At 55.0% G+C, this 114267-nt stretch overlaps 2 protein-coding genes and 1 long non-coding RNA gene across 10 annotated transcripts; 2 read left to right on the forward strand and 1 right to left on the reverse strand.

The window, feature by feature from the left end:
- The first annotated feature begins 20334 nt into the window (after nt 1–20334).
- On the forward strand, nt 20335–71827 carry SLC25A48 (solute carrier family 25 member 48). 7 transcript variants are annotated; one of them, XM_051843408.3, is made up of 8 exons: nt 21686–22012; nt 28055–28098; nt 36608–36679; nt 38320–38578; nt 57003–57251; nt 59668–59801; nt 68528–68657; nt 71500–71827. In XM_051843408.3, the coding sequence occupies exons 1-7, from the start codon at nt 21967–21969 to the stop codon at nt 68648–68650; spliced, it is 927 nt and encodes a 308-aa protein (XP_051699368.2). In that variant the 5' UTR covers nt 21686–21966; the 3' UTR covers nt 68651–68657; nt 71500–71827. The 7 variants fall into 7 exon arrangements, with proteins under 7 accessions (XP_089192017.1, XP_051699368.2, XP_069932222.2 ...); XM_089335892.1 differs by lacking the exon at nt 21686–22012 and adding an exon at nt 22709–22772; XM_089335891.1 differs by lacking the exons at nt 21686–22012; nt 28055–28098 and adding an exon at nt 20335–20358.
- Nucleotides 71828–74577: 2750 nt separating this feature from the next.
- On the forward strand, nt 74578–80962 carry LOC149126059 (uncharacterized). 2 transcript variants are annotated; one of them, XR_016234892.1, is made up of 4 exons: nt 74578–75353; nt 76528–76606; nt 77328–77568; nt 80867–80962. It is a non-coding gene; the product is annotated as an uncharacterized LOC149126059 (long non-coding RNA). The 2 variants fall into 2 exon arrangements; XR_016234891.1 differs by lacking the exon at nt 80867–80962 and adding an exon at nt 77826–78122.
- Nucleotides 78102–81374, reverse strand: IL9 (interleukin 9). Its single transcript, XM_002710105.5, has 5 exons — nt 81261–81374; nt 80982–81017; nt 80865–80897; nt 79462–79590; nt 78102–78351 (listed from the first exon to the last, which is right to left on the reverse strand). Exons 1-5 carry the CDS (start codon nt 81372–81374, stop codon nt 78250–78252), a joined length of 414 nt encoding a protein of 137 aa, XP_002710151.3. The 3' UTR covers nt 78102–78249.
- Between the last annotated feature and the right edge of the window lie 32893 nt (nt 81375–114267).

Here is a 114267-nt window from a genome sequence, read left to right on the forward strand (position 1 = left end):
GATGTTGAGAAAAGATTTTTTTTCTTTGCTGTGAATTTAAGCAATTGGCATGGCTTCTAGTAGAAAGGCCACAGGGCTCTTGTGTTGCGAATGTGGCGTTGGGTAGAATCCTCAGTGACTGGCTGCGGGCACAGCGTGTGTGAACGATTCTGAAATGCATTTGCAAACCAGCGCCATCTGTAAGCTCTCAGCTTGCAAATGGCTGCTTTCTAGCGTGGAGAAGCTTCATGTGTTTAAAGGAACGTGCCACAGAAAGTCAGAAATGACAGTTGTCCGTGGCCATGAAGGATGAGCTGCCTGGTGCCTTCTAGAAGGCACGGAACCAGCCTTCCCCCTGGTGGATAACCAGGGAAGTGCCGCCCTTTCCCTGAGAAGCTGCGCGCGGGGGCTTTGCCTTCTCCTTTTATATAAAATTTGTGTGAAAGTGCTTATGCACATCTGTAACAGCTAACTGGCTTTATAACTGGTACTTTAAATAACACAACATGAGCTAAAAAGGCGATGTTATATAATTTATATAAAGTATGCATACAAAATTATATATGGTTAATATATTCAATTAATAATTATAGATTTCAGGGCTGGTGTTGTGGTGTATCAAGTTAGCTTCTGCCTGCGATGCTGGCATCCTATATGGGTGCTGGTTCCAGACCCAGCTACTCTACTTTCAATCCAGCTCCCTGCTAATGTGTCTGGGAAAGCAGCGCAAGATAGCCCAAGTCTTTGAGCCCCCACATTCATGTGGGAGACCTGGAAGAAGCTCTGGGCTCCTAGCTTTGGCCTGGCCCAGCCCTGGCCATTGTGGCCATTTGGGGGGAGTGAACCAGTGGATGGAAGATCTGTTGATCTCCCTCCCTCCCTCCCTCTCTCTCTCTCTCTCTCAAATAAATAAAATAAATAAATAAATAAAAATATTTCTTTGAAATTGCTGGTATCTTCTTTTTTAAGAGATTTCATTTATTTAGTTGAAAGGAAGGTGACAGACAGAGGTCTTCCATCATCTGATTCACTCCCCAAATGACTGCAATAGCCAGGCGTGTGCTGGGCTGAAGCCAGGAGCCAGGAGCTCCATCCATGTCTCCTGCGTGGGTGGCTGAGGTCCAAGGTCATCCTTTGTTGCTTTCCCAGGCACATTATCAAGGAGCTGGATCAGAAGTGGAACAGGTGTAATTTAGTGTTTCCTGTCTTGCACCCTGAGCAATGGACATCTTTGTCAGTGGAGTCGTTCCTCTCCCTATCCCTCCCTCCCTCCCTCTCTCTCTCTCTCTCTCTCTCTCTCTCTTCCTTTCTATCCCTCTCAAAGATTTTTTTCTTTTTGTTTGAAAAGGCAAGTTACAGGGAGAGAGAGGAAGAGATCTCATCCATCCTTTGGGTCACTCCTCAAATGGCCACAGTAGCCAGGGCTGAACCAGGCCAAAGCCAGGAGCCAGGAATGCCCTCCAGGAGTCCCACGTGGGAAGTAGGGGCCCAAATACTTGGGCCATCATCTGCTGCCTTCCAGATGCGTTAGCAGGGAGCTGGATCCGTAGCAGAGCAGCCCTTGAACTGGGATTCCCATATGGGATGTCAGCATTAGCATCTTGACCTTGCTGGGCCGTGGCGCCCATTCTCATGGCCCCATGAGGCCTTGTAGACTGACAGGTTCAGCAGTACAAGCAGGTAGCCACAAGGAGCGAGCATGAGGCCTTGCAGGGGAGGTACGAGGAATCGTGTTGGCATTTGCAGGAGGCTGCCCTAGTGTGGACACCACTCTGAGTCTTTGCTCTCTGCCTGCCATGGCCAGCTTATGCTGTTTTCCCCATGACACAGCACAGGGACCAGAGAGAGGCTAAGGGCCTTATCCTGGCTTAGAGTCACACAGCTGCTGAGAGGCAGAGCTGGGGTAGGAAGGGAAACTGGCATTGCCCCAAATCCCTGTGCCTTGGTACACCAGAGGGTCAGAGGCAGACATTGTGGTGGGCCACAGGGAGGGCTCTGGAGAGGCTGCAGGTGTTGGGGCAGGAGCAAGGCGGGCTCCTGACCTCAGAACGCCATGGCTGTTCCTTCCATAGCAGCCTGAGAACAGGGCAGAGTGGTGAGAGCGCCTGCAATGGGCAGACTTAAGTCCCGCTCGCTAGGTTCACCTGTTAAGCTTCCAACCCCAGGCACCCCGAATGTGAGCGTTTGGAGGTAGAGACAGGGAAGAGGCAGGTAAGTCAAAGTGGGGTCGCAGCGTGGCGCTCTATGATGGCTGCCCAAGCACAGCTTGCTCAGGAGGGCCTTGGCGTGCTCGTGAATCCACCTCGGAGGCGGGATATCTGGGTAAACAAACAAACAAACAGGCTCCGCCCTTTTTCCTTGTGGCTGTTCTGTAAAGGATACATTTTAATAGGTACCTACATAGCATTTCTGCTGGGCTGTGATGCGCCGTATGCTAATTCTGCACCTGAGCATAGAAGCCACTTTCCGAATCCTCAGCAGGCCTGGGACCACTGACTGCAGAGCACTCCTGACCTTCCAGAAGGTTCCTTGGAGAAGCAGTGTTTGCTGCTGGCTTCTCGGGGTGTGAGGGAGCTGCCAAGCAAGGAGGCACGGAGCAGGAACCTGGCGGGTGTACTGGGGTGCAGCCAGTGCAGGACATGTGGAGTAGGGTGCTTGCTTGCCAGGAAGGCTTGGGATGCCGGGCTGGAGGGTTTGGAGGTGGATCCCTTGGCCAGGAAGCATCATCAAAGGTTTTGAGCAAAATAAGAATTTTAGAAGAAGCCTGGCGGTGTTGGGTTGGGGAGTGTTCGAAGGTCAAGTCCAGTTGAGAGAAGTCGCTGCCATCTAGGATCTGAGTCAGGGTCAGGATGAGCGCAGCCAGGATGGGATTGGGAAGAAATCCCTGGGAGGGTCACGTGTAAGGGGTCCAGGTGGCCCGTCTGACAAATGAGAGACTGGGTGACCAGGGCCCGGGCGGGGGTGGGGGAGGGTTGGAGGGAGGCACTGAGGTAAGTGCTGTAGCGCCCTCGGGTGGCTTCCCAGCTTGTTAGGACTGTCACCTGCAAAACCCCGAATTTGAGTTGTCGCAGTGAACAGCCGCCCTTACGTTTAAATCACAGGTTTGTCCTCCTGACCCCGCCTCTCAGCTCTTACCTGAGGGCTGGCAGGCAGCTCCGCTGGCTGAGTGGCCGGCAGGGAGAAGGAAACATGTCCTTGGTGCTGGCAGGAAGCAGAGACAGGCGGGAGAGGTGCTGGGCAACGTGCCCGATGCCACGGGTCCCCAGGAGCTTTAGCATGGCCCTGCTGGGAGAGAGGCTAGCATAGGGACACGCAGGAGTGCTCTCTGGGAGGGAGGGGGATGCTGGGAGCAGGCGAGAGGAAGATCCTGCCTCTGATGGACCCAGCGTGCGGTTCGTGCCCAGAGGCACCGGGCTGTGCTCCAGCCAGGCAGCCGTGGCAAACGCTGGGCACTTTTGGTGAACAAACACAGCCCCTGCCCACCAGAGGCACAGATGTGGAGGGTGTAGGTCTCCCACTTCCCCATGGGAAACCAACTTGCACGTGAACCGGGATCTGCCTGCTGCGGGGCTGCAGGTGTCGAGTCTGAATCTCTGTGCTCATGAGGCGCACGGCCGTGGCTGTGCCTGTGAGGACGTCTGTGCCCTCGCCTTCTCCGTGCCCCGCTTCCCGAATGCCATTGCTTGGGGATCTGTCCCTCTGATCCGTTCCCTGGAGGTGCAGAGAGCGCTCTGCACATGACCTCCTCCGACTCCAGCCTTCGCTCCCCTCGGCGTTCTCAGAAGTACAAGTGCACCCAGCCATGTGGGCCCCATGTGTTCCTGGAGAGCTGGGACAGTAGGTAGCACTGTCATTGCCTGCTCTGGCTGGGACAGGCCAGGTGGTCCCTGTTCCCCAGGGAAGAGGTGGGCACAGGAAGGGCTCACGGCCCTCTGCATCTGGGCTGTGCCCTGCAAACCCAGGCTCCGGAGTCAGAGGATGTAGGGCAAGGCACTGAGCTGACGAGCTGGGGAAGATCTGGACCTCTGGCCGAGCATTGCAGGAATGCGTGTGAGGACACGTTTGAAGCGTCTCCCTGGTGTGGGGCCTGGTGCTGCATGTGGCACCACCATTCTACAATCCTGATGACTCTGTCCCCTGTCCTAAGGTGAGAGGGGCCAGGGAGGCCTCAGGAGGGCTGTGGAAGGCTGGTACCTCATGGACAGCTGGGGCCCCTGGTGGCAGGGGTCCTGCCAAACCCACGCGGGAGTTCCAGCCTCTGCCTCCCAGTCCTGGCGAGTTCCAGCTACGCAGGGAACCAGGAGTATTTTCTCCGGGGCTGTGTGGGCCTGCGATGGCCGAGGGATTGCTGTGGGAGCCTTGGGCCCCTGACTGTCATGGAAGCCGTGAGGAGGCTACAATCCAGAAGGCACCCAGAGCTTGGCTTGCATGTGAAGGAGAGCATCACACCCCAGAAAGGCCCCAGGGCTGGCTTTGCACCTGCGTTTCTACTTAAGGGCAAAGTTGAGCATGTAGGGGACTGGAGGAAGCAAGGTATGACGCCTGATTGCCTGTTTGGAATCAGTTCCACTCAGCACACCTGCAGATGCCGCGGCCATGGGGTGAGCATGGGACCCAGTGGCACCAGAACAGCAGCATTCATGGCCTAGGTTGTCAATGTTCTCTGCCCCAGTCCAGCTGAAGACAAACCATAACACATTTACTTAAATGGGCTCATCTTTTCCTTGAAAAAAAAAAAAAAAAACTGCTCTTTTCCTGAGCAGAAATACCTGTGGAACTGTGGCTTTGATGCAAGAAATACATCTCTTCCTACATCCATTAAATGGAATGTATTTGCTAGTAGACTAAACATGGCTCATCAAGTGTCCCTGATGTCTTTTCATGTCCTGCTTTTGGACAATGGGCAGAGTAATCACATTGTTGAGCTTCAGAGTCTGAACCCCAGAAGTGGAATTCCTGTCCTGCCGTGTGCAGCAAGCTGTCCACCGCCCAGTTACACTCTTAGCCTCAGTACACCTCCTTTTCTTATCTTCTCCTGATAAGATTATTAGGAGGAAATCAGCAGAGAATAATGATGAGCGTGGCTCCTGGCATAGAACAAACCACTCAGATGTGAGTATTAGAAGTTGGCTCTGGGGACATCTGCTTCGTCCTGTTCAAGGCCTTGGTCCCAGACTGGCCCTTGCGCTGGAGGAGAAATGGGATAGATTAGGAAGCCCTTGGCTTTGGACGATGATCGAGAGTGGAAGGAGAACAAACGAAATGAGCCCTAAAGTCACCCCAGCTTCCCACCTGCAGACACCGTTTCCAAAGCAAGAGTGCATTTGTCAAATCTCAAAGATCTATAGACTCAAAAGGGCAAATTTCACCGTATATAACTATACCTCAATAAAAGGCGAGAAAGACATCTGAAAACCTGAGATGGTTAGAGATACGTTTATGTAATAGTGCAGAGGATGCAGAATATTACAAAGGACAAAGCTGGCAGAGCACCCGGCTGCCATGGCAGGCACTAGATGGACAGAGGTGGTGCTCACTGGGGGCGATTTCCCCCAGGGGAGCCTCAGCTTTCGTTGTCACAACTGTGGAGGAGAGAGTGACAGACATCCCGTGAGCAGAGACAGCACTGAATACCCGCTGCGTGTGGGCCAGCCTCCTACTGCAAGGAAGGTGCCAGTAGCGTCAGGGTTGGCAAAGGCTGATCCGCAGCATTGAGCGTGGATCAGTGGAACAGAGCGAGCCCAGGCATAATCCCACAGGGAAGTGACTGATTTCTGACAAGGATGCCGGGGGAAGGGCTCTTCGACCGCTGGTGCACATTGGATATCCAAACGGAAAAAGGTCGTCTTGATCCCCAAATCAAGTCACCTCATTGAACTCCAAAGGGGTCGTAGGCCCAAGTGTAAAAGCTAAAGCTATAGAACTTAGGGAACAAAAGCTGAATTATTTACAATCCTGTGGTAGGTGATGGTTTCTTATAGTGGCCATGAAAAGCACAAATGAAAAAAAAATGACTAATTGAACTTCACTAAAGTTGAAAACTTCTGTTTCCTAAAAAGCCTTTGCTGCTAAAATGAAAAGACAGGGTGCAGGCTGGGAGGTGATAATCACAACGCGTCTTCCTGAGGAAGGGTGTGGGCGTGTAGGTGCGGAGCGCTCTCACGGCACAGGAGGAAGACAAGTAGTCCTACAAGAAAGGAGCACAATGAGGATGGTGGCCCATGACCTCCACTACTGTGACAAAGCTCCACAAAACCCAGCTACCTGAGGACTCTAATTAGAGACCAAAAAACAAACTGTGAAGGAGAGTCAAGACTTGGACATGGACAGGTGAACCATGCTGGAAAGAGAGAAGAATCTGGAAGATAGACCAGTGGAAGCCACATAATCTGCAGAACAGAGATGTAAGTTAAATGGACAAAAGCCAAATGCAGGACCTGTAGAAAAATGTTTTAAAAATCTAACACACCATTGGAGACCCAGAAGTAAACTGGGGAAAAACTGCCTGAAGAAATAAAAGCTTGAAGCTCTTCAGGTTTGGTGAGAGGCATAAGTAACAGACGCTAGAGGCGCGATGAACTCTCAGAGGGTAAAGACACCAAAGCCATGCGTAGACCACCAGAAGCTGCCAAAAACCAATGACGAAAGAAAATAGAACTGGAGAAAAGGGCCTGGGCACAGTGGATTACTAATCGCAGTGCACCCATGCAATAAAAAAGGAGCAAACTTTGGATTCATGAAACACCATGGATTAATGTTGGGCGTTGCCTTGGGCGAGAGAGGTTTGGTGGAACTCTTTTTAATTCCACTCATGCAGAATTCTAGAAAGTGGAGACTGACCTACTGTGGCAGAGAGCGGGTCTGTGGAGTTCTGGGGTGGGAGAGGAGTGGTTGTGAAAGCACTTGAAAGAAATCTTGGCTGGCACCGCGGCTCATTAGGCTAATCCTCCGCCTGCGGCGCCAGCACACCAGGTTCTAGTCCCGGCCAGGGCGCTGGATTCTGTTCTGGTTGCTCCTCTCTTCCAGTCCAGCTCTCTGCTGTGGCCCGGGAAGGCAGTGGAGGATGGCCCAAGTCCTTGGGCCCTGTACCTGCATGGGAAACCAGGATAAGCACCTGGCTCCTGGCTTCAGATCAGCGTGGTGCGCCGGCCGCAACGCGCCGGCCGCAGCGGCCATTGAGGGGTGAACCAACGGCAAGGAAGACCTTTCTCTCTGTCTCTCTCTCTCACTGTCCACTCTGCCTGTTCAAAAAAAAAAAAAAAGAAAAGAAATCTTTGTTTTCCTGGTGGTGGTGACAGTTTCTTGGGTGAACCTGTGCGAAAACGGATCACATTTTACACTTGGAGTATCTGTGGTTTAAAGCCCTTCAGGTATAAAACAATTAAGTTATTAACATGGGCGGACAGTTTGGACACTTGACGGAGGAATATACACAAATAGGCAGAATGCCCGCAGATGGCCGCTCAGTGTCCTTGATCGCAAGAGAGAACACAAACTGCTCACACCCTTGCGGCTGACGTAGGAGAAGTGAAAGCTACACACGCCTCTGAGCGCGTGAGTGGCTTTGCACGGCAGCTCATCAGTAGCACAGACAGCCAAGAGTCTACACACGGATGAGTGGGGAAGCAGGCAGGCTGTGCAGTGGTGTCGTGTGGTGTGAATGTATGTTGTGGTATATAGTATATTTGCAGTGTATAGTAATACGTAGTACAGTGTATACTCATCAACACCAGGGAGCAAATAGCAGGTGGTGACAAAGCCAGTGGCTGACGCTGGTGCTGCATGGGAGCCAGCTACACCCGGAGTGTGTACCTTGCGACTCCATTTATCCCAGGACAGGCAGAAGAACTCCATGGCATCTGGTTGCTTGGGCCTGGGAAGTGACAGAGGCATGCCCTGGGAAGAGGCATTTCTGTTGGAACCCCTGGAGTTGTTCCAGGGGGTGCATGGATTTGGGAAGGGGACACTTCATGGCATATGTAAATGCGTCCTATGTATGAGCACCAGTTCAAGTCCCGGCTGTGCCACTCTGCTGCTGATCCAGCTCCCTGCTCATGCGCCCGGGAAAGCAGCAGAGGGTGGCTCGGGTGCTCGGACTCCTGCCACCCGTGAGGGAAGCCAGGCTGGGGTTCCGGCTCCTGGCTTTGGCCTGGCCAGCCCAGGCTGCTGTGAAGTAGCAGACGGAAGAGATTCCTCTCTCTTTCTCACCCACCCCACCTCACCCCATCATTCTGCCTCTTAAATAAATAAGTCCGTTTGGAAAAGTGGTTACATAAACACAAATTAAAATAACAAGAATAACTAAAGAGACCAAACAATATGGTACTGGTACCGAGAGAGAAGGAGACCAATCAAAAAATAAATTTTGAAAACTGAGTTGAGTTTGCAGTAGTTATAGTTTAGATTGTGGCTGTTCTGGTATTTCAAATCAGGTTGGCAAAGAAATAACTTACTCATAAATGATGTTGAGCCGATCGACTAACCATTCAAAATGTAAAAATAAAATTAGAAGCTAATCTATTATGGCTTACAAATGATAAACTCCACGTGGTTAAGAGGATTCAGTCTATAAAAACCAAAAGTCAGCTGAAATGGCCCCGGGTCCTTGGGCACAGGGAAGCAGCATGGGGAGCCCTGCCCAGGCCTAGAGAACCTGGCTGGGGCCCACCTTGCTGAGGCCCATGAGGGCTGCAGGTGGTGTGCCAGGGCCCTCGGCCTCCCGCTGAGCTCTGGGCACACTCTCCAGGCTGTTTGCCTTCCTGTCCCAGCCCTGAGGTCAACTCAGCTTTTGGTGAAATGGCAGAACAGTGGTCACTGCCTGGCTGGAAAGCTTGTGCAGGGGGCCATGTGACACCACGTGGGAATTGCCCAGGGCAGTAGCTGGCACCTGGAACCTGTCACCAGTGCTAGTTTCTGCACTCCGAGTGGGGGCACCAGGCCTGGGAGAGGAACTGGGGTGGAGGCTCTGGGGGAGGCAGCAGGTGCTCTGCACAGCCAATCCTGCCCTGATCGCTCCTCTGCTCTCACGGCTGCTCCTGAGTGACTGGGGAAGAGAAGCCGCTGCCGTCGTGTGGCAGGAGCTGGCACTGAGCCTGGAGCACCCAGGGGCACACAGGTCCATGCAGCCCTGGCACCTTGCTCCTGGGACCCCCTTCCTTAGCTTCCACGGCAGGTGGTGGTCCCCCAGCAAGCCCACTGTCCCAGCCACAGACAGCTGCTCAGGTTCCAGAAGACATCTGTCCACTCTGCTTACCCCGAGTCTCTCAGGGATTAAGCTGAATGAAGAGGCAGGTGCCGGTCGCAGGTGTTTGGGTGCGGGGCCGGTGTTTCCCTGGTAACGGGGCCAGCTGGCTTTCTTGCCCGGCTCCAGGCCTTGTGACCTCATGGTGGAATCTTGGGTCTGTAGGCAGAGGGGGATTTGCCAGGGTGGAGAGGAAGCCGGGAGGGAGACACCTGCGATGGGAGCCTTTGTCTTCCAGCCAGGGGTGGAGGATCGAGTGGAGGCATGTCAGGGCTGGGGTGACTGCTGACCCCAACACGGGAGCCTCGGGGCGGTGCGCACCGTGGGAAGTGAGCCGCAGCGTGCTGAGGCCTCTCTAGGGAGTGGGCGGAGCCACACCTGGCATTCACTGGTGAAGTGGGCGGTGAGCAGTCCGGCTAGCACCCACCGATGGCAGGAAGGGTAAGGCCACTGTGAGCCCGGCAGTGGGCTTCTCTCCATAGGTAGCATGAGATGGCCCTGCACAAGCGGTGTCGAGTCCCCTCGTCCACACCACCAGCCATCCAGCCCACCTGCCCACACTCAAGGCCCAGTGTTGAGGTCCTAGGGCTGCCTGCTCAGATGACCTGAAGCCACGTGGCTCGCTTGGGGTCACAAGGGTGCATGCCACATAGCCCACGGGCTGTGAGTGTGGCCTCAGCAGGCCATGTGGGGAGGGGCTGGCTGGCTTCTCACTACCAGACCCAGGCCTCTCTGCTTCCCTGGGGCTGGCATGCGACTCCTGTGCCCCCTCTCCTGCTCCCAGGACATGGCTGGACCTTGAGTCACACTGGCAGGAAATTGGCTGGCACACAAGCCCTGTTTGATGTTCTCTTTCTGCCTTGTTCCTTCCTTCCTACCCTTCTCCCTTCTCTTCCAAAGTGTGCTGTCTACCCTGGGCCGGCCCCTCTAGGCCCTGCAGAAGTGAGCAGAGGAGCCTTGCCTCTGGGGAGTTTGTGACTGATGGATGAGAGATGCTAACCAAGCAGGGCAGTGGGTGCTCTGAACGAGGGAGTCGGGTTGATGCAGTCAGAGCCAAGGCCATGTGGCTCAGCCAGAGAGGCGAAGGAAGCAGCCTTGGACCAAGCCTGGGGGAAATGATCCCTCAGGAATAATAAAGGGAAGGGATTTGGCAGGGGCATGTGCAAAGGGCCTGTGGCAGGAGGGTGGTGGTGAGAAGAATGGAAAGGAGGCTGTGTGGCTGCAGCAAACACAGGAAAGGGGACTGGAGATGCACTGAGCACAGCAGCTAAGCTCAAGCACTGGTGGGAAAGTAGGGCAGCTGCAACAAGCCAGGAACACAGACCACACAGCCAAGGAGCCGGTCAGGGAGGGAGGTGGGGCCGGGGTCACCTGGGGCAGGTCAGGGGTGAGGGAGGCTGTTTAGACCAGAGAGCCAGCGGCAGATGGGGGTTGAGGCCCCGAGGCAGCACTGTGCTTGGCGAGGCTGAGGGACAATGGCACAGAGGCCGCCGTGTGTGGAGCAGGGAGAGGGGTAAAGAGGTGGCCGCAGGGTGGGCAGGGCCAGTGCCTGGGCTCTTAGCTGGGTTTTAAAGGCGACCCAAGGTCAGCTTGGCTGGTGTGAGACCTGTCGGCCTCCAGGGCAGGCAGGGCTTGGCGGGGGGTCGGGGGCAGCTCCCGTGGCCAGGGATGTCGAGGTGCGGTGACAGTGGGACACCCTTCTCTTCCCAGACGCCCTGGAAGAGCTGCACGTTTGATCCTGGGCCACTGTGTTCGCTGAGCCTCCCAGACGGGGACCCGGAGCTGCTGTCCCCGCAGCTGCAGGCCCCCTATTCCAGGGGCACAGAGCCCCTCAGCTCCCCCGGCCTCTCCCAGCACGCCCCGGCAGCCCAGGAGTACCTGCCTTTCTTCCGCACCTACGGGCAGCTCCAGGACGAGGAGCAGCTGGCCCTGCGGCCCGCGGTATACGGGGACGGAGGAGCGGCGCTGTCCCAGGAGGACTCGGCGCAGCCCTGCGGCTTCTTCCCTTACTACCACTCCCAGGACAAGCATTTCCCCAGCCTGGCCCCTCCTGGCTGGTCACATGGGGCCTCCCAAGACCCCCTCCCCACGAGGGTGGCCCAGGCGGGCAGCTGCTGCAGGACGTCAGCCAGGGACGCACACGCTGTGAGTGGCGGAGGCTGCGGTGGGGGGCAGCCCCAGGCCCCTGGCATCCTTCAAGTCTCTGTCCCTGGGCCCAGACCCTGGTGGGTCTCTGTCCAGTCTCCCCTGGGAGCTGCTGTGTCCTGGGACTGTGTGTCACTGGCTAAGAGCACAGGGACGGATGGCAGACTGTCCCCCTGCGGCCGGCCTCTGCACTTGCTGGGAGAGGGGTCTGAGACTGTTAGAACCTCGCTTTCCTGAACCAAGAGAGGCTGTAGGAGGCGCCACTCAGAGCCACCCCGGGAGGCTCGCGTGTGCACAGCGAGGGCTTGGTGTGACGCCGGGCTCACAGACGCACCTGCAGGACACACAGGCGCTTCAGTGCATCCTGGCATTTGATTCCAACACGGTCCCTTTGGGCGGGTTGTCTTGTTATTTCCGTTCTCGGAGCAGCCAGGTGCCTAGTCCATGGATGCGTGACTAAGACAGCTGGGATGTGACCCACAGCCCGTGCCCTGCACCATGGCTGATTGTCACCGCCAGTGCCTCTGCGTCTGGTCATCGCAAAGATGGAGGTGGGAGCTGTGGCTTCTGGGCCCCGTCACACCTCCTGGCTGGTGGCCTTGGCGAGTTGGTGACGTCATCCTGGGCTGTCTCTTCAGTGCTTTCTTCCTTGAGTGCCCCCGTGGTGGTGCAGGCACGGCCAGTGTGGGCCGGGACCTGGGAGCTGGGCCTGCTGCTGGCTGACCCATCGTTTCCTTCAACCCAGGCCACCTCTGCAGGCTCGGCCTACACCCCTGGCTCCGCACACGCTCCAGCCTGCTGCAGCCTCCTGCTGGCCTCAGCAGGGTGCCCCTGCGACTGTGCCCCGAACGCCCAGCTCTGCAGGGTCCGCAGCCTCGAGGCCGCAGGCTTTGTGCCCTACTACAGAAGCCACGAGGAGAGGCTGCGCACCAGCCCCGGGCCTCCGGCCCCTCCATCGGGAAGCCAGGAGATCTCCAGGGGGCTGCCCAGGCCTGGTGCAGCCACACCGTGAGGAGCAGGAGGTGGAGAAGGGCTCCCCACACCCCCTGATCAGCGAGGGCCATTGTTCCCAGCGCCAGGGACACTGATGTGGGGTATCCCACCCCCCTGTCTGCCTGCAGGAAGCCCCCTGGCCCTTCTCACTGCTCGGCGTCTGGCTCAACAGGCCTGGGGTCTTTGTCCTGGAGGAGCAGAGGCAAGATGATGAGCCCATGCCCCATGTCAGTCCCCTCCCTGTCCTCCCAGGAGCACCCACTTCTCCGTCCCAGCTGGAATCCCTGCCAGTGGGCAGCCAGCAGCTGCACCCAGAGCCGCACCACAGGGGAGCGTCAGTGCTGCCCGGTGCTCAGGCCTCCTCACAGTGCTTCCACGGCCTGGCCCAGGCCGGGGCCGAGCAGCGGGGGCCGTCTGAGCTACAGAGGGGTGTGCACACGCACAGCCTGGTCTTGTAAATAAATCATTTCACTGCAGGCGTCGAAGCTGGAGCCCTAATTCGATGCTGTAGAGAAGCACTTGCAGGTCCTGGGTGCCTCACAGAGGTCACTCCCTGATCCCTGGGGGTCGACACTGGTGTCGTCTCTGTCGTGTGGGTAAAGGAGTGGGCGCAGAGAGGTTCAGGAGTGAGCCCGCGCGCGCACAGCACAGTGGAGCTCTGTCTGGCCTCAGCGCTGAGCACGCAGCCCACCTCCCACTTTCCTCTCCTTGGGGTCTGTGCGTGGAAAGCAGAGAGCTGGGGGCTGCCTCCACTGGACCCGACCCCCTGTCACTTTGCTCATTACCGCCACATCGTTCCCTGCCCTGGCCCTGGCCCAGCTCCTGGCTGCTAGGCTCTGCCTAGCACCATGTCTTGTGGTGGCCCAGCCCAGTGTCCAGCCCGTGTGACAAAGCCTTGTGGCTGATGCATGTCAGGAGAGGGGCGTGTGCACTCGCCCCACCCAGTCCTGGGACCAAACACACAGATGTTGGCTCCCATTTGAAATGTCTTTAAAAGCTGTATTTATTTGAAAGGCAGAGTGACTGACAGAGAGAGATTGGGAATCTTGTCTGCTGGATCATACTCCCCAAATGGCCATGCCAGCCAGGGCTGGGCCGGGTCACAGCCAGAACTCCATGCAGGTCTCCCAGGTGGGTGACAGACACTCAAGCAGCTGGCCATGGTCCGCTGCCTCCGGGTGCTAATGTGAGCAGGAAGCTGGGTGGGAAGCAGGAGGCAGAGCTGCATCCCAGGCAGCTCCCTGTGAGATGCAGGTGTCCCGAGTGGCAGCTGAACTCTCCCTGCCACAGGGCCCAAGCACGTTTGGAACGTCTTCAGTGTCCAGTCACACTTGTTTGTCCCATGATCACTGAGCTCATGCCACTTCCTGGGACACTCGTGCTGGGTCCCTGCCACTTCCTCCTCATAGGGATGCCTGCACCCTAACCCTAACCCTAACCCTAACCCTAACCCTAACCTGCACCTGCTGCAGTTCGGAGGGCGGGGAAGCCAAGGAGGAGGGGCAGCAGGCATGCTTGGTCACACTTGAGTTGCTTTGCAGAACCACTGTTTAAAAAAATCAGACTTTGAGTGTTTCTGAGGCACTTCTCGGACTTGGCTTTGCAGGGAGACCTGGGGTTGGTGGTACATGGGGAGAAATGAAGATGCTCACTGGCCACGTGCTTTTGTGGGCCGACTGGTCTGTTCCGGTTTATTTTCCACGGGGTGGGGCTGGGCTTCACCTGGAGCTGACATTGTTGGGCTCTCAGTGTCCCCAGGGAGACAGGCTGGGAGGGATCCATGTGCGTGCTAGGGACTGGGGCTGCTCTGTCGCGTGCAGCGCAAGCTCGTCCCATGTGCATGGCATCCGGGGTCCAGTAGGGACAGGGGGCCTGCAACCACCTGTCGCCAGCTCCTAAGGGGGCCCGGGGGCCTGGCGTGCTCGTGGGGCCTACAAGGAGGCTCCTGGCATTTTCCAGGCTAATGCAGTCTCTGCAGGGAGTGGTCTTCAGGAAGGGTCTGGGCAGGGGATCCTGGGGAGGAGTTGGGCTGAGCTGTACCTGCAGTTTGCAGTTTGCTTCCCGTCTGCCCAGCAGGTGAGCGCTGGGAGCTGTCCGTGTGCTGATGCGGTGTGAACACACCTGGACACCTGGGCCTCGGCCAGGGCAAGGGGGACCGTCCCCAGTGCCATCCTGTGTGCTGGCCGTGGTGCTGAGGCACTGCTGCCAGTCCTGCCACCGTCCAGGAGATGTGTAGGCCCGGACTGGTAAACAGCCAGTGCATGAATGCGGGTGGCGAGCAGGGGCGCCTGCGTCCGAATACCTCCTTGGCTCTCGTGTTCTGTGTTGTTCGGCTTAAATTAGATCACCGTCTTGTGTAATTGATGAGTTCAAAACTTGGTGGTTTAACACAGCAGTGAACACAAGTGTCCCCATCAAGTGTTGAGGGCCAGGTGTCGGGGAGCACGTGGTGGCCTGAGGAGGGTCCCCACCCACTTCCCATGGGGCGGGACTGAGGCCGTCACCCACAGACTCATGTCCTCACCCAACCCTGTCACCAGAGTTCTCAGGAAGCAGACTCTGACCTTGCAGCCTCTCCCTCCCTTGGCCGCGAGGGCCTGGGGCCTGCCACCCCCCGCCTGACAGCCCCTGCTCCCCGCTGTGGCCTGCCGCGCCCTCCCCACCACCACCACACGTCAACACCCAGCTCTTTGTGAGGCTTCAGCCCAAGTGCCCCCTTCTCCCCCCAGCTGCGGGGTCTGCTCTCTGACCCTCCCTACAGTGCCGGCCGCCTCTACTCTTCCACGGTCAGGCCCAGTGTGAGGTTCCCGCTGTCCCCTAGCCCTGCAGCTGGCGTCTGAAGGCAGCAGGACGGAGGAGAGTCACCGCCCGTTCCTGACCAGCGCTGCCACCTCCTCGGCCTCCAGGCAGTGTAGCTCCCAGGGGGCACGGGCAGGTGCAGAGCACAGCTTCTAGATGCGACCTGGCGCTTTCCCAGGTGTCTTCTCCCACAAATGATCCATAACTGCAGCTCTCACCAGCCTGGCCTCCTGGTCCCCTGGCCTGCCCAGCCTGCCCTGCACTCGGCAGCAGCTCATGGACCTGTTATCTGGCCTCAGCCACCAGGAGCCGGTCAGGGAAGAAGGGATGGAGGGCAGCCCAGGGCACCAGGACGGCACGTGGGGAAGGCTGATGACCGAGCTGCCTGCCCTGGAGCCCCGGGAGCCCCAAGACCATGCTCCATTTGGCCAGCGTTAACCTTGCCTTGCTGACAGTGGAGAAACCAAGGCAGAGAAGTTGGGACGCTTACCAGAGGGGCAGAAAGGGGGCAGCGGCCTTTGGAAAAGTAGTTTCCATTTCTGAGTCTTGGCCAGAGGCCAGTGCTCACTCACAAGCTTGTGTCCTGGGCTTGGACAGCAGGATGAACCCATAATCCTTCCCTGCTGGCTGTGGGCTTTGGAGAAATTGCTTAGCCTCTCTAAGCCTCATTCTCCTCCCCCTGAAAATGGAGAACTGCCTTGCATGGTCAGTGCGGTGGTCTAAGTGGAGTGCACGGCCTGGCAGCTCGGAGCCCTGAGGTGCAAGAGCCCTGGCCAGCGTGGCTCCACTGAATCAAGGCAGGTGCAGGGGTGGGGCCGGCAGGGGGTGCATATCTCCGTGGCAGTGCCCTCCCTGCTGAGAAACTCAGACCAGTCCCCCTTCAGGGGTTCACCCTGGCACCCTCGGGCTCCCATCTGAGCCTCCTGAAGCAGCACCTCGTTCATTGCCCAAGAGTATGCTGAGCCTGCTTCTCCCAGGAGAATGGGCCAGGAAACACCCCCAGGAACAGCCAAGCCCGGCTCACCCAGCCCAGCGCCAAGTGCTGTGCGGCAGCGCCCTCTTCTGGCACGTCCGGGTACGACGCCACGGCTGCACCGCGGATTCCCAGGCCCCTATGGACAGCACGGAAGAGGGAAGCCTCCCTCCCTCCCAAAAGACAGAGGACGAAATCGAGGCCTAGATTTTCCCAGGAGCCTCAGCGCCAGGCTACTCTGCCCCTCCTGTTGCAGCCTCTAGCTTGTCTCCTGTCAGCACCACACTGGACAGGTGGTGGGTCACCTGCAGCCTGAGCAGGCCCTGACCCCCCCTTCTCCTAGAGATGTCAATCAGCAAAGGAGTCCTACTGCCCACGACAGTTGCACGCAGCGCCTCCAACATCACATATGCCCTTTTCCTTCCCGCAGCCACAGGGGGAGCAGGGGCAGTTGGACCGGGAGTGGCTGGCCCCGGACCCCTGTCGCTGTGGGAGGTCTGAGTCTGCTTCCTGAGAACTTTGGTGGCAGGATTGGAACCTGGGGGAAGGACTGCCAGCTGCCTGGGGGCCAGGGCAGGAATAAAGCAGCGGGAACCGCAGCGTGTGCCGGCCGTGCAGTCACTTAATCACACCCAGCTGCCAGCAGCTGCTGCCCGCCTCTGCACAGTAGAGCCCAGGAAAGTGGCAGCGGACACATCCCCCAGGTCCTGCCCCCCTGGAGCAGGCAGCCAGTGCACAGGGACTGTGCAACCCAGCCAGGGCTGCAGGAAGAAGCAGGAGTGCCTCGAGAGAGGCCTAGGCCTTGCAGGGGGTCTGGAGAGGATGTCTCAGCTTAGAGGGGGAAAGGGAGAAGGCGCTGCCAGCAGTGAACATCACCTGTGCAAAGGCCCTGGGGCAGAAGCTGGGCGTTTGTGAGCTCTGGGGAAGACCCAAGGAGAAGCCCCCTTCTCAGGACTCAAGTGGTGGCCTCTTCAGCCCAGCTTGCATCTGGGCTGCCTGTTTGGCTGCCAGCTGTGGGCAGGCCCTTCAGACTCTGCCCTGTGGCCTCCCCATAGAAGGCCCAGCTGAACCGGGCACTACAAGTCCGATGTCCTATTCTCAGTGGGCCTACAGCCTGGGAGGCCAAGAGCAGGGGCAGCTACGACATATATGCAGAATATTCCAGATGCGCATCTGTGTGCCAGCAGACCTAGCGTAGATGGGGAGGGGAGTGCTTCAGAGAAGGCCTGTCAAGAGATGGGACAGCCGGGTGGGGCCTCGCAGAAGTAGAGGGCAGGGTTAGGCAGGGGGAGGGGCGGGCGTCCCTGCAAGGGAGCAGCACACACATGGTTGTCCAGGGGCAGAGAACTGGGGTGCTGGGGTGTGAGAAGGGAAAAGGCAGTCAGACCCAGGCCCACAGACCTGGGCATGCCAGCCTGGGGTGTGGAATCCATTCCCAAGGCCACGCCAAGTCTCCACACAGAGGAGGGCAGGAGCGGGTTTGCAGTTTCAGAAGGTCAGAGTGCAGCAGCCAGAGGGTGGCCATGGGCCTGGGGCAGAAGGACCCCGGGGCTCTGCCCACCATCCTCAACGAAGGCTGGATGTTGGGGTCACAGAGAAGGCAGAGCCTCAGGACTCCACGGCTGGTGAGCCAAGGCCTCGCGAGACACAGGAGCGGCAGATGACGAACAGGGCTCTGGGCTGGGTTGAGGCCCACATCTCGGGGTGGGGAGCTGGAGGAGGAGCCCTGCGGGGAGTGCACCATGCACAGGATTCATCAAGCAGTACTGACGTAGACCTGGGGCCTTCCAGGTGGAGGTGCCGGGGAGAGGCGAAGTTGTAGGCTCAGCAGTGAGGCACGGGGCTGGGGAGGGTCCCAAGGAATCCCGTGTCGAAGGATGCAGGAGGCGAGAAGGCAGCAGCAGAGGGGGACAGGAGGCGAGGGCAGGCCCCTCCCCACAGCGGCTGGCTCAGGAGTGGCAGTGGCACAGGGAGGATCGTGCCTCAGCTAAGAGTGGGGCTGGGAGGTGAGAACCATGGGACTGGGTAGACTCGGGGTGCAGCCCCGAGACCACAGTCTGGGGAGCCTTCCGCGACAGCCTCCGGGCTCCCCACACCGTCTCCTCTCTCACGCAGACCTGCCCAGAGCCGAGGCTGCACCCCCAGGTGCTGCTGCCTGAAGGCCCCAGCGCTCCGTGCCTTGGTTTCCTTGCCTAGGTGGTGCTTGCCAGCTGCCGGGCTCTGTCCCAGGGCAAATGCAGAAGTGAATGACAGCCCCACTGTCACCAGCTCTGCTCCCCAGGGCCAGCATCATGCTGGGTCCCATGGCGCGGGGAGTTCTCCAGACCTGTCCCGCGGAGCCGCTGCTGCACCTTGAGCTCTCCCCTAGCTCCGGCATGTCTGGGGAGCGGGTTCAGCGAGCCTCTCTGCAAAGGAGCCCCAGTCTCTGCTCTTGCAGCTGTCCAAGGGTGCTTGCTGAGCCAGGAGGCCACCCGGGCTGCCAGGGGCTCTGTCTGCCAGCTCAGGACCTCCCAGGGGGCACTGCCACAGGACCGCGGGGCTCACAGTCTGCCTGCACCGCTCAGGCAAAGAGCAGGCTCTGGGCATTGGCAGGCATCCCCCTGTGGACTTGCTCCAACAGGGTTCCCTGAAAGGCCACTCCCGGGGTACCCTTCCGTTCTCCTAACTGTACTGGGCACAGACCCCGGGACGGGCAGGTGCAGCTACTCCAAAACCCAGCCTGAGTGGGTCACTGTGTGCGCAGGGAGTTGAGCTCGGGGCTGGGGTGTGAGGCTCCCACTGCTTTGCCAGGCTGCACAAGGCCCCCGCCCCCACCCCCACGCTGGCCTTGGCCTGCAGCTCCATCCTGCCTGACCCTCAGCACTGCTCCCCAGCCCCCATACCCGGACACAGGGCACTCTCTTTGTGCCAAGAAGGGAGGGAGAGGGGGGGACAGGTGATCTGGTTCTGCCCTCGGTGGGCCTTTTGGATGATGGGACACAGATGTGACGTGGACAAGAACGTGCCCACCAGAGGCCCCTTCCTCCTGACCACAGCCCTTACATCCTTGCCACCCATGGGGTGTCTCAGTGGGAGCCCAGCCAAGGCCCTGCTGGAAACTCTCAGAGTGCCAGACAGTGTCTCACATGCTCCCAGGGGACAACGCCTCCATGTAGAGGACCTTGTGGGCATGGAAGTCCTGCCGGGGGCTGGCTGGCTGCCAGGCCCACTCACAGAACCAGGGCCAGGGCTGAGCCAGGTCCTAAGAGTTAGACATGATTCCTGACTCTCAGGTCTCTGAGCACAGGGCACCACATGGGACACGCTGGGCTGGCCAGAGACATCACCGTGCAGGGGTGGGCTGGGGAGAGGAGTCCCCCACGGATTGGAATCGGCACTGTCTCTCTGGGCACCAACCCAGTGCCGTCTCAGGAGGGGTGGCTGGATAAGAAGGGGCAGGTGCGGTCTCTAGGTTGTCACTTGCCTGGTGGCTGTGGGATGACACTGTTAGACTTGCACCTGTCGAGCCTCAGTTTCCCCTGTGGACCCGGGGTGTGTCAGCCAGGACCTGTTCCTAGGTGCAGTGTAAGCCTCCACACCTGTGGCTTCTGTGTTTGAGGATGGGACAGCCTCGCATCAGCAGTGTGGGGAGGAGGGGCGGGGCTACCTCTGTGCTGAGTGTGCAGAGACCTTGTCTCCTTGTACTGGCAGCTTGTGACCTGGCAGCGGCCTGTGGCAGTGTTGTAAGTAACCTGGGGGTGACTGGGAGTGCAGGGGAGCAGGGTGTGGGTTGTATGCAAACACCAACCCACAGTGTGGGGTCTTGGGCACCCACACGTTTGGTCGTCCTGGAGTAAAACCTCTCCTCCCACCAGATACGGAATGAGGACCGCGTAGAGAACTGTGCGGTCAGCCTGGGCAAGTGTGAAATGCACAGGACAGGCCCGTGTGGTGCACACTCCAGGCAGGAGTCGAAGTTGTAGCCCAGAGTGGTATTTCTTCTCCTTCTTTGAAACCTCAGATTTTCTCTTAAGGCTTTCAATGGCTTGGATGAGGCCCAAGGGTGCTCGCCTTGGCTTGAGGTCAGCTGATTAGGGGTGTTAATTACGTGTACAAAACACCTTGTTGACAACACCCCAGGGAGTACTTGGCTGAGTCCCTGGTACCGCAGCCCTGCCGAGTGCACACGGAAAGCTGACCGTCGGGGAGCTGGCGCTGGCAGGTGCCGTGAGGACTTGGGAGCATGCCGGTGAGGCCCGCGGCACAGACCCTGGACTTGTGAGGGCACTCAGGCCTCCATGTGCTTGTCGGGAGTGCGTGGTGCTCGTGCTTTGGAGCAGGGTTGGGGCTGGCGAGGAGAGTTTTAGCCGCTCTGAGAAAACAGGGTTTGGGACCCACATCTGTGCTGAATCCTGGGGGCGCTCTCAGGGTGTCCTGGGGTCGAGGGGAGGTTGAGGTACCAGTGGTTTCTGGCAGCTGCACAGCCAGGCGAGCCTTCGACAGGCCCAGTGTGCTACCCGGCCGCCGAACGTGGCCACGCTGGCAGTTCTTGGAGGCCTCATCCCTGGGAAGGCCTGGCCGGGCAGGTTGACAGTTTTTAGGGCTCTGGGAATTCCCCGCTGGCCAGGGCGGCTCTTGGCAGCTCCATGTGGGGTTTCAGTTCTCAGCCCTTCACTGGGGCCACCGATCCGTCCTCGGACAGCTAATCCTAAACCACGGCAACTTCTGTCACCTCGTTGGGGCCAATTTTCTAAAGGATTAACGTCACACACCACTCACACCAGCATAAACCACCACCGGTGAGGATTTGCAGCGGAACGGCTCCAGGCCCCTTCTCCCGCCCCCAGGATCCGGGAACCTGAGGACGCTCAGTGCATAACCCACACACAGCCTCATCTCTCCATGGCCTGACACCGAATGCATTGTCAGCGGACCGGAAGGGCTGTTGTACCGCACTGCTTAGGGAATTTTCACAGCAAGTCCGTGCTGGCTCAGTACAAACCCCATTATTTCCCCCAAGTGTGCTCGATCCACAGTCGGGTGAATCCTCAGGTGTGGGGACACAGAGGACAGCTATGACCGCTGATTTGCATAGGTCAAATGGGCTGAGCAGTACCCTCCCACACACACACACAGAGTGCCCAGAGCGGGTAAGCCCAGGTCCAGGGACAGGCACGGCAGCTGCACTAGTGGCTAATGTTTGCTTAGAGCTGTCTCCGGGGCTGGGCGATTTTTCCACGTGTTGTTTCAATGATTCCTTAAGAGGTGAGGTTCTTAACCCAGAGCAGTGGAGGGTGAGGCAGGTGGGAGTCTGCAGGGCAGGGCCCCGAGTGCCCTGTGTATTCACAGCCAGGTTTCCACCGCTTCTATCAGCTCCTCGAGAATGATGAGCTGATGGTCACAGCCGGTGCACTCTAACGGTAGGCGTGTCTTCAGGTAAATAATCCTGTTCCAGAAACTCTTCCTGACCTTGGATAAAGCCTCTCCCCTCCCCGACTCTTGTAATGAACTTTGCAAAAATGTCCCTGAAGTCACAGCCAGCCCCCCCCCCCCCAAGCGGTGTGGGCAGTCACAGGCGAGGGCTGGCACTTCGGCTGAGGCCAGGGCAACGCTGCCTGGCCCTCCTGCCCCGGCGCCCTCCTCCTGCCGAGTTGCTGCGCCTTTAAGGTCCACTGGGGGCGTGATGTCAGCAGCCGCGGGCACTTGGAGAGGTGACTAGGGACCGGGTTTAGAATAAACCTGCTGGGTGCGCTCCCAGTCTGCTCCTTGCTCGTCGCCGCCGGCCATGCGCCGCGGACCCTGAGTGGACACTGCCCGGGCTCTGGGAGGGCGAGCGCCGCCCCGCGCCGCCCCGGCCATGGGCAGCTTCCAGCTGGAAGACTTCGCGGCGGGCTGGGTCGGGGGTGAGTGTCTCCTGGGACCTGGGAACCGAGGGCGCCCTCCGGCTGTTCGCACCCAGGGCTCAGGGCTTGGAAACTTGGCGCCCCCGTGCACTCCCGCGACTTCCCGGGCGGCCCCGCAAGTTCCTACCTGACGCCTGAGCGACGCCCGAGCGACACCCGCGGGCTCCGCAGTGCTTCGCCCCGGGCTTGGCACTTGCCTGGAAGGGAAGACCGGAGGGCCTGGGTTCGGTAATGATTAAACTGCCCGCCCCCGCTGCAGTCAGGGCAACCTCCCGACACGGGGGACTTGGCTCGAAGGAACTTGTGTGAGGGTGGCACTTGGGTGGGGGCCCCAGGGCGCAGGCTCTGTGCACAGAGCATCGAGCCAGGCTCCAGCCGATGCCAGCTGTCAGAGCCCGGCTTCCTCTGCCGCCGCCCCGCCTCCCCTACCGGATCCTCCCGCTGCCGCTCCGTTTCTCTTGGTGGAGTTGGGCTGGGACTTTCCAAGTTGTTTGCTTACTGTCATAAAAGGATCTTTCTCTTTTAAGCCAAATAAATTGAGTATCCCACAAGAGATCTGGGTACATGCAGCCCCTCCCCAAAGAGCCTGAGGTCCAGGCACCTCCCCCTCGTGACCAGAGCCCCCTGCCTGGCGCCTTCCTGAACACGGGTGGCTCTTTTTGTGGCAGACATCGGTGGAATAGGTTCTTCCGCCTTGAGACAGAAGAGTGGGGTACACAGAGCAGCAAGGTGTAACGGGGAGGAGCGTCCATCAGAACGGGTGAGCATCTCTGCAGACAGAATCAGAGTGCCTGGCCATCAGACTGGGGGAAGCAGGGTGACGTGGTTGGATGAAGAGAATGCCCCTGACGGGCCAGGTGTGCATCTCAGGAGAGAGCCAAGAGCTCAGTCTGTATTGACAGGGCTGAGAAGGGCGTGGGGTCCAGTTCTTGCCGCTCTTTCTCCTTCCTGCCACCGACAAGTAGGCGAAATTCCTCGTGTTCTCAGACTGGACAGCCCACCTGGCAGAGGAGATGCCCCTGGGGCGCTTCCCGCAGCAGAAGGCAGTGAGGAATTTTTTTTAAAGACTTATTTTATTTGAGAGGCAGAGTTAGGGAGAGGGAAGGTGGCGGGGGGGGGGGGGGGGGCGGTGGATCTGGTTCACTTCCCAAATGGCTGTAACTGCAAGAGCTGGGCCAATTTGAAGCTGGGAGCCAGGAGCTTTTTCTGGGTCTCCCACATGGGTGCAGGGACTCAAGCAGTTAGGCCATCTTCTGCTGCTTTCCCAGGCCCTCAGCAAAGAGCTGGATTGGAAGTGGAGCAGCCTGGACTCGAACCAGCGCCCATGTGGGATGCTGGCGCTGCAGGTGGTGACTTTACCCACTATCCCACAGCGCCGGCCCTGGCTGTGAAGATTTTATTGCCCAGTGTTATGAGACAGTAGCCCCTAAACTGCTGGGCTGAGAGGATTCTCACGGGGAGCTTCCCTGGGGTGTGAGGGTGGGAGACTGGGACCACCTGTACAGTTCCTGGGCTGGGCAGGGCTTTGTCAGGTGAGATCCCGGGCTGCTCCCCAGGCTGTGGGAGACTTTGTGACCCTTAGGCCCCTCACACACACACACACACACACACAGGGCCATTTCTCACTTCCTACCTAACAGCCTCACCTGCGCACAAGGCTCCCTAGCATTCCCGGGCTCTTTGGCGGGACAGTCCTTTAGCATTTAGAAGGGCAGGAGGACAAGGGCACCTCTTGGCTCTGCTGTCCCTCAAGTGACCAGAGCAGCTTCAGGGGGGCTGCAGGTGGCTTGCAGGGCTATGGGTAGTCCCAAACGTGTGACTGCAGGATCTCCCAAGCCAGCACCCTGGCAAGCAGGGACATGGCCTTCTCTGAGTAAGTCCATGTTAGCACACCTGTAGAAAAATGATTATCTGAAAAGCATAGTAAGACCTTCCCGCCACTGGTTCACTCTCTAACTGCTTATAAGAGCTAGGCATAGGCCGGGCTGAAGCCAGGAGCCCAGACCTCCAGCTAGGTCTCCCACATGGATGGCAGGAACCAAGTATTTGCACTATCGCCTGTTACCTCCCAGGGTGCGTCTTAGCAGGAAGCTGGATCAGCAGCGGAGTAGCTAGGCGTTGAACCCAGGAGCTGTTATATGAGCGGCAAGCTTCCTAAGCATTGTATTAACCACTGCACCAAATGGCTGTCCATATGTGTATTTCTACATCAACTTTAGCAGTTTATTTTACATATTACAACACTGACCCATTTCAAGTGCACAGTTTTCAAGTGGTTTTTAGCAACCTCACCAAGTGGTGTGAGTAAATGGGTTTCAGAGCATTTTCCCTCCACGGTGAGATCCCACAGCTAACTGACGATGCTGCTGCTGGCTCCTTGTCACCGAGACAACCACCCAGCGCTTGTCTGGAAGTGTGCCTTTCCTGGATATTTTCCACCCATGGGATTCCTCTGTGTGAGGTCTCTTGGGTCTGTCGATATGTATCTTGTTAGTATAACAACCCCAGGGAGGTGGGTCCTACTGCATATCCATTTTGCAGATGGGGAAATCAAGATGCAGAGATGAATCTTGCATGGGCACTAGGCTCTATCTCTTTAACCCCCACACTGGGCCAAGACTGTTGCCTTTCTTAACCACCTTGCATGACATAGACCTCACTGTTCAATGCTGCAGGTTGCATTTACACGTCTCTGAGCTCGTGTGGTCTGGACACCACTGATCTGATGTTCCTGTTTTAATAAAAAGTTCTGAAATGCTCGGCTTCCACGTGGCAGGGCCACTGAGTGAGCAGGGAGCTGTGGGCCCATTGCTGAGGCCACTGTGCTGGGATGAGCACCAAAGCCTTGCTACCCTCCTTCAGCCTGTGTCCCTGCAAGTAGGGGGGTGGGAGGGCGGGCTCGGCCTCCAGGACGCAATGGATGCTGCTGCCTGCAGCTCTCTGCCTTTGCCCAACACAGTGGAAAGAAGGAGGTGAAAGAGGACAGGAGGCCTGGAACAAAGGAACGGTTGTTCTGGGATCGGCTGGCGTCCCTGCAAATATCTAATATTCCAGGCCCCCTTCCCGACCTTACTTGGTTAAGTCACCTGTAGCAGCAGAGGCATCTCCCTCAACATAACTGGGTCAGGGAATCTGGGTTTGAGTAACAGCTTCTGTTTCTTTTGTTTTTCTTTCTTTCTTTTTTTAAGATTTATTTATTTATTTACTTGAAAGAGTTAAAGAGAGAAGGAAAGGCAGAGAGAGAGGGAGAGAGAGCGGTCTTCCATCTGCTGGTTCACTCCCCAGTTGGCCACAATGGGTGGAGCTGGGCTGATCCGAAGCCAGGAGCCAGGAGCCAGGAGCTTCCTCTGGGTCTCCCACGTGGGTGTAGGGTCCCAAGACTTGGGCCATCTTCTACTGCTTTCCCAGACCACAGCAGAGAGCTGGGTTGGAAGTGGGGCAGCTGGGACTAGAGCCGGCGCCCATATGGGATTTTGGCATTGCGGGTGGCGGCTTTACCCACTATGCCATAGCACCGGCCCACAGCTTCTGTTTCAACAGGAGCTTCACCTGGGGCCTCTGGGCAGCTTTGCCGCCCTCCAGGTGGTACATGCCTGGGAGCATGGCGGGGGGCGGGCATCTTCCCGTAAGGAGATCCATTGGCTGTCACTTTTCCAAGGGGGACTTCTTTAAAAAGCGTTCAGCAGTGGCACATCTGTGTCTGAGCGTCCTCTGGGCGTCCGGCCGTCTGCCAGGTGCAGCCATGCCTTCATTCTCACAATGGAAACTGGGGGAGCAGCTGCTGTCATCCCTCCACCTGCTGCAAAGGAGGCACAGGCGAGTAAGCTGAAGGGAACCAAAAGGTTTCTGGGTTTTCGCTCCACATCGTCTCTTCCTTTTGATTTGAAATTCACATCTAATACAATTAGCCGTCTTAATGTTCGCAATTCAGGGGCCTTTTGTTCATTTGCTGTGGTGGTCAACCGTCTCTCTCTCTCTCTCTAGTACCAAAACATGCTCCTCGTGACTCTTAGAGTGAATTAAGATGGAGATCCAGCCTCAAGAGTCCTTGACAAAAACCAGAAGTGACCTTGACTTTGCTTGATTTGCAAAGACAAGTGAAACTTGAGCTATTTCTTGGAAGTGCCTATATTAATGGAAACAGAACTTGAGTCCAGCCAATCAGATGTTAATAGACCTGTAGCTTGGGACTTTAGACCCAATGAGGCAGGGTGTACCTGCTACCAGTAACAGGCAGTCGTGAGCCACAAGACAGCATCTCAGCCCCCCTCAAGGGACCATGGAGACGGTGAGCTGTACCAGCCCCAGAACTGTACTCTCCAGGTTTCTGTAGCTAAACTCTAGTGTTTGCACAACAAGGGGATTACCTCCCAGACAGATTTCTCAGAACACGTGCCTGTGGTGGAGTGGTGCACGGCTGTGTTTTCTTCCTTTACGCCTGGTTCCGTCCTGTGCAAGCCTCAGTCGCGTGTCCTGAGTGGAGCTCCTGCAACACTTCTGCTCTGGCCTCCCCTGACCTACGGATCCCTGTGGGCTCTGATCAACTCTCCAGCCTTCATCGTGCTTGAGTTTAATATTTAATATGACCCTGTACTCATTAAACCCTCCCTCCCATCGCCCCTGCCTTCTGCCCTGGCAGCCGCTAGTCTGGTTTCTGATTAGTGGATTTACCCATCCTGGATAACTCACGGGAGTGGGATTCTACAGCAGTTGCCTTTTGTGTCTGGCCCTTTTAATTTAGTATAAGTCTTTGCGGCTCATTCGTGTCGCAGCATGGATCAGTAAGTTCCTTTCTATAGCTCAATAATATTCCATTGCATATTGTACCCAGTTTCTTTACCATGCATCAGTGGGTGGACATTTGGATTTTTTTTTTGCACTTTTTTCTGTTGTGACCTTGAACATGTATGCACATACTCTTGTTTGTGTACCTGTCCTCAATTCTTGGGTGTCTACCAAGGAGCAGAGTTGCTGGGCTGTGAGTGATTCTGTGTTTAACTGTTTTGAGGGGAAGGTTTTCCCCATTGGTGAAAGTTTCAGTTCTGTAAATCCATGCTCAAATGTGTTAGTTTCCCTTTTTATTTTTTTAAATCTGCCCATCCTAGTGGGTGTGAAAGGGACTTGAATTGTGATTTTTATTTAAATAAGTTTTTTTTAAAGTTAGAGTGTGTTTTTTCACTCTTGATATTTGCCTGTGTTAAAATATTTTTAATATTTTTCCCATTCTATGTTTGTAGTGACCTTCCTTTTCTAAAAATAATAATTTATGTATTTTAAGATGAGGGGGAAAGAGACAAAATGAGAGAGAATAGATCTTCTATATGCTGATTTACTTCCCAAGTGCCCACAACAGCCAGTGCTAGGTCAGACGGAAGCCAGGAACAGGTATTCAGTCTAGGTCTCCCATGTGCGTGCCAGGGAGACCTCACACCTCCTGCCAGGGTGTGCACTACCAGGAAGCTGGGGTAGGACCCAGACTGAGGCACTCTGACCTGGGATGTGGGTGTCCCAAGCAGTGGCTTAACCGGCAGCACTACCACCTCTACCCCTGTGTTCACTTTCTTGTGTTCCTTTGATGTACAAAGCTTTTAAGTTTTGTGAAGTCTGATTTCTCTGTTTTTCATATGTCCCCGGAGTCATATCTAAGGGTTCACTGAGGATTTTTCCCTGTGTTTTAGTCTAAGAGTTTTGTAGTTTATCTCACGGATGCCTCTGATCTGTTTGGTATAATTTTTGTATATGCCGTGGAGTGTGTGTGTGTATTGGGGGGGATCTAACTACATTCTTTTGCCTGTGAGTACCCCATGTCCCAGCACCTTTCCTCCCTTTTTTGGGGGACCCTTGCTGTTGAGGTAGGCCTCAGGGTCGACTCCCTGCTTCCTGCCTTCCTTGGTGCCTGAGCCAGCACCTAGCACGCAGGAGGGCTCCTCTGGTGACAGACTGCTGATGCACAGGCCTGATCCCTCTGTCCTGCCCCAGGAGCCAGCTGGTGCAAACGGAGGGTCCAGGGCTGAGTGACCAAGTTCTCTTCTCGATCCACAGGTGCCGCCAGCGTCATCGTCGGTTACCCTCTGGACACGGTCAAGGTACCAGGGCCATCCTTCCCATGCCTCTGGGCCTGTGCCTGCTGTTGCTGATCCTCTGGGAGTCTCCAGCCCCCGGGGTGGGGCACTGGCTCCAATGGTTTGGTTTTAGTGACCCACCCCTGCCTGCAGCCTTTCATGAGTTGGTGGGGGAGGGGCTGGGGCCCTAGCGAGCAGTGTCTGCCAAGTCCCCGTGCAGCTGAGCAATCGGGAAAGGCTTCAAGGTTGGATCTAAAGCTTTAGGCAATTACAAAGCTATGCCAGGCACAGGGGACAGCATGGGCAAAGGCCAGCATGGCCCGTTCTGTTGGTGCCTCAAGTTCCTGGGGGCGGCTGTGGGTCAGAGTCGAGGACAGGCAGGTCAGGATGTCAGGTTAGGGCTGCGGACCAGACTTGGCAGTGGTAACCCGTTTCAATGTGATGAGCCACGTGGGGCTGGGGGACCACCAGGATGGGCAGGCACATCCTGGACTTGGGATGCTCCTTCAAAAGGGAAGGGGCTTGTCCCTGGTCACACAAGTTAGGAGCTGGGGAGTAAGATGCAAAGGGGGGCTCTCTGCGACTGCCTCCCCCCCCCCCCCCCCGCCACCTGAGCCAGTAGGACTCAGAGCCTCACCTGGGGAGCGTGGCCATACATAGGACCTCCCCACCCTGACTTCCTGAAGCTCTGCCTCCCCATGTGCCCATGAAGCTCTGGGCTCTTCTGTAGTGTGCTCTGACTCCCTCCCCTTCCCCCACCCCTCCCCTCAGGGAGATGGCCCCTCCTAGGGCAGAGCTCATGTACTCTCTCCTTAGCCTACCTGCCTCAGATATTCAAAGAAATGCTTCAGGTGGTAACGAGGGCTTCTGGGGTCCCCAGAAACCCAAGGGGGGTGGCAGGCAGAGTCCAGTGGCAAGAGAGATGCTGGCAGATCTCCGCCCGGGGATGCTGCAGGCTTCTGTTTTAGGAGGGAGGAGAAAGAGATGCAGAGTTCAGGGCTCTCCAGATCTCAGTGCCCCAAAGTGGACTTGGCCCTCGGGCCAGCCTGCCTCACTGGTCAGTGCCCAAGGCATGATGTTGTTGCTGGCCTGGAACCCCTGGGGAGCAGGCCCACAATCCTCCCGCCACGGTGTAGGTCCTCCAGGCTAGGCCTTGCCCTTGGCCAGCTCAAATCCTCTTCTGGTTAGGTTGAAGCTGCCAAGAACTGTGCCTTCTGCTTGGGCTGCCTGGAATTCAGAACAGAGGGTGTTGGAGGCCCCCGGGGCTAAGGGACGGGAGAGGCCTGACTTGAGAGAGGGTTGTGGCTGCTCTGGATGCCAAGGCTGGGGCCACCCTGGTCAGCTGGCTGCCTGGGCACAAGAGCCAGTGAAAGCTGGGGTGCTGGCATGCAGGGAGCACTTGCAGAGAGAGGGAGCACTCTCAGGCCCTCACTAGGTCCAGGCCCTGTGGCCATTTTCACAAGCTGTGGGGACTTTAGCAAACACGTACAGTAATTACAAGGAAGTAGTTTGGAACCGCGGGTTTACAAAGGCTGAAACCACAGTTACTGCCATCCCGACACAGATGCAGGAGTCCATCACTCACTGAGCACCTACTGTGTGCACTGCACAAAGCCAGGCTACCTCATGTGTGGGTCGGTCCTTATGGTTGGTGAATTCAGTGTGTTTTAGATTCAGCTGGTGTGAGGATTTTTCAGGAGGGCTGCAAATGGGTGGGAATCCCTCAGCCATCGAGGGCTCTGTGGCAGGGCTTCTGGAGTCTGTGGGTGCTGGCCCTGTTCCCACACTTACTGCTGGGGCCAGGGGTCGAGGCTTTGGGGAGTGCCAGCCAGGCAGGGGCAGCAGGCAGCCTTGGCCCCCAGGAGGGTGTGCTTGCTCTGCAGAGGGCCGGTCCTCGTGAGTTGCAGAACCAGTAGCCTCCTGGGAGGAGTTCCGTGAAGGAGCTGATTTGCAGGACCCCATGCAACACCAGCCATGTGGTTGTGTCCCCGAGGAGGAAGAGGTGAGGGGTTGGCTGGGCTGGGTGAGAAGCCTTCTGACTGGGTGTGATAGGGACCCTCTGCTTATCTGCCAGGCACCTCCCATTAGCTGTCCTTGGGCACAGGTGCTTTTAGGCCACTGATGGGAGGTAATTAGGGAACACAGGGCATGCATGAGGCGTTACAGGCAGTGGTGGAAGCCAGGGCCCTAATAGCACAGGTGATGACATTAGCAGTGGCTGCGGCGTCTCTGAATGGGAGGGTCAGCAATGGCCTCTCCGCATGGGTGGTGGCCAAGTTGAGACTTAGATGATGTGGAGGAGCCAGATGGGGAGTTCAGGACTGGGGTGAGAGGCTGATAGGGGAGGGACATGGTGGCAAAGGCCCGAGCCCATGAAGAGGCCTCCAGGTCAGTTCTCACAGCAGACAAAGGACCAATGTGAATGCAGTGAGGTGTGCATGGGGTGTGGTGTGGGTGCTGTGAGAAGCCTGGGATGCCTGCCCCACCCAGGTTCTCATGCTCAGAGCCCACCAAGGAGGTCTCTGCAGTGAGTTCATGTCTGGAGTGGACTGACCAGGCTCTCGAGGCTTCCTAGAGGTAGCATACGTGCTAGGCACTCACCAGGACGCTCAGAGCCACGCCTGGCTCCGGGACACCTTTGCCACCTCTGTGGCAGCTGTGGATGACCACTGAGCCCTCTCTGCCCACTGCAAGGGCTACCATTGCCCTATTGGTGGCCTCTGACCGCCCCTAGTGAGCACACAGGGTCACCCGGAGCTGGTTACAGCCCTGGGTGAGTACCTGCCGAGGCTGTCCTGATATCTGCCCAGCACAGGGCACCTGCTGGGACCTTGGGGAGGCTTGGAAGACTCCAGTGCTGTCCTTGGAGCTGTTCCTGGCTTCCCCGCCCTCCCAAAGTCACCTAACTCGTTTGTGGTGTGTCCCACCCAGGGCTCACGTGACAAATAGACATACCAGGGTGTGACGGAGTGTGTGAAGCAGTGTGGCTGAGCCAGGAGGCAGGCTCTGGATGTGAGCCTGTTGTTTGCAGGGAATTCAGCAGGACAATCCCAAGCCCTGGCTTTCGTGATAGACGTAAGACAGGAGGGTTGCTCCTGGGACACACCGGTAGACACACTAACTCAATAGCAGCAATGTTTAGGAACATTTTTTTTTTTAACTATTTGAAGGTCAGAGTTAGAGGGAGAGTTCCACCTGCTGCTTCACTCCCCAGATGGCCTCAGAGGCCAGCACTGGGCCAGGCGGAAGCCAGGAGCCAGGAGCTGCACCCAGGTCTCCCAGGTGGGTGGCAGGGGCCCAAGCACTTGGGCCATCTGCTGCTACCTTCCCAGGCCTTTAGCAAGGATCTGGACTGGAAGTAGAGCGGCAGAGTCATGAACTGGTATCCATACGGGATGCAGTGCCAGCCCTATGAACATCATTCTGTATCAATTAAGTTTTTCTCTTCTTGTGATCCAACTAGCTGGATTTTAGCCACTTGGAGAGTGAGTTTGAGGTTCCCCAAATTCAGTGGTATGGACATGTTTCTCTTGGGATTCTGGGGGTCCCTTAGAGACATAGCCATTCCCCCACGTGGCCTCCTGGATTGACTGACAAGGGGGCAGCCTGACCCAGTCCTCCATGGTGTCCTGTGGTGGGCCCAGGGCTGAGGTGCCCCGGTGAGTCGGTACCACAGCAGCGTCATTGACTTGGGTGCGAAGGATGTAACTTCAAGGAAGCGGGCAGGGGAGGGGTCAGATTCGCTTCCTTGGATCAATGCAGCAAACGGTGAGAACCCTGGTGGCTTGACGGAGCAGAAACGTGTTCCTTCCCCAGCTCCAAGATCAGGAGTTCAAAGTCAAGGTATTGGCTGCTGCCAGAGGCCGGGAGGGGGGCAGCATCCCGTGGCTGCGGGCGACCCTGGCTCTGCAGCTACTGTGGCTCTGTCGCTCCAGCCTCCGCCTCCATCTTCATGTGGCCTTTCCAGCTGCCTCTCCGTGTGCATAATCTCCCTCTCCTTTCTCAGGACACCGGTCGTTGGATTTCTGAGGCTCAGCCTAGCCATTGGGCGTCCCTGACCTGCCCGGGCCCAGGCTGGACCCTGTTGCACTTACAGCAGCTTCCTCCCTTCCTTTCCATTGACATTTTCTCTCAGGACTCTGAGCCTGACAAAGGCCTGGGCAAGTCCCAGTGCCCAGAAGTGCAGTGCTGGCCTCGCTGCCCATTCTCCACAGCATTAGCCTCGCTCCTGGGCCGTCGGGAGGTTGTTCATGGAGAAGCCAGGGGCAGAGCAGTGAGCCACAGGATCCCATCCTGACAAGCTGACACACTGGGGGCAGGGAGGCAGGGGGCGACTTGCCCCAGGTCCCTGCGGAGGCTTGGTGGTGGAAGGGCCCAGCGACCAGGGCCTGGGCTACTCATCAGATCAAAGGTTCCTTCCCTTGCCCCCTGCTTCCTGGCTGCTCAGGGGCATGGAGCTGGCCTGAGGCTTCCCGCCCAGCTGCCGGCATGGCTGGTGCCCGTGGGCATGACGGTGCCTGATGGGCAGCATGTTTTCTGGTTAAGGCTCTGTTGCCGGTCCAGGCTGCATGGGCAGGCTTGGGGGTGCCCGCCCCCCAACCATGAACACCCCAGTGGGGCTCCTCACCTTGTCCCATGCCAGGCTGCCCCGGATGGCCCAGTCCACCCGGGGCATGGCCTCCTCTGCAAGGTGGCCCACCCCTCAGCACCTAGCTTCTTGGCTCTCACCCCCTGCCACAGAGCACCCATGCCCTCTCTCTGAGGTCCTGAGAGCTTAAAACAGGAGGGAGGACCGTGAAGTAGAGGAGCATGCACTCACTGTGCCGTGGTGTGGAGGCCATGGCTCTGGGCTGAGTGTTCCGTGCAGGGCCGTGGTCTCCAAGGCGTGCCCTGCACACCCAGAGCCTGGAGCTTCTGGAACCCTGTAAGGAGCCAGGCATGGGTGAGAGACCCGAGAACATGCTGCACAGTCGTCCCTGGGTGTCCTTGCATCAGCTTTCAAAACCCACAGGTGTTCCAGCGCCTTACCTGAACGGCACATCCCGCCATCTCTGGGTCACTACTGGCACCTGACGCAGTGGGTGCTGTGCAAACGGCTGTCAGACTGGGTTGTCCAGGTGATAAAGACTAGGAAAAAGATCTCCATGTTAAGTACAGACACAGTTTAAAAACATATTTTCCACACATTCGTTGAATGCATGGTGGTTGGACCCCTGAGGGTAGAGGGCTGATGGGCACGGACAGAGTCTCAGAATCAGAACTCAGGCAGGACACCTTCCTGCTTGCTGGTCAGATGCAGCTCAGCCTTGAGGCAGGCCTGTGTGTGGTGCTTAGTGTGGGTCACACGTGGAACCCAGGCAGCGATGTCTCCTCGTATCATGCTTGGCAGGAAGTGGAGCCCAAGATCCAGGCACGCCTTACCGTGTCCTTGAGTCTACAGCACTAGGAGAGATGAGCAAAGGCACAGAGGGGCCCTTCAGTTTTCCAGGCCCCAGACGAGGGCTTGGAGCACCCTCAATGCCGAGTCGGCCCCAGATGAGGGCTTGGAGCACCCTCAACGCCGAGTCGGCCCCAGATGCCCCCCAGCTGGCGGGTGTTGGATGAGTGCTGCTTCACCCAGCTGCTGAAGCTGGCCGCAGCCAGCCCACTGGGCTGCCTTGGACAGTGTTCGGTGAGCACCTGCCGTCTGCCAGACTCTGCACAGGTCAGCTCTGGACGGCAACTTGGGCTGCTTTGCCTTTGATCTCATTGCTTCCTTAGGACAGAGATCAGCGCCAGTCCTGTGGTGTGTGTGGCCACCAGGGACCTGGGGAGGGAAAGCCCCGAGTGTGAACTGGAGCAGGAGTTCCAGGATGCGAGTGTGGTTGGCAGAATAACGGCCACCAGGTGTGTCCATGTCTGGGCCTCTGGAGCTCCTGAGTGTCACCACGTCACAGCAGATGTGAGATGCAGAGGTGGCCCCGGAGTGTCCAGGAGGATCCGGAATGCACTCACGAGGGTCCTTATTCGAGGATGTGGATTTCCCTCTGAAGAAGAGGAGGAAGCAAAGCGAGAGCTGCAGCGGGGATTGGAAAGGAGAGGCGACGCGGGGCCAGGCCTCAAGGGGAGAGGACGGACGTCCAGGGCCTGAGAGGCCAGGAAACGGTTGTCGCCCGGAACCTCTGGCAGGAGCACGGCCCCGCAGATGCCTGAGTGTCGGCCTTTGGAGCGCTCTGGTTTTCTGGCCGCTAGAACCGCGTGAGGATGAGCTTGTGTTGTTGGAAGCCGCTTTGGCAGCAGTAGGAAAGCCGTCCAGGGCGTCGGTTTCCTTGATCTGCAGAATGAAGGCTGGGGCCCTTGCCTCACAGCCTCCAGGCGCATCCTCAAGGAGAGTTCTCCGAGATGCCCAGTGTGCAGCTAGTGCCTGCTCAGCACCGGCTCTCGTGATGGGGCCCAGCTGTGGGCCTCAGGGCCAGGCTGGCACTCGGCACATCTGGCAGACCGTTCCTCCAGGGTTTGAAAGGACTCTGGTCCAGGTTTTGCCCTTGGGTTGAGTTCCCCCTTGAGTGACTGACCGCTCCACCTTCTTCGTGGGAACTTGGCCTGTCCAGGAGGCATCCGTTCTGTGGAGTCAGCGCCCAGAGCCAGGCCGGGCAGAGGCAGGGCCAGCAGCGGAAGGCGCTGGGCCTCAGCGCAGCCTCAGATGGGGCAAGGAGAGAGAGAGGCTTGCTCCCCTCCGCCACGTCCCCTGGCCCATGTCATTGTCCCATTCGGGGGTCATGGAGGCCCAGTGCCCAGTCTGGCAGGCCCGAGGTAGCCTGTGGTTGTGTTTAACAAGCAGATGGTGGAGGCCCAGTGCCCAGTCTGCTGCCACTTCTGGGGACCCTTCCCCACTGCCCAGCCCTCCTCCTCAGCTAGTTGTCCCCACAGCACTTGTCATGACCTGACACACGTGGTTACCTGGGAGTCACTGGGCGTCGGCTGTCTCTTCCAGCCCCACTGGACTGGAAGATGCCCCTCTTCATGTTCTGTGCCAGGCTCCCTGAGACGGGAACAATGCAGCATCCACTAATGCAGGCACTTGGCAGGTAGGAGTTGAATGAGTCAATAAACACGATTCTCTCATCATAGATTACACCACCGGCTGCAGGTTGTATATGCAAGGATGGTTGATGGGAGGAGTCTTCGCCAACTCTCGGCTCTGCTCTTAGCCATGGCCATCAGTGTGGGCTTTAACCTGTGTGTCATGTTGAAGCTTTCTGATTAAGAGAACGTATTCCCACAGTCATAATAATTTTTAAACTCTGTAAGCTAAAAGTTGTGCAAGTAGCAACATACAAGTAATAACGTTTATTGTAGGAGATTTGGGAAATGGAGCAAAGCTGCGTGAGGGAGGCTGCCATGGTGAGGCCGTGGAACCACTGCCGTCTGTTCCGCCAGCGCCTTCTCTGTGTGTGTAGGGAGTGGAGCTTGGGTGGTTTGGGTGAAGCGACCTGCTCCCCTGGGCTCCTCCTACACACTGGGTGGGCGCTGTGGGGACGGGGTGCTCTCAGGCTCCTTCCTGCACGGACACAGCAGGTGCTGGGTGCAGAGAGAGTGTTTTCATGGAGAGTCACGGGCTGCCCATGAGACGGGGAGGTGGGGGCTCTGGGCTCTCCCGTGGGTTGATTCAGAACTCTTGTGTCTGTCGGGGGCTGCTCCTGCCCCCGAGGCCAGGTCTTCACCGTGCAGAGGGGCCACTGCGCCTGTACTGGGCTTAGCTCTACAGACAAGTGGGAAATAAAGCAGGTGGCCTGCCCCGGTGGGTCATGCAGCACCAGCCCCACAGTAACAAGCGGGTCAGACCCTTGTAGCGTTACGCTCAGCCCAACAAGGGAGCGGGCACTGTGGAAGGGCCTCCTGGGACTCAGGGGTGGACAGCCAGGGCGAGGGCTGGAGGGAGGGAAGACCTGATGCTGAGGGTCTGGGCAGGTGCTCTGCAGTGAGCACGGAGGGCAGCACACAGGGAAGGGAGGGGCTCAGGTGCACCTGTTGGCCTGCTGAGCACAGGTGTGGTATGACGTATATTCTCGCTGTGACAGGAGTTTCCGGAGGCCTTTCAACAGCAGGGCATGGTTGCACTCACATTTGTGGAGAGAGAGGCCAGATGGTTGTCCAAGGAGGGGTGAGGGACAAGGGCTGGGGCAGTGGTTCTTGGGGGAGAAGCACGGGTCTTCCTATAGGGAGGCTGGGCAGAGTGACAGACAGCAGGTGGGCAGAGCTAAGGTCAGCTCTGTCCTGGAGAGGCTGCAGTCGGGCGCCATCAGCAGCGTTGTGTCTGCCCCGCTGGCTGGCCGGGGCCCTCGCTCAGGCTCAGCGGGCCTCTATGAGCTGAGCAGGTCTGAACGGGAGGCAGTGCTAGTGGAGGATGGAGCACCAGCAAGGCCAGCACTGGCACCTCGGCCTCCTACCTGGCTGCTTCCCTCTGGCCAGGGCCCTCCCGGCTCTTGGCACCTTTGTGGGCAGTGAGGATGGGAGCAATGCCTGAGCTACATACCCTTGCCTCTCTCCGCAGACTCGCCTACAGGCCGGCGTCGGCTACAGGGGCACCCTCCACTGCATCCGCACAGTGTACAGCAGGGAGAGCGTAAGTGTCCCTGAGGCTCGGGTGGGCGGGCCAGGGCCTGCGGGCACCTCCCCGGGGCTGGGGACGTGGCTGCGGCCCCATGGTCCTTCCTGCTTTCTGTCTTTGGCTGAATTTCCCTTCTCGTTGTTAGGAAAGGGGGCAGGAAATAGAGGGGAGGCAGTGTACGAATCTAGAGCCGGACTGAATTTATTCAGATAAAATGAATTCCTAGACGTGGGTGACCAACTGCTGGTGTGCACATTGATGGAACACGTGGCAGAAGGCCTGGACCCTAGGGCCAGGCCTTCATATATTTTAGGAGGGCTAGGAGTTGGGGTGGGGGTAGGGGGAGCAGGCAGGGTTAATTCCTGGAACTAGTCTTTCAGGTGGCCACGCGGGGCCTTGGGAACCTGGGAAAGAACGTGGTGTTGTATTCAAGGGCAAGGAATAAATTCCAGTGTTTATTTATCTTTTGGGCAATGAGTGAGAATGGCTAAGGCTTGTGTCTTTGTTCCATCAGTCATCTCATACCATACTTCAAGCCTTCAAGTGTTATCCGAACCAGCTCCATCCTAGCATGGACCCTGGGGCTTGGAAACTTTTGCAGGCACCGTGGGTTTTTTCCCAGAGGGAGTGAGGCTGGCACCAGGGCGTGGTTCAGCTCTCTAGATGGGCTCATTGGAAATCAGGGTGAGCCCTGCGGACTTGGTGTTCCGAGTGCTCTTGCAGTTCCTCTGTGCCCTGTAAGGTGGCCACTGAGTCTCGTGTTGGGCACACATTCCCAGGGTGCCCGCCAGCTGGCCCATCCTGGGGCATGTCTCTGAGACACAGCAGCTCCTGGCTGAGGTACTCTGATAGGGAGAAAGATCCTGAAGCAGGCAGTGCACATGTGTGTGTGCGTGATGCACACATGTGCACTTGCTGGTACGTGTGAGCAGTCCTGCCCGAGGCACACAAGCTGCAGGACATGGGCTGGGGGTCGGTGGATTTGCATGTAGACTGTGACGTGCACATCAGTTCCTAGAGTTTTTTAAAATTAATTTTTATTTATTTTAAAGATAGAGACAGACAGATCTTCCCCCTGCTAGTTTGCTTTCCAAGTGCCTGTAACAGCCAGGGCTGGGCCAGGCTGTTTCAGGAGCCAGGAACTCCATCCGGGTCTTCCATGTGGGTGGCAGGGCCCCACCTCCTTGGGTCATCCCCTGCTCCCCGCCAGGGTGCACGTGAGCAGGAAGCTGGGGTTGGAAGGGGAGCTGGGACTCCCACCCAGGCAGACTGCCCGATGGGGGACACGGGCGTTCAGGCAGCATCTTCTTGGCGGCCTGGTCCCCGGAATTGTCTCGTCGTCCTGTGTGTTGCTGTCCTCACTCCAGCAAGTGCCTGTGGAATTTTCCAACTTCCCTCAGGACCTCTGAGGCTCTCGTTCAGAATGCAGGAGGCAGAGGACCCTGCCCTAGCCTGCAGCTCCCCGTCCTCAGCCTCGAAGTCCTGGGTGCTGTGGCTGAGACCCTCCCCGCCCCAGAGCCCCCATCAGGACCCAGCCCTGCTCCCGGGGAAGCTCCCTACAGCTGGCCCAGATGCCCCTTGAGCCTGCGGGGTCCCCTCCCCCCCTTCACCGGGGCTTAGGGATGCACTGTGATTGCCTGTCTGTCTCCCTGCAGGTCTTCGGCTTCTTCAAGGGCATGTCCTTCCCCCTGGCCAGCATCGCCGTCTACAACTCAGTGGTGTTCGGGGTGTTCAGCAACACACAGAGGCTCCTGGGGCGGCACCGCTGTGGGGAGCCTGAGGCCAGCCCTCCCCGCAGCCTGTCTGACCTGCTCCTGGCCAGCATGGTGGCCGGCGTGGTCTCGGTGGGCCTGGGCGGGCCCGTGGACCTCATCAAGATCCGGCTGCAGATGCAAACACAGCCATTTCAGGAAGGTAAGAGGTGGGGGCGCCCGTGGCCCTCTTCCGGGCAGCAGATCTGGGGTCCAGCTCTGCACATCAGGGCTCCTGAGCGGGGCACACCCGTCTGCCCGTCACAGGCTGCCATTTTCTTCCTTCCCCAGCTGCACCAGCAACCCTCAGTCGAGCCTTTGACATGTGCCGGGCCCCTAATTCATCTTCATAACAACCCTGGGGCACGAGCTGTCATCCTGTCCATTTTACAGATGAGAAAACTGAGGCTCCTTGAGGCTGAGACCCTCAGGGCCACACTTCTGCAGCCTTCAGTGCAAAACAGTGAGTCTGCAGGGGCCTCTGGTTGAACAATCACGACAGATTGTGCGACAGCAGCAGTCTCAGTCCCACTCAGCTCACGCCCACCTCTGTCTTACTCCGGAGCCCACAGCCCGAGCCCCACCTGGCCACTCCTCTCCTCGTCCCCGCTGGCAGCTCAGCTCTGGATCTCGAAGGTGGAGCTTTCTTTTTAGCCTTGCGGGGCAGCCGCTCCACAGCTCCTGTGGGGAGCAACCGGACTAGACTGAGTTACTGGAATTAAGACTTATTCTATGCATCTGCTCTCCCACAATATGGCGCTGGGAGAGAAGTAAACAGCTTCCGCACAGCTGCCTCCAGTTCAACCAATTAACTGTAGGACTTGCTCCTGATTGGAGAGCAGCGTACTCGGCGTGTGGGCAGCCGAGTTAGGATTGGCGGAGGAGGACTATAAAGGAGGAGAGAGACGGCATGCACCAGGAACATCTATGGGGAACATCTAAGGGAACCCGTGCAGCCCCCGAGAGAACCGGCCGGCGGTGTGCCGCTCCCCTGCGGAAGTGGGGAATGCGGCCAGGGGGAACTGCCCTTCCACGGAGGTGGAAGGGATAGTAGCCAACCCGGGAAGAACCAGCAGCAAACCCGGGGAGGGCCGAGCAGACAGAACAGCGCAGGGTTTTGTGTTGCTCCTCCACGAAGAGGGGGAGCGACATAATGGTGCCGTGACTCGGATATGAAGCCTAGGCAGGGCTTAGTGTCGTTCCCCCACGAAGAGGGGGAGCGACATAATGGTGCCGTGACTCGGATAGGAAACCTAGCTTGGATAGGAAACCTAGGACGGATAGCAAACTTAGGAGGGAAGAAACGGGAAGAATTGGGAAAATATCGGAGAGAGAGACTAGCAAACAGCCTAGGGAAAAGTCGGACGAAAAAGGAGCCGGAAGAAGCTATTGAAAGCCTAGGCATAGACTCAGATACGGACTACGGGGGGAAGCTGGGAGAAATCTCTAAGGTCGAAAGTGAAAGTGAACGCTAGAACAAACAGACTCGGACGCGGACTGTGGGGAGAGCCCAGGAGAAATGAGGGAGGAGTATCGTTGGAGGAAAGTTTGGGGAAACATACCGGGTAGAGAAAAATGTTAGGGAAATTGAAGCCGCGGGGGGCAGGCCGAGGCGGACACGAAAGCCACTTTGGGATTCTCAAGTTAGCCCGGGAATAGGGGGCGAAAAGTTGAAACCAGAAGCTGAAACGTGAGCCAGGTTGGGATCCGTCTGATTAGCCCGGGGAGCAAAGGACGGGAAGCCAAACCGTGGGGCGGAGACGTACGCTGGGTTGAATTCGCCAGGCTAGCCCGGGGAACTTAGATTGAATGCTAATGGCGGACACGTAAGCTACGCTGTGTTACTCGCGGAAGCCGCCGCGTGCAGAGAGAGCACGGGGCGTGAATAGATAGGGAACGGGGCTGGCGTAGGCCGTGGTTCAGACGCGAAAAGGGTTAAGCGTGGAGACCGCGGAGCGCGCGAAGCCGAGCCGCGCAAAGCCGGGAAGCTGCGCAGATGAGAGAGGCGCGCGGGCTGAAGCGGCGCAGAGCCGGGAACCCGCCGGCGGGGCGAGGTGCCGGAAAGCCGCAGGGATAAGAGATACAGAAGTTTAGAAGTAAAGTGAGAAAAATAGGAATGCTGGAAGATAGAAGTAAAATGGGAGAAATAGGAATGCCCGGAGATAGAGAAATAGAGAAATAAAAAGGCCTCCCTACAACACTGCAATGTGAGAGCTTGGATTCGGTCTGCCTGATTAAGTGAGGCGATGAGCACGATGAGCACCTGCGGCGGCTAGCAGCTTATGCGCCGCAGGTCACCGAAGACAGGCACGAATTAACATCAGTAAGGCTTCCCCACAATACCGCAATTAGAAGGCTTGGATTCGGTCTGCCTGATTAAGGCGGTAAGCGCCAGCAAGCAGCTCGACCAAAGTATGAGCTGCAGGTCACCGAAGATAGGCACGAACCAACACTAATAAGTCTCCCCCACAATACGGCAATGAGAAGGCTTGGATTCGGTTTGCCTGATAGGTTTTGTAAGCCCCTGCAGGCTCGACCAGAGCATGCGCTGCAGGGCACCGAACACAGGCACGCATCAGCGCCTAAAAACCTCCTCACAACATGGCGAAGAGAGGACCCGGATTCGGTTTGCCTGATTGATAGGACTTGTAAGAGCCTGTGGCAACTCTAGCAAGTAGAGCAGAGTGTGTGCCGCGGGACACCGAAGACAGGCGCGTATCAACGCCAAAAATAAAAAGAAAGGGGGATCTGTGGGGAGCAACCGGACTAGACTGAGTTACTGGAATTAAGACTTATTCTATGCATCTGCTCTCCCACAATATGGCGCTGGGAGAGAAGTAAACAGCTTCCGCACAGCTGCCTCCAGTTCAACCAATTAACTGTAGGACTTGCTCCTGATTGGAGAGCAGCGTACTCGGCGTGTGGGCAGCCGAGTTAGGATTGGCGGAGGAGGACTATAAAGGAGGAGAGAGACGGCATGCACCAGGAACATCTATGGGGAACATCTAAGGGAACCCGTGCAGCCCCCGAGAGAACCGGCCGGCGGTGTGCCGCTCCCCTGCGGAAGTGGGGAATGCGGCCAGGGGGAACTGCCCTTCCACGGAGGTGGAAGGGATAGTAGCCAACCCGGGAAGAACCAGCAGCAAACCCGGGGAGGGCCGAGCAGACAGAACAGCGCAGGGTTTTGTGTTGCTCCTCCACGAAGAGGGGGAGCGACATAATGGTGCCGTGACTCGGATATGAAGCCTAGGCAGGGCTTAGTGTCGTTCCCCCACGAAGAGGGGGAGCGACAAGCTCCTACACCCTGGGCCAGTTCTCTCCTTTCCTCCCTGCTGGCTTTTTCCCTGGGGGTGGCTTTGATAAGGGAAGGTGCAAGGCAGAGCTGGGGCTCATGGGGCACACCACGCAAGGCTTGGGGTTTGTTCTCAGCTCTGCGTCTCATTTCCTTGTCTCCTCAGACAAGGCACTACCCCTCCTGGCCTCAGTCTTCATTCCTGTAGAATAAAATGGTTGGACCCGGGTCCCTCCCTGGTCACCTTAGCATGTGGTCAGGGCTCACGGTCTCCAGTTTTATTTTTACCCCTGTGCATAAGTCCCCTCTCCCTGAATGGCCTCTGTGTGACTCCTGTGCCTGCAGAGGCTGGGGTCCAGCTGGTGTCACTCGGAAGCATCAAGGCCCAGGGTCCCCGCCTCCCAGACAGCTGACTGCAGCCAGGACCTGCATGTGGTCAGCTCTGTGTGGATGCCCAGGGAGCTCCGGGGGCAGGGGCTCCTTCTCATCAGAGCGGCACAGTGAGGCATGCCTGGGCACAATTTAGTTGGATTGAAGGGTGCTTGCAGCTTGCCTCTTAGGCCCTGGCCCAGAGGCCCAGCGAGGGGCTACGGGGGGCGTTGTGCACAGGCTGCAAAGCCAGGATGCTTGGTCCCGAGGCTGTCTGCTGGCTCTGGGCCGGCTCCTTCAGGAAGACTTGTCTGTGTCATGGGTGCATGGGGACCTCTTCATGACGTCTGAAAACTTGCAGGGTCCAGATTTAGGGAGGGGCTCCCATGGGCAGCCCCACCGCCCCCACCACCTGGTGCTTCATCCCTCTGAGCTGGGGAAATCGGGGCAGGTGTGGACGCGCACGCTGGGAGGGGGCCTCAGCCAGTGCAGGCACAGAGGCGTTTCCCAAGAACAGCCCCCATCGGCACGTTGGGAGGGCGGGAATCAGGAGCTTCCTGTGCAGTGTCGTGCTACACCTCTGCCGCCTTCCTCCGCCCCCGCCTTGCCTGGACAGCGTGCTAGGACGGTGGCAGCCTGGGGTCGGAGGTCAGGCCTGAAGCCGCTGGAGACTGGAGGCAGAGCAAGAGCAGCAGGGGCATGGCTGGGCCTGCAGCTCCCAGCTGATTCCAGGGAGCTGAGTGACCGGGGTGCAGCTCGTCACGTGGCAGACCCCGTGAGGTGTGACACCTGCATCATCTCGCTGGCTCCCAGCCACACCGTGTGAGAGCCATCGCTGTCACTGGCCCACTGGTCTGGCAAACCAGAGCCGGGCACCTGCAGTGCCCCGGGTGCAGGGGTGCGGTGGCAAAGGCAAGGCTGGCCTCGTTGTCTGCTCTCATTGCCCAGGCAGTGAGCCAGGCGGGAAGGGGGGAGATGGGCGGGCTGCAGGGAGGGGTCAGGGAGCAGGTGGGCAGAGGGAAGATCTGGAGGCCCACCTGTGCGCCTGCTCAGGTAGAGCTGAGCACCGCTCAGGCCTGCCCCACCTGGGCGTGACAGCCTGGGGCATGATCCACCAGGCTCGGGCCCTTCGGAGCTGCCCACTGGGGAAGTGTGGGCCCTTCTCTGGCCCTGTCTCCTGGGTAAGTCCTCTGAGAGCTGAGATCCCGGGTGCCCGCCCCACCGCCCCTGCTCAGACCCTTGCCTGTGGCCGTGGAGGCAGCAACAGGAAATGAGCCCAGGTTTGTCCTTCCCCACGGGCCAGGAGGCCACCTGGGAGTGCGGAGAAGGCCGGGAGGCTCCTGTCCGGGTCTCAGCCCTGCCCGGCTCCCCCGCTTCTGCCCCCAGGTTGTGTAGGAGCTGAGGCTGTAGCAGTCTGCTAACACTCGACCTCGGGGTGGAAACTGCCCCAGATTTCAGTGGGGAGCTGGGCTGGGAGCCGTGCCCCCAGCTTGACGATGTTCAAGTGATGGGCAGGCTGTGTGGGTCCCAGGATGGGTGTGCAGTGGGCGGTGTGGGGCTGCCCCCCCCCCATTTCCCACCCCTGCTCTTGGGGAAGGCCTGTGGTGGCTGCAGGGGCTGGGCAGGCCCACGAGCGGGGAGACAGGGCTGCCAGGGGCGTGAGCGTGCCGAACCAGGAGCAGAGGAAGGATGCAGCCTCTCATGTGGGTTCCTCGGGAGCCCTCTGGGCCGGAAGCAGAAAGCAGGGAGAGCTGCAGGTGCCGGGAAATCCCCTCTCCCCTCCCCTCCCTCCCGGGACCACCGCCCTTCCAACCTCCACTTCCATTTTCCTCTTTTGACCGAAGCATGGACTCAGACAGACTCCACCTTCTGCGCTCCTCAGCTATTAGAAAAGCAGCTGTCCAAGCGCAGCGGCTCATCGCCAGTGTCTGGGAGGCAGTTAGGAGTGGTGGGGACTGCGGCGAGCAGGACCCACATCCTGTCCAAGGTGGGTGGGTGTGACCCTGTGGCAGCTGCTGTTGCCGTGTAGCTAATGTGCCTTGGTTCTCTGATTTTTTAAAAATTTATTGATTGAATTATTTAAAGGTAGAGAAAGAGAGTGTGGGAGCGTGCCTCCATCTGCAGGCTCATTCCCCAAATGACGGCCAGGTCTGCACCAGCCCAAAGCCAGGAGCCAGGAGCTCCATCCTGCTCTCCCACATTGCTGGCAGGGGTCCGGGTGCTTGGGTCTTCCAAGGGGCATGAGTAGGGAGCTGGATTTGAAGGACAGCAGCCAGGACTCGAGCCAGGGCTCCGTTATGGGCTGCCAGCATAACGAGCAATGGGCACTGCTCCAATGCCAGCCCCAGACCCTCTGCATTTTAAGAAAAGGCAGCAAGCTAGGTAGTTTGTTTTCTGTGGGATGTTTCAGTTGGAAATTGCCAGGTAATTCAATTTTAAAAAAAGAAAAACAAGTAGCACATAGCCCATAGCTGTGTGGACTGGACACGGCGGGGCCAAGACTGGCTGCAAACTGGTGGCCTCCGCCAGCCTTTTTGGTGACCGCTGATGCAGATATTCCCAACAGGCCTTAGGCAGCACTCAGGGGTTGCTCAGGACTGGTGGTTTTGCCCCAGTATTGCTTGGCCACTTCCCCCCAGGTCGTTGGGGGATGACCCTGGGATGGGCAAGGTGGCCCCTACACACTGCTGCCTGAGGCCTCTGCAGTATCTGGCTTGGGACCTGCAACAGGTACACTGGAGGCCATGCTGAGGTAAGAACCCAGCTCATCTTGGGGAACTGGCAAACACAGAGCCCATGAGTTCTTCCTGATCACCTGTCGTTGGTGACCGAGGTTGAAACCACAAACTACAGAACCCTCGGGGTGGGAGGATGGGCACTGGCCATGGTGGTCAAGACTCCAGTTAAGACCCTTGTCTCCTGTATCCAAGTGCCCGGCTTTGAGCCCTAGCCCTGCTCCTGATTCCAGCTTCTGCTCACTAGGGAGCACCCAGGGAAGCAGTTGATGAGTCCCTGCCACTTGCGTGAGAGACCCAGGCAGAGTTTCTGTGCTCCTGGCTTTGGCCCTGCCCAGCCCTGGCCATTGCAGGTTATTTGAGGAGTGTACCAGCAGATGGGAGGTCTCTGCCTGTGTCACTCTGCCTTTTAAACTAAATGAGAACATGAAGTAGGGGGAGAAAATGCCCGCCTACCCAGTACACCACTGTTAACACTTGAGCGTGTTCTTGTTCCTGTTCTGGACACGTAGACTGAAGAGTGCGAGAGTCAGCACTCCCACTGTGTTGTAATTTCACATCCTCTTATGGAACTTTTCCATGTAATGAAAACAGCATGTGAGATAGCTGCATGATATGTCCAGTGGGTGTGCAATACCGCATCACAAGTGCACTGAGACTCGCTACCATGTGGGAAGAATTCAGTGTCCAGAGTTAGACCGCCACCTCCAATCCCCCCTCCCTCAAAGCCAAGAGACGCTGGCTGACTCCCATATCGGTGCCATGCCTCGATTTACCCACCAGCAAAGCCGGCACTGCGGTGGTAGCTCCTTCGCAGCTGGGCTGGGCTGGGCTGGAAGGAAATGATGGAGTTAGGACGCACAGAGCCCTTAGCACAGTGTGTGATGCTGAAAAGGCGGCGTGCTTGGCAGACAGGAGGGAAACTCAGAACGTTTGCGGGAGAATGGCATGTAAACACACGTTTATTTTGGTGCAAACCTTTTTTTTATAATTCATGTGTAGTTTTCTCATAATATGCATTTTTCATGAACTTTCCTAAGACTGCTGATAGGCATGGATTTGAAACTTTGTTTGCACCAAAAGCCTCACCTTTTAGTTCCCTTTTGCCCACACTTTTGGAAGTGCCCTGGTACTTCTGGCCAACATGGTATTTAACAGCCGTCCTACTGGTGAACTTTTAGGCTGCTGACTGTTTTTCCTCTCTGGATAATAGTGATGTGATCAGCGAATTTGTCTGAAGAATGGCCTGCATTTCGGGTATTTCCCTGCAGGCGTGGGCTCTCGGACTCATGAGTGGGCCAAAGGGCGTGGCCATTGTTCAGATTCTTGGCACATATTGTGAAACAGTTACCTAGGCGGGCTGTGTCCAGTCACAGGGGAATCTCCACTTGGCGCTGACAGCCACTGCCCACGAGAAAGCAGTTGCCAAACAGTCAACTCTTCTGCTTAACAGAGGTGTTCTCCTGGGTCCTCGCCATGTGACAAGCAAGCAAGGGCTGGCCTGGGACTAGTCACGTGTGCCTTTGACAGTGAGGCACCTGCAAAGAACCCTTCCTTAAATAAATTCATCTCAAGGGCAGAGAGAGAGATCTGCCATCTGCTGGTTTATTTCCCAGATGTCTGCCAGAGTTGGGACTGGGCCAAGAGCCAGGAACTCAATCCAGGTGTCCCACATGGGTGGCAGGGACCCAAGTACTTGAGTCATGGCTTGCCGTCTCCCAGAGTACACATTAGCAGGGGGCTGAAACAGGACAGAGCTGGGACTAGGAGCCAGGCACACCAATGTGGGGTGTAGGTGTCCCAAGTGGCATTATAACTACTACACCAAATGCCCACCCTCCAAGCTCTCCCTTTAAATCTTGACACCCTTTGCACGAGTGGGAGCTTAATGGTGTGCTTGGCTGGGGCTGAGCTGGAGCCCGGGGCTGTGCACCTAGAGGCTGGTAGTCCCTCTGCTGCTTGGCCAAGGCCCATCCTGGAGGCTGACTGCCAAAGGACACTCCCTCCTCCCCCATCAGGGACCTTTCAGGTCTTTGTTCCCATTAAAAGCCTCATTAATGTGCAGATCACAAGGCTTTCAGTGTAAGAGGAGGCCTCCTCTTAACTCTGTGCTGACTGTCCTGGTCCTGGTGATTTCTCTAGGCTCCGCTGGAGCCATGGGGCTGAGCATTGCACCTGTGGGATGCGCTTCTGGAATCCATCACTCACGAGGCTTCATGAGCTGCTGCTCTGAGCCAGGCCGAGCGGGTGAAAGAGAGACATCGGAGACACAGCCCCTGCCTTCAGGGAGCCGGTGGTCTGGCAAGGAGCACGTGTGTGCAGGAACAAGAGAGGCCCTGTGGAAGGCTCTGGAACCCCCAACTCTGGCTCTTGGGTCAAGGAGGGTCCAGAGAGGAAATGGCTGCTGCCCAGGTCATTGGGTGTGGGGTTGGATTTATCAGAGTGGCCGTGGGGCAGAGAAGTGTTCCGTGCTCAGGGAAGGGTGTGGGCGAGCGTCAGTGGCTGGAAAACGCAGGCATCTGGCAGAGCCCCGGGAGACGCTGGAGCAGCACAGACTCCTGATGCGGGAGGTGGGGCCGGGCAGGTGTGGAATGGGGAGGTGGGGCCGGGCAGGTGTGGAATGGGTTGTGATGAGCTTGAGGTCAGTCTGCTCAGCAGACAGCGAGGCATCTGAACACTGTAGTGCCCCACCAGGGCTGTGCTGCAGGAACAAGGGTGTGACCTTTGGAAGGGGTGAGGGGTGCAGGGAAGAGAAGGGGCCAGGAGGTTGACCTGGAGGAGGGGCACATGCGCCAGCAGGCCAAGCGTGTGGAGCAAGGAGGGAGAAAGTTAACCATGACCAAGAATGACGTGGGATTGCAACAGTGGATGAGGACAAGGGAGGTGGGACCCTCCACTCTGCATAAAGTGGCAGGTGATGAGTGGGAGACGATACAGGCGTGGAGTAGGTGGCTGGGGAGTGGCCCTTGTCACTGCTGCCGGCTGCAGCAGCAGGCTTGAGAGAGACCACGATGAGTCTGTCTTGGCTCAGGTTGTGTGAGGTGTGGCTGGACGTGCAGACACAGGCGTGACAGGCACACAAGCCACAAATGCCATGTGAGCTTCAGGAATCAGAGGTGGGCGTGGACAAGCAGCCTGGGGAAAGGGATTGAAGAGGCAGAGTTATCACAATGGTGACAGCTGGGGTCTGCAGTGACCGAGCCGCATCCCATCAGTAACTCACCACAGCAACTCACTCACCGGTGGGGAAACTGAGGCTTGGGTTGTGATGGTCACACCCCCACAGCTGTAACAGGTGAGGCAGGGAGTCACCCTAGGCCATGTAACACCCCCTCCCCGAAACAGGGTCCCAAAAACCTGCGAGCGGACAGCGAGAACTGCAGGAGCCAGGGTGACGAGGGCACAGATGCAAGGGGGTGCGGAAGGGGAGGACTCCCCCTGTTGGGAGAGGAGAAGGGGAAAGAGGAAGTGCAGGCGGATTTCTGAGGACAAGAGGAAGGAAGTCGGGGGAGGTGGCGTTAGCAGGTGTGGTCCCTCCTTGCTGAAGGCAGCCTGGAGAGAAGAATGCAGGAGGAGCAGAGGTGGGATTGGAGGAGACCAGCTTCCCGGTTTCCTAACAGGCCCAGAGAGCCCAGCCCAGGCTGGGGGTCGGTAGCAGCGGGGGCAGGGAGGATTATCACACTTGTCCCAGAACGCAAAGCCATCTGAGCCCGTGAATTCACCTAGTGGGACATCACAGAGAGGCCACCACTAAGCACAGCAGACACCGGAGTTAAAGGTTCATTGTCGGGTGGGGAAACCCGACAGGCTGGAGGGGAGCCAGAAAGAAGAATGGGCCAGAGAACAGGCCTTGTTACAGATTCCTGGGCAGGGCGGGGGGTGGGGGTAGAGTTGGGGTGGGGTTTGCCACTTGCGGTTGGGTTCTCTCGGTCATCTCACTCCTAGTGAGCCAGGCTGGGTCCTGGAGATGCTGAACCTGGTATACGAGTTGGCTGTTGCACTAGAGCCCAAGACAGCATCCAGGGCTTGAGATGGTACGTTTAGATAAGGCAGCACCATTTCACTAACGACCGGTTTCCTTGGATTTGCTGAGTGCTCATTGGCCTCCAAGGCCCCTAGAGCACCTCTTCTGCTCTGATGAGCCACATAATTTTATTGCTACCATAAATATGTGTGACTGCAGTGAGAGGCACTTTTCTCTGGGCAGCATGGCCTTGGGAAGAGCAGATTTTCCAAGACACTCCCAGGTTAGGGCAGGAATCACTGATGCTAAGATCCTTGAGGGGACACAGGTCAACCCACTCAGCTCCTAAAGAGGTGAGCCTGCATGGAAAGGCAGGAGCCACTGGGCTGTGACAAGGGACACGAAAGCTGGAGGTAACCCAGGACCTTTGTCCTCGGCCTTATTCTCAAGCAGGCTGCAGGGTACCAATAGGAAGTGAGGGTTGGAGCAATGGCAGCTCAGGAGTGGAGGGAAGAGGTTTGTGGAGAGGCCAGGCACACAGCCATGCAGTTCAGAGATTTTCAAGCTGTAGACCCACATGGCTGCCTGAGCTTAATGAGGTACGTGGAGCATAAAGCACCATTGTACAAACTGCGGGCGTGGATGACACATTGTGTGTTTGTTTTACACCAGCAGACAAGGGCCGGCATTGTCCTGATTTCTGGACTTGGTGCCAGTACTGGTCATTCCTGCTCTTGTGTGGGCATCAGGGATTGCCCGCATTAGGCCTGGCTGCAAGCCACAGCTCCCGAGACTGGAGGCCTAGCACTTCCAGAATCTGGAATCGCACAAGGATGGGGTAATAAAAAAAGCCGTGAAAACTATTTGAGTAAAGGTGTAGGCACAGCCAAGTGTTTTAGTGAAGTGCCTTTGCCAGCATTCTCTGTACTGTTCAGAAAACCAAAGGAGGGGGCAGAATACGTGTTCTTTCCCAGATGAGAAGCTGAGTGTCTGCACCGGGTGGTGCCGGAAAGAGTAGCCAAACAGGAAAACAAATCCTTGCTGCTCCTAAGGCTTTGGCTGCTCTTCTGCAGAAGTACCTGCCGACCATGGTCATGAGGCAGCTGCTGGATTCTGCAGAAACAGGAACTAGATAAGAGCTTCCCTGCGGATAACGTCCCAGATAACACCGGTGCCAGAAGTGGGGCCGTGAATTCGGAGTTGCTGATTATATTTTTGTTTTATGTTGTTAATTAACCTAGAGAGTGTATGCTCCCATCTGCTGGTTCACTGTGCAAATGTCTACAGCACCCAGAGCTGAGCTGGGTCCGAGCAGAGAGCCAGGAACTCAGTTCAGGTCTCCTACCTGGGTGGCAGGAATCCAGTGACTGGAGCCATCGCTCCAGGGTGTGCAGTAGCAGGAAGCTGGAGTCCAGAGCCAGAGCCTGATATGAACCTAGGCCCTCCGATGTGGGACAGGGCATCCTGCACGGTGTCCTAACTGCTAGGCCCAGTGCCTGCCCGTGGAGTTTCTTTCAGTAACCGAAGCCTCTGACCCAGGGATCGGACAGGGTCAGCCTTTGTTGAGTGCTGAGCGTGTGACCCTTTGGGAGGCCTGAGTACCGAGAGCTGTCCAGGTCAGATGTTGAAGGGTTCATGGAATGACGCCAAGGCACACATGGGGCTCAGGCACTGGGTCATGGTGTCAGGAAGGGACCACAGTGTGTGATCCTGTTGTCAGCAAACTCAACGCCTCCACAAGGGCAAAGCAAAAACACCACAGGCGACTCCGAACCAGCATGCAGAGTTGCTGGGGCTCCTGACTGCTTCCAAGAGCGCCTTTCTAATATAGCAACTGTGTGCACTCACAGCACAGCGGCTGGATTTTTAAAAGTTATTTTGATTTTATTTGAAGGACACAGAGACAGAGAACTCCTTTCTAGCCACTGGTTCACTCCCCAAATGCCCACCACTGTCAGAGCTGAGACAGGCCGTGGCCAGGAGTCAGAAATACCATCCGGGTCTCCCACATGGAGAGCAGGGACCCAAGTACTTGAGCCGTTGCCTGCTGCCTCCCAGGGTGCACATTAGCAGGAAGCTGGAATCAGAATTGGAGGTGGGACTGGAACCCAAGTACTCCAAATGGGGTGCAGGTGACCTAAGTGGCTTCTTAACTCCTGGGGGAACTGTACTCTCCCCAACCCAGGTCTGTATTTTAAGTGTCCATGAGTAAAGAAAACAGATATGGCAAGGAGCTATGAGGGATTATTAATGCGTTTAAGTAAAATCGTATTGTGTTACCCGCAACGGCATCCAGGCACGTGAGAAAAACGGACACACGTGTCTGTGCTGTGTTGGGAATCCGTCCATCCATGACACTAGTGGCTTCCCGGGTCCCATGGAGTGACTCCGTGCTACAAGTTTCCTCCGAGGAGCCCCTGGCCCGGGGCTGCTTGAACACTTGTGAAAGGCGCATGTCCCCGGTGGGCGCAGCAGGGATGGCTGATTTGGCAGGACTTTCTGCAAAAAGCGACTAACTGAGAAATTGACGAGTCGGGTTGTGTTCGCCAGCACCTGGAGGGTGGGGCCTGGTGGCACTTTCCCTTCCAGAGGGACTGGCCGCTGTGTGTGTGTCCCGACCTGAGCTGCTTGCTGAGTGGATACCTGCTCAGCTGGTGGAGAAAGGGCCTCAAGGAAGAATCTTCCTGTCTGCCTCTGAGGAAGGCCCAGACACGTGCTGCAGCTTGGTCCCTGCGTCTGAGAAGGGGCAGATCTATGGGGACCCCAGCCTGCGTCTGGGCCAGTTCAGCCCTTCTGCGGGGCGGGGGCCCCCACGAGGTGGCTATATGAGGACCTGTCGGAGTCATCTAAACCCGGACACCCTCAAACCCTAAGTGCCCTATGCAGGGCACCTGCCTCCACAGGGACCTCCTGTCCAGGCCCAGTGCCCAGCATAAAGCAGCAGGGTCAGAGCCAAGCGTGTGGTGTGAGGAGCTAGGCAGGGGCGGAGCTGCCCGAGGCGGGTGAGGGGTGGGCCGATTCTGCTGGCTCCGAACCTGCTGCCAGCCCCATCCCAGGCTCTCGCTCGGCCCTAGCCGAATTCGGGACCACAGGGAGCCACAGGCATGGAGGCCCTGGTGTCTGATCCACACCGAGCAGAGCAGGGTGCGCTGTTCCCTGGGTTAAAACAGGGCGGCAGACAGTGCAAAGTGCTTATGGTGTGAAATGGCCAAAAGTCGATTTTGTATTTTTATCCTCATTCTAGAATAGTAATTCCCCTGGGAAACGTCAGATACAGTCCACAGTAGAAGACAGTGTTCACAGCTAATGTCAGTCCTTTCTCACAGACACTTGTGCACCCCGAGACCAAGCCCTGGCGGTGCAGGGAAGGTAGGCTGGAGGCAGTGGGTTCAGCATGAGCCGAGGAATGGCCCAGCATCCCGCCCCCTCCCTTGGGTCCCTTTGACGCATCCTGCGCCACTCTACGAGTTTCAGTTTGTGTTTCCAGGAGCATCTTTCCAGCAACAATCTCTCAAATCAGTTTTGAAGCGTCATTCAACTTGCGTTTCACAAGTTACACTTGGTTTCCGGTTAGAGTTCGAAAGAACTCTGCTTTTACATTTTCTTCCCTTGGGCCAGCAGCCAAGGCTTCTGGGAGGCCTGGCCCTGGACCACCTGGCATGACTCAGGCCTCTGCTGGGATGCCTGCTGTTGCCTGGAGCAGAGATTTTCTGCAGACTCATCAGCGGTGGGGTCTTGGGCTCCTGGTGGTTTTCCATTTCTCTACCCATTGCTGTTGAATCAAAAGTAAGACTGAGTGTGAGGTCCTGGTTATCATTGTAGGTCTTTGTGACCGTGCACCCAGCCAGTGGTATGGTTGTGATGCACTTCTATCCCTGGGGTAGGCGGGCATGGAGTGCAGATGACCGCATTGGATACCGTTCTATTTTGTGGTCCTAACACGTGTCCCCCAGACCCCTCCAGGTGGATTGCTCGTCAGTGAGTGCCGCCTCTCTGAGACCAGAGCGCTCTCGCCTGGAGAATCAGGAGAGGGCGCATGGGCTATGGGCTCTGATCTCCCTGGGCTGTGGTTCATGTCTAAGAAGTGATGTTCTCAGTGGGCTGCAGGTGCATCTGTGCACATGTCTGTCAGAGCTCAGCAACTGTGCGCTAGGGCTGCATCTTGTGCCTCGATTTAAAAACAGACTAAGAGCAGGAGAGCCAAACAGAAGACAGGGCAGGGGTCGGGACGGCTCCTGAGAGTTCCTGGGCTTCATGGAGAAGCAGGTGAGACTTATGCAGGGGGAGAAGGTCAAGCAAGCATTCACACTCTGGGGCCAGTGCTGTGGCACAGCAGGTTAAAGCCCCAGTCTGCAGCGCCGGCATCCCATGTGAGCCCTGGTTCGAGTCCTGGCTGCTGCTCTTTCAATCTGGCTCTCTGCTACGGCCTGGGATGGCAGTGGAGGATGGCCCAAGTTCTTGGGCCCTGCACCCACATGGGAGACTTAGAAGAGGCTCCTGGCTCCTGATTATGGATCAGCTCAACTCTGCCTTTGCGGTCATTTTGGGAGTGAATGAACAGAATGGAAGACCTCCTCTCTGGCTCTACCTCTCTCTGTAACTCTTTCAAATAAATAAAATAAATCTTAAAAAAAAAAAAAAAAAAGAATTCGCACCCTCAGTGTGACAAGGAAATGCCAGCCAGACCGCAGGAGGAAAGCCCATTTGCAAGGAGCTGGGTGGTGTGTTTTCAAAAAATGTCACTGTCATAAAAAGCAAAGGCTATAAAAATGTTCCAGACCCTGGACTGGAGGCAGGAAGTGCTCCAAGGACACCATGTGATCAAGTGACAGTTTGAATATGAATAGCAGATTAGATAAAAATACTGATAACTACTTAGGTTAAGTAGGATTGTATCCCTGGTCTTTTTTTTTTTTTTTTTTTTTTTTGACAGGCAGAGTGGATAGTGAGAGAGACAGAGAGAAAGGTCTTCCTTTGCCGTTGGTTCACCCTCCAATGGCCGCTGCCACAGCTGGCGTGCTGCGGCAGGAGCCAGGTGCTTCTCCTGGTCTCCCATGGGGTGCAGGGCCCAAGCACTTGGGCCATCCTCCACTGCACTCCCGGGCCACAGCAGAGAGCTGGCCTGGAAGAGGGGCAACCGGGACAGAATCCGGCACCCCGACCGGGACTAGAACCCGGTGTGCTGGCGCCGCAAGGCGGAGGATTAGCCTACTGAGCCACGGTGCCGGCCGGTATCCCTGGTCTTAGGAAATACATTCTGAAACATTTAAGAGCGAAGAGCCACGATATACATAATTCACCCTGAAAACTGTTCAGAAAAGAAAATTACCTATCTGTGAGTGTGTATGAGAGAGAAAATATGCACATAAATGCAAAAGGATTTCCTTATTACTTACCTTGGGCTGAAAAGAAAAAAAAAAGTACAAGTTTGATTCTTGCCTGGGTTTTGTTGACAAAGGCATCGCGGGTGACAGGTATTCTTCCAACATCTGCATCTCTCGAGGAGAAGGTTTCTTAGAACACTTCTGCTGGTAACTATTTTTTAACATTTATTTATTTACTTGAAGTCAGAGAGACAGTGGGAGATCTTCTATCTGCTGGTTCACTCCACAGATGGCCTCAATAGCCAGGGCTGGGCCAGGCTGAAGCCAAGAGCCAGAAGCCCCTTTTGTTCTCAGGTGGGTGGCACAGATCCAAGTACCTGAGCCATCCTCCATTGCTTTTCCCAGGCCATAAGCAGGGAGCTGGGTTGGAAGTGAAGCAGCCGGGATTCAAACTGGCACCTACATGGGATGCTGGCACTGCAGGCAGCGGCTTTACCACTGCACCACAGCACCAGCTCCCTTCAGTGAAGTCCTGAGGGCCACATCCAACCCCCAGCTGATTCGCATGCCAACCTGGCCTCTCGCCCTGGTGGTGATTAGCTAGGACTGAATGAGACCCAGCCAAGTGTAGACACGCACCTGCTCATGGGATTGTGTGCACACCCCTGAGTGATGGGAGCGGAGGGAGGAGGAGAAAGAGGACTCCAGCAACAAGCAGTGGGATACAACGTTATCAGCAGGTGAATCTGGGGGGTTGACGTGGACATTCTTTGTACTATGGGTTTGTTTTTTTTTTTTTTTGGTTTGTTTTCTGCAAATCTGTAATTCTTTCCAAATAAGAAAGAGGTTTGTTGTTGTTGATGCTGCTGTTAAGTACTGCAGATGAGGGGTGAGGGAGGAGCTGCACGGCCTTCACCGTGTAAGCCTGGGTCAGTCCAGAGCTTTGCCCGTGTCCTGGGGCTGGTCGTCACCGTGACCCTTTTTTCCATGGTCATAAGTGGGTGCTTCTCAAGCCGTGAAAGCTGCACTGCTCAGTGTGTGCTCATCTGGGATAACAGGAGATTTCCTTCACTGCTTTCCCGGAAGACATAAACCAAAAAAAAGCACAGCCCTTCCGCTGACAAGCTCAGTCGGAGGTTTCTCCAACACCTGTTCTCCCACGGAGCAGTGATACCAGGTTCAGCCCTTCAGCAATGACTCCTGAAAGCCAGCTCTAACCCGGGCTTGACTCACAAGAACCTTGACTCCCAGGTCAAGTCAGTGAGCCTGCAGACAACAGTGGCCTTGGCAAAGCTGCAACCTTGGGACAATGACACCTGTTCTGTCCAATGGCAGAATCTCACAGGTGACTCAGACAGTACTGTGGGTTTGTCCGCTGACTGTTACCAGGCTTTCAAAGGCCACATCATGTGCCCCAAACTCAGGATGAGGGATCTCTCCAGGGTCTGCACAGTGAACTTGGGTCAGTGCACCAAAGTGACTGCCATCCCCACTCGCCTCCTGTGGGGCCCAGGAGGAGGAAGTGAGTGTGGCGTGATTTCCTGCCCATGCTATGGATGGTCTAGAGCCCTCTTGCCCCCCCCCACAACCCCTCCCTCCCACACACGCCTGTGGACAGGATGGGCTGAGGTTGTGCCAGGTGCACAGGGAGCTGTCCTCAGCCTTGCCTCCGGGACCAGTGTTAGCACACGCTGCACTTTGCCCTGAGCGCTCCAGTTTGGGCTGTGGAACGGGTTTGATCTTACGCTTGTGTGTGACAGAGACCCGGAGGCTCAACCGTGTTGGGGACACGATGTGCCCATTGTTGCTGGGCGGAAAGCATGGGGACTGCGTACGGGCAATGACCTAGGGACAAAGAGGCTCGCAGGCAAGGAGAAGCTCCCCTACGCTTCTGTCCCATTCGTGTCCTGTGGTTGCTTGAGAAGGGAAGGTTGAGAACAAACGTCTGTTTCGCTGCACTGGGACACGAAGGCCCTCTGGCCATGAGTCCAGCTGTGTGTGTGTGTGGCAGAGGAGATCAGCGTCGGGGAGAGACGGGGTGGCAAGGCAGAGATTGAGTGGGAAAGGGACACAGTCTCTCCTGGCTCCAGGCACTTCCACGGGAAGCCACGGACACAAAAATCCCCCACTCTGCTGGTGTAGACCCCTGAGGTCATGCGAGGTAGTCCCTGGACTCCGAGGAGACTTCCCCGCAGCTATGTTGGTCACGGCCTGGACTGGCCAGGGCCAGGGCCAGTGGGCAGGAATGTGCCCAGCTCTCCAGCCAGGCCCTCGCTCTCCAGGAACCGTCAAAGTTAGTGATGGAGCCCCTTGCGTGTTCCAGGCTCCGCCCTGAGCACTTTGCACGCCGCGTGCTCCCTTGTTCATTCTCCAGGCAGCCGGACCCTGTCTGAAAGAAGGAAGCAGGCTGCACGTGCTGACCTCCGAAGGTCAGAACGTTGGGAAGGAGCTGAGAGTTGTGGCCGGGACAGTCTGGCTTCAAGCCTCTCCTGTTTGTTTTTTTTTTTAACCACGTCAGCAAAGGCGCGTGCATGCACAGGTCCACGCACGCCCAGCCTGCTGGACTCTGCAGCCTATTTCTAGGAAGTACTTGATGTGTTTGTCATATCGACCACAGGCACGTTGCAGTCCTATCAGTTTAGAGAGACACAGTGACCGCTGACCAGAAAGCTCTGGAAATCGTCTAGCAATGAGGCATTACCATCTGGCTGGGACCAGCTCCCATGTGGCTGTGCATGTCGGGCCCCTTGGGAGGACTTGAGAACCCTGGTTGGAGCCGCCAGGAAGATCGGAAGGGTTGGTGTAAACCGAGGGGCTCCGTGCGTGGGACTGGGAACAGCCAGGGCCCGGGAGTGGCCGTCGCGTACCCCCGAGTCACCTGCCATCTCCGCCTGTCTCTGCAGCCAAGCTGTCCAGGACGGTGGCCCTTGGGGAGCAGCCGGCGTACCAGGGCCCCGTGCACTGCTTTGCCACCATCGTGCGGACTGAGGGCCTGGCTGGGCTGTACCGGGGGGCCAGCGCCATGTTGCTGAGGGACGTCCCTGGCTACTGCCTCTACTTTATCCCCTACGTGCTCCTGAGCGAGTGGATCACACCTGAAGCCTGTGCCAGCCCCAGCCCTTGCGCCGTGTGGCTGGCGGGCGGCGTGGCAGGTAAGGTCTACATTTCCTTCTCAGCCCTGGGGGAGGGCGGGAACCAATGGGCCACACATGCAGCCACTCAGGGAAGGCTGGGAGCAGGGACAGCCCCCTCGTCCTCTCCTCCTCTGCCCTCTGGGGCTGTGGGAATGGCTGTCTGTGGGGCCCTTCAGCTTTGGGAAGGAGATCTGTCTCCGTGGTCCAGCTGTACTCACTGTTGTCAGCACACCGCAAGGGAGGACTTCGTATATTCCACAAGGAAGGCACCCCCCCCCCCCCCGCCACAGAGGAGAAAGCTCGGGTTCAGAGACAGGGAGTAACCAACCCAAGATCACACAGCTGGGGTCGGCAGTGGCTCAGGGACTCCGCAGGCACAAAGCCGAGTTCATGTCTGCACTTCCTCACTTATGGACTTGGCGCAGTACTGAGAACCCTCCGCACAAGGGCAGCGTGCCTGCCATAGCTCTCGGCCGCCCAGGCGGGTCTGTCTCTGCTGCCCGCCACGCCCCTTCCCTGCTGCTCTCCCCTCCTCGCAGGGCCTTGGAACTTGCTGTGGCCACGGCTTGGGTTCGGCAGTGTGTGGGCCCCTGGGCACTGTGAGAGCGCCCAGTTTGTGGAGAGAAGGGAGTAAGAATGACTGAAGTGGGAACAAGAGAGGATGGATGCAAGAGAGGGGAGCCCGCGTAGACCCAGGCCCCGGGAGGGGTTTAGCTGTGCTGTGGGGGGCAGTAGAGGCGGGGCTGTGGCCAGCGGGGCCAGGGGCACATGGAAGTCCAGGCAGGGCTGCCGCTGAGGAAGGCTTGTCCTGGCTGTGGCATGTGGGATGCAGATGGGAGATGGGAAAAGTCCAGTGGGGAGGAGCGGCCAGTGCTCCTGCTGCTGCTGCCACTCCTCCTCCTCTCCCTCCTCTCCCTCCTCTCCTCCTCCTCTTCCTCTCCCCCTCCTACCTTCCACTCCTCTTTTTCCATCTCCCTCTCCCTCCTCCTTCTCCCTCCCTTCCTTCCTCTCCCCTCCCTCTTCTTCCTCCTCTGATTCTTCTTCCTCACCTTCCTCTCTCTCCCCCTCCTCCTCCTTCTCCCCATCTGCTTTAAACTCAGAGCAGACATACAACTCAGCCCACGTCTTAGCCACCAAGCAGCAGCGAGTCCACCCCCGGGGGCTGAGGCCTGTGCGCTGTGGGCTTGGATTCAGGGAGCCCCAGTGGCTGAGAAGGTGATGAGTGGGAGAGCAGGTGTGAGTGCCCTGGGGAGCGGCAGAAGAGAGTTGGGGTCCAGAGAGGCTTCCCCAGGGCCATGGGCAGGAGGCCAAGGGGACCGGGGCAGGACAGGCAGAGGGTCCAGGGCAGGCCAGGGTCCCTCTGGGAGCTGCTGAGCAGCGTTGAGCAGCACTGAGCAGGAACTGCAAACAGCTGCCCTGGACGTCGCCGTCCGTTTGTTTTTCTCCTCCCAGCCAAGCACGTTCCGGGGTCAGTGTTTGTGCGGTGACTCGGCATCGCTGACCTTGAGTCGCCAAAGTGCTCAGACCAGGGCCCCTGTCCCCTGCAGCGAGGGAGACCCAGTGACCGCAGGCCTGAGGCTTGGATTCCACATATTTGGAAAAGAAAGATTTTTAAAGAAACAACCCTTTCTCCGCCCTTATCCTGCAATCTCCAGGCTGGCCCTTGGTTGCCGACTGGCGAATCTGCGGGTGTTTAGGTTCCCTGAGCGCAGAGTAAATCCTGCCTCCGGGAGCCACAAGCCTCTCGTCTCTCCCAGACTCTCCCCTGGTGCAGAGAAGGACAGAGCCTGCTGCCTTCTCCCCAGCGCAAGCTGCTGAGGAGCCGCCCCTTACCCAGCACACCTGGGTCCTGGCCGTGGGCGCCGGGCTTCCCCTTACCCAGCACACCTGGGTCCTGGCCGTGGGCGCCGGGCTTCCCCTTACCCAGCGCACCTGGGTCCTGGCCGTGGGCGCCGGGCTTCGCCTTACCCAGCACACCTGGGTCCTGGCCGTGGGCGCCGGGCTTCCCCTTACCCAGCGCACCTGGGTCCTGGCCGTGGGCGCCGGGCTTCCCCTTACCCAGCGCACCTGGGTCCTGGCCGTGGGCGCCGGGCTTCCCCTTACCCAGCGCACCTGGGTCCTGGCCGTGGGCGCCGGGCTTCCCCTTACCCAGCGCACCTGGGTCCTGGCCGTGGGCGCCGGGCTTCCCCTTACCCAGCGCACCTGGGTCCTGGCCGTGGGCGCTGGGCTTCTCTTCCCTGTTGCATTGCGCCTTGCAGCCACCCAGGGAGACAGACACTGCTGCCCCAGTTTACAGATGAGGCCCCCTCAGAAGGAGACTCTGCAGGTCCTGACCCTGTGCTCTGTCGGCTCCCCCAGCAGCGGCTCCAGGGGCCAGGCCCCCTGCCCCCTGCCAGCCAGCCTCTGACACGTTTGTCTCTCTGTCTCTTTGCAGGAGCAATTTCTTGGGGCACAGCAACTCCTATGGATGTTGTGAAAAGTCGACTCCAGGCGGACGGGGTGTATTTAAACAAGTACAAAGGTGTCCTGGACTGTATCTGTCAGAGTTACCAGAAGGAGGGTCTCAAAGTAAGCACCAGGGCCACGATGCAGGGCCCCCGGGGAGGTCCTGGAAGGAGGTGTGGTGTGGGGGGCCGGGGAGACTACAGCGAAGGGGGATCGGGAGACTGAGCTGCCCCAAGCACCCCACATAAGCTCTCTGGTCCTGGCCCCAGGCTGGTGGAGGAGGAAGGCGGGCCACCCACCCACCTAGCAGAGGTTGAGAGAGGACTGGACACCTGTCCATGGCCACACAGCTGGTGCAAGCCTCCCTCCCCCACCAGGGCCTGGGCCCATGTCCATCAGTGAGCGCAGTTTGCCGTCTCTCTAAGACACTCGCTGGGAGGCGCCAGACACTTGCCCTGCCTCCAAGGGGGATGTCCCAGGGCCACCTTGCAGGCTCCCCGTTCCTCTGTCACCTCCTGTCTCCGGCTGCAGGGCCCCTGCAGGGTCTTCTGCTCTTCTACCCGGCCGGGGCCAGACCCCAGCACCCTGGGCCCCGCTGCTGCAGCGGCTGCAGCCTCCCCCACAGCCCCAGAGCTCGCCCTCAGCACACAGCCTGCCCGCTACCCGCTGGCCCTGGACAAAGACTGGACTTCCAGGTCCAGTGTCTGAGGCTGCAGCCAGTTCATCAGCTGGCAGGGAAAGGGTGACACAGGCTCTGCCTCGAATGGGCCCTGGGCCGTCCTCTCTGGCCCTCGAGTCAAGAGCCTTGGGTCCAGGCAGGTGCCGGCGTGCGGGTGAGCGGCATCTCTCCCTGGGCCTTCACTTCTCGGGGGTGGTCGCCCCTACTCTGAAGGACAGGGGTGCTTGTAGATAAGAAAGGCTGGACGTGGTGCTGCTTTGTGTGGAAATATGTGACATCTGACTGCATGTTTTGTTTTTAACGATTGATTTATTTATTTGAAAGACAATGAAACACACACAACACAGAGAGAGAGAGAGAGAGAGATTTTCCATCTGCTGGATCACTCCCCACATGGCTACAACAGCTGGGGCTGGGGGTGGGGCTGGACCAGGCAGAAGCCAGGAGCCAGGAGATTCTTCCAGGTCTCCCACATGGGTGCAGGGGACCAAGGACCTGGGCCATCTTTCACTGTGTCCCAGGTGCATTTGCAGGAAGCTGGATCAGAATTGGAGCAGCCAGGACTCAAACTGGTACCCATATGGGATGCTGGTTTCTCAGGCAGCAGCTTTACCTGCTACGCCACAGTTCCCACCCCCTGACTTCATGTTTTGAGGGTGGATAAACTTAGAGCTTTTCTTTTCTCATGATTGTAATATACTTTAGGTTTTGTTTTTGTTTGTTTGACAGAATTACAGAGAGAGGGAGAGAGAGAGATCTTCCATCTGCTGATTCACTCCCCAAATGGCCACAGTGGCCAGGGCTGGGCCAAGCTGAAGCCAGCAGCTAAGGTCTTCTTGCAGGTCTCCTATGTGGGTGCAGGGGCCCAAGCACTTGGGCCATCATCTGCTGCTTTCCCTGGTGCCTTAGCCGGGAGCTGGATCAAAGTGAAGCAGCCAGGACTCGAAACAGCTCCCATGTGGGATGCCAGCATTGCAGGCAGTGCCTTACCCGCTATGCCACAGCTCCGGCCCTGTGGTTTGTTTGTTTTTCTTGAAACAAGAGCCCCTCTGACAGGAGGTGAAGCCTCACTTGTTTTTTGTTTGTTTTGCTTTGTTTTTTTAGCAGAAGCAAGGTTTGTCAAGGAGTCAGCAAGTAGAAAGGGACACAAAACACATAGCCGTGGGAGGCTGCACTTTTATCTGAGATGCGCTGTCCACTTCCCAAAGCCTAAAGTGTCCTAAGTCTGCAGACGTCGGAGGCGGCAGAACATCGCTGTTCTTGTCTCCTCCAGAAACGACTGCTCTGTGAAGCCCGAGATTCCAGAAGCAGCTGCAGCCGGGCACTGGTCTCACATCTTGAAAGCCACCAGTCCCTGGTGTTCACACAGAGATGGGTTTTCAGCAGAGAGAGCAGTGGCTGCCTGAGGAACCGTCTCACTGGCGGATGTTTCAGGACTGATTGTTCAAGTCTTTTATTAACCAGTTAAAAAATAGGCAATGACCACACACAGGAAGCTCCCGGGGGTCAAGGGACTGAGTCCCTGCCACCCTTGGGTCCCCGTCCTGTCCCAGAGGCAGCGACCACTGTGCGTTCCTGTGATGGATCTGGAAATATTGACAGCATGTAAAGCATTCGACAGGATTCAGAGGCGTGTGGAGAATGCACATTGCTGCTCGTCCAGCTTTTCTTTAAAAAATGTATGTATTTGAAGGACAGAGTGATAGAAAAAGAGGGAGAGAGTCATACAGAGATCTTCTACCTGCTGGTTCACTCCCCAAATGCCCACAATAGTGGGCTGGGCCAGGCCAAAGCCAGACTCCATCCGGGTCTCCCACATGGGTGCCAGGGGCTCAGAGCACTTGGTCCATCCTCTGATGCATTCCCAGGTGCATTAGCAGGGAGCTGGATGGGAAGTGGTGTCGCTCCCTTGCCCACAAAGGAACGACACTTCTCCCAGCTGATCAGTCTTCAGTAGACTTTTATTTAAACAGGATAGAAAAAGAAACCCTTGAGCAAGGGGAGCTCCGAAAGAAAGGGGAAGCTCCCGTACCATATCACAAACAGCTTATATAGTATATCATTGTTGAAGCATGTAATGCAAGCTTAGTCCATGCTACAGTCCATGCGGCGGCGCTCCAATCAGGTGCCTGATCACGCACAGTCCATGCGCTCCTTGTCCAACCATAAAGGTGATCACGCGCCTTCATCCAATCAAGCTCCTGGTCACGTAGCAGGCGACTCGGGTGCTAACAACAAGCTTCCACCTGGTGTTTTCTCAGCCTTGGTCAGTGGGAAAAGAAGTACGGGAAGCCCCAAGGCCACAGTTGTTTTGACTCTAGCCTGGGGCTATGAAACGGTCCCGATATCACAGCTCAACAGAAACCATAAACATCCACACAGCAGTGACTAATGCCAATGGTCAGCAAGCCAAGCCTTAGCATGTGGGCCCATGGCCGGCTCATGGGTCCCACATCTCCCCCTTTTATATTTAATTGAGAATGGCCTCTGTCTTAGGTTGCCCTTAGTCATCTCTGTCCTTACCCGTCATCAGTAACTCTGGCAGCTTGGCCTAGAGCCCTGTCTTAAGTTGGTACAGGATGCTGAGCGTCTTACCCGTCTCTGAGTACCATTCCAGCCCAACATTAGGTGAGAGATGAAACATACAGCCAAATATCAATTATTTTGATTACAAAGGAGGTTTGGTACAAAGTTTTAAATGATGAATCTCAGTCCATACAGACCATAGCAAAGTTAGCACAAATTGCAGAACACACAGAAAACATCCCATACAAAGTAGGAAAAGCAGTAACGGTCCAGCCAGCATTAATAACCAATGATTTCATTGAAACCCTCCAAATGAATAGTGGGCTAGTAATAAACATACGTTGCATTTCACTCTTAAGTTTATCAATAACAGTCTCTATATATGGCACATTGTTAGTAATGTTAAAACAACATCCCCCAGGTACAGATTTACAACTTATATGATCTTTTAACAGCAAGTAATTGTTAGCTGCATGGTTTGAAATCACTTCTGAGTGAACTTGATCCAATTCTTTGGCTATATTGGATAGCACAGTAGCAGTAAGATTGATTGCTTTGGTCACCAAACATGTAAGCCTTCATAGTCCATGATCATTTCCAAAAGCCAGTCCAGGAACACTTACTACTGATACAGCTATGGCAAGGGCAGTGTCCTCTCCTATTAGGATGACGTTGTTATTGTAGTCTTCAGGTAAAGCACGCCGCCGCCATGCTCTATCCGCTGCTGTAAATACAGATGTTAGCATCAGGGCCACACGGCCCAGGGAGCAATTGTGGAAGTTATCAGAGGCTAATGATGTAAAGGCATGTTGGTTACATAGAAAAACCCATCCCTTAGGAGCCCATGTCCCATACCAGTACTGGATCAGGTCCATTCCATTGATTGGTGATAGGATCCCTCCATTTCACCATTGTTCTTTTTCACAGCTGTTTTTAAACAGTTAGAATTTAACAGAGACATCAAGAGAACATAATAGATTACTTTAACTCATTGCTTTAACAGAAGATCAGATTTCGATTTTATGTCAAAGAAAATAGACTAATAGTTTTGTAACCAAAAATTTCTTCTTCCCATAACATTTTGCAACTTTCTCACACCTTCTGTAACTTGCTCAAACCTTTCTTTTCTCCTCCCCTTTTTTTTCATTCCAGTATAAACCAGCCATTAAGATGAACAATTTTTACAAACCATGTCCTTCTTTTATTTAAAAATCTCTTTTCCTTATAACTTTCCTTATCAAGAACACACTTTCATACTTGTGACCTTTTACATCAAAATGATGGTATCTGGGACTGCAGCAGTCAATGGGAGAGTAACTTTGTTCAATTCCCTGTAATCCACAGTCATTTTCCAGGTTTCATTTGGTTTCTTAACATGTCAAATTAGATAATTCCTTTTAGTGATTATGGGAATCATCACTCCAGCACTAACATAATTTTTTACTGTTTTAGATATTTTCTCATGTCCACCTGGAATTCTGTATTGTTAACACTGAATAACCTTAGTTATTACAGAGGCTTGATATAATTTTTTTACCACTACCTAGCAGTTTGACTCAAAAGGGCAGCATTTTCTGTTTCCCAAATTGCTTACACATGCATCAGTATGCAGATAACAAAATCCATCCTCACCTCCCCAAAGCCTATAGTTCATTTCCCTTTACTACCGGCACCGATTGCAAAACCTCAATAACTTGTGGAGACTGTGCACTCCGTAACTTGCCATCCCAATTTTCACTCAATTCTGAGCAGAGAGCCCATTCCTTCACCAAAGAGGCGAACTGAGGGTCTTTTCAGCCAGGAACATCACAGGTTACACATGCAACTTCAGTTTTCTTTTTAAAGAAAGGCATTGCTTTGCATACTTGCGGATCCTGCCAACTACGCCAATTTGTGACAGCAAATTGTTTTTCAGCTGTCTCCTGTGCACAGACTTAGTTACTTTTAGTTTAATCTGCAAGAAATACGCTGCAAGCCTTGTAGTGCACACTAAAATTATTTACAGGAAAGATGGTAAAGGAGCATAGATTAACAGAATGTTGCAATAAACATGGCTCCATGGCTTTAATGATACTATAGCAAGATGGTCCACTGATCCCTGTAGGGAGGGCCTGAGGCTGGCCCCACTTCTAGTTTCCCCGAACTCTGTTTTTTAATGAATTACCTTCTTTATCAGTTTTGGAGTGACATTCATTGGCCCAATCCCTTCCCCTTTAGCACCGGGGGCAAATCCCAGGAGGAGCCTTATTTTGACTTATTTTTGACTTTTAGACAATTTTTGTACATGTCCCTGCTGCCCACATTTATAGCACCCCCGTTTATCGGGCATAGCCCTCCTTGTTGATTTTTGTAATGACATACCAAGCAGAGTGGCAGGTCCTGAATGTCCTGTTATTAATCCATTTTGTTAATTTCTCATCAAAGGGACTGTCACAGAACACCTCAGTCACAGTAGCCAATTGATCCATGTCCACGCTGTACTTATATTTGGTAGAATTTACAGTACTGTGGGCATCACTAGGCAATCTTCACACAGCTCCGGAGAAAGATCCATACTAAGAATTAAACATCATTAGTAATCATCACGGGCACATTTAACATTCAGCTTGACTGCATGTTCCCCCAAAATGAAACAGCAGCAACAGAGGCTTGCTCCGGCTCTCCCTTAAAGCCCCCAAGGACAAGGGTGGCTCATTGCCAAGATTTTAGGCAAGCAGTGCGCCCCGTCTCGGATCTTGGCCAGAGAGCCGAGACACGAAGCATGCCCACCTGTTTATCAGAAAACTTTCCTTTATCCTCCTCCCCTGGAGCTGGCCAGGTTCCCAAGGAGCAGGAGAAGGTCATCTGGCAGCAAAGTTTCTTAGTTACCAGAGCCAAACCTAGGTACAAACCTCTTCATCCCAAAAATTTGTCCTTACATTTGGCCCTAGGGTTGCATTGAGAGGTAGACATAATTAACACATCATAAGAATACAATACAAATTTTTCATACAAGTATACATCCAGCAATCAAACACAATAATATTCAATGTTTTTTAAGGATAAATTGAAACATATTTGAGGGAATTAGCCTCTTATTATCTGTACTTGTTACATTTTTGTAGGTTTGTGGAATCTTAACTATTTGTAGTGTATTTTAATTTACATTTTTTTTGTAAAGCGAATCAAGCATAATTTGCTCAAGCATTCCTGTCAATAATAGGGGTAGAGTTAGTACATAATGCAAAAACAGAATGGGTAGTCTGGACACTTTGTTACCACAATTCCTCATTTCACATAGTAATATTAACTTTACAACAGGTAACATTTACTTCAAATGAAATATTCAAATGTAGGGTGGGGGTTGTCCAGTGTACACTGATCTCGGGTAAATGCGCAGACAGTAGCCACTTTAACGGGCGTCCCCGTAGTTTTTAATAAGCGACTCAGTAGCACGCGCAGTTTGGTGGTGGAGTGAGTATTGCCCATAATCCCAAGGTTATTCCTCCGGCCCTAAATCTGGGCATTTTTAACTCCCGCCTTGTAGGCGCTTTGACTCCGCCTTGCGGGCGCTTTATTTCCCCGTCTTCTCCGACGGGACCGTGGTTATCCCTAGACGTATCGTTTAACCCGTCTAGACTCCCGTGTATGCACGCTTCACTTTTTATTCTTTTTACTCTGCTCTAGGCAGTCCCTCGGCGTGTCAAGCACGCTTGTTTATCTCTGGGTTTATCTCCGCAGCACTTACCTCTTTCAGCGATCCGAGTCACGGAACCACTTGTCGCTCCCTTGCCCGCAAAGGAACGACACTGCTCCCAGCTGATCAGTCTTCAGTAGACTTTTATTTAAACAGGATAGAAAAAGAAACCCTTGAGCAAGGGGAGCTCCGAAAGAAAGGGGAAGCTCCCGTACCATATCACAAACGGCTCATATAGTATATCATTGCAGAAGCATGTAATGCAAGCTTAGTCCATGCTACAGTCCATGCGGCGGCGCTCCAATCAGGTGCCTGATCACGCACAGTCCATGCGCTCCTTGTCCAACCATAAAGGTGATCACGCGCCTTCATCCAATCAAGCTCCTGGTCACGTAGCAGGCGACTCGGGTGCTAACAACAAGCTTCCACCTGGTGTTTTCTCAGCCTTGGTCAGTGGGAAAAAAAGTACGGGAAGCCCCAAGGCCATAGTTGTTTTGACTCTAGCCTGGGATTATGAAACGGTCCCGATATCACAGCTCAACAGAAACCATAAACATCCACACAGCAGTAACTAATGCCAATGGTCAGCAAGCCAAGCCTTAGCATGTGGGCCCATGGCCGGCTCATGGGTCCCCACAAGGTGGAGCAGTCAGGACTTGAACCACCGCTCCAGTGTGAGCCGCCCAGCACTGCAGGTGGTGGCTGAACCCGCTGCACCCCAGTGCCAGCCCCTTTCTCGGGTTTTCCATAAACTTTTAAAGAGGCCTAGGCGTGCGTGCATGCGGTTGTGCACGCATTTGTGTCTTTGAGTGTTTATGCAGGAACAGAATAGTCTGGAACGGAGCCCCACATGGCCCTGGCCGTTGCGGGGTCTGAAGGCGGCGGTGTAGGAGGGGATGGCGCTTTTCCCAGGCCCCGTGCCGGCCACGATTCCCACCAGGCTTGGACTCTGACTCAAGGCCATTCCCTTCCCACATGCCTTTCACTGAAGCCAGGCACCAAGCCCTGGGCCCTCACATACACCCTGCTCTCGCTTCGTGGTGATAAGAAGTAGCCGGGGTACAAGTAGCTGGGGTACAACAAAGTAGCCCACGAAGGCACTGGGATAGTTGGCCTCGGCACTCACGGAGGATGGCCAGAGAGCAGCCTCTGTGATGGGGAAAGCAGAAGTCGGGGGCCTATGGGGAGAGGGCTGGGAGTCGGGATCCACGCTCTGCCCACCACCCGCAGACAGAAGGGTCCCACTCAGAGTGGGGCCCAGGGGCACGCCCAGCATGGAATCTTCCCCCTGGGAGCCTGGCCCAAGTCCCTGCAGTGATCCACCCCTCTGGTGAGGCCATGGAATCCGCACAGGTTAGACATGCAAGGGGCGGATACACGTGATCAGGGGCCTACTTGTCCCCCGCCTGAAGGCTCCGGGCTTGGCCGAGCCACTTGCCCGCCTCCGGGCATCCCTGTCCACTTCTCCTTCTCTGGGCCACGCCGCCTCCACTGGTCCTCATCGTCTGGTTGAGCTCTTCAAAGCAACCCCATCAGGTTTGAACCCATCTTACAGCTGGGGACATGGAGTTCCGGAGAGTTTGCCACTGGCCCGAGTGAGAGCTACAGAACAGGAGGGCTCTCAGTCTGCGAGGTGAAGCACAGCCCAGGCTCCTCTGCAGGCTGTCATTTTGGGGACCCCCAGGGAGCACCTGCCACCCTATGGGGTCATGGCCCAGTGCCCTGTGTCGCTAGGATTCGCAGATCTCTGAGGATCGTGTGTGTGTTGGGGGCGGTGGTGCAGGCAGGCGTCTGTGCGTGTGTCCTGGTCTGGGAGAAGAGGCACCGTCAGGCCCACGGGGGTGCGGCGGGGCGTGGCCGGGGCAGCCCATGGGGGTCTGGGCCTGCCTGGGGCTCTGCAGGGACCAGTGCAGGGCAGGCCAAGGGGTGTGTGCGGGTCCCCGGGACTAATGGGCTCCCCGGGGCCAGGTGTTTTTCAGGGGCATCACTGTGAACGCGGTGCGGGGCTTCCCCATGAGCGCGGCCATGTTCCTGGGCTACGAGCTCTCGCTGCAGGCACTCCGCGGGGACCACGCCGTGACCAGCCCGTGAGCGCCAGGTCAGTGCGCTGCCCTGCAAATGTGGCTCCCGAATCCTTCCGCATTCAGCTTGTCTGCTGCCGGAGTCCCTCCCCGCTCCCGCTCTCACGTGGTTGTGCTGCAGGGGCCGGGCCTCAGTCACTGGCGTCTGTGGAGAGCTCACGTGTCGGTGGCCAGCTCACCTGTCCCTTTCCTGCTCACCAGCTTGCTCCACACCCTCTTCTCACTCCTTCCTCCCTTGTTCTTGGCTCCGCCAGCTGTTTGTCATCCGGGCCTCCTCCTCCAGGTTGCCTGCCTGATTTCTCAGCCGGGAGGAATGGATCCTGCTGGCGAAGTGCCCGTCCCATGGCATCACTGCTGCCTGTCTACCCCCTCACTCCCAGCCCAGCTCCAGCCCTGTGCACCCAGTCACTGGCCCCTCGCACCCTCGCATGGGGCCGGGCATCCAAACAGCCGCTCAGCAACATCACTGGATGGGGCCGATCCTCCTCCTGCTTTTCCCTCTCTGTCCCCAAACCTGCCGAGCTCAGAGGACAAGGCAGCATGGGTCACTGGCTTTCTGTCAACCGAGAGGCCATTTAGCGGCAGCCTTGGTCACGCGAAGTCTCCCTGGGAGCAGGTTCTTGATCAGGAAGTGCGGCCGGCCTCGTGGCTGCCTGCCCTGGGGACAGCCGGGAGCAGGGACGACACGGGGCCCCGACAAGAGGCCGCCTGGCTGCCCGTGGTGAACAGAATGCTGGGACTTCTTGCTAAGGCACTGGTATTCACAGCCTTCCTTGGCTTTTGCCTTTTTAATAGAAGGCAAAGGGCGGTCCACGTTTTGCATTGTTGAGCATCTTGGGTGGATGAGGAGTTACCGCAGGGTGATGTCCCAGCAAGGGGAAGGTGTCTCAGCTGTCAGCGACCCACATTTAACAGGTAAAAGTAACTTAAAAAAAAAAAAAAGATTTATTTGTTTGTAAGGCAGAGTTACAGGGATAGAGGGAGACAGAGAGAGATCCATTTTCTGTGCGGTGGTTCACTCCCCAAATGGCCACAATGGCTGGAGCTGGGCCAGGTGCCTGGAACTCCAACCTGGTCTTACACACGGGTGGCAGGGGCCCACGTATGTGGCCATCTTCTGCTGCATTCCCAGATGCATTGGCAGGGAGCTGGATCAAAACTGGAGTAGAAGATGGCCCAAGTGCTTGGCCCCTGCACCCACTTGGGAGCTCCTGGCTCCTGACTTCGGACTGGCCCAGCTCTAGCCGTTGTGAACCAGCAGATGGAAGATATCTCTGTCTCTCCTTCTCTCTCTCTCTGTAACTCTACCTTTCAAAATAAATACAGAAATCTTTAGGAAAAAAAAAAAAAGTGGAGCAGCAGGGACCGGATGGCAGCTTAACCCACTGAGCCACATGCCAGCCCCCAAATAAAAGCTTTGAAAAAATCTTCTGTGGGTACTTTGAAAAGTTGATGGAAAATGGAAATAAAATGTAGTTATTTTGGTGAAAAAAAAAATTCAGATCCATGCATAAGAGGGGTCTTCAAAAAGTTCATGGAAAATGTGTATTTTTAAAAGATTGTGTAAGGGATTTCATAAATCTTTGACCAAAATATCTTGCAGTTCCATTTTCCCATGAGTTTTCAGAAGCATCCTCATATAAATCAAACCAATGCTTTTTTTCTTTTACTGTGGAAAAAATAAGAAAATACCAGTTAGCCCTGTGAAGTAAATAAAAAGACCCGTCATGGTGAGGCCTTGTGGGACTCCCACGGTTTTCCACGCGTGTGTCCAGTTGGGATCGGGCTACTTGGTGCTCTGTCCAGAAGTGCTCAGGACCACTGTTCCCGGCCACCCATCTGCAGCCGCCCAGGGCCTTCCCCTCTGGGCCTCCCGGCCCTGGCCTGCGCTCTCGCCGCCCTCATGGCTGGCCTCGTTGGAAGCCAACCCGTGGTTTGCCCTTACCAAGCAGTGACCATCCCCACGAAGCTCTGCTTTTTGCAGGTCCCTGTCCAGCCAGGGTGCATGGACACTGTCTCCCTTGGGAATGGAGATGGTGAGGACCGCTGGGCTGGAAGAAGGGGTCTTCCAGCACCTGGGCAGGGCCTCGTCTTAAACAAGCCTCGCCCAGTGCACCCGACGTCCCACTCCGACCCAGACCACTGAGGCCTTGGCACAAGTCCTGGGGCTTCACTGCCTTCTGAGTTTTGGGGCACTGACATCTACCCCTGATAATGTGGGAGCCAGGGCTCCCTCGTGGTCTGGGCCAAGGGCAGAGAGAGACGGTGAGCGTTAAAGAGCTCGGGTCCCTGGGAAGCAGGGGTGCCGGCCGCGCTCTCCGCAGTGCCCAGGCATGCGGCAGGAGAGACATTCACAGCCCGCAGCCCCCACAGTCCTGCAGGGAGGGCACTTCCCTTCCGTCCACACACTGCGTTACATCCCTCCCGGGCTGCATGTAGCAGGGACAGTCGGAGAGCCTGCAAGCCCTGTGTGCATGTGCGCTGCTGTTTCGCAGTGGAGAAGTCAGAATCGGCACGAGCCAGCTGGCCTCGGTGGCAGAAGGAGGTCCCAGTCCCCACTCTGCGGCATGGCCAGGGCCCAGGAACGCATGGTTGCTGCCGGTGCACCAAGATCCTGGCGGAACCCTCCTGGACGAGGCCGGCCGCCTTCTCACGTTTTTTCAGTTCCATAAATGCTCAAGTTCAAGGAGCGGGCGTGCGTCCTTCCAGGGAATCAGCTCTTTTCGGGGGGGGGGGGGGGGTTCGCAAGGGACTCCTGTAACCCGAGCCCCCCAGCCTGCTGTCACGGTGACTCTGTGCCCACCAGTGAGCTCACGCCTTGCTGTCCCCTGCTTAGATGTCCTGCTCTTGCCTTTCTAGGGCTGGTGTCCCCTGACCTGGGCCTCGCTCCACAACAGCTCGACGCCCCCAGAAGCTGTGGTGAGGACGGGCTCCACCCGCCACGCTCCGTGCCTGGTGGGCCCTCTGCCCACTGCTGTCCCAAGCACTCTGCTGCCCGCCCGGCTGGCTCCGGGTGTGGCCTTGGAAGGAACCTGGGCTCATGGGCCGATGGTTCGCCGTCTGGCTCGGCTCTCGACAGCACCTGGCGAAAAAGAAGGTCACATAGACCCCGAGTCCCTGACGCTTGTATATTCCCGGGGGCTCTGACGTTGCCGCGAAGTTTCCAAATAAAGGAGTGGAAATCCTCTCTGGGTTGTTCCTGAATGTGCTGCCCGTGCCTGTCTTCCCTGGCAGCTCTTCCCGAGGGAGGAGAGGGGCTGCCCTGGGCCACAGTCCTCACTCTCACTCTCTGGTGCCCACGGTCATGACTGTGTGACCCTGTGTTTTCCTGCCACTGGAGCCTCCCTACATTGTTCACTCCCCGGGGACAGCGCCGGTGAGCTGGGACAGCATCCCAGAGTGTCGGGCCCTGGCCAGCCCCACATGGGGCAGGAAGAAGAGGAAGGCCTCTCCCCTCCACCACTCCCCAGGCTCCTCCTGCTGCCTCTCCCACCACCCAGTTTAAAATGGCATCTTCCCAGGCCTGGTGTTGTGGCATAGTGGGATAAGCTGCCACCTGCGACGCCAGCATCCCATATGGGCGCCAGATCAAGTCCTGGCTGCTCCACTTCCAATCCAGCTCCCTGCTCATGTGCCTAGGAAAGCACAGAAGATGGTCCAGGTGCTTGGACCCCTGCACCTATGTGGAAGGCTAGATGGAGTTCCTGGCTCTTGGCTTTTGTCATTGTAACCATTTAGAGAGTTAACCAGTGGATGGAAGACCTCTCTCTCTCTCTCTCTCCCTCTCTTTCTCTCTCTCTCCCTCTCTCTCTCTCTCACTGCCTTTCAAATAAATAACTAAAATCCCTTTTTTCAGTTGTACCTTCCTTCGCTACTACCCAGTGTTTTTTCTCATCTCTGACATGTAGGCTGACTTGGGAATTCTTTTAGATTGAGGGCCTTTTTCAATGTAACCTTGTGATTTCCACAAGGTCACAGCTCCTTAAGAGCTGTGTTCCCAGCAGCCCCTGGGACAGCAGCACCCAGCAGGTGCCTGCCCCGCCCCAGGCTTCTCTGAGCTCGCCTTCACCCTGGACCACTGACCCCTCATCCCTGGCAATGGGGGTCTCAGCTCAAGGCCCAACTCAGAAGTCAAAACCTGGGGCCTCCCTGCATCCCCTGCCACCCCCCCCCCCCAAGCTTGCCCCGCAAGCTTGCCCTCCTGCAGCTTGCCCAGCCGAGAGCCACGCCTGGGGCTGCAGGCCCTGCGGCACATCTTGTTCTCACCTGCCTGTGTGCACCAAGAGCCAGGGCTAACGCCCCCTAGTGCCCAGGCTCAGCACAGCAGCAGCAGACACAGGCAGCGTTTGGCAGGAAGGCTGTGTACATCTCTGGGCAAAAATGCCAGCGGCACCATTAACTCAGAGGTGTTTGTCACCGTGGAAATTACCGAACTTTCTACACACCCTCCACCAAAGGCGGTGCAGCCACGCTCTGCAGGAGCACCCGGAGCCACCAGGAAGCGGGAGCTCCACCGACAGGGCTTGCTCCAGAAATAGTGGGTCAACACCCAGCATCAGGTAGACCAAGTGACGGGGCACAATGGACGAAGCTGCTCGTAGGCACCGAGCATCGGGATCGACACAGCAAACTCTGACACTGGGCTCCGCGGAAGCCGTGCTGTTTCTGGCTGGATCGTGACCTCACGCAGCACCGTACTCTGCCGTTGTTCACAGGTGAGCCTGATCGCTTTTAGAACTTTGCCAAGAAGAGCACGTCGGGGCTCTTTGATTGCAGGCTGCGGGCCGGCTCTGGAGCACAGCCCAGCCCCCGGCTCTCATGCTTTGTCTCCAACATATTGGCTGCGTCCATCCTCCGCCCACAGCACCTGGGCTCAACTCCAGGGAAGACACTCACAGCCATCCCCAGTGCCAGCCGGTCCCTGGGAGGGGCCGGTCTTGGGTCTCCATGGGGATGGCAGTCTTGCACCATGCCTGGGGCCCACAGCTCCTCCATGGACTCATCATGGCCTGTGCCCGATGCTGGGCGGGCACGGGGGTGACGATGGCAGGGAGCCCCCCTCTGGGAGCTGGGTATCAGCCGCTGATTCCTGTCAGTCTCAGCAGTCTTCAGAGGGGTGGGATTGTGTTCTAAACATGGCGGAGGACACATAGCAGGGGGTGCCTGTGTGCTGGGCTGGGGGCTGCTGGCTTGTCCCTTTGGCCTCACTGGGCGTGGTGGCGGGAACACCGATGCCCCCAACCCCCAAGGCACTCCTCCGACTCACCGGGGGCTTTTGCTCACCTCCCACCATTTGCCAGCTGAGAACAACAAGAATACCCGTCACTGAGTATGCTGACTGACAGCGTGCACATCCGCAGCACGCCCCCGGAAGTCAGAGCTCTCTGCAAGCCAGCGTCGCCACCAGGAAGGCTGGCTCCGTCTTCCTCTCCAACATCTGCCTTACACGGAGGGGCCGCTGGCGCGGACGTGACACCAGTCACCCCGTGGCCTTTGGGAAAGGCCGTGTGCCACGTGGGAGGATGCGAGTGAACGGGGAGGTAACAGGAGGAAGCGGTAGGAAGGTACTTTTGGTTTTGTGGGCCCCTTGGAGAACTCTGCAAGTGATGACCCCAGAGGCAAAGGCTGCTATACTGCAGAACCGCCACTTGGTGGCAGCACAGGTCAACTAATCCCGCCAGCGCTTCGAGCCTCACAGCTCCATGAGAGCAGGGGTCCTGCAAACTTCTTACCTTTGTTGTCCTTTTCTTTCTCCATTTTGAAAAGGGCCTCAAACTAGAAAGACCTTCACCTTGAAGCCCTGTCCCAGGCAGCGTCAGCCACATGCCTGATGTTGGCAAGCTCACGTCCCTCTGGGCCTCAGTCTCCACACCTGCAAAATGGCTGCACGGGTCCCCTTTGCAGAGCAGGGAGGGCCTGGTCTGATGGGTGGGTGAACCATCTTTGAGGCTAGCAGCACCTGGCCTTGGCTTTAGCCCGAGATCTCCTGCAAACAGCTCGGCCTGGGGCCTGGCAGCCGGACCGGGCAGTAGCTTACCCGTCTGGGGGCAGTGGGACCCTGCCAGGCACAGTGTGTGACGTCTTTGGGCTTCGGTTTCCTCTTACGTGTACTAGGAATCATTATAGCCAGTCATATAAACACCGAGGGGGTAGCTCTGAGGTCACTACAAGGCAGGCTTTGCACGGCACCTGGCACGCAGGGAACGCTCAGAAAATGCCGCTGCCTCTGTTCCCTCCAGGGCGCCTGCTGGGTGAATCTCTGCTCTCCCGGTAAGGAGAGTAACCGCTCAGCGCAGGCCTGGAGCTGCCTGCCCGGCCAATCTGTGGGTTCCAGGCTTCTGCAGAACAGCCGAGGGAGAGCACCCGGCGTGCAGGTGACTCCCCAGCGCCTGGCTCCCTGCCGGTCTGGTCTCCTGGGGCTGCCTACTGAGCATCTGTCCCTGCTGTGATCCTGTGGCTGGGTAGCTGGCGGGGGTGGCGTCCCCTGGTGCAGCAGGCGCCAGACCACAGGCACCGGATGACTAGGCCGCAAGTCTGGCGCCAGTCATTCAGAAAGCCCAGGTGCAGGAGAGCAAGCGCAGCGGAGTGGAGACACCCGGGCCCGGCCCGGCGGTGTTGGGCGGGAGCACCCCGCCCCTCTGTAAGCTGATCTGCCCTGCAGCTCGCTGGTCCCCGATCAGGCTTCGGCATCCAAGCAGCTCTGAGAACTCCAGGTGGGCTGTGACTCTTGGCCGTGACAGTTGACCACTTTGTGCGAATACTCGGATGTGCTGGAGGCTGGAACTGGAGGCTCTGGGCCTGCTGTGGGTGCTTGTGAAATAGGCTGTGTGAATTCGCGCTAACTCTGAGAGTGCGAGAGTGGGAATTCAGACGCCTGTGTGACCCTCAGCTTCTGGGTGGGGGAGTGCGGAGGGTGTTGGGATGGATTATCTTACCCCCAGGCTGCGGTCAGAAGAAACAGAACCAGAGCGTGTGCACCTGCTGTCGGCAGGCGAAGCACGAGGCGGAGTGGGCGGAGGGTCTGGAGTCAGGGGCAGCTGGGCGGGAATGCCTGCTCCAGGTCTCTCCGGCTGTGGGAACTCGGGGACGGCCCCTACCCTTTCTAAGCTTTGCTTTCCACAGCTGCCAAACAGAAATACAGATATCTGCTTCCCGCCGTCGAGAGGGAGTTGGGAGGTGCTGCCTGCCTGGTGCATACAGAGCAAGAGCTCGTTTAGCAGGTGGCGGGGCCGCACGGGGAGAGGGACATTCAGCACAGAGGTCACAGTGCTGTGCGGGACCCCTGCGTCCCATCTCAGAGGCCTGGCTGTGCCCCCAATGCCAGTTCCTTGCCGATGCATTTTCCGGAACATGATGGCTCAAGTACTTGGGTCCTTGCCACCCACATGGGAGACATGCATTGTCTTCAGCCTGGCCTAGTCCTGCCTGTTGCTGGCATCTGGGGGATGAACCAGTGAATGAGAGACTCTCTCTCTCTCTCTCTCTCTCTCTCTCTCTCATGGAGTGGCAGCTGCTAGGGACTATATAGGCCAGAGCAGGGAGCCAGGCAAGGCAGCCAGACCCAGGGCGAGGAGCCCCCAGCATGGAGAGAGTGGGCAGCAAGGACCCCACGTGGCCAGCACTAGGAGTGTCTGGGAAGAAATGATAGAGAAGCTGCTGGAACAGCCCACCGGCTACTGTTCCAGAGTGAATCCTCCCACCTGCTAGTACAGCCCAGCCGCAGAAGCCCACCTTGCCCGGCCCTGTGCCCCATACCCCGCCCCCACTGCACAGGGCTTTCTCCTCCTGAGAAGGAGATGGGGGCGCAGCACCAGGTCTGGTGGCCGCCAGCACTCAGTGAGGCCCAGGGGCGCCCCAGCGACCTCAGCTGGCTGCTCTCTGGTGCAGGTGTGGGCTCGCGGGCACACGGCATTGGGAGCGGCAGCCTGTTCTCACAGTCTTTGGGGACCCTCATAAATCTGTACCCGTAAGTTGCCAAGAAACCTGTGTCTCTCCATGCCAGCTAAGGCTTAACAAACGGGCAAACTCGTCACCCCCTCCCCTTGCCTCCCTTGGCTGAACTCCTTCCCCTTCACCCTGGGCTGGGCTGCAGGCAGCGGACTAAGCTGTGCCCACCCTGGCTGCTCAGGAAGCCCCAGGCCTCCAGCGAGACGAGAACGTGTCCCCTGTGCCTCAGAGCTGGCACTCGCTGACGCGGCTGATGTTGCGCCTGAGCCTAGACGCTGTTCCTGCTGCTCCGACCCTTCTCTAGTACCCGATGAAAAGACACGGGGACACGAGCCCGCCGGGGAGCGGGGCCCCTCTCATTCTGGCTTCACCGTGGTGTCCGCTCTGCAGGCTCTTCCTGCACCTCGGGCCGCAGCCCTCCCCAGCCCCACACCTGCAGCTGCTGGGTGACCTGAAGCTCACATGGCGTGGCCGCTGGCATCTGCCCCCTCCCCAGTGGCCAGGTGTGTGGAGCCCGGCCTGGGGCTGCCTCGAGGTACGGGGCAGGAAACGCTTGCCATGGTCTGTTGGTGGCTTAAGGAGGCTGGATTCTCCAAGGTGAAGGTGTTGAGGGCCCTTTAAGAGAGGCAGGTGGGTGTTTAAGAGGGGAGAGGCTCTCACTGGTAGTCAGCCTCTGGAGCCCTGAGGACAGCAGACCTCTGCACTTTATAAAGTCCTCAGCCTCAGCTGTTCTGTCCTAGGCACACAGAGGGAACTCAGACGCCAGCCTTCCAAGCACCTGTAGTGCATCGTGTACTCTGTGGTCTCCAGGCGTGCACGAATCCAGTCTAGACACCGGTTCGTACCCGCTTTCACAGCTCAAAGGCTTCCCTTGCCTGCACTGAGCCCATGTTTCTACGGCACCGGCGCTAGATGGGAGAGCGGAGGAGAGGCAGTTCCCAGCGTGCACACCGGGAGAGGCGGCAACAAGCACTCGGCACGGTGAGTTGACGTGAGACGGCATCTTGGCTGGGGTCGGCCTCGCGGAAGGCAGGCCGGGCCCGGCATTCGGGGAGAGGGGCAGGTGGAGTACTAAGGTGGGCGTAGCTGCAGCTGCCCCAGGCTGGCAGCCTGCCTCGCTCAGCCAGCCCCCGAGCCTGTCCCCCGGGTGTGCTGCCACGCGCTGGGGGCTCGCTGGAGATCTCCTGGCTCCCAGGTTTCTCTGCTTTGATGCCCTGACCCAAGGGCCTGCTCCCCAGCGCTTCTCCCAGGTGAGCTGCCAGCTGTTGGCTCTCTGACCTGTGCCCAGGCCACCATGCTGGAGCAGTCTCCCTGCGCGTGGAGTCAGCTGTGCCCTGAACCGCCCACCCTCAGGCCTGCCCTCAGCCTCGGCCAGACGGCGCCCCCACCACGGCCTCCCGGCCCGTCCTGGGGTCCCGTGTCTTTATCATCATAGGCTCTGCCCCTCCTCCAGGGGCTTGGATGTCTCTGCTCTGAGCAGACAGGACTAAGCAAGTGCCAGAGAGCAGCTTGTGTGCCTTTTCTCATGCATATTTATTCCAAAATAAAGAGAATTGTAAATGTTCACAACGGACTCAGAATAGCTTACTTGATTCCTACAATTGCAACCCCTAAAGAGAAGGCTTCTGCCATGCAATAAATAGAATAAATAACATCTCCTCGTCACGTCCTGGCTTCTTTCTGGAAGACCTCCAAGAGCGTCCTCAGGAACGTCACCGTGGTGCCCGCCGTGGTTTGGTTGCAGGGCTGCTCACAGGAGAAAAGCTGCAGGGACAGAAACACGCAAGGGCAGCGTGACTAAAGCAGTTGGGACCCGGGGACCCCGGAGCCCAGAGCGTGGTCCGTCCGGGGGTGGGACGGGCAGGCAGGGGGCTGAGGAGGTCCAGGCCCGGCTCAGCTGCTCCGTGGGGCTCCAGGGCCTGCTGACACACACTCTGAGACACGGCCTGATGGTCCCACTGCAGGAGATCTTTTGTGGGATGCTTTAGGGCCTGCTGTGTGTCAGGACGCTCTTTGGTTGTCCCTCCAAGTTCACTTTAGTTCAAGTTCACATGGGCCCGAGTTCACATCTCAGCCCTGTCACTCCTTCACCATGAAGCATGACGCAACTAAGCCAGCGTCACTGGGCTTCTCTCTCCTCTTTCATGGGTGGAGGTGAAAGGGTGTAGGGGCACCCCACAAAGCGCTGGGAGCATAGAGTAAGAAGAGGAGCTCATTTTGACACAAAAAATGAAAGCCATGCATTTGTTTGTCATGTAATACGCATATTCCATGGGGTTTTTGAAGCTGCACCCCTTGTGCTGAGAACCAGGTGCTGTTGAGGGTACGTTGCTGGGCACATGGCTTGCAGCTGATCCCACGGGAGGCAGGAGGGCCCCGGCACCCCTTTGCCCGGAGATCAGTGGGCGCTGGCCTGGGGCGCCTACTCCTGGGCACGTGTAGGTGGCCAGCAGCCGGCCTGACCAGGTGCATTTCCCCTCTGCACCTCCTTAGCCTACAAGTACAGAAAAGTGGCCCTGAGCTTCAGGCCCGGCACCCGTCCCATCACTCGCTGGGATCCTAGGCTCGTTTAACTCTGTGTGGGCTGGCGCCTGCCTAGATAATCCTCACGATTGCTGCTCAGTACAAGCAGGAAGAATTCGCTCCTTACTCAGTGCTGGAGAAAAGCGAACGGCCACATCAGCGCGGGAGCTTTCAAAAAGTGGGGGACAGTGCAGCGTCTGGGGCAGATGTAACCCTGTCACTTCTGATTTTTCAGACGGCCCTTAGCAACCCTGAGCTACCGATTCCCATCCCTCCCGGCTCACACGGGACTGGTGTCCACACGCAGCAGCGGCCAGAGCGTGAGCGCGTGGTGCAAAAAAGCCAACTCACCGGACACTTGCTCTTCAAGGCTTCCACCGTTCTTCTCACACGGTTGAAAATCAGCGAGAGTTTTGCGTGTGCCTTGGAGTTGGCCGCCTGGGATAGCCCCTCCTGGAAACACGGTGTGGTGCAGTTGTCCTGGGGAACAAGAGAAGCCTGCCAGGACGGCTCTGGGCAGGAGCCACCGGATGTGGTGCCGGAGACTGTGTTAGCCAAGGGAACCCAAGCTCGCGGGGTTTGCACACAAGACCCCGGCAGACCAGGAAGCCGTGCTATTCCGAGCTGGGACCATGTTTCCACATGAGCGTCCCTGGAGGAGATTCCAGAATGTTCCTCTCCTCTTCTCAGACACACGGACCCAGGCGGCGGGGTGGTCTCCCTTCAGCTGACATGGGAAGCTCAGAGTGCCCAGGCTTTGCTCGAGAGAGAGGGGGAGAGACGGAGAGGGAGAGGGAGCCCCCAGCACTGCCCCTGGGCAAGGGCTTCCTCCCGACTCCACCCGGGAGCTGGGACGTTCTGCTGCCCGTCCTTGCTGCCAGAGCGGCCGGCACTCCTGTCTGAACCCCTCTCGGGCCACACTCAGACACTCAGACTCTCTGCACAGGCAGAGGAAACCCACACAGGAAGAGGGGGAGTCGAGTGCAAGCACAGCGCTAGTGTCAGCCAGATAAGAGACGGGGTCATCGCTGGCGCAGCTTTGCAACCTTAGTGTTAGCAGCAAATGGGGTGGAAAGCAGGACAGGAGCCACAGCATTCGCTATTTTCTCACTCCCAGTGTGGTTTCATCGCACACCTGACCCATCACCTAGGGAGACAGTCGGGATTCTTTGTTAAATGTTGAGAAGTGTCCACACTTCCTTTTCAAGGTCCTAAAGCTAACAGTACAAAGGAATGTATGTCACACAGGATTTCAAGAGCCTGGTTTTCTTTAAAAGGAATACTGGGGCCAGCGCTGTTGTGAAGTGGGTGAAGCTGCCTCCTGCAGTGCCAGCATCCCATATGGATGCCGGTTCGAGTCCTGGCTGCTCCACTTCCAATCCAGCTCTCTGCTATGGCCTGGGATAGCAGTAGAAGATGGCCCAAGTCCTTGGGCCCCTGCACCTGCATGGGAGACCTGGAGGAAGCTCCTGGCTCCTGGCTTCAGATCAGCTCAGCTCCAGCTGCTGCAGCCATCTGGGGAGTGAACCAGCAGATGGGAGACCTCTCTCTCTCTCTCTGCCTCTGCCTCTGCCTCTCTGTAACTCTGCCTTCCAAATAAATAAATAAATCTTTAAAAATAAGGGGGCGTATATTAATCTGAAATCATTGCGCTTAAGTAACCACAGCTACCTTACAATATCAAGTAAGGCCATTCCTTATTACATAAACCTTAAAGAAACAGGATCAAGATTCCGTTCTTCCACTGTACTTACAGACGGGATGGGCAGACACAAGCAACCGGTCACCTGCAAAAGAGACATTTCAGAGTGAATATTCCGGATGTGGACCTGCGGATACGTCAGAAAGTTGGTAAGAGCGGGCTCACTCACATTGGTGCTGCAGTCGCATTTTGAAAGCGGATCATCCTAAGGTGGGAGAGAGATAAAACCCACAGTGAGTGGCGCGTGTTTCTGCCCATCTGCAGGTACAAGGGGTCTTCCCAAAGTTCATGGAAAGTGCATGTTAGGAGAGTAGGCACAGATTTCAGAATTCATGGTGCCAAGACGAGTCTGTCTCCTAATCCTGCTTTCCATGAACTTCTCCGTGTCCCCTGGTGTCTCACGAAGGCGCTGGTCAGCTGCCTTCCTGCTACGCTTCCCGCAGCCTACCTGTAGACTGTGGATGAGGAAGTCCACATCCCTGACCCCTGCCCGGGTCAGACACCCCTGGGCTGCTACGGAGCAGAACAGGAGGGAGGAGACAAGGACCACGGCCAGAAGCATCTCGGCACGGGGCTGCAGCTCAACCTGCAGACACCTCCCGATCCAGACTCATTTAAAGCCCCTTGTCAAACGTGGAAAATCCCTGACATCAAACTGATACCACGAGCCCACTTTTTCTCCGTAAGTCGGGGCCACTTGATATTGAGAACAAATCACACTGAGTCACTTGCCAAAGTTTTTTCGTGTGTTGTGCCGGGAAATAGCATTCCTCAGAAAAGATGCTGTGTGCAGCGCGCGGGCTGTGCCTCTGCAGAAGTTAAAGATCTGAACCCCTGCACACAGGCGCACACGTGGGTGCTGGGCACGGATCGCGGCTGGGAGAGTCGGGACGCTCCCCGTGGGCCTGGCTCTGTGTTTTCCTTTGCACATATAGGAAACACTGATGCAGTCCTGCGTGCGCAAGAAGGGACGGGGTGGGGTGCTGGGAGGTGGCGGTGCGCCTCCCCTGTCTTCTGGGGTTTTCCCTGGGTGATTACAACCACAGGCTTGCTGTATGTTGTTCTCCAATCTGAATGATGAGCAGAATTTCATTTCACGCCCGTACACCTGCGAGGTATTCCTAATGCAAATGTCTGAAAGATCTGGAGCTGTACACGTCAGACAGCAGTAACCCCCCTGCATGGTCAAATCGGCCCCTTTGCAGCTTCAGAGACTTGTCTTACACAGCACTGTGGAACACCAGGCTGAGACTCGGGCATGTGACATGGTGACCCCTAATGCTGAGTGAGCACGCGTCCCGCACCAGTCACAGCTGTAAGCATTTTGTGTGAATTCAGCCGTGTCCCATGCACAGCCACCGAGTGAGGAAGGTACTAACTTACCATTCCTGTAGCTTTTTATTTACTGACTTTCAGTGTATTTGGAAGGTGGACACACACAGCGGGGGTGTCTTCCATCCAGTGGTTCACCCTCTAAATGCCTGTGACAGGTGAGGCTGGGTCAGGCGGAAGTCAGGAGCCCGGAACTCAACCCGGGCCTCCTGTGTGGGCGGCAGGCAGTGAGGACTTGAGCCGTCACCTGCTTCCCCCCAGGGTGTGTATTGGCTGGAAGCCGAATGGGCACTCTCATACAGGCAACTCCTGTACGGAACGTGGCATGCCAAGGAGTCTTAACCACCGTGCCAAACGCCTGCTCCCCGTCCTTTGCCTCCTCAAAGCCTGTCCGCGTGCGATCACTGGGAGCCAGGAAGCAGCCTCAGTAAGAGCTGTGGTAACCCTCACCATTGCACAGTTGGGGAAACCCAGGCACAGAGAGGCTGGCACTTTGCCCATAGCCACGTGGCCAGGAAGCCCCAGACTCTATCAAAACCCAGGATTTGGCCTGCGTCCGGCTCCAGCCCCTCCCTCCAGGACGCATGCTCCGTCCAAGGCGCTTGCAGGGCCCATCCTCCTCCGTGTTGTCAGCGCGCGGGCAATTGCCAGGGGCACTGTGGGCTGTCGCTGACGGCTTGTGGAATTGAGACGTTCCTTTGAGATGTACCTCTTGAAACAGGAAGGTGCGTGTACGGGACCCTGGAAGGCTCCAGGTCTCATTTCAGGGGTGCCTATTTGGAGGTGCGCACACAGGTAAGGAAAGGGTGGGGCTCTTGGGCTTCGCCCCCTGAGCCAGAGCGGCTGGTGGGGCACATGCCTGCGAAGCCCTCCCCAGTCCCATGCTGTTCTGCACCTGCTCCCCAGGAGCGAGGCTGGCAGTGGTGGCCGCGCTGTGGGGAAGGGACTGTGTCTGTGGCAAATGTGGTAAAGAGAAACTTGGCAAAATCTCCCAAATCATCGCATCGCCGTGACTCACGTGCCAGACACTTGAGAGAGCCGGGGGTTCTCCCAGCCTGGGGCATCAACTCAGGGACCCAAGCCTTCTTCTCCCAGACTGATGTAGCCAAGGAGAGATCCGCCCTGTCAGCCTCGTTCGCTGCTCCCTGGGGCCTGTGACGTGTCTTCATCAAGGTCATACCCATAGAATTATTTTGCTTTCCTGGTCACGGGAGACAAACGTGGCTGAAACCTGCCATTCTCCCTTATTCCAGTCGGAGGCTGGGGAAGGTGGCAGGAGCTGCAGCAGCAATCTTGTAACTGAGGGGATGGGCAATGGAATTATAGCAGTGGCAACACTAATGTTTAACATAGATGGATAAGAATCCTAAGAAGGATAAAGCATGAGACCACAGAAGCAACAATGCAGAGGGACACTGAGAATACAGCTGTGATTCTGATGATGTGGCAGCTATCATACTGGAGAACATGGCTTAGGAACCTGCTTCTCTTAGTAAAAGAAAAACGGGGGACCGGCACTGTGGTGTAGCGGATAAAACCGCCACCTGCAGTTCTGGCATCCCAGATGGGCGCCGGTTCGAGTCCCGGCTGCTCCAGTTCTGATCCAGCTCTCTGCTATGGCCTGAGAAAGCGGTAGAAGATGACCCAAGTCCTTGGGCCCCTGTACCCTCGTGGGAGATCTCTAAGAGGCTCCTGGCTCCTGGCTTCGGATTGGCGCAGCTCCAGCTTTTGTGGTCACCTGGGGAGTGAACCAGCGGGTGCAAGGCCTCTCTCTTTCTCTCTGCCTCTGCTTCTAACTCTGCCTTTCAAATAAATAAATCTTCTTTAAAATAAAAGAAAAATGGACACTGGGATGCCTTGGTGAGATGTTAAAGATACGTTAGCATCACACACTGCCTCTTTCGCTAACATCACAGGGGGCTGGAAGGAGACCTGAGGGGGCACCCTCTTACCACCCTGTGGGTCACTATCATTTAATGCTTGGCCCACGTGCTGGGAGGTGTCCCTCTCCCACGGAAGTAACAGGACACTGCCCTTCTCACCTTGCAGGGCGAGACCGCACCCCCTGCAGGAGTCGGGCTTGCCCAGAGCCCCGCCTTGAGCTCTTGGTGGAAAACCTTGTGTGCAGCGGATCCGGCCACTCGCCCTGGAATGGGGCTCCCTGGCTTCAAGCCCTGTCTCTGCCACTTGTTAGCTCGGCCTCCCAAAGCAGGCTGGACCTCCTGGCTGGCAGTAGGGATCGGGATGTGGCGAGAGGGGATGAAGTTGTGCTGGCAAGGATTCCAAGAAGTGGGCCCTCAGCGCTTCGCTTGGATCCACAGCCTCCACTGGAAGTCGGTCAGGACGAGCTAGAACCGGCTTCCCAGGTCTGCGTGCTGGGAACAACTTTATCTTGTGAATGGGTTGTGCAGTAGCATTTAACCAACGCCCACAAAGTACAATATGCGCTCGAGACCGTGTGCCCATCACGGGAGACGTTGGCGGCCCCAGGCCTGGCTCTCGTGGCCGCACCTGGTGCTGGGAAGATCACCATTCTCGCCCTGTGCCTGGGGCCAGGGCACCTGGGCCTTCAGCCCACGGGGAAGAGCGTCAGCCGGGGCGAGGAGCCAGATCTTCCGGAGGGGGGGGGCCACTGCCTCCTCGGCTTTGTGTAGGGCAAGCACGGAGGCCCCATCACATGGAGGTGATCTCGGGGTGAAGCCAGGGTCCTGCGGCCAGAGGTATCTCAGGCAGGCCCCACTGAGGAGGGAGGAAAGCGAGGGAGCCCACAGCCCTCTCCCCAGGGCAAGGCCTGGCCTGGCCAGCCGGCCTGGAGTCACCCTCCTCTCTGCCTGTCCGGGCGCCGGCACAGAGATCAGGGACGGTTCTCACCAGGGCTCTTGGCTGTCACCCGTGAGCAAGGCCCCTCCGTCATGGAGGGAAGGGCGTGTGCCAGCTGGGGCGATTTTCTCAGGAAGGAGCCGCGTCTCTGGAAACTTGCTCTGGTCTGGTCCCGACCCGCGCGCTCTGGACGCCCCTGCTCTGCCCCCTGCAGCGCACTGGTGTCTTTCTAGCCGCAGCCCCTCGGCCTTCCCATCCGCAGTCCTCCTCCTCCAGGAGGCCCTCCTGACTGCAGTGATGATGCATCCGTCTGTGCTCTGGGCTCTGTTTCTCCTGGAGGAATTAAGCTCCCCGAGAGCTGCTGGTGTGACTCTCGTTCATCACTGTAGGCCCTTTGTTCAGTGCTCGGGAGCTACTGATTCATGAATCAGTGGTCATTTGATTTTGCACACACATATGAAACTTAGTTATGAAATGGCCCATGCATGCTTCCCACGAGATGAGCAACCAACGAAAGCAGCTCTAGCATTCAGAAAACACGAAGGGGCCAGACATTTGGGGAAGGACTAAGCCAGGACGAAGGCAGACGCTCCCTGGTCTCCAGCCCCACCTGCGGGTGCGGGGCTGGAGAGCTTGGGACCGGCTTTCCTCTTAGAACTGCCTTTGGCACCTGGTCGGGAGCACCAGGGCAGCGCGTGGGCAAGGGGCAACCCTTGAGCTGTTGGGGCGGAAGCCGGGGGCCCAGAGGTCCCTTCCCGTCTCCACAGCCACTGAGTTACAGAGGGAAAGGCTGCAGAGGGCTCAGGGCTAGCGCTGCCGCCGCCATTCAGAACATCATGGCAACACCAGATGTTTATCGCGGCGCTGCGGCATCGGCTGCAGCCTGTGGGTGCCGGCTTCTAGTATTCCTCTCGGTATCGAATTGCAAGTATGCAAATGATTTCCTGTCGGCTCAGCAATTAATTACTCACCTACTTTAAATATCAAGGAGTCTGGATGTGACCGTGATAGCAAACTTCTCAATAAACGACAGAAGACAAGCATCAGCCATTTCTGTTGTTGCAAAGATAAAGTCTGACATTTGTGTTCTCTGATGACAGCCCCGTGTCATGGATAATTTCTCTAGGAATTGCACAAAAGGGGTATTTGTTCCAGGAAGCCACGGAATTTCTAAGTAAAACCCACTCTGTGTTTTACTCCACACAGCTAAGAGATAACAAATTATTAGAATCCTCAAGTGCCAATTTCTTAATCAAACCGTTATTTTGAGATTTTCCCAACCAAAGTGCAAGACAGGGGCTGGGGGCCCCGGCAGGCTTCTGCCCAGAGCACAGCTCCCAGGGCTTTGCTCCTCGGATGCCCACACGCAGATTCCGGGGCTGTTTCCCGGGACGGGGCCCATGCGCGGCTTCTCATGGCACCCTGGCCACGTCCTCCGCCGCTCCTCTGGGGGTCTCGTGTCGCTCCAGGCTCTCCTGTGCGTGCAGTTCCCTGAAACCTGTTTCTGTGTGCCCCACAGGCTGTAGGCGCCCCGCCCTCATTGAAAATGAGAACCCCCTCCTGGATTGCCCCAGGGCAGGGGCTGACACCTGTCCTAAGTGGCTAGACACTAGGTGAGTGGAATTTTAGATGGGGAGAGCGAAGAGCGATTCAGCCAGTAGTGGAATTGAGCAAACACAAATGAAGAAAGTTAAATTCCTTTCTATCCTCAAACAGCCTCTATAAAGATAGAAGATATTAAAAGTTATTTCTAGATCAGTATTTCTTTTTCATTTCTAGATTATATATGTGATCTGAGCCTCCCTCTCAACAATCTCAGCTCTAATGAAGGGGTTGATGGGCCGACACTGGCTCAGAAGTGAAGATGCTGCTTAGGAGACGGGCATCCCAGGTTGGAGAGTTCAGGTTCAAGTCCCGGCTCCACTTCTGATTCCAGCTTCCTGCTGATTGTGCCCTGGGAGGCAGCAGGAGATGGCTCAGGTACTTGGGTCCCCGCTACCCATGTGGGAGACCCGGAAGGAGTTCCCAGCTCCCGGCTTCAGCCTGGCCCCGCCCTGGCTGTTGAGGACATTCGGGGAGTGAACCTGTCTCTCTCCCTCTGTGTATCTGTGTGTGTCTATCCATCTGCCTCTCTGCCTTTGACAGAAACAACATTTTTCGAAAGAAAGTCGCACCGGCTGTGTCTGCCCCGGCCTGTGCACTCGTCTGTTGTCGCTCCCCTTCTTCGTGGAGGAACGACAATAAACCCTGCGCTGTTCTTTTGTCTGCTCGGCCCTCCCCGGGTTTGCTGCTGGTTCTTCCCGGGTTGGCTACCGTCCCTTCCACCTCCATGGAAGGGCGGTTCCCCCTGCCACTTTCCCCACTTCCGCGGGGGAGCAGCACACTGCCGGCTGGCTCTCTCGGGGGCTGCTCAGATGTTCCTCAGGTGTTCCTGGTGCATGTTGTCTCTCTCCTCCTTTATAGTCCTCTTCCACCAATCCCAACTCTGCTACCCACACGCCGAGTACGCTGCTCTCCTCCAATCAGGAGCAGCTCCTGCAGCTTGTCAAGTTGGTGAGAGGCAGCTGTGTAGAAGCTGTTTGCTCCTCTCCCAGCACCATATTGTGGGAGAGCAGATGCATAGAATAAGTTTTAATTCCAGTAACTTAGTCTAGTCCGAGTTGCTCCCCACAGTCTGTGACACCGTGCATCTGTGCTGGCTGTCACACTGGCCCACACTGGGTAGCCTGAACCCCAGGTCCACTCCTACGGTCCGGTGTAGTGACGAGCTTGGTGGCACCAGGTCCCGGGGCTGCCACAGTGAGGGACTAGCAGGCGACAGAACTTCTCTGCTGACCAGGAATCCGCAGCTCAGGCGCCAGTGGGGTTGGAAGCAGCCTGGTGACCACAGAGGCAGGTTGGGAAGAAGCAGAGAATTTGGCTGCAGGGAGAGAGGGGAGGGGGGAGCCTGTGCCATCCGGACTGCCCCGGCCACTGTCACAGAAGCCTAGTAACATTGACTGTGGCCATGAGGAAATCCGTCCTCCCGCAGAACACCATGTGTGCAGTGGACTGGGCCTGGGGCACCGAGTGGCAGCTCAGGGGTCACGGGTCAGACCCTTCCCATCTCGCTGTGGGTGGCCTTCCCTCACCTCATGGCTACAAAATGACTGCCTTGCTGCAAGCTCTTACACCCAGACTTGACTGTCCATTCCAGATTTGGAGCTCATGGCCAAGAATTTTGGATGCTTTCAACACGCAGTCCCATGCGCTGTGTTCTCACACACAGCGGTGGACGTCACGGCTATAATCAGGTGAACGAAGGCCAGGACCTTTGCCGGCGTGTCAGCACATGTGCGATGCTGTGCGTGTTAGTTCATAAGTGAGCAGATGTTTGCCCATTTCTGTCGCTGCATTTGCCAATGACCTGACTGTGCCGTTTTCTGTGGCTGTGATGATCGTCTGCTTCCTGATTTCTTAGAGTTCCTTGTCCACCTTTGGTTTTCAAGCATGTTACATTTATTTCCTCTAGTATTCTACTCGTAGTGGGCTTTTTATTACTATTTTTAATGGGGTCTAATATCCAACATATTCACTTCTGTTTTTCTAGTGGGATAATAATTTCATCTTTAGCAATTAAATCTTTAATCTTGAAGGAGTCTGAGAGTAGAGGGAATATTTTATTTTTTCTTCTATGTTTGGTCAATTTCCCACTGATACTGGAATAGCACTTGACTGCCTGAGCGCTGCTGGGTTCTCATTTTTCTTGGGTGTGCTTCCCCAGGCTCGGAGCCCTGAGCTGCCTGTTCATATTCATGTTATGTCCCATGATCGTTCGTTTCTGGAGCCTGTCATTTCCAAAAGGGACTCCAACAGTTGCCCACATTTATAGCCCTAGATTGGCTTTAGAATCCCTTTTGATAAATTCCTTCTAAAAATAAAATTGTATTAGGATTTTAATTGGGATCATGCTCAATTTAAATTGGATCTGGGAAAAATTGCTACTTGAAAAATATTGAATCTCTCCAACCATGAAGGTAATATGTCTCTGTATAGTCAATTCCTTTTTAATGTACCCAAATTCAATCTTAGAGTTTAGAGTTTTGTTTTTTTTTTCATAAAGTTCTATGTAGTGTTGTGAGGTTTATTCCCAGCTCCGCCAACTTGCTCAAAGGATTTACTGGGAACTTACATCCCGGGCATGGTTCTGGTGCTGGGGATAAGGCAGTGAACAAAACAAAGTCCCTGGCCTTGTGAAGCCGACATCCTAGAAACAGAGAAGGACAATGAACAAATAAACAGGCACACGGGTGATGTGGCAGGGGGTAAGTGCCATGATAGACAGAAGCCAGGAAGGAGCCGGTGAGTGACGGAGGGTGGCAGCTGTGTTCCTCGAGGTGGCCAAGGAGGTCCCTGGTGAAATGGTGGTTTGAGCAGACGCCCAGACGGGGGGAGTGAGTGAGTCGGGGGGATACCTGGGGGAAGAGCATTTCAGGCAGCGGGAACGGAATGTGCGGAGGCCCTGAGGCTACAGTGCATCTATCAGCCAGAGGGACAGCGAGCAGGCTGGTGTTCCTTCAGCACGGGGACTGAGGAAGAGGAGGGACACTGTGGTCAGAGAGGGGACAGGAAGGCCACTCGTACAGGGCCTCAGAGGCCGTCGGGGCTTCAGTGGGAGCCTTTACAGAACCCTGAGCAGAGGACTGCAGGGAGTGCTGCCTGCTGAGACCCCGGGCAGGAGACCGAGCGGGAGGCCTGCCGTCCTTCTCCGGGAGGAGGTCAGCTCTGACGCCCGAGATGCCACGCGGGAGCAGGTGGGGGCCTGGGTCCGGGGGTGTCCACCCACGCGGTAGGAAGTCGTCAGAAGCTGGGTACGTCGCTAAGGCAGAGCCAGTCTTAGATGTGGGTGGGTTGGAGAGACGATGTGAGAGAGAGACGTCTAAGACGACTCAAGGGGTTTGCAGGCGGGCGGGTAGAATAGAGTGGCGTCAGCTATAAAAAATGTGAAGAAAGCGCACGGGGTCCTCTATGTAATGCCTTTTACACATAGGGTATGCCTTCTCATGGGATGCTGCTGACGTATACAGACGGCCACGACAGCTTCCAGATGTGCAACCCTGTCCATTCCTGCCGCACGCGTCTCCGGCTCCGCTGGACTTGATGGGCAGGCTCTGTCCCTGGCTGGGCTCATGGAGACCTTGGTACCTCATCTGGACAGGCCCTGGCTGGAGCAGCGCAGCCTCCACATCCCTGAGACCAGGGCCACCAGCCAGACACATCCCTGGCACGGTGAGGGAGGACACACAAGGGCCGGCCAACACTCAGTCTCATCTCGGCGTCTGCTTGTGTCCCTCTGTCAGCTCACCAGTGCCAGAGCGGATGACACAGTCGATCAACCAGCAAAGCAGGTGACCTCGCTCATGCTGAGAGAACCCCAGCAGTCACGTGGCAAAGAACAGGAATATAACAAGAGAGGAATTAGGGCCAAACAACCCCATCTAACTCAACGCAAACATCACTGTTACTGTCTAGCTTCAATCCACCAAATGCTGAGCTCTCTTATTGTGATAATTTTTAATTAAGTCTGTTGGCTTTTTTTTTTAATTTTTTTCTGTCCTGTAAGTAAGTGTTTCTATCTGCCTCTGATCCAGGAGTCAGCCAAGTTTTTCTTAAATGGCCAGATGACAGAGACAGGTGTTCAGCCCAGTGGTCACGATGCTGGGAAAGATACCCACATCCCACGAGGAGGTTCCTGGGTTTAATTCCCAGCTTTGCTCCTGACTCCATCTCCCGTTAGCGCAGACCTTGGGAGGCAGCAGTGATGGCCAACATCATTGGCTTCTTGTCACCCATGTGGGAGACCTGGATTGAGTTCCTGGGTCCTAGCTTTGGCCCCTAACTTGGGGGCTATTGAAGGCCTCTGGGGACTAAACCAGTTGGTAGGAGCTATGTGTGCATGTGTGTGTATGTGTGTGTGTGTGTCTCATAAATTTTTAAAACATACAGCCAGCTAATAAATATTTCCTATTTTATAGGCTGTGGGGTGTTGCAAAAGCTCAACTTTGTTGCTTTAGCAGGAAAACAGCTCCAGACAGCTGTAAATCAGCAGATGTGGTTTTGTTCCAATAAAATCATATCTGCAAAACAGCCAGCCGCTCGGTGGGCCAGCCTTTGCCAGGCCCTACTATTGCAGGCAATTTGTTTAGAAGACTGTGTTCGCTCCCCACCCCTGCCCTTTTTTCTGGATACTTCAAGGATTAAAGAAATGCAACTATAGTTATAGCAGACTTCCTTGCCATTTTCTTCACTTTATTGGGAACTCTTTCAGTGTTTACCACTTAAATCTCCTGTTTGCTATTGATTCGACAATACAGAGCAGTTTGCAATTTCTAGCTCACTGAGTTTTTGTTAGAAATGGCAGCTGAGGGGCCCTAATTGTGGCGCAGTGAGTTAAACCACTGCTCAGACAGGAGCATCCCATAATGAGTCCCGGCTGCTCTGTTTCCAACCCAGCTTCTGCTAGTGTGCCTGGGAGGCAGCGGAACATTGCTTGGGTCCCTGCCACCCACATAGGGGACCTGGAAGAAGCTCCTGGCTCCTGTCTTTGGCCTGGGACAGCCTTGGCCATTGCGATCATTTGGGGAGTGAACCAGCAGATGGATGATCTCCGTGTGTGTGTGTCTCTCTCTTCTAACTATGCCCCTCAAGTCAATAAATAAACATTTTTAAAAATTAAAGTGATTTCAGAAGCCCTCTATCTTTTCCTGTGCTTTGCAAGAGTGTAAGTTCCACACTCCTTCAAGGAAACCGGGGGACTTTTGCTCTGTAGTTGCACAAGCCCAGTGACAAGACAGTGCCTCAGCAACTGGAACGATGACATTTGCTTAATGAGTTCAGTTCTGACCAACTTGTCTACAAAAATCTCAGCTTGATGACTGCTTGTGGTTAGGTCTGGCATTTTTCGTTTCTTTTCTTTTCAGTGCTATATTGGTTGTTCTACTTCTTACATATTTTGTGTATGTTTTCCTAGAAAGTGAAGCCAGATTTGTACTGAAAACCAAAGTGGCAATGGTGTGCATTTTATCTACATTTCCTCCTTAATATAACTTGTAAAAGTGTGTATAATCGGTTCTTTTCAGAGATTCAGGGTTAGCTTTTTAAAGAAATATTTATTTATTTATTTGAAAGGCAGAACAACAAAGAAAGGAAGAAATAGAGAAGAGAGAGAGAGAGAGCTTCCATCCATGGGCTCACTCCCCAGGTTACTGCAGCAACCAGGACTGTGCCAGGCCAAAGCCAGGAACCAGGAATCCTGTGGGTCTTGCCCCTGGGCGGTGGGAATGCAAGCATGTGGGCTGTCTCCTGGCGTATTGGCAGGCATCTAGATCAGAAGTGGAGCAGCTGCCTCGCTCTGGCACAGACTGCAGCAAGTGGCAGCGTAACCCAGTGCTGCACAAGGCCAGCCCCAAGGTTTGCTGGTGTAAAATTACCTTCTATATATGATTTTTCTTACCTTCCTTATATAGCCATTTTTGGTTTTCCTTTATTCTTTTCTTTGAGTTATTTTATATTTATATTCCTTGAGTTGATTTTATAATTCCTTTTCTGGCTCCTTGAGTTATACGTTTGTTTCACTTTTCCTTTTTTAAACTTTTTATTTTTTTTTAATTTTTATTTGAAAGGCAGAAAGACAGAGACAGACAGACATCTTCCAACTTCTGGTTCACTCGCACACACCTGCAACAGCTAAGGCTGGGCCAAGCCAAAGACAAGAACCTGGCACTCATTCGGGATCTGTCACATGGGTGGCAGGGACCCAAGTACTTGAACCAACATCCAGTGCCGCCCAGGGAGCAGAGTAGTGAGAAGTGGAGCAGCAGGGCTCACATCAGGGACTCAGTAAGGGATGCAGCTTCCCAGGTGGGAGCCACTTGGGCCAAACTTAACCACTGCGCCGAACACAGGCCCTGTTTGCTTTTCCATGGAGTAGTGGCTGCCGCGACGGGGTGTACTGTGGGGCAGGCACAGTGTTAACCATCTTCAGTGCGTTAGTACGTCACTAAGCCCTGATGGGTCATCTAAGTCTTCATTGAATAGTGACTATGAGTGCAGAGTGCAACCAGATAGTCTCTGCCACTTCCAGCTCTGTGCAAGTGACTTCTTTATTCTTCAGTGTCCTTATCTGTAAAATGGGATGATTATAGATCTGTGTCTTAGAGCCAGTGCATGGATCAATGCGTTAGCACAGGGAAGCCCCTAGAACAGCATCTGAGCCCTACTTGGCATGGTGGAAGTAGCAGGTAGCACTGTCTCGAGATGGGGAAATGGATGTTTTCAAAGCTATTGCTGATTAAGGAGTCACCTTGGCACATAATTTCATAGATTCTGCTAAGTAGTTAACTCGCTTTCATTAATTTCTTAACAGTCTATAATTTCAATTTGGACTCCTTTTTGATGAGGTTTCCATTGCTATTCCTCAGTAGAAAAACGACTCGTTTCTTGCGGTCTTCCCAATCTTCATCCACCTGGGGCTGCTCTCCCATTGTTCCCGGCCAGCACGGAGCTGCCCTGTTTGATGGTAAGAAGATCATATTCTCATGTTTGGTGAAAAAAAAAATTGTTATTCTTTTATCTGCAATCTTCTTTTTTCCTTTCTAGTTACTAAATTTTCAACCCAAATGAAACTAAGTTTAATAAAAATTCCACTCACACTTCAGTTTGCATGACAAGCCTTCAACCCTGAATACAGCCGTACAATTTCTCTTTTTCAAAATCTGACAGCCCTGACACCCACACACTTCCAGCGTCCAGCCTGGTCTTCCCACACCTCTCCTCAGCTTCCTTTTTATTTGTATAACCGTTTTCTTTTTGAAGCACTTCACATTTATAATACAGTGTGAAGATACATACACCTCACACACCTTGTTGCCTCATGTTAACAGCTCACATCGCCATCTTACTCTCTTACACTTATTACGATGAATGGAGGGATGTTGATACGTTATTGTTTACCAAAGTCCACACTGTATTCAGGTTTCCTGAGTGTTATATCCTCTGTCTGTCCAAGGGTCCCACCCAGGAGGCCATGTTGCATTCAGCCATCAAGCCTCATTAGCTTCCTCTTGGAAAAGAAAAAAAAGGTGCATTTATTGGAAAGAGTTACAGAGAGACACAGACAGAGATCTTTCTGGTTTACTCCTCAGATGGGGCTGGGCCAACCTGAAGCCAGGAGCCAGGAGCTTCTCCCAGGTCTCCCACACGGGTGGCAGCTGCTCAAACTCTTAGGCCATCTTCTCCTGCTTTCCCGGGCCATTAGCAGAGAGATGGACAGGAAGTGGAGCAGCCAGGACATGAACGGGTACCCATGTGGGATGCTGGTATCACAGGCAGCGGTGTTACCCGTTGCGCCACAACACCAGCCCTAGTTTATCATTGTTTTTAGGGTCCTTTGCTCATACAACTGAAGCTGTGTTTGTTAGGATTCCCCACTGTGAAGTCGCTCTTTTCCCCTTTGTTTGCCCACGGAGCTCTTTGGAAGGAAGTCACCATACAGCACCCACGCTCAAGTCTTGGGAAGATGCACTCCACTTCCTGGAGGGGTGAATCCACATAAATTATCTGTAATTCTTGTCCACAGAACGTGCGTCTCTCCACTGCCTTGTGTATTCAGTGTATGTAAGCATGGATTCATGGATATTTGAGCTGTCATTGAGCGCTGCTTTATTTTGCTGCTCTAGTTGATCCAGCTTTGACTGTCGGCACCTTTCAAGTGGGCTTCTGTGTGCCTTTGATTCCATCAGCATGGCCTTTTGGAGCTTCGTTTTTTTTTTTTTTTTTTTTTTTTGACAGGCAGAGTGGATAGTGAGAGAGAGAGAAAGGTCTTCCTTTGCCATTGGTTCACCCTCCAATGGTCGCCACCACTGGTGCGCTGCAGCCAGCGCACCGCGCTGATCCGAAAGCAGGAGCCGGGTGCTTCTCCTGGTCTCCCATGGGGTGCAGGGCCCAAGGACTTGGGCCATCCTCCACTGCACTCCCTGGCCACAGCAGAGAGCTGGCCTGGAAGAGGGGCAACCGGGACAGAATCCGGCGCCCTAACCGGGACTAGAACCCGGTGTGCCAGCGCCGCTAGGCGGAGGATTAGCCTAGTGAGCCGCAGCGCCGGCTAAGCTTCGGTTTTCTTTAGCTCTTACTCCTTGCTCCAGGTTCAGCTCATCTGTTTCCTGCCCCGTCCTAGAAATGGCCGTGTCTCCGGCGGCCTGGTTCCTGTGTTGGGGAAATGGCACTGGAAACCAAGATGGCAGCTTAGTGCGCTCATAGCTGCGTGGCTGGGTGTGCGCTTGCTGTGCAGTTCTCTGAGATTTCTTTTCAGTTGTGCAGTTGTGTTTGTCATCCTGAGCAGTTGTTCAACATGGCTGACTTTGCATTACACCCTCCTCTTAGGATCGATGACACAGGAAACAGAGTGGCGGGGGTGGGGGTGCTCTGCTAAGCGCCTTTCACTCAGGGCCATTTGCTCTGAATGCTCCATTTAAACCTGAAGCGTTTTGATGCATCTGTGATTTTTTGCTCTGCTGATGCATGTAAGATAGTTGTTGGGAAGGATCGTCAGGAGTGGGAGCTGAGGTGGGCTCCAGCTGAGACTGTGCAAGCCTCAGTTCCTCTCTTCAGCCCTCGATGAAAGCAGAAGCCCCACGCGGGTGCATGTGTCCTCTCCAGCGGTGCAGAGATCCTTTCCTTGCTGCGGGACGCCCGGTGGTGCTGTGATCAGTCCTAGGGAGGGCTAAGACCCTACTGCAGTCTCCAGAATGCACGCACCGTTTCCATCCAACCGGAGATGGCTGTTTCTGTGGATTACTGGGAAAGAATGTGCAGGAACCAGGGGGCTTGGAACCCAAATCTGCTGAGTTGGCCGTGCGCACGGCCGGCCCATCATTGCGCAGTATTAGTCCTTTCGCCCTGCCCTCTGAGCCAGCTCTTCACTTGGGCGTTTCGTATGCGTTATTTCATTTTGAATCTCACATCAGTTCTGTGAGGAAGGCATTAGCACCTGAAACGCTTGGGAGAGGAGTCAAGCGCAGGGAAGTTCCTTACCTCTTCCCTGTCTCAGCGAGATGCTCTGCCACGTTCCCAGTATCACTCAGCCTCCGTCCCAAAGCAGGGGAGCCTCTGTGCATCGGCACTGGAGGGGCGGTCAGAGGATCTGCATCCCCTGCACCTCCTAGGGTCTGCTGACTCTGCGGGGCTGGCCCCATATGGAAACCACAGGCCTCCGAGTTGCCACCTGTGTCCTGCTGCCATGGGTGGAATGAGTCAGGGTGGCCCTCTCCTGGCTCTTGACTCTTTCTCCCTGCAGCCATGGCAAGCCTCGCTCCTCCCTTGTGACTGGCACCAGGGCTGGAGGACCAGTTCAAGTTCAAGGACCAGTTTCTCACTACCCACACCCCAACTCCTGCATTACTTATACCTTCAGGTCGACTCAGCCAGCGAGAGGCAGAGCCAGGGCACAAACAATGTTCCTTTTGTCCTTTAAAAAAGACTTATTTATTTATTTGAAAGAGTCACACACACATGCACACGTAGATGCCTTTGGATCTTCCATCTACTGGTTCATTCCCCCAAATGGCCACAATAGGTAGGGTTGAGCCAGGATGAAGCCAAGTGCCAAGAACTTCCTCTGGATCTCCCACATGGAGGCAGGAACTCACATCCTTGAGCCATCATCCTCTGCTTCGCCGGAGAGTTAGCAGGAAGCGAGTGACATTCCTGTGGGCCACAGTCACCTCAGCGTGGAGGTGCTGGGCACCGGGAAGCGACCGCGATGGTGGCAGAGACAGCAGGACGGGAGCAGCATGCATTGCCCTACCCCCCTTTTTTAAGTTTTATTTATTTATTTGAAAGGCAGAGCTACGGAGAGGCGGAAGCAGAGAGAGAGAGAGGTCTTCCATCTGCCAGTTCACTCCCCAGTTGGCTGCATATGGCCAGAGCTGAGCTGATCAGAAGCCAGGAGCCAGGAGCGTCTTCTGGGTCTCCCATATGGGTGCAGGGGCCCAAGTACCTGGGCCATCTACCACTGCTTTCCCAGACACATTAGCAGGGAGCTGGATCAGAAGTAGAGCAGCTGGGTCTGGAACCAGCGCCCATATGGGATGCCGGCGCTGCAGGCAGCAGCTTTACCCACTATGTCACAGTGCCGGCTGCCCCTGCTCCTTTGGGTAGAGGAGGAGGCTGTGCCCTGGTTACACTGAGACACCAGGCTCTGAACGCAGCAGAGGCCTCACGTGGCAGACCATGTGCTTGGGTATCTGTCTGAAAGAGGGAAGGGTGACTGTGTTTTCCATGTTGATTTCAGAAAAAGATAAGTGTAGAAAAGAAAGTAACAGTCAATTTGCTCCCCTGGTGTGGTGGAAGGGTGGATCCTGTGGAGTTCTTGGTAACAGTGGGGGATCTCCAGTGGCCACTCCTCATTACTTTGGTCTTTTTGATAGGGTTCCCATTCAGTTCAAAGCATTTGCCAAATAGAGCATCATTGGAATTAGAAATGGGAAGGTGATCGTAAGAAGGTTTTGCGGGGCCGGCACTGTGGTGCAGTAGGTTAATCCTCCCTCTGCAGCACCAGCATCCCATATAGGCGCTGGTTCTAGTCCTGGCTGCTCCTCTTCCTATCCAGCTCTCTGCTGATGGCCTGGGAAAGCAGTAGAAGGTGGCCCAAGTCTTTGGGCTCCTGAGCCCACATGGGAGACCGGAGGAGGCTCCTGTCTCCTGGCTTCGGATCAGCCCAGCTCCGGCCACCGCCGCCATTTGGGGAGTGAACCAGCAGATGGAAGACCTCTCTCTCTGTCTCTCCCTCTCTCTGTCTGTACCTCTACCTGTCAAATAAATAAAATAAAAATTTTTTTAAAACAACTAATTTCTTTTTTTATTTTTTATTTATTTATTTATTTTTGACAGGCAGAGTGGACAGAGAGAGAGAGAGACAGAGAGAAAGGTCTTCCTTTGCCGTTGGTTCACCCTCCAATGGCTGCCACGGCTGGCGCGCTGCGGCCGGCGCACCGCGCTGATCCAATGGCAGGAGCCAGGTGCTTCTCCTGGTCTCCCATGGGGTGCAGGGCCCAAGCACTCGGGCCATCCTCCACTGCACTCCCGGGCCACAGCAGAGAGCTGGCCTGGAAGAGGGGCAACCGGGAAAAAATCCGGCGCCCTGACCGGGACTAGAACCCAGTGTGCCGGCGCCGCAAGGCGGAGGATTAGCCTAGTGAGCCGCGGCACCGGCATAAATTTTTTTAAAAAATAAAAAAAGGTCTTGCTCCCCGATGGCCCCATGGGATTGGATTGTGCAGGACTCAGGTCTGAGGTCCTGCTCTGCTCTGCTGAGTCGTGGGTGTTCTCACACAGTCCCAGCCTCATTCAGCCACGTGCTGACAGCCCTCAGGGTGTGGCTGCGGCAGGGACAGCTCCCCTGAGCTGCAAACCTGCATGCGAGGTGCAGTGTGTTGAACCAGGAGCAGACTTTCTTTCCCTTGTCAATTGTCGGATCACCCTTTTATGCAAGCCCTCGCCATCAACAGATGGTGGTGAGACTGGGAAGAATGTTAACACCCCCCCCCCCCAGTATGTTTAGGAATCAAGGAACAGAGAGAAGCTCGCCCTCCTGGCTCTGTCGGCCAGGCTGCTTTGCTTGTCATCCCCTGGCAGGACAAGAGCCAGCCAGGAGAAACTGATGCTGGAGGCTCACTCCTTGGGGTCCCCAGGGTGGTGTCAGGGAAGAAAGATGGGGCAGAAGGGACAGAGGGAGATGGCTGGGATGTGTTGGGGTTTTTGAAGGGATGCTACTACCAGGGCATGAGCCTGATTTAGTTCCGGTGCCCTGAGAGGGGACTGTCCCCCAGCTGTCCCTTACGCCATGCACTTGGTGTCAACTGAAAAAACAGGGTCTGGTGAAAAATCAAAGTGGAGGTTTCTTCACCTGATCAGAGGATTTACACCTGGAAACAACCTGTCAGTTGCCTAAGCTGCATTCGGTTAACTGTTAGACTTACTTCTTACAGGCCAGTGCAAGCCTGAATCAGGTTTAAACAATGCATTTTTTAAAAAAGATGTATTTATTTACTTGAAAGTCAGAGTTACACACAGAGAGAAGGAGAGGCAGAGAGAGAGGCAGAGAGAGAGGTCTTCCGTCCACTACCTCACTGCCCAGTTGGCTACAACGCCTGGAGCTGTGCTGATCCAAAGCCAGGAGCCAGGAGCTTCTTCCAGGTCTTCCACATGGGTGCAGGGGCCCAAGTGCCTGGGCCATCCTCAACTGCTTTCCCAGGTCATAGCAGAGAGCTGAACCGGAAGTGGAGCAGCCAGGTCTCAAACTGGTGCCTGTATGGGACTCCGGCACTGCAGGCGGTGGCTTTACCTACTACGCCACAGCGCTGGCCCCAAAAATGCAGATTTTACATGTGGTTATGGAACATGTTGAAAACCAAAGAGCACTTCATGGAAAACTGAACACCTGGTCACGGCAACCAGACTTGAGTACCATGCTCACGGCCTGTGCTGTGTGCAGGGCAGATGCAAGCAATGGGCTTGTTAATGAGTCTTCCTATAGTGGCCCAAAGGCAGAATGCTCACTCCTGCTTAATGTCTAGTGATGCTTCCTTGTCCCTGGCTTGTGTTTCCTGGATCATGGTTGACATTCACTGCAAGGTCATGAACTTGCCCTTTGCCCTCCTCCCACCTCCCAGCCGCTGTAAGTCCAGCCAGCTCTACTTGCTGACTTGCTCTAAATCCGCCCCCACCTCTCTCCCCCACTGCACTGCTACCCTTGCAAAGTTTGCTGTGAGAGCCCCCGCCCCACTCACACTCCTCAGTGCCTCCCCCTGAGCTCTCTACATGCAGGGACAAGGTGGCCCTTTCCACAGGTGGACACAGCCCCATGCTGGACACGAGACTTGGTGAGTGTACAGGGCTGGATTTCAGCCCCCTCTCCTCTGCTCTGCCGGGCAGGCTCTAAGCCACAGGGCGCCCCTGCAGCCTGCTCACTGCTAGGCTCGCTCCTGTGAGCCCTTGTGCCCCAGCAGCCACAGCGATCCCTCCAGAAGTCAGACACCGCCATCTTGTCCTTGGTGAAGAGCCTCCTGTCTCTCCAGCACTCGTAGGAACCTTCCCAGTGTCCCTCAGGGCCCCCAGTGCCTCCCCCGCCAGGACCCCTGCTTCCTTCTCTGGTCCCACCAATGCATCATCGCTCCTGTGTGCCTCCAGGCGAACATTTTCTCTCTGGTTTTGTGGGACGGAGCACACAGGTGAGGATGGTCCCACGTGGCCCCACGGACAGTGACCCCCACCATGTCCCCTGTCGTGTTTTCCTAATAGCGTTAATTAACCTCTATGATAGTTCTGCTGTACTTATCCATTGCCTTATTTTTTGTCCTTTCTCATAAGAGTGAGAATCCCAGAAGCAGGGAGCATGACTGTCTGGGCCCCCTGTATTTTCAGGCGTGAGCACTGAATGACGTGAACTTGTTGAATGGACACTTGAACCGGGGGTGAAGACTGAACGTGGTGCCATCATGGACATCTCCCAGAGAGACTGTAACCTGCTGGCCAGCCAAGAAAAACCCTTCAGTGCTGCTCAGAGAGGCGGCGATGTGGACCTAGACTCACAGGTACAGGAGCGAAACACAGGAAACAACTTCACTGGAAGGTGAAGTGTGCATTCCTGCTGCGAAATTTTCCACATTAAATGTCCTGGCGGATTGAGGTCAGCGCCGTGAGTGAATCTTTACTTGACACGCGGCTTGTATCAATATTTCAGAAGGTAGAAAGTAGTGACTAATATACTACACTTGGAATACAAAAGTATTGGTAACCCACCAACAAAACCCATTTATAACTGAAAAATCTAGATTGTCACATAGTTAGACTGAAGACTGCTTACAGAAACCTTATATCAGGGTTGACGTTGTGGCACTGTGGGTTAAGCCTCCGCTAACAATGCAGGCATCCCACTTCAGAGTGCCCACTCCAATCCAGCTCTCTGTGAACGTGCCTAGGAAGGCAGCAGAAGATGTCCCAAGTACTTGGGTCCCTGCCATCCACGTGTGAGACTGGGGTGGACTTCTTGACCCCCGACTTTGGCCTGGTCCAGTGCTGGCTGTTGTGGCCATCCGGGGAGTGACAAGGAACATGGAAGATCCCTTCTCTCTCTCTCCTCCTCCTCCTGTTAGTCACTCTGCCTTTCAAATAAATAAATAAATCTTTTTTAAACATCTTACTTTTAAAAATTGAATCTTTCAAAATGTCTTGAGGTGTATTTATTGACGAGTAAGCACTCTGTAGTGGATAATGCCGTCTTTCAGTAGTCTACCGGTGTCTGTTACAGCTAGTGAAGTGAGAAGTTATTACTTTAGTTTTTTGCATTTATTTCTGTGGAAAAGAAAGTGAGCATTTCCCCAGATGCCCTGGGTTGGACAAGAGCCACGGCCAGGAGCTGGGAGCTTAATCCAGGTCTCACATGGGAGGCAAGAACCCAGATGCTTGAGTTACCACCGCTGCCTTCAGAGGTGTGCATTAGCGGAGAGCTGGAGTCAGGGGCCCGAGCCACGTAGCAAAGCCAGGTTCTGCGGTGCAGGACATGGTTGTCTCACCTGCTGGGCTGAAGGCCCGCACCCAGAGAACCTTACTCTAACGCTGTAATTCGCGGGGCACACTCTGTGTTGCTAATTTGATGAGGATGACAGTGAAACGTTTCCCCCCTTTTCCTCTAGTGCCTAAATTGTAAGCACATATGGCGCTGTGCACGCGGGGCGGGACATGCCTGCTGCAGGCATGTCAGGACGCCAACAAACCGCTCTGCGGGGCGCCTCTCGTTACACCAAGTTTAAAACCAAGAAGGAGCCAATGTTAAAACAGTCAAGTGCTTTCACAGAGCACCACAAGCTTTTTGTTTGGCCATCGTTTTTTCTGACTCTGATGCTTTTTTTAAGCCATTATCTGCATCCTGTTTGTGGTTTTAGAGTGTCTGATCACGAAGAATGACATAACACATTTCAAACAGAAGGGAAGTCTTCAGATCTGTTCGTCATCAATGCCTGAGTTCACTAAAGCCTTATTCAGTGAGCTACTAACTCCAGGAACTGCCCTCTTTCAGACCATTTACTCCAACGCATCCTGTGTAAATGAATATTCCTGACCGTGACCAAGCCCAGCCATCACCAGTTCACAGAACTTCCATGGGCGGGCACCTATCAGCTGTTGCTATCTTCTGTTACCTCATTTGCTCCCTACTTCAGCCCTACAAAGACAGTCTTGTGGTCTGAGGCTCTGACTTGCGGTTTCTCTTCTCAGAGTTTCTTCTGTTCAGGCAGGCGGCAGTTGCACAGTGAACGTCGATGCCGTCGACATATGTTGAGATCACAGTAAGATACTAGGTGTTAAGCTAAGCCCTGTCCAGCTATAGGGAAAGCAGTTTGCTCTTGAAAACTCTTTTTTTTTAAAGATTTTATTTATTTATTTATTTGAGAGGTAGAATTACAGACAGTGAGAGGGAGAGACAGAGAGAAAGGTCTTCCTTCCGTTGGTTCACTCCCCAAATGGCCGCCACGGCTGGCGCTGCGCCAATCTGAAGCCAGGAGCCAGGAGCTTCTTCCTGGTCTCCCATGCAGGCACAGGGCCCAAGCACTTGGGCCATCCTCCACTGCCCTCCTGGGCCACAGCAGAGAGCTGGCCTGGAAGAGGAGCAACCGGGACTAGAACCCGGCACTCATATGGGATGCTGGCGCCGCAAGGCGGAGGATTAACCAAGTGAGCCACGGCGCCGGCTGCACCTTAAAAACTCTTGAAAGAGTTTCTTTCCTTCTGTTCCCCCCTGCCCTTTCTTATCTTCCCTTCCTCTAATTCCTCCTTCTCTCCTGCTAATATCTATTGAGTTTCAGTTATGCAAGAAGCATGGTGTGAGATGACTGCTTATGAGCACAATTATGAAAAACCCTATTGCTGTGCCTAGAACTTCGTAGAAGTTCCATTAAGGTGAAAAAAATCAAGAATAAGTTCTCTGCCTTGGATCTTGGCATGATTACATCTTTTATCTAGACTTTCTTAAAATGTTATTAATTTTATTTGAAAGGAAGAGACATCCACAGATAGACATAGATTGGTTCATTCCCCCGAATGACTGCAACAGCCAGGGATGGGCCAGGCTTAAGCCAGGAGCCAGGAACTGAGTCTCCCTCACAGGGGGCAGGGACCTAGCTACTCAAGCCATCACTACTGTCCCCAGGGTGCACATTAACAAGGAAATTGGAATTAGGAGCTAAGTTGGGAAGTGAATGCAGGAACACTGACATGGGACATGGTTATTCCAAACAGCACCTTAACCACTGCATCAAACATCCACCCCATATTTAGACTTTCTTAAATACAAATGAACTAGTCTAAACTCTCCTCTCACATTGTAGAATCCTCAATAAATAGTCCTTCATCTAGTGCATAAATGATGGATTCTACTGGGATACAGTATGGAAAAGGACATGGACAATCACCCAGAAAATGTGGAGCAACTCACAAAATAGAGCCGCACAGCACAGAGCCGTCCGTGCACAGTGCACTGGAATGGAAACCAGTAGACCCCACTGCAAATCAGTTTTGTTCCCATCAGGCTGTGTAACCTCGAGTCAGTCACTCCCTGCTCCATATAAATCTCACTTTCCTTATTTTAATGATGAGAGGGTGTACTGCTCAAGATTCTTTTAATTAAAAGTGACAGAAATCAGGGGAGAGAGCGAGCGAGCGTGAGAGCGAGTGTTTCACTGCCAAGCATCCGCAGGCGCTGAAGCATCCCCAGAGCGCCGTCCTGCTCGCGGTTCTGCTTGTTTCCATGTTGGCTGTCCCCCTTCCTGGAGACGTGCTTCCACTGTGGGCCCAGGGGAAGCAGCCACGGGCACTATCAGGCTTGCATCATCTCAGCTTATTAACTGTAGGGAAAAGGACTTCTTTTTTAAAGATTTTTTATTTATTTTTTGAGAGGTAGTTACAGACAGAGAGAGGGAGAGACAGAGAGAGAGGTCTTCCATCTGCTGGTTCACTCCCCAGATGGCTGTAACGGCCGGAGTTGCACCAATCTGAAGCCAGGAGCCAGGAGCTTCCTCCGGGTCTCCCACATGGGTGCAGGGGCCCAAGGTTTTGGGCCACCTTCTACTGCTTTCCCAGGCCGCAGCAGAGAGCTGGATTGGAAGAAGAGCAGCCAGGACTTGAACCAGTGCCCATATGGGATGCCAACACTGCAGGCAGAGGTTTGGCCCACTATGCCACAGTACCAGTCAAGGAAAAAGGACTTCTGTTCCCCAAGAGGCATATATTCAGTCTGAGAGAAGAACTCAGATTTGCTGTACTTTGGTCATGTGACTATCCCCTAGGCCTCTCCTGTTCCAAGAATGAGATGCCATCATTGGCCAAGATGGAAGTCATGTCACTACTGAAATTGGATTGAGGGAGGGATCTTCCTGGCTCCTGTTCCGGTGTCTGTCTTCTGGCTACAGAGAGGAACCAGGAAGAGTTGAGAAGGCACAGGTGTGTCCTCAGCCTTGCCAGAAAACCTACTTCCCCAAGCCCTTGGACCAGGGAGGTAGCCCATCTTGAGAGCAAAATTATTGCCCATGAATGTTCCTGTGCCCTGTCCTAGGGAATGATACTGAGTCTTGTGCTTCCTGGGAAGGTTTCTCCTTCCCAACGAGATGAAAGGCTTGCCCAGGGTGGAATAGCTGGGTTGTGACCCTCTCCTGTGTTCTCTCATCCGGGGCCTCTCCACACCACCACACTGCTCTTTGGCCCAGCAGGCAATATTGATTTGCCACCTTTGTGCCTGCGGCCATGGGGGCTCCTGCAGTTTAGAGGCAGATGAAACATTGGTTTCTCCTGGGCCCGAGTCTAAAAGCTGCAGATTGTTCTGTATGATTTGTATTCTTTGAACATGGGTGCTTTTAGAGTGCCCTGGCCAACAAGCTTAGTCAAGTACCACTGACTGAGACCAAAAGGAAGTGCAGAACGACTGTGCGCATTTACAGGACATTTTGCAAGAAATGCATTCTGATCATGCAGAATTAGGATACGGGATGTGTCCCGAGTAGCTCACAGACCAGCGGTTCACATTCTGGCAGCTCAGTGCCCTCCCCTGTGCAATGAGATGGTCAGATCAGTGACTTCTAACAAGCTCGGCAAGTTTGGACAGAGGGTTAAGACTTGTCGGAATTTCTTTTAGACTTCACGGCCGTGAGACGGGTTTCCTTTGCTAAACAGAACAGGTATGTGCTGTTGTGGCTTGGGGCACGGGGGTTGTGAGCACCTGTCCTGTTTGTCTTTATTGCCAGGGCATTGGTGGCCAAAGTTCCACTTCGAGGTTGTACCCGGGTTGTTGCTTCCTAAAATGTCATGGCAGGCGCTTCATTAGTCTTGTTTCTGGGCTTGATCTCTCCAAAAAGACATATGAGAACCTTGGAAGAGATAAGCTGCGACCAGAAGAAGGAGGGTCCCAGCACGTGAACAGGGGTTCAGGCGCTTAGGAGCCAGCCATTAGAAGTCCAGGGCACCAAGGCCACACCCCGATATTTTCAAAGTTTGTAGGGTTTGTAGGGGCTCAGTCTCATAACGAGCACTTGCCTTTGCATTTTAAGTGTGGTCAACACAGAGTAATTTGACCTCAGGAAAGCACTTTTTGGTTAACCACCAACAGGGAGCCCCACTTCCTTCTGTTTTACAGTAACGTGCCCACGGAGTCAGGAAGACGCAGTGAAGTTCACGGAGATAACTTCCTGGCCCAACGTCACCATGGGACACTGATGACAGTCAACAAGTCAGATCTCTTCTTCTTATGCTAATGAGCCAGCCAGCAATTGACTTTCCAGGGCTTAGATGACATTGTGTAAATGTCAGCTGCTGCTTGGGCTTACCCAGTATTTTCTGTTGCAATACAAATGTGTCAAAAGCGAGTGAGATCTGGAATCCATTAAGTCTTCTATTGCTACCTGATGTTTGAGAGTGATGTATAACTATGTAATTACTGTACTCTTTATCAAAGATATTCAAATGAAAGGTAGCATTTAATACTTAATTTCTGAGAAACAGAATGTATAGTGATTATATGCTGTCTTTAGCCTACAATAGGGGAGCTCTGCCAATAATGCTATGTTGGTACTTGTGCTGGTCTCTCCAGAGATGGGGAGTCATGGTAGTTAGTGACAGGTTATACCAGCCTTCCCGAAGGTTCTGGCAATCAGCAGTTCATCTTACATCCTATTTTATTTTATTTTATTTTATTTGACAACTGAAGTGATTCTGTGAGATGACAAGCTATCCATTGTCTTTCCCCTCTCCATTTGTGCATTGGCGTGCCAGGTACTACTAGTGTATAACACAAAGTCCCGGCTTACCTGGAGCTCACATTCTAGCTGGTGGGAAGATAAGTACAGGGCACACTACACTGGTGGAACAACCCTATCCCCAAAATCTGAAATATGAAATGCTCCAGAAGACAAAACTCTTTGAGCGCCAACATGATACCACAAGTCAAACACAAAACTATTAACAGTATGGTATCAAATTATCTTCAGGATATTTATATAAGGAACACAGGCAACATAACTAGATTTTGCATTCAGACTTGGATCTCACCCCTCTAAAGGATCTCATTGTGTACATGCAAATATTTTAAAATCTGAAATATCATGAAATATGAAATACTTTGGGTATCAAACATGTCAGATAAAGGATGTTCGACCCGTGTAGTGCTTAGTACTAAGGAGACAATAAAGCAGGCTTGAGTTGAGTCAAGTGCTGTAGGAGAGAGAGTGAGCCCTTTGGACACACAGGAACAGGGCATTCAAGGCAGAGGGGAAAAGAAATACAAGGGCCTGAGCAGGAGGGTGCCCAGAAGGTTTGAGGAGCAGCAGGAAGAGGCCCCGGGGGTGAGCAGAAGGGTAGAGTGAGGGGGAGGTGAACAGATGCAGTTGGAAAGGGAGGGGGCATAGGGAGGACAGACGGGGGCCGTCGTAGGTCCTCGTGAGGACTTGGCTTGCGCTGGGAGGGGGAGGAAGCCACTGGAGGGCTGTGAGCAGAGGAGCTCCCTGAGCTGAGATTTTCACAGGACTGCACTGGCTACTGTGTTAAGAAGATGCTGCGGGGGCAAGAGCAGGGGCAGAGATGACCGCACGTGCCAGCTGAGAGAGGATCGTGTGGGCAGGGTGATGAGAAGTGGGCAGAATCGGGACGTTGCGAAGTTCGAACTCAGAGAATTTGCTGGTAGAGGGATGGAGAATGTGAAAGAACCTAGAGAGGCCAAAGATAATTCCAAAATTGGGGGCCTTGAAAATTGGAATTGCTATTTATGGAGATGAGAGGACAGCAGGGGAAGCAAGTTTTGGAAGTTCGGAAAAACAGATGTGGAATTCTCTTTGGACATAAGCATAAGATCACAGCTAGAAATCCAACAGAAGTCAGATAGAAACTTGGATATAAAAATCTGCAGGCCAGGGACCAGCACTGTGGCATAGCATGTTAAGCAATGCCAACATCCCATATGGCGCTGGTTCAAGACCCAGCTGCTCCACTTCTGATCCAGCTCCCTGCTAATGCGTCTGAGAAAGCAGTGGAAGATGTCTCAAGTGCTTGGACCCCTGCATACACACAGGAGACTCAGAAAAAGCTCCAGGCTTCTGGATTTGGCCTGGCCCAGACCTGGCTGTTGTGGCCATTTGGGGAGTGAACCCCAGCAGACTGAAGCTCGCTCTCTCTCTCTCTCTCTCTGTAATTCTGTCTTTCAAATAAATAAAATAAAAAGAGTCTGCACATCAAAGTTTAAAATTCAAAGTATTTGATTCAAAAACCTCTTTGGAGATTTTTTCTGCATAATTCAGAAATATCATAATTATACTTCTCAGCATATTTCTGTAATACAAATGAGTAGTCTAAATTAAACAGGAAAATGGGTTTTGTATGACTTCCAGAATTTGGAGGAATCTCTGTTGTAAAAAGAATCTTTTGCTGAAATTCATTACTTTTTCTGAGTGGATAATGCTCTCACTCCAACTGGGGAACAATTCAGGAAAACGTTGATGCCATGAATGTCGTATAAAATGTCTCTGGAAGGCCAGCTCTCTGCTGTGGCCAGGGAGTGCAGTGGAGGATGGCCCAATTGGTTGGGCCCTGCACCCCACGGGAGACCAGGAGAAGCACCTGGTTCCTGCCATCGGATCAGCACGGTGCGCCGGCCACAGTGCACTGGCCGCGGCGGCCATTGGAGGGTGAACCAATGGAAGGAAGACCTTTCTCTCTGTCTCTCTCTCACTGTCCACTCTGCCTGTCAAAAAAAAATGTCTCTGGAAAATGGAATGGAAAGCTAAGCTTCTTTGTAATAACAATGCAGTGATTTATACATTAACTTTCTAGCACAATTTTCTAGCCAGGTAATTCAAAGAAATGCAACCAAAGTATCCTCAGGTGACAGTGAAGTTTTGCATATCATTCCCAATGCCCGTCTGTCATCTATGTGTATCTAATGTGTGTGTGCATTTCTGCATGTCTAATATTAGCAAATTTCCCCAGATTGAAAACTAAAGCTCTGTTCCAAAGGGAGGTGCATCAGTTCAAGAGCCTGGCTGGGCCCTCTTCCGAAGCTTCTGTATAATTACTTTACCACAAGTAACAGCACACTTTCAGGATGTGACTCAATAGCAATCTGCTCGTAATGAAAAATGCTTCACTCAGTAGTGACTGGGGCTGTGTGATGTCCTTTCAAAGGTTTGAGAAGTTCCCTGAAGGTAAGAATGGGTGATAGATGTTGATCAAGGCAAATGAGCATGAAAACTTTCTCTGTGAGAAACTCCCTTTATTAAACAGAAGGGCAAAAGGCTCAGCAAGGATCTGGGGACACAAGGTGGACTCTTTGTGATTTGACCCCAGCGGAACATGCCTGCTGAGAGTGACCATCGTGGGAGGGAAATAGTTCTCCTTTTCACATTTCCCTCCTTGAGGGGGAAATCTTTGCCCTGAACACATAGCTTTGTGCATCCTCAAAAGACTGGACTTCTGCAGAAAACCTCTGTGACATCCCACATGCACCCGTGGGCACGTGAAGGGTTTCGCCTGCTTCACCTTTGTAAGGTTCAAATAACAAAGACTGGAGATGTCACTCAACTGTCAGTGTTGATGTGTGTCATTTTAGTCTACACAGGGAGAATGTACAGGGACATGTAGAAGTCACACATGCTGTGTTCTCTTATGGTTTCTATTTTTTTATTAACGATTTATTTTATTTATTTGCAAGACAGAGGTATGGAGAGAGGTAGAGCCAGAGATGTCTTCCATCTGCTGGTTCACTCCCCAAATGACTGAAATGGCCAGAACTGAGTCGATCTGAAGCCAGGAGCCAGGAACTTCATCAAGGTTTTCCATGCAGGTGCAGGGGCCCATTTTCTGCTGCTTTCCCAAGGATCTGGGCCATTTTCTGCTGCTTCCCCAGGCCATAGCTGAGAGCCAGATTGGAGGTGGAGCAGCTAGGACTTGAACCAGCGCCCATATAGGATGCTGGCACTGCAGGCTGCAACTTTTAACCTACTGCACATCAGCGCCAGCCCTTGTGGTTTTTGTTTTTGTAACCACTGCCATCTGGGAGGCTTGGAGGAGGATGGTGTGAGGTCAGAGACCCGGTAGGCAGTGGTGGACACTGCTGGGGGCCCCTGGTCATGTTGCAGGGTGGGTGTGTAGCTCACAGGGCTGCTTCTGCATCATTCTTGTTTGTGATGCAGAGGTAGACTCCTGGCTGTGTAGGCAGGGACAGGGGGCCCCTCCCCACGCTCTGGAGATGAGTCTCACAGGACCTGAGAAAATGATCATCCAATTAACCAATCAGAACATCCCCTTTTACAGGCCATGAAACCCCAGACAATCAGCCCTCACAGCCGCTCCCTCCTTCAGGGGCTTCTCCTTGCAGCCTGGAGTTTTTCCTTTCGCGTTTGCTTTCTCTGCTTTGTTTTGGGAAAGTGTCTCTGCTTTACACGCTCTTCCTTGTCTGTGCCTTACACAGATGGGAGATGTGAACCTGGTGGGGAAGAATTGTGGTCAGCACAGACTCCTGCAACAGTTACACAGCCCCGCCCCCCCGGGAGTGGGGGCAGACCTTGATGTCCAGGAGTCTGCTGTATTCTTAGTAATTTGGTAATGCGATGCCCTTTTCTTTTACAAACTGCCTGGGGCCTTTGCTGGCAGTCCACAACTCTGTGTTCTAAATCTCAATTCTGTGAAATGTTCCGGCATTTTTGCTGTTTCTTCTGGCAATTATTCTACTTAACAATGTCAGTCTGCTCAACTGGTAATGCACCATCTTCCTTCTATTACTGAATAATCATCATTTTAAAACTTTTGGGAGAAATCTCTAAAACCAATAAATTAAACTCCTTTGTACTTAATTTTCAACTTCAAGATTCAAAGATGTTGAATTAACATATAAGAACTTGCCAGAAACAAAGCTACTGTCCTGGGCAAAGGCTTTTGTCCTAAGCGGTTAAGATGTTGGAGAACCTGGGTTCAATTCCAGCCCCTGGGTTCCAATTTCAATTTCCTGTCTATGCAGACCCCGGGAAGCATCTGGGGATGGCTCAAGTAGTTGGGTCCTCGCCTTGCACAGGGAGCCCTGGACTGAGTTTCTGGCTCACTGCTTTGGCCTGGCCCAGTCTTGGCTGTTTCAGGCATTTGGGGAATAACCCCGGATGGCAGTGCTAGCACGGGCTCTCTCTCGCTCTCTCTCTCGCTCTCTCCCGCTCTTGCTCTCACTCTCCTTCCTCCTCTCTTTAAATTTTTTAAAGTAAAAACCTTTAATTATATATGCAGGATCTTGAAAGGGTACACTAGTCTTTATAAGGAAAATATTTCAGTGCTAAAATTTTTGTTCCAAGAAAACAAAATGATATTTTTTCCAATTTCCTAATGCCTACTTTTTGAAAAGTTCTTGAAAACAGTTGATCACCAGGACAGCTATAAAACATAATCTACTAACCCACTTTCTTTTTTTAAAGATTTATTTATTTATTTGAAAGTCAGGGTTACACAGAAGAGAGGAGAGGTAGAGAGAGGTAGAGAGAGAGAGGTCTTCCATCCACTGGTTTACTACCCAATTGGCCGCAAGCTGAGCCGATCCGAAGCCAGGAGCCAGGAGCTTCTTCCAGGTCTCCCACACAGGTGCAGGGGCCCAAGGACTTGGGCCACCTTCCACTGCTTTCCCAGGCCATAGCAGAGAGCTGGATCGGAAGTGGAGTAGCCGGATATTGAACTGGCGCCCAGATGGGATGCTGGTGCTTCAGGCCAGGGTGTAACCCACGCCAGCACTTACTAAGCCACTTTCATTAACTGTCTTGAATGCCCTGGTTTCCCTCAATGATCTCAAGTGCTGACACTCAAAGTAATAATACAGGGTTGTCATCCTTCATAAATAAAGTGACTGCAAAAAATTACCTCTAGATTAAGGAAGCATTCCTTTGAGACTTTTTGTTCCACAAGGCAAGAAAATCATGATTCTTTGCAAACAAAATATATGTGCAGAATTATTTTCCTTGAGTTGCAGCTCTTAAAACTGTGTTATCTACAAAATCAGAAAACACACATCAGTGTTGCATTTTAAAGATTTTGCAGTGTGAAAGCTTGACTGGAAAAGCACGAGTGAAAAGCAGCAGTTTGACATCACCCTTCTCCCTTGTTTAAAAAAGCAGCACGTTTGGAGCCACAAAGCTGTACAGGACAAGGCAGCCATGCCATAGGAGCACACGGTGTTAATGACTTTCTGGATCTGATGCCCTTGACTTTATTCACTCTTCAAAGCAGGGAAGTGGCTCTGAATCAGTTAATGTTGACTGCCGATGACGACAAAGCCTGGCCCATTTAGAAATGCTTATTTCATTATCCCCCATTTGCAGGGGCTTCACACTGTGAGGACACTGCAAACAGCAGCAAGTGCTTCCGCATTTAGAGACGCTAGCAGGGATTTGTGGTCATTAAAACAAATAGCCTTAATCTTCCAGTAAAGCTAAATGGTTGTTTTCCTAATTTCCTTTAGGGAAAATTTAATCTAAAAGAACATGAAGTGAGAGCTATAACTCAAAAAAAAAATTTTGCATAAGCAAAAATGTTAATCTATTTAGAAAACAGATTATGCATCCTTTCAAATAGTAAAAATCAAATTTGTTTTTTAAAAGATTTATTTATTTTATTTGAAAGAGTTAGGAGAGAGGGGGACAGAGAGACAGAGATTTTCCATCCGATGGTTTATTCCCTAAATGGCCGCGATGGCCAGGGCTGAGCCAGGCCAAAGCCAAGAGTCAGGAGCTTCATCCAGGTCTTGCACCTGAGTGTAGGGACCCAAGGACTTGGGACATCTTCCGCTGCTTTCCAAGGTGCTTTATCACCTTTTTATTCTTTTCAGTAGGATATATGAGCAATTTCCTTGTGGAGTTCTGAAATGTGGTTGCATGAAATAGGATTTGCCCCTTGGGTGATTATAAGTAACCTTAGCTTGGCCTTCCGCACCCGGGAGGTGATCTCTTAGTCCCTGGAATATCACGCCCAGTGGATGTTGGCTGTGTTTGCCTGGGGTCCTCTGGCCGCTCTAACAGTGAGATGTGTGGTGGAGGCTTTGGTCCAGACAGAATCAGCTTGACCTTGGTGATGGGATTGCATGGAGACGAAAGGTCAACCACACAGGCGGTCAGAAGCACCTGTTTGACCAAGCCCTCGTGGGGACTCTGGCGCGCCTTCCTGGCTGGCAGCACTGCCGTGCGGCAGGGTCTGGGGAAAGTGATTTCCCTGGAAGTCTTCCGGATTCTGCCCCACATGTCTCTTCCCTGGGCTGATCTTAATTTGTTTTATTTTCATTGTAAAAACCATAACCATGAGTATGACAGCATCCAGTGAGTTCCGAGTCCTTCTAGTGGACTGTTGAATTTGATGTGGCCTGAACGCCAAGAGTGCAGGTGGTGTTGTTCTTCCTCATCTACTTAAAATGAAACGTGGCCTTTTTGCCATGAAATGAGAACGGAATGGACATGCTATTAAAAGTTTAAGGTAACTGTGTGCTTCTGGCTATCTCCCTCTGTGAGAGGTTCTGCATCACCCTCGGTCTTAGGGTGAAGGCAGTGAAGACCAGAGGTCTCAGCTGACCCATGACAGAAATGTGGCACAACCGAGAAATAAGTCTGGGTTAGGTTAAATCACAGTGTTTTGCAGCCGTGTGTTGTGGCAGTGTAATGTAGCTTACTCTGATGCAAACGACCAGAATCACTATTTACTCAAAGTCTGATAACAATGCCACCTCTAGCAAAAGGACTATACAGAGATTCCTTTTTAAAGTATTATAGGAGTATTTCTATACTCTATTTTGAAAATTAAGTATATCATAATTATCTAACCAACATGATTTTAGAGTTGACTATTTCCATCAAAATCACAACCATTTTAACCAGTAATTCCATTTCTGGAAACAGTCTTCAGTAGCAGTCACAGAGGTTCACCCAGATATACGATGTTCACAGCACACTGCATAACAGCAAAACCTGCGTGCCCAGCCGTAGCAGAACAGTTAAGAAAAAGGACTCTCTCACGAGGCCACTAGTATACGGTGTGAGGAGATGTCTCATTCCAGCCAAGACAGAGAAACACAGACTGGGTTACAGCTACATGAGAACAAAACAAATTAAAAGGACAAGTACTTGAAACAGTGACTCTCAAGGCCAGACACCCAGCAGGAAAAGACAGTGCTCCCCAGAGACAGGAGAGAAGCGAGGACTCCAGGTACAGCCTGGGGAATTCCAGAACTGCTGCCTGGGAGGGGGCTCGGGCGGAGTTCTGTGGACCCCTGAGGTTAGGGAGCCGCGGCTAAGGCGGCTCTCAGGATGCTCCTGCACTACTGCCTGTATCAGAATCGAAGGAAGGCCTCGACCCGTGGACTCAGCTTTCACCTTAAGAAACTAGAAAACCTATAATAATTGAAACCCAAAATAAAGGAAATAAAGAGCAGAGAAGAAAATCAATTTAAAATGGGGAAAAAAGCAGAAAAAGTTAATGAAACCAAAAATTGGCCCTTGAAGAAGATCAACAAAATTGATGGCCTTGAACTAGGCTGATCAGATAGGAGTGTAGACATGAATTGTCAATATCAGGAATGGTAATTTTATCAATGCTACCTCAACAAAGTTAACAGAAAAAAAAAAAAATAAGGGAGGGTCGGTGTTGTGGCTCAGTAGACTGAGCCGCCACCCACATGGCCGGCATCCCATATGGGTGCCAGTTCTAGTCCTGGCTGTTCC

This window comes from Oryctolagus cuniculus, chromosome 6 (genome assembly GCF_051225735.1).
Source record: "Oryctolagus cuniculus isolate XC-2025 breed Fujian yellow rabbit chromosome 6, ASM5122573v1, whole genome shotgun sequence".
In the NCBI taxonomy this organism is placed as follows: domain Eukaryota; kingdom Metazoa; phylum Chordata; class Mammalia; order Lagomorpha; family Leporidae; genus Oryctolagus; species Oryctolagus cuniculus.

Excerpts from the sequence above, each read along its gene's own strand:
- IL9 (XM_002710105.5), bottom strand. The coding sequence starts at position 81,374 with ATGCTTCTGGCCGTGGTCCTTGTCTCCTCCCTCCTGTTCTGCTCCGTA. Across the intron at positions 81,018-81,260 it reads TCCTCATCCACAGTCTACAG|GATGATCCGCTTTCAAAATG; the intron begins GTAGGCTGCGGG and ends CTCCCACCTTAG. Across the intron at positions 80,898-80,981 it reads AATGCGACTGCAGCACCAAT|GTGACCGGTTGCTTGTGTCT; the intron begins GTGAGTGAGCCC and ends TCTCTTTTGCAG.
- SLC25A48 (XM_051843408.3), top strand. The coding sequence starts at position 21,967 with ATGGGCAGCTTCCAGCTGGAAGACTTCGCGGCGGGCTGGGTCGGGG. Across the intron at positions 57,252-59,667 it reads GCTGGCGGGCGGCGTGGCAG|GAGCAATTTCTTGGGGCACA; the intron begins GTAAGGTCTACA and ends GTCTCTTTGCAG. Across the intron at positions 59,802-68,527 it reads ACCAGAAGGAGGGTCTCAAA|GTGTTTTTCAGGGGCATCAC; the intron begins GTAAGCACCAGG and ends CCCCGGGGCCAG.